The 134,063-nt window shown below is 43.4% G+C and overlaps 11 protein-coding genes across 11 annotated transcripts; 4 read left to right on the top strand and 7 right to left on the bottom strand.

The window, feature by feature from the left end:
• Positions 1 to 4,575: 4,575 nt before the first annotated feature.
• LOC115080329 (extracellular calcium-sensing receptor-like) lies at positions 4,576 to 16,950 on the bottom strand. The gene is made up of 6 exons (XM_029584479.1): positions 16,742 to 16,950; positions 15,387 to 15,678; positions 12,387 to 13,211; positions 10,239 to 10,466; positions 8,509 to 8,632; positions 4,576 to 5,498 (listed from the first exon to the last, which is right to left on the bottom strand). The coding sequence occupies exons 1-6, from the start codon at positions 16,948 to 16,950 to the stop codon at positions 4,576 to 4,578; spliced, it is 2,601 nt and encodes an 866-aa protein (XP_029440339.1).
• Positions 16,951 to 19,600: 2,650 nt separating this feature from the next.
• LOC115080328 (vomeronasal type-2 receptor 26-like) lies at positions 19,601 to 20,566 on the bottom strand. The gene has a single exon (XM_029584478.1). It carries the CDS (start codon positions 20,564 to 20,566, stop codon positions 19,601 to 19,603), a length of 966 nt encoding a protein of 321 aa, XP_029440338.1.
• Positions 20,567 to 37,388: 16,822 nt separating this feature from the next.
• On the bottom strand, positions 37,389 to 47,913 carry LOC115080327 (extracellular calcium-sensing receptor-like). The gene is made up of 5 exons (XM_029584477.1): positions 47,593 to 47,913; positions 43,750 to 44,574; positions 41,851 to 42,081; positions 40,700 to 40,823; positions 37,389 to 38,299 (listed from the first exon to the last, which is right to left on the bottom strand). The coding sequence occupies exons 1-5, from the start codon at positions 47,911 to 47,913 to the stop codon at positions 37,389 to 37,391; spliced, it is 2,412 nt and encodes an 803-aa protein (XP_029440337.1).
• A 7,719-nt stretch (positions 47,914 to 55,632) lies between these two features.
• On the bottom strand, positions 55,633 to 56,571 carry LOC115080326 (olfactory receptor 6N2-like). The gene has a single exon (XM_029584476.1). The coding sequence runs from the start codon at positions 56,569 to 56,571 to the stop codon at positions 55,633 to 55,635; it is 939 nt and encodes a 312-aa protein (XP_029440336.1).
• A 10,947-nt stretch (positions 56,572 to 67,518) lies between these two features.
• LOC115080325 (olfactory receptor 6N2-like) lies at positions 67,519 to 68,457 on the bottom strand. The gene has a single exon (XM_029584475.1). It carries the CDS (start codon positions 68,455 to 68,457, stop codon positions 67,519 to 67,521), a length of 939 nt encoding a protein of 312 aa, XP_029440335.1.
• Positions 68,458 to 76,630: 8,173 nt separating this feature from the next.
• On the bottom strand, positions 76,631 to 79,621 carry LOC115080465 (olfactory receptor 6N1-like). Its single transcript, XM_029584657.1, has one exon. It carries the CDS (start codon positions 79,446 to 79,448, stop codon positions 78,435 to 78,437), a length of 1,014 nt encoding a protein of 337 aa, XP_029440517.1. The 5' UTR covers positions 79,449 to 79,621; the 3' UTR covers positions 76,631 to 78,434.
• A 4,171-nt stretch (positions 79,622 to 83,792) lies between these two features.
• On the bottom strand, positions 83,793 to 98,349 carry LOC115080324 (extracellular calcium-sensing receptor-like). The gene is made up of 6 exons (XM_029584474.1): positions 98,123 to 98,349; positions 94,179 to 94,470; positions 90,865 to 91,701; positions 89,409 to 89,636; positions 87,618 to 87,741; positions 83,793 to 86,653 (listed from the first exon to the last, which is right to left on the bottom strand). Exons 1-6 carry the CDS (start codon positions 98,347 to 98,349, stop codon positions 85,749 to 85,751), a joined length of 2,613 nt encoding a protein of 870 aa, XP_029440334.1. The 3' UTR covers positions 83,793 to 85,748.
• An 11,149-nt stretch (positions 98,350 to 109,498) lies between these two features.
• Positions 109,499 to 110,458, top strand: LOC115080323 (olfactory receptor 5V1-like). Its single transcript, XM_029584473.1, has one exon. The coding sequence runs from the start codon at positions 109,499 to 109,501 to the stop codon at positions 110,456 to 110,458; it is 960 nt and encodes a 319-aa protein (XP_029440333.1).
• A 5,596-nt stretch (positions 110,459 to 116,054) lies between these two features.
• LOC115080322 (olfactory receptor 1020-like) lies at positions 116,055 to 117,020 on the top strand. The gene has a single exon (XM_029584472.1). The coding sequence runs from the start codon at positions 116,055 to 116,057 to the stop codon at positions 117,018 to 117,020; it is 966 nt and encodes a 321-aa protein (XP_029440332.1).
• A 234-nt stretch (positions 117,021 to 117,254) lies between these two features.
• On the top strand, positions 117,255 to 124,063 carry LOC115080321 (olfactory receptor 1020-like). The gene is made up of 2 exons (XM_029584471.1): positions 117,255 to 117,302; positions 123,071 to 124,063. Exons 1-2 carry the CDS (start codon positions 117,255 to 117,257, stop codon positions 124,061 to 124,063), a joined length of 1,041 nt encoding a protein of 346 aa, XP_029440331.1.
• An 8,641-nt stretch (positions 124,064 to 132,704) lies between these two features.
• On the top strand, positions 132,705 to 133,708 carry LOC115080320 (olfactory receptor 1G1-like). Its single transcript, XM_029584470.1, has one exon. The coding sequence runs from the start codon at positions 132,764 to 132,766 to the stop codon at positions 133,706 to 133,708; it is 945 nt and encodes a 314-aa protein (XP_029440330.1). The 5' UTR covers positions 132,705 to 132,763.
• The last annotated feature ends 355 nt before the right edge of the window (positions 133,709 to 134,063 follow it).

The raw sequence follows: 134,063 nt of genomic DNA, 5'->3' as shown, positions 1-134,063 counted from the left end.
GCATAAGCGATCAACACATTTTAATAAAATACAACAAACACAAGGGGAAGAGAGGGACTGCAGTAAGCAGTCACTTAAGTTGTTTGTTTTCCTTAATGACTGATGACTGTAAAGATTCCTTGGGTATTACTAGGCTTGAATCAAATCCCTTGGAAAGAGGAGGCACACTGGGCATTCTGGTGTTCCCAATCAGCGGCCGGGAAGGGAGAACCTATTATAGAAGTGACACTGCCTTTCCATCTCTGCTAAGGGAATAAGCAGGTTCTGTTCTTCGGAATCCCTGGGGGTGTCGTTATCGCTGCTGCCGGAATAAGGAATGCAAATTTGGTAGCATTAGAGCACAGTAGCCACCTGCAATAAATCTTCTCCCAGTTGACCTGGAGATTGGAGTCTTTGTGTGTCTCCGTGATTTTTATGAGCACGATAGTTAAATTTTCAAATTAGTCCAACAAGTTCCTTAGACCGTCGGCTAGAACTTAGCCGGTAGTCTTAAGTGCATCTAGAGCTGACAAGAATATGTGGCTGAAAAGTTACCTATATCAAGCTGGCGAAAATGTGGGCACTGTTTGTGCAACCTAGTGTGATCACCTAAACTTAGTTGGCTAAGTTGTGAGCCTGCCCTGAGAACATCTCTGGAATAGCTAAATTTAGCCTCTGAGTAGGGAAAAATTGTCACCTCATCAATTAGGTGCCTAGATTCCTTTGAAAATCCCACCCTATACATCTAGTGTATACATATTTGGGGGGGGGGGGGTGTTCACTCTGTGTCAGATCTATGATGTGTATAAATCCAATTTGTTTATATTTATCTGTATGTCTGTGGATGTCAGAGGATTCATGTTAGCAGGATCAGGCATGGATATCTCTGGGAGTACACCATGCTTGTAGATGTGACAGATGGGCTGTGTATTAATTGTGCATTTGTTCCGGCCTTATGCACATTCCTCATGGACTTAAAGTACACACATAAGAGGTATGTGCATAATGCCAAAATGAATGAACGAATGCCCAACAAACGTACAACGAATGCCCAACTCTAGTGTCAATGTGTGCTTGTTTCTGTGTTTGCATGGTCAATATACTTATATGGGGCAAATGAGTGTTATGTAAAACATTGCTGATATATCAGGCCTATATATGCATCAAGCTGCCAAACAGAAATTTTAGGACATTCCTCACTTTTGGGCTTCTCTATTCTGATGCATTTTGGTGCCTGGAGTGCTAATTTCAGATGAAAGGCTTGGGGGACTACAGATCCTACCATGCACTGGGAATTTACGATCATGGAAAACAAGAATGGTCATAATGTCTTCCCACTGCTTGAGATATGAAATCTATTTTTTAAATCTTTTTACTGGTAGCTCAAGGAAAGTTACATTCACCTATAGTATGTATTTCCTGTCTCCTGAGGGCTTACAATATATCATGCCAAGGAAGTTCAATACCCATAGCCCTTTCCTTGGTGAGAAGATGACCATGAGATAGATCTCTAATTCAAAAGCATCAGATGAAACAGTGTTTTCATATTTTACTGTTACATTTAATCGGTTTTATGTTATTTTAACTACTGGCTTAAGTTGTCATGTATTTGTTTTATATTTACTTTAAATTACATAATTTTAAATATTTGAATTTGGTTTGTTTTATCATTTTAGCTTTGTACATCACTTTGATCACTTACAAAGAAAGGCAATTTATCAAATGCATATTATACATAAATATTAAACATGTGGAGGTTGATATTCAAAAGCCATTTCGATGGATATCTACTATGTTATCTATCTAAATGGCTTATGCGGCTTTATTTAGCCCTTATGTGGCTAAATTTTAGCCGGGTAACTAATTTCCTGGCTAGAATTTAGCCGGATAAGAAGGGGGAGTTCCAGGAGTGGGCAGGAGGCTGAAAATGGACCTTTAAATATTTCAAGTGGCACATCAGAATACACTAACGTAAATTAATAGTTTGAACATAGGCAGAGGCAGTTAAAGGTTGTAACAACTTTAGCTAAGCCTAAGAATCAGAAGTGATTAAGTGCTGCTGCAGGCAGTCCTGGGAGATTAATTAAATACAAGCCCAATCAGGGTTGTAACTTTTATAACAAGAATAAGTTTCTTTGAGCTTGCCAGCTGATCTGCCGGGAGTTCATTAAGATGCTTCTTGAGTCACTAGGCATTTTGGTTGCTTAGCTGTTAATTAGAAGCAGAGTTCTGAAGCTAATCTAATTAAAAACTTCTTGTTACTTCAAGGAACCAGTGGCAGCGTTAATGTTTATGGAACGTGGCCTTTTCTTCAGGCTGTTTTCTTTTGCATGGAATGCAAAAGTCCTGTTTTATGATAATGCAGCACAGACACAGAATGTGATGGCAGATAAAGACCCTCCAGGCCTATCTGCCAATGCAGCACACCCTACGTGGTCTCTGGATTTACTCTTCGCTTCCCTACAATAAAGCTCCTCTATGCTTGTCCCAGGCTTTCTTCAATTCTGATCCCATTTTCCCCGTCACCTCCTTTGAGTGGCTGTTTCCTGCATCTTCCACCTTTTCGGTGAAGAAATATTTCCTTAAATAACTCCTGAACCTATCCATCCCCTGCCGAGTCATACTATGACCCCCTTGTTCTTCTCTGCTGAACAATGATTACCTCTTGTGCATGTTTTTGAGGTATTTGAATATTTCTCTCATATTCCCTCTCTGTGGGATACTTATTCAGATCCTGACATCTTATCTCATACATTTTACAGTACAGATTCAGGAACCATTTTGGTAGGGCATGGTAAGAACCATAACGGAATAATGGCTACATTAGGGGTAACCTGCGTGGAGCAACCATAGTTTTAAACTCTTTAGTTTAGTTTAATTAAATTTGGTTTAGTTTAATCAAATATGATATATTGCTTTTCCATTAAGTCAAAGCAGTTAGCCCTAGCAGCAAAGGTCCAGCTGCATAGTAGCTGGATTATTACAAAGCTTGGTGACTAGACATGGGAGAGGGGCCTTTATGTTGGATTAAATATGGGAGGATAAAAACCAGTGTAAGATAATACCTGAAATGGCCTATTAGCAGAGGTCAGCACTGTAATGGAATTTAAACATGCTTGGGGCATAGTGTAGAGGGCACGAGGAGGTACATGGTTGAGAGGTTGGGTAATAGACCTGGTAGAGCTGGTGTTGGTATAAATATGGAAATGTATGTGCTAATCTATCCAAATTGATAAAGAAATAGAGAAGGAGAGAATGGGCCTCCATATACTCTCAAAGAGTTTAGCTGCTTTGCTTTGGGAGACAGGCACCCTTGAAAATTGATGAGGCCGGAATATTTAAAATTACAGGCTTATTTTCACTAGATAATTTGGTCATTTTCTTTACAAAAAAAACACAGTACTCAGTCGGGGCCAGCATCAGCCTCCACTTCCATTCCAACTGTTTGGGGAAAGGAAGTCATTTCAAAAAGGTTGCAAGTCAGTGATTTGGTGTGACCTGGCAGAAAATATCCACTGACTAGGTACCAAAAGTTTGCATCCTAAAAAGTGGGTGGGGCCAGGGGCGGAGTCAGTTTGGTGGATGTAAATTAATGCTACATTGGAGCCCCAGCACTGCAGTGATAAGTCTGCTCAGTAATAATGTCTCATTAAAGGTTTATTTTACTTATGGGCCTGACTTATGCATTGCAGGCATCTACAAGTATAACTTTACAAACACTTACTGTGTGGGACAAGGCTTAACCTATTCCATAATCCGGTCCAGGTTCAATTACACAGTTAATCTTCCTATTTTCTCCTATTTGTCATAAATGTATTACCTAGTAACTTCATTGTGTGTCCCCTGGTCTTTGTACTTTTTGAAAGAGTAAACAAATGATTCGCGTTTACCCATTCCACTCCATTCAATATTTTAGAAGACCTCTATCATATCTCCTCTCAGCTGTCTCAGCTCTCTTGAGCCTTTCTTCATAGGGTAATTGTTCCATCCTCTTTATCATCTTGGTTGCCCTTCTCTGTACTTTTTCTAACTCTGCTATATTTTTCTTGAGATCTGGTGACCAGAACTGCACACAATACTCAAGGAGCGGTCAGACCATGGAGTGATACAGAGGCATTATATATTCTCTGTTTAATATTCCATTCCTTTCCTAAGAAGCCCAAGCATTCTATTTGCTTTCTTGGCTGCTGCTGCTGCACACTGAGCAGAAGATTTCAATGTATTATCAATGATGATGCCTAGATCCTTTACCTAGGTAATGACTCCTAATTTGGAACCTTGCATTCTGTAGCTTTAATTTGGGTTGCTCTTCCATACATGCATCACTTTGCACATAGGGAACTGTTAACATGTGTTTACTGCTTGCAATAGCAATTAACGCATGCAAACTAGCTTGCAATAATTTTAACACAAAATCGATGCTTATTAGTTACCCTTACTTATATGCATGCAAAATGCTTTGCCGATACATTAACACAGAAACTACATCTCTAGATAATGTAGTTGTGTTTTTACAATACCGTCCACATTAACTCATGCTCTTTAGCGTCTTATGGTAATGCATGCCTCCAATAGGCCATAAAGTTTCTGGGCATGTTACTTCGACTTCATTTTCGTTTTGTATTTTTTTCCTACTAAGTGCTCCTTGGTGTTCATCTCTGGCCTGAGGAGAATAATGTAACACTTAGGGAGAAAGATTAGAAAGAGTAACCCTGCACCAGAGGACAGAATGGCAAAGATCTCCACTGCCACCATGTACTTCCCTTGTGTACTGAGGTAGGCAGGAATGAAAGACAGCCAGACACTCACAAAGACCAGCATGCTGAAGGTGATAAACTTGGCTTCATTGAAGCTGTCAGGTAACGTCCTAGCCAGGAAGGCCACAATGAAGCTAATGATGGCCAGGAAGCCCATATATCCCAGCATACAGTAGAAGAGTATGGTCAAACCATCATTGCACTCAACGATTATCTTCCCACTTTCTGATCTGGTGTTGTACTCAGGAAAGGAAGGGTGACTAGAAATCCAATATGTGCAGATAATCAGCTGGATGAGGGAGCAAAAAGCAACAATAAAGTTGGGTATCTTGGACCCAACCCATTTTCGGATGTGATTACTGGGATTGACAGCCTTAAAGGCAATGACCACTGTAATGGTTTTTGCCAATATACAAGAGACACTGACAGTGAAGATGAGGCCAAAAGCAGGCTGGCGGACCATGCAGGTAAGATTCACAGGAAGGCCAACAAACAGCAAGGAGCAGAGGAAGCAGAGCACAAGGCTGAAGAGAAGTAGATAGCTGAGTCCCCTGTTATTGGCCTTCACAATGGGAGTGTCCTGGAACCGGCAGAAGATAGAGAGGATGAGGATAGTGACCAAGGAAAAGACAATGGCAACAGCAGCCAAGGCTGCTCCCAGAGGTTGCTTGTAGGACAGGAATTCAGTGACTTTCGGAAGACATTTGTCTCGACTTTCATTGGGCCACTGATCTTCTAGGCACTTCCAGCACTCAGTTATATCTAAAACAGAGAAGAAACATCAGTCACAAACCCAAGCTAAGTAGACAATAGTGCCATCTGTGCTATAACCTTTTAAAGCTCCAAAAGTCCTATATGAACTATATGATTCATCCCTGGAAGATCTACAAATAAAAAGGAGAAACCCTTAAGGCCAAGACTTCAGTGCCATAAGACTGGAAATATTTCCTCATGATTCTGGGATTCTTTCACTATTCAAATCCAAGCAAGGCCAGCGTATCCCAATAGGCGAACTAGCTGAGAGGAGTAGAGACTCAGTGGGCCACAAGCAACAGAGTCTCAGTGGGCCATGAGCGGTGCCTCTGTTTGTGTGTGTGTGTGTGTAAGCGAGAGGGATTGTGTGTATGTACAAGAGAGCAATGGTGTTAGAGAGAGGGAAGGAGGAAGTCTGTATAAGGGTGTGTGTGTGAATGAGACAAGGGGAACAAGTGTGTGTAAGAGGGGGCTTGTCTGAGTGAATGAGGTCTGGACCAGGGGTGGGGAGGAGGGTGCAAGACAGAAAACCTAGGGTGTCTAATACTCTTGCACCGACCCTGAATCCAAGTTAATAGGCCTTTTATTGGAGCAACATAATATTTTATGTAAAAGAGCATTTCTGGATAATTCTTAAGATCACTTCTGTCTGCTTTTGATATCTGTGGTCTTGAAAGCTCATGGACAACAATATTTGTAGATAATTCTTATGTATGTAGGCAGTTAAATAAAGACTTAGCTAGATCAAAGCCTTCGAAAATTTACCAGGCTGAGTGGCTAAATTAAGCTACCTAAGTTTAATTGAGAAGACCGGGGGATTGGGGATAAAATATTAGATGGCTTGCAGTGATTTTCAGGCTAGCTGCCTAACCCGGTTAGACAAATCTGGGCACTGCAATAGGAAATCTAAATCTGGCCAGCTATAGCACATCAAGTCTCTATCCTATCCCGCTAAGCCCTCCCCCTGCATCCAATTTAAATGTTTATCATGGGATAGGGATGTGTAAACATAATGAATGATACAAACCAAAAATAGGCTTTGGACAAAACACATGAACATTTCCGTGTATTTTTGTATCTGTTCACAAAAAAAATAATGGGCCTCCAGTAGTGTCAGGTCTTAGCCTAGTCCCATGTCCAGGGCCTAGCCCAAGGCTGGGTCCCATTGCCAGTGCTTAGTTATGACACTGGGGCCTGGCTGAGGCTGAATCCCATTGCCAAGGCCTGGACCTAGGCATAGGCCCAATGTTGGGGCCCAGGCAAAGGCTGAACCCTGGTCACCAAAGCCCAGGCCTAGACCTGAGGTCTGGCATCAGGCCTGAGGTCTAGGCCTGAGTGGAGGCCGGGTCTCAATTGTCAAGGTCTAGGCTCAAGGCCAGATCACTGAGGCACAGGCCTAGGCATGGGACCCATTATCAAACCAAGGCCTAGGTAACAGGACTTTGCCTCGGCCAGATCCCAGGCTTGTTTTTCTTTTACAATGAAGTCAATGGGGCCGTCCCCCATTGACTTCATTGTAAAATGAAAAACAAATGAAACGAACTACATTTTTTTTTTGTTTTTAAACTAATGGGACTAGGCTGAGGCGGGATAGAGACTTGATGTGCTATAGCTGGCCAGATTTAGATTTCCTATTGCAGTGCCCAGATTTGTCTAACCGGGTTAGGCAGCTAGCCTGAAAATCACTGCAAGCCATCTAATATTTTATCCCCAATCCCCTGGCCTTCTCAATTAAACTTAGGTGGCTTAATTTAGCCACTCAGTCTGCTACCTTTTCAAAGGCTTTGATCCAGCTAGATCTTTATTTAACTTCCTATATACATAAGAATTATGCTCCCTAAAAACAAATTAACAAAGCGAAGCAAATTTTTTCCCTCTGCACATCCCTAAAGGGGATGCAGGGAGACGCCAGTCCCCCAATAATCCCCTTTCCTCTGCCTTCAAACAGTTTGGTGTGTGTATGGGAGAACACAAGGGCCTAATTTCTTACAAAATTGCACCTCATTTCCCGCCTACCCTCTAGAACATTTCTGTATCTGGCTGTCTTCATTGTGGACACGACTCACAGATGGGTTCCTTTCAAGAGCCCAGAATGATGGGGACTGTGATGGGCAGATATGGTTGTCCAAAGACTTTATTCCCTTTGTATAATTGGGAGACATTTTGTCCAGCAGGCTGAAATAAACATGTTCCCCATGAAGCAGGCGTCGTAGATACCAAATGCTAGCATTGATTATTATCTTTTCATCTGCATGACAAGACAGATTTAGACAGTTGGTTCTTCTCATGGCATCCTGTCGTCTGAGGAGAAGGATACCTCCTCTGTTTGCTATGTGATCCATGGACTATATACAGTACGATAGTAGATTCATGGAATGAAGGAGCCATAGACTTTATTGAACTTGCCTTGATACGTTTTTTGGAGAAAACATATTTGCAACAAAAAATAATAATTTCACACAATAATTACAAACTGGTGCTACTAATGGTTGATGATTAAAAAATTGAGTTTATAATGTCAGAACTGTGCTTTTGAATATTCAGTAACAGTTTATTGTCTATGTATGATACTATTAGTATTTAGAGTTTATTGGTGCCATAAATTTAGCTACCACGCAAAATAAATACAAAATAAAAAATAAATTTGACAGCCTCATTTTTTAGTTTAGATTTCATCAACTTTTGAGTCCCCTTTGGCTTTCATTGTTTTATGCCATCAGAGATAGACTAAATCAGTTCTTCGCCTGTCCCAATTGTATCTATTGACTTGCATTTTTTTTGCCTTTGTGAAAAAAATTAGAACTACAAGTCCCAGCATGCAATAGGTATAAAATGAACACAGGCTTAGCTTGCACCTAATGACAAAGGATGTAGTGTGTAACCTTGGCAATTCTGAAATCCAAACGGTTTGGACCAACTCATCCATGCAAGTCCATCTCTTGCCACATTGTAGCCTTGACGGTCAAAGCCGTGGCCCGGTAGTATCCCAACGCGGTCAGACGGGCCAGAGGTGGCTCACCCGTTTCATTGGCTATTTGTCCAGCGGAGCAAGCAACACAGTCAAAGCAGCAGCTGGGCTGGCCCATCCTTCCAGATTTCCTGTAACCAACAGGGCAGCTCTCACTGCAGACAGAGCGAGGGGCCTGTAGGTTATAAGAGTATCAGACTATGGATACATACGTTTGTGGTTGTTATCTGCTCTCATACATTGTTGTGTCTGCCCGTCTTGCAGTTCCCATAGACTTTGTTGATCTCCAGCTTTTCCCTTCCACCACTTCTAAGGTTCCTTAACGCTCGCCCCAAGTTTTATTGAATTCCATAATCATTTTTTCTACTAGTACCTCCCTGGGAGACTGTTCCATTCACCCGGCCCCTCCAGTTTCATTCCAACCATGATCTGGTTTACCCTTTTTTTCTTAACTGAACCAGGTTTGACATTTCAGCATCATTCATGCCTATCAGGACCATTCTTCCCCTTAAGGTCTAAATTAAAGGATTGGAAAATGAATCTCAAAAATCAGCTGATCTATTGCATTAAGTCTGCCAGAACTACAATCTCAAATCATCCTTAAAGTAAACAAAGTTGAGGGATTTTAAAGGAAAAACAAAACTTCTAGAACTAAGATGGTCATTGACAACCAAGCTCTTGAACCAGCTTTTACATTTTAATGACCTTGGTTGTGACATCACTTTCAGCTGCGACAGTGGCATAATAAATTGCATTGGGTGCCACTCACAGAACATTTAAAAGGAAAACCAGAAAAGAAATGCAACTTAAATTTTATAAAGTCATGGCAGCAGCCACAGTTTTCTGTCAGTTACGCAAAAGAAAGATGTCAGCAGAATTCAGAAATGAATGCATTAAAGGCTGTAATAGTACAAGATAGGATGAGAAATGAAGAAAAAAAAAGGTTAAATATTCATTGAACGAGAAAGGTAATATTATAAACAATAATAGAAAGTATGGGGTTGATATTGAAATAATTGCTGAGACCCTGAGTTTAGGGTCCTAAATTTAGGGCGATAATGAAACTAGGAGCTTCAATGTAGGCATTCAGGCCTAATACATTTTCAAAAGGGCCAATTTAGAAGCCTAACTTCAAAAGTTAGGCGCCTAAATCCTTTGAAAATTGGCCTCAATATCTAGAAAGATTCCCAAAATTGACCTACAGGAATAAGAGATCAAGGCAGACTTAGGAAAAGATGAACCAATGGTGATCCATTACAGATACTGTTGCCTAATCTATGACCGATGCAGGAATGGATTTGGTCGGCTGCCATCCCTAGGCACCGATTCAGTACCAGTGCCACGCTGCTTCCTCCCCCTCCCCCCAACCTCCAAGATTTGTACGGAACCCCTGGATCTCGGCTCTAGTGGCGATCCTCAAAGCATAGTGAGCGTGGGGGCTGAGCCTGAGCTCACAATCCCTGCCCACTCCCACTGAAGACCAGAGGGGGCGGGACCTGTGAGCTCCAGCTTAGTCTCCACACTTACTGTGCTTTGAAGATTGATGCTGGAGCCAAGGTTTTGGGGAGGGTGAGAGGTGGCAGTGGCGGCAACTGCAGGAGGGATGCCATCCAACGTCTGAGGCAGGATTGCAGGGCTAAGGGCAGCAGGAAACTTGCTACCCTCCCAAATTTTGACAACCTAGGCCCAGGCCTTGTAAGTCTGTGCATAAATTCAGGATTGCATAGATGCTAATGAAAGAATTGAGCAAAAGTATACCCTCAGCATTTTCTGCACCTTACCTGATTATACCGTTGGTTCCATAAGATGGCAGTGAGGTTCAGATTGATTTCTTGCCCTGGGAGCTTCCTGGCATCATATCTACCCACTCTCATCAACTCACTGGTGTCATCCGGGAGTATCTGAATATTCATGATGTCAAAGATGGTTGGGACGTCTCCATTGGCATCGAAATAGATGTCATCGCCGGCCTCTGTCGTGAAATGCACGGCCCACAGATAATGGAGGATCTGTCGGATTCAGTGATGAAGGAAGAGCATTAGGCAGAATGGGGACAGCTTTCAAAGCCATTAACCTAATCGCTTTGAAGTGCTGTAAAGCGGAATATTAATCAAAGAAATAAATGGCCTGTCTAGACATTGTCTTCACTCAGTCCCTCTAGAAGCATGCCTGGGCCTGTGATGCTTCCATGTAGGAAAACAGCGTGCATGAATGACGTCTTCCGAACCATACACTTTAATTGTTCTCTCTCTCGGCATGGGAGAAGTTTGTGGCCACACTTAATGTGCAAACTCTGACACTAATTTGCCAAACCTCCCCTGTGTTGTTTCTTTCTGGAAATTAAAAGCTCCCCCCCCGTACTTGTGAACTATACAGGCTTTCTGAGAATCGACCCTCCCAAATGTGTAGATCTGTGCGGGGACCGTGACTTTTTACATTTTCCTAGGGGTGTTCACTTCTGCTTCCAGAGGAGCAGCAGCTTGGCCCCCCTTCATCATAAGTCAATGGGATTTTGCATGCATGATAACTGAATTAATTAGCGACTCGGTCCTTTAATTAGATTGGACCAGAGATACTAAAGGGATTTTCTCATTGTGCTCCTATGAGGGGGGGGGGGGGGGATGCTTAGTACATCTTCACCTATGCATCATATTGCCAAGAACATGTTTTTCCATCTATAACATTAATAGTAAATATTATTATTAGAGTCTAGAGGCTAAAGATTTGAATTGTGGGTCAGGAAAGCTATAACACTGCCTCAGATGCTCTGTGTGACCTTAGAGAAGTCACTTAGCCTTCCTGTGCTAAACTTCTAATTCTGCCTCGGCCATTGACTCCATGTGCGATTTTGTCCAACTATCAATGACCAGTTTAATCAATTTGTAATAAAAGAATTGCCACTGCAACATTAGCTCTTCTCTCCAGTTCTTTAGGAGTTTACATGCAGCATACAAACTACTAATGGGCTGCTAGCTAGAGGATTAGGAGTTATTTTAGATTGGGTCCAAAATTCTTTTCATAAGTTAAGGTTGATGCAACATTTATGCTATTTTTGATTGAAAATGATTTACGGACTTTTGTGCTGGAAATCTCGGTCATTGGTTACTATAATGTTTTATATCTGGGTCTACCGCAATCTACCACTAAAGCCCGTCACATAATGCAGCTGCGCGACTTGCATCCTGGATCTAGTATTCAAGACCTTATTACCCCTGTGCTCGCCCGCCTTCACCTGGTGAGTGAAACCCAAAACTATTTTGTTAGTGCACTCATGTTTTAGCTCCTTCTCGTTTTAGCCTTCCAAAAGGGTATTGCCCTACCCGCATGGTGAGATCCTCATGTCAAAATTGGTTGTCAGTTGCTTTCGTGCGACAAATCCGCCTCAAGAAATCTAGAGAGAGGACATTTTCTGTTGCGGGTCCGTGGCTATGGAATTTGTTACCCGGACCACTGAAAAAATGAATCATCCATGGTCTCATTTCGAAAAATGCGGAAAGTATACTTGTTTGAATTAGCTTTTTAAGAACATTTCTGTCCTGCAGATATTATAGTCTGGGAAGGGCTGCCAGGTTTTGTTTCATCAGTTGAGTGCCAGCACTTTAACCTAACTAGCCCTGGATGTTATTTATAATCATCTGTGAGCATCTTCTCATGGCAGTACATGTGTGTCACTGTCACTTTATGTCTTACTAAAAGTGGATTTTAGTAATTGTATCTACTGGTTTATGTATTTATTGGTAATGATTTTATTGTTTTTATTGTAAATATTTTTCATTTTCATTAATTATATGCATTACTTGTAACCTGCCTAATACTGCAGATATGCGGACTATACATTTACAAATAAATAAATGTTTCCAAATTCCTAAAGTGTAAAGCCCCTGTTTACATGTTAGTCTTACAAAAATCTCACTTATTATTACAAATACCTGCCATGGTTCAATATTATGAATGTCGATGAGTGTTCCAAAAGTTGCTTCCTTGGCTCCATCCAAAATCATGTTCTGCAGGGCATGTGCATAAGCGTAAACGGCCAGGTAAGCGTGATAGGAAATGCTTAAATCATTCAGCTGAAAGATCTCTGGGTCCAGTGCTTTGAGGTCCTCTTCTCCTGTGCACAGGATGACATTTTCTCCAGCTTCTGCATGGGTCGTGTTCTGATCCTTCCATTGACAACCAAATGCCCTTTCCCAGAAGAGTCTGAGGAAGGTGTCCCATGGATACACAGAAGGCTGCAGGCGATAGAGGAAATCAGTGAAGTGAGGGATGACGCTGGTGGAGCCTGTGAAGACAAAGCTGCCATTGAGAAGCCTCCAAGATTCCCTCGTGAACAAGTGGGGGTTGGCAGTTAACCCTGCAGAGAAGACCCAAAACTTGTAGGTGACATTCAGAGGGGACAGGAGCTCTAGGATGGGTTTCAGGTGCATTTCGTAGCAGTCGCACACAATCACACTTGCCGAGGAATGATGGATCACCTCTGCCACCCTGGCCAGATTCTTCTTGGGGTAGCGATCATCAATCTTCTCCAGGAAGGCCACACAGCCACCATTATCAGCTACCTCCTGTCGTATTTTCTGGCTGCTCAAGTCCGTGACATCCGAGTTGGAAAACAGGATTCCCACCCATGTCCAGTTGAAGTGCCGGAGCAACTTGGCAATGGCCTGGGGCTGCAGGGTATCTGCGGGGAAGGTGCGTAGGAAGGATGGGAACTGGAGTTTATCACTCAGCATTGGGTGCTGCGCTGAGAAGCTTATCTATAAAGAGAAAAATTTCCATCATCCCATTTGTATATGTAACCCTGAAATGTATTTAGTCTAGTCCTGAAACCGGTTAGTAGCATAATCTATTCCCTAAATTTAGACTGGTATTAGCATAGGTGTGTGTACCCCTCTGGCTGTGAATTAAGCGGTGCTCCCTCTAAGGGGTATGGGGAGACTGCCGACATCTTTCTCCCCATTGAACATGCTCCAGACCATGGTTAAATTCAAACTGTGAAGTGGCTGGAATGTGCCTAGTGGGGCAAAAACATTGGTAGGAAGTGTTTTCTGCCAGCCCAGCAGAAAGCATGCAGAGGTTTTCTTTTCAATGAAAGTGGTTAGCTCTTCCCCAGACCAGAAAAGGGAGAGGATCAAAAGAGAGTTCTTCTCTGCCAAGAGAAGAAAGGAGCTAAAGGTCGGTTACTTTTCTGAATGCTGAAGGCAAAAGAGGTTGGAGAGGTGGAGGGAGCTGGAGGTCCTAAGACAAATCTGTGGACAGAGTTCATCACTCCACATCAGGTCTAGTGAGTAAACTATCCATAGGGAAGAATACGTCCAGGGCGCAGTGACAATAGTGTTATGGGATAAGGAAGCCCAGATATTTTCACTGCTGCCAAGAGGGCGCTACGCTGCTAAAAGTAGCTAGAATGTCAAAGCGCCATTAGGGGTTGATTGAGGGCGAAGCGTTCACCGTCTTATTCAAGGATCCCACTGTCGGTTAATAATTTGAAGTGGACCAGTCCCCCTTTTAAATTAGAGGAGCAGGGCAAGAGGAGAGAAAAATATAATTGAATGCACCGGCTTTAAACAACTGTAGGTAGACTGCTATCTTTCATAGCTATCTGCTGCATCTTCTACCTTTAAGGACGTTGCAGCCTTTGGAAACAACGCCACCCCCACTCCCCACCCCTGTATAGGTTCTTGGAAAGTACAGAAAGAATAAAAGGCAAAATATTACTTCACCAGAGGGGATAACCTTGGAAAGCTTTTTAACTTTTGTGCTGAGGAGCTTAATATTTATATGACACCTGGAAGGGCATTCAAACCCCACCATCAGAAACCAGGCAACGTGTCTTGTATCTTTGGCACTATTTAGAAGCCTCACAAAGAGCAGGAGCTTGAGTGGGCAGTGGTGAAGGGATCAAGGAATGCAGGGGAAAGACAATTTTCAAAGTGATTAACACCGATAAAGAAAGAAATTGCCTCTCCCTCAACGCAACTGAAAGTCCTCACGTTGGGACTTTTAGCTGGCATTGTTGGGAGACATTTCCAGGGATCTGCTTCAAATGGGGGAGGGAAAATACATGCGTAGATGACATTTTTTCCATTCTTTCTGTGTACGTTTCCAGCAAAACATAAAAATCTACAGATAGCAAAAAGCAGGATGAAGGGAATGCAAGCTCTTTGTACCAGCTGCAAGTTCCAGAACTAAAGTACGGGCATTCTTTCACTTTGGAAACTGGCGCAGAGCTCCATGAGTGAGAAGTATGCATGGTTGTTGTCCCAGTGTGGCCAGTTTTATCATCCTAAAGGGATAAAAGAGGGGACTCGTACACCTAATGGAATTTACCTTATGGAGTTTACAAGCAAGAGTTATGATCTAGTTGAGTTTATGTTTAAACACCACTCTACCATTCCCCCACCTCACCCCGCCATTTTAGATTATTTACTCTACATGCCTCAGTCCTAATGGGGGTTCTGTCATGCAAGTCACTTTATCTATCTGTGCTTCACTTCTCAGCCCAGCTTTGCCCTTGACTTTCTCTGTACAATCCCGGGTGAATCCCTTTATCTAATGTCCATCTGTACCTCTGACTCTCTGTGTGACCAATTGCAGTTGGGTAAAGAGAATCACAATGGCATTGTTCCTTTTCCCCTTTGGAAGCTTTCATTTGGTCCAAGCATTAAGAATGGGGCAATGAAGGGATCTTCTTTGTTACTTTGCATAATGAATGCTGCCTTAAGCGTTTTCATTTCATCTGGAGAGTCTTAGTCTGTCCTGTGTTTTTTGGCACATTGGATCTAAGAACTTGTAGCTCCAGTTTCCCTTTGAAAATAAGGATGTGGAAGTCCATAAATGCAGTGAGGGAAAAAACTAAAACTGTGCAGATGAAATGGGGTCAAGTATTAACCCACTGGGTCGTTAATAGAGAGCGAAGAGGAATTTCATACCTGTGGGATCCTGTAAACTCCTAGTATCCTGGCCATGACCATCGACACTGCAGAGATGACCTCCCCGAGGATTCCTACCAGGGCAGGGTGAGCCTCGCACTTATAATTCGGGAGCATTAGGTTCCCCCCAGACAATTGCAGCAGAGTGTCCTGGAGTGCGTTTACCTCCGAAAAACAAGAGTCCAAGATATGGAAACCCAATGTGTGGTTTGGCAGCAGATGATCGCTCTGGTTAATTTCTTCGATGGCAAACATGATGGCCAATATGTCACGGTAATACCGGGTCTGAAATCTGTTAGGAATAAACCAGTCTTCCTTCACCATGCTTTACTATTTGGAAGATACCATTTCATTAAACATGAAATCTTTTTATGGAACCCAATATAGGCCAAATATTTCTGGTCCTCATAGGCCTGTTGTCTTATAGAGATTTCATATAAGCAAAGGTTCATGCAACATTTAAATCTCTGACTAATAACTACTTTGATTGATCTTTGATTGACTTATGGTTAATATTCAGAGTTTGAATACTTGAATTAAATATTTTAATAAAATATAATGATGTTATTGTGCATGCATTGATTAATGACTGATTATGACTGTTGAATGATTGATGGTTAATATTTACTAACTGAGTTGTTCAGTTAGAGATGGATTATATTCAATGATTTAGAGGCAATTTTTTAGAATCCGTGTGGATAACTGGATACTCATTGTTGGCTTTGGAAGTTCTCCAACCCTCTTACAAGTGCTTCAACTGACAGTGAAGGGCCTGCCTCACTCAGTTTTTAATTCCTTTAGGGAAAATGCTTCCACGGGCTCCAAGTATAGACTGTTGCAGTGCCTTATCACCTGCACAGTAAAAAAAAAGTTACTCTTTGATTTTAAAAGTAACTTGATCCTTAATCAGTTTCATATTTTGGCCTTACCTTCTACTAGTTCCATTTTTCTTAAAGAGCCTTTTGCATAAATCTCTGTATTTTGCCTTCTTGTATATTTATACCGTATGCTATCATAGCCCTGTTTATCTCCCTTTCTCCACTGAAGAGCTGGTGATTTTTTAGATATGTTACACAAGCAAAGTAATGGATAGGCAACAGGATTGCAATGTGTTAAGCTGAGGAATTTCACTGGGGAAAGAAATCTGAAATCATGTTGAAAGAATTACCCGGTTGTGCCAGATGTTGGCCATACTTGGTGGGATAAACATCACCCAAACTAAAAGTCACCGGGTTGATAATCATTCCAACGCATGTCCAGCTTTAGCTGGCACGGCTTGGCCTTGTGCCCTTGGTTCAAAGTTTATGAACCTCGATCACTATCTTGGAACAGAATTCCCAGTCAGAATGCCTTACTCTTCACAGCGTGCTGGCCGAGGGGTCTCTCTGAAGTCGAGCGCAGGGTAAACCACGCCAGCGTGAGCTGCAGATATCACCCCTAGGACAAAGTCTCCATCGCTGGAGAAGGGCACCACTTCCCGGAGCTCCAGCTTACATCCTGGGGCTGTGGGTTCCCCCATAGGAGCAGCAAGCAACAGGAGAGTCAGCAAATCAAAAAGCCTCATTTCTTTGGCCTTTGTCACAAACTCTCTGTTTTTTAATCAGGAAGCACGTAACACGCAGAAATAAAAGGGAGGGAAAACAAAAAAAAATAAAGTGGAGCACACGTAGAGAGGAAGCAAGCACACAGAGTGAGATCTAGAGACCAGGAAAATGACCACTGAAAGATCAAGCAGAGCAAAATATAGAGATAAGAGACAAGGAAAGAAAATATGAAAAACCTCAAAATTATAAAGTAAACTTTAGTGAGAAAAGACCAGGAAATAACCAGAGAAAAATCAAACACAGAGAGTAAGAGTTAGATAGAAAAGACAAAAAAACAAAAAGCAAGCAAAAGTCAAGCAAGCACAGTTTGAAATTTGGAGAGAAGAGGCAATGAGCAAAGTTGTCACCAATAAACAACTTTGCCACAGCTCTGCCTTCAGATCCAGTGGGTTTATATCTTCTCTCCCTGGAGGTTGTTTTACTGACCCCTGCAATCCTACAGCTGCAATTACACAAGGTGGTAAGCAGGTGCCTTCTTACACTCATTGCGTGAGGAGGAGGTGCAGGACCTATAATAACAGGGCGCTGTTGGTAATCACAGCCTGACGTATCCTCAGGGACCTATGGGAGGACCCACCCAAATTTGTGCTCATTTCAGATTCCTTATTTTTGCTTTCCATTTCAGAAAATGGGAAGATTAACGCTTTGGTGCTCAGCAAGGAATACATCCACCATGGACATACAGAGAGAGAATGTTAAAACTGTCAGAGTTACTTAGGTTCCAAAGATGTATGGAGAAGCAAGAAAGAATGGCTCTGGGAGGATGGGCGCAAGGACAGAGAGCCTTTCCCATGGGACTCACACAAGTATACAGAATCTTTCCTCTGTATAGAGTCAGTCTGATACTCGATACGTATGAACCACTGTAGAGGGGAGCTTGGAATCGGGGTGGATTTGGGAAGGTGGGGGGGGGGGGGGGGTTACAGAAACATTCTGAGGTATTCATAGTAAAATTGACATCACTAAAGATTTGTAGTCATTATAATGGATGAAAAGTATAACTAGAACAATCCAGTTATACTTTTCATCCTAACCCCAAAAACCCACCCCAATTCAAAGTGCCCCTCTTCAGTGGTACCTATATAGTGTCAGATTGACCATATACAGATGTGCGCTCTCTCTCTCATTATTCTTCCAAAGCTGTTTTTACTTTATTCCTCTTTTTTCTTATTGCTTTATCTTGCTGTCTATTATGCATTGCTTGTTTACAAGTAAGTCCCGATACATCCAATTGTTAACTGGAAATAACTTATTCTCCTGGTTGCCCCTGTATGGAAGAAGGGGTGTACTTAAATCTTGATACGTAATTAAATCTCTACAAACTTTGATTTCTGAGGCGCTGTGACTGTGAAGATGTTTGAGATCCCCCCCATGGATGTAGGCATCCTGCTAATCATTCATCTTGTAATCAAAGTCAAATGGCTTGGTGTTTTCCAGAACCACAAGACAATCAACACAGTAATGAAATAAAAGCAGTAGAGAGAAAATTAGTTAAGAATCATAGCTTACCCTTTATTTTTTCAAAAAAAAAAAAGCACAGACTGGTGTGAATATAAAGGATCAGAGACAGATGTGCATAAGAACATGCAACTATAATCTTTGGGCAGCGTGCAAGCAAATGTAAAATATCTGACTCCAGAATGCCCCTCTAGCCATGGCTCAGTGCCGCCACCCTGTGGCCAGACCTCTGGCCAGACCTCTGACCCTCAACCCTCCTCCCCTCCCATAAATCCCCCCCCCCTAAATATTTTCCTGTTCTTCATGTACAATGTAGGTAGTGATACCTTTCAAAGGACCAACAGAAAAGATAATTTAGCTCTCTGGATCTCACAGATTTCTTCTTCAGGTTTCCTACAGTGTATCACACAGGGAGAGAGGGGTTGTAACAAGGTGAAAAACTGGGGAACGCTATTTCTCTGGGTAGTGAGGGAATCACCTAAAAAGAGGAGACGTGGAATCCCAGTTGGGATGGGTGACTTTCTCCTCTACTTTTCCACTCAGCTTTGTGTGTCATAGCAGAATAAAACTTGAGAGGATAAAGGGCATGCCAGGAGGGGACCCCCTGCAGTGTGGGTTATGAGTGTGTTCCATGATGCATGTTCCTGGAGGGCAAAGGAAAGAGAGAAATCTGTTTGGCACTTTGACACACCCCCTTCCTACTTTCTGTTGCCACATGCTTCACATAAAGGCCAACTTGTGCGGCTTGACTTTTCTGCTGGATGACCAAGTGGTACTTGGTGTGTGTGCAGTGGAGAAGTGGGGATAAAGTATACAATAGCGTTCCCCACTGAGATATGTTTCTCTTTATATATATATATATATATATATAGGAGGAAATCACACTGAGTGTTGTGGCTGTGTGTATGATGCTTAACACATTGGTAGGACTCTATCTGCAATATATGAAGGTCACAATGGGTAAGAGTGTGCATGAATAACCAAACACACTGGCATAACTATTTTTCTATTGATAACTGTAGACGGATGTATGCCTGTGCATAATCAACCGAGCCATCAACAAGGATGTAGTAGATGACAACATATAAAGATCATTTGGCATATCCAGTCTGCGTCATATCCCTCGTGCCAATCCAAGCGGCCATTCAATTTCTAAACTTTCTTTTCATGTTGCATTTTTTTTCCTTGAAAGTGTTCTTTGGTGTTCATTTCTGGTCGTAGGAGAATAATGTAACACTTAGGGAGAAAGATTAGGAAGAGTAACCCCGCACCAGAAGACAGAATGGCAAAGATCTCCACTGCAACCATGTTCTTCCCCTGTGTGCTGAGGTAGGCGGGAATGAAAGACAGCCAGACACTCACAAAGACCAGCATGCTGAAGGTGATAAACTTGGCCTCATTGAAGCTGTCAGGTAATGTCCTAGCCAGGAAGGCCACAATGAAGCTAATGATGGCCAGGAAGCCCATATATCCCAGCATGCAGTAGAAGAGTATGGTCATCCCATCATTGCACTCAATGATTATCTTCCCACTTTCAGATCTGGAGTTTTTCTCAGGAAAGGAAGGATGGCTAGAAATCCAATAAGTGCAGATAGCTAGTTGAATGAAGGAGCAGAAAATAACAATTAGGTTGGGTATTTTGGGCCCAACCCATTTTCTCAGGTGATTTCGGGGGTTGACAGCTTTGAAGGCAATGACCACCATGATGGTTTTTGCCAGTATGCAAGAGACACTGACAGTGAAGATGAAGCCAAAGGCAGGCTGGCGGGCTATGCAGGTGAATTTCATGGGAAGGCCTACAAATGTTAAGGAACTGAGGAAGCAAAGCATGAGAGTGCAGAGGAGGAGATAGCTGAGGCCTCGATTGTTGGCCTTCACAATAGGAGTGTCCCGGAACCGGCAGAAGATTAAAAGGATGAAGATGGTGACAAAACACAAGACAACGGCAACAATGGCCAAAGTTGCTCCCAGGGGCTGTTGGTAGGACAGGAACTCGATGACTTTTGGCAGACATTTGTCTCGAATCTCATTAGGCCAGTGGTCATCTGGGCATGTCCAACATTCAGTTGTATCTGAAGTAGAGGAGATACACCAGTTACAAACCCAAGCTGTAGACATCATTTGCTCTATAGCTTTTTTTTTTTGCAAGGATCCAGAATCTCCATATAAATACAACTTAACACCCAGAACGTCCCAGAAATTGGGGATTCTCCTACTGATAAACAAGGGCTGAAATTTGTGGTTCTTGGACCTGTTTCTTTCTTTGTATAAAGCTCGCAAAGGATCATACCACCAGTGCCTCTTTTGTGAACCAGAGGGGAGCCCCAGAGGACTGTGATCTTCAAACATCAGAGACAGTGATAAAAACATGAAAATAAGGATACAATGACTTACCTCTCCTCGTTATTATGAAGTCATGGTATTAAGAAAGGGAGTATCTACCCGTATGTATAAATGTAACATTTAGAAATACTTGCACTGTGTTAGCAGTATAGTAAATCTAGGTACAAGGTTTTGAAAACTACTGTAAAAACTTTTTGATTTTTGCAAACTGCATCCACTGGATGGCACTATAGACTAGATAATTTTGAGATGATTAGACCAATTTCTAGTCAATATTAGATCAATGTAGAGATGTGCAGGATGGAGAGTGTAGCTAACATTCTAGCTTGTTGCTATGAATGGAAAATTAGAATAATGAGCAGACAGGGGCAGATTTTAAAATGTACGTGCATGCTACCTGGAGTGCACAAATGTACACCCAATTTTATAACTTTCCTTCCCCTACCTGTCCTGCCCTCCAGCCCAAAAAAAACCCCCATACCTTTATTTCACAAGTTTCGCCTGCCGGCCAACTGCTGGCACGCGATTCCCCGGCCACGCCACGCCCCCAGACCACCCATTTTTTCAAGCCCTGGGACTTACATGCGCGCCACTGGGCCTTTTGAAAATAGGCCTGGCACGCGTAACCCCCCCGTACGTGCGTAAGGCTTTTAAAATCTGCCCCATAATATGTAAATTAGTGATTTATCTCCTTCATAATGTGAAACCCAGAAAAGATGACTATTTTCACTTTCTCTCTCCTTCTTGCTGTGCTGTTCTGATTCTAAGATTGTGATATCTGACAATGTTAATAAAGGTATACCCTAATTATTAAATAAATTTGATAAGGTGATGCCCATTGTATATTTTATTTATTTATTTAAAATATTTATTACCTGCGCTCTCCAAGGTTTGGGGGCAGGGAACGAGACAGCATACATAATGAAAAGAACAATACAAATAGCACAACATAAGAAGAGACGGGGTCCTGGCAGATAGAACCAGATATTCAGTGGATGTACTGTTTCCAGTAGTTAATTTTATTCCTGGAAGCTCTACAGATAAATGAAATGTAATCTTGCATGCAAGACTGTAATGCCAAGATACATAATCGAATGACTGAGGCTTCTTCTTCTAGTCACATCAATGTTATTAGGATATCTTTCGTTGAAACAACATTACATTTATTAGCAAACACTCTAGTACATGAAACACCAATACCACAAGAGTTTTATAATCATATCTGTAATCTCAAAAGCTCAAATACAGCAACATTTTGGATAATTCCTGTGTTGGTTCAATAAAACGTATCATGGCCGGCCCATTACATGATAACAGATAAAAAGGAATTCAGTAATGAGTTAATCATAAATGATTAACTAACTCAGGATAAGATTTTTTGTAAATCATACCTCTAGTTTTTTTCAAAATTGATATCTTTTTTTGTAAGGGCAATAGGAAGTGGGTTGGGAAGATTAGATCAAAAAAACAAATCACAGTATGTTAGTATTTGTATAAAGCTACAGATGCAAGTGGCCATTTGTTCACCTCAACCCAGTTCAGAAGTGTGCTGCTAAAATGGTTTCGGGCCTTACAGGGAAAGGAGGGCAACATTCAAATATTTAGCAGGCTTCCATAAGATAGAAGAAGAAACTCAAAGGAGTCCACTATTAAATGGCAAAAAAACCCCAGACTGAAACTCAGTATTATTAACTCAGTCGGAGTCAGATGCAAGATGGTAAAAAAAAAAAAATCCCTTTCTTTGGCTGATGGTCACCTTTAAGAAAGGATAGTCGAGCTGGCCCAATGGAATAGCAACAACCGTGAAGGAGATCTGTGTTCCATTTCCAGGTCTAGTTTCCAAACTCTGTGGGTTAAGCAGGGCTTAGATCAGAGAAGGTAACACCAACTGGTGAGCTTCTCGGCTGATGCATGCCAGGTTCCAAGGGGAGATGTGGCCTGTGGCAGCCCGGCCCGTTTGAGGACCAGCATTGCAGTGGATGGATCGGGAGGGAGGAAGATGAAGACTTAATCATGGAAACACTGCTGGTAGTCATGAATGAATGACTGTTGAGCACCCCCCCATTATAAATCACACTGAGAAGGGGACATTGAAGTGAAGTGAAGGAAGGCATGCCAAACTAATTAATGAGTAAATGAGAACATTTCTGTATCTGGTTGTCCTGACTGTGGGAGCTACTGATAGATAACTCCCATTCAGAACCCCAGGCAGACAATTAAGGTCACCAACAAGCTTCATGCCTTGGGAGATAGGCTGAATCAGTTCTGCTTTTGCCTTTCAACTACAGACCTTGTATTTTTCTGCCTTTTTTTTTTTTTAAAGAAATTGGAATTACAAGTCCCAGCATGCAATGGGATAAAAATTAGATTGATTTATGGGCAACCTGGGTTCAGCACAAATTCATTCATGTCAAGCCTGAGACGTGCTATCTTGCATCCTTGGGAAGCCAAAGTCATGACATGCTGGATTCCCATGATGGCTAACAGAAGGATGGCAGGTGGCTCACCCGTTCCATTGGCTATTTCTCCAGCAGAACAGGGGAGGCAATCGAAACAGCAGGCGGGCTGCCCCATTCTGGCAGATTTCCTGTATCCAACAAGGCAGCTCTCACTGCAGACAGAACGAGGCATCTATATGGATTAGAAAAAGATTAGAACATACAGGCACTCATTTAAAATCTAAGCGCCAACAAGAAAGAAACCACACCATCCTTACTGAAAACCCAAGTTTACCATAAACTGCAGCCTGGATTCTTAAAAAATCTAACAAATTTACAACTGCAGTATGAAATATGTGCAAAAGGCTATCTAACATGAAAGGCCTTAACCTTCTTACAGAATCTCAGCAGGTCCTGATCTTGACGAATTTCCAGCAGCAGTGTGTTCCCGAGTATCGGCCCCCATGGAAGAAAACGCTCTGTTACATGCCCCCACCAAATGCATCTGCCTAAGTGATGGTGACCATAACCTAGAACATGCCCGAGGTGAGCATAACCTAGAACATGCCCGAGACCCTCAAGGTCCAGGGCAGCTCATGCAGTAACAGTAATCCCTTTAGAAGCTCACTACCTGCCCACTCAAGGGCTTAAATTCAAAGTGGTTATACTGGTAGTTATAGGGAGTCAGGAAAGCTCCTTCAGTATTGGCAAAATCTGGTCCCTATGACCACATCCTGCTATGGCACGAACTGTAGCAGTTCGGAGCAGCTGCAGAATTCATATAGAAAGCTTGTGATGATTATCTGCTTTTGTATTCTATATTGTCTGGCCTTTCTCCCTTTCCATTCCAATGATGCACGCCTTTCAGGCTTTCCCCTCACTTCTAATACTAAGGACCATCATACTAATTCCAAGTTTGTTTTTTTAATTTTGCTAACATTTTTCTTCTATCGCGTCTAATGGGAGGGTGCTCCATGCATTAATAAGATATTCTTAAAGGGAAGTATTTTTTTTCCCCTTACTAGGTTGCTCCATGCACCCACAGCCCTCTCTGTGGAGGAATAATTCCTGATATTAGTCCTGAGTATCATAACCTGATCTCCTGTTTCACAAATCCTTCTCCGCCGAAACAAGCTTGGGATCCCTGCATCATAGTATCTGAAATCGCTATCATTCTGCCATGTCCCATAATTAAGTTCAAAATTAAATGATCAGGCACAAATTCTAGCCTCCTTGCTGTCGTCATTTTGTCTGTTTTATTTCTCCCATCCTCCACCCCCCCCCCCCCCCACACACACACACACACATTCCTGAAGTTGCAGGAAATTAAAGCTTTGGAAAAATGGATGTGCCATTCCAAATGTTTGCAAACTCCCCTATGATGAGAGGCTATTCAGATTAGGGCTCTTCAGCCTGGAAAAGAGGTGGCTGAGAGGGGACATGAAAGAAGTTATAAAATCATGAGTTGGGGTGGTATGGGCAAATAAAGGATGGCTATTTACCCTTTCAAATAATACCACAACAAGGGGACTCTCCATGAAGCTAGCAACCAACGGATTTAAAATCATCATAGAAAGTATTTTTTCACTCAAAGCACAATCAAGCTGTGGAATCTGTAGCCAGACCTGGTTAAGACGAATAGCATCGTGGGCTTTAAAAGAGGGGTGGACAATTTCCTTGTGGAGGAATCCATAGATTAGCTAGGTAAACTAGAGAAAGCCATTGCTATCCCTGGGAGGAAGTAACAAGTAACATCTATTTTTGGGATCTGCCTGGTATTTGTGACCCAGATTGGCCACTGTCAGAGACAGGATGCTGGGCTCAATGGATCTCAGTCGGGTCTAGCAGGGCATGCTGGACTTTTGCACTTTTTCACCCCATAGGTTATCCAGTTCTTAAAGATGTCCCAAAGCCTTCACTCATCACCTGATTAAACTCTTGGTTCCATAGGATAGCAGTGATGTTCACAGTGATTTCTTCCCACGGGAATTTCCTGAAATCGTATTTCCCCACTTTTACCACTTTGCTGGTGTCACCCTCGTATATCTGGATATTCATGATGTCAAAGACAGTAGGCACATCTCCATTCACGTCAAAGTAGACTTCTTCTTCAGATTTTGTTGTGAACCGAGTGTGCCACAGATAATGGAGGACCTATTTAAAGAAGGAAAAGTGTCATGCTGAATTCATAGAACATTTTTACAAAAAATTGAATGTTATGCACATAAACTAACAAAATGAATGAAAACAAACGCACATCCCTGAGGGAATTGTTTGCATGTTAACCCTATAAAATCCCAATTATTATTATCAATACCTGCCATGGTTTGATGGTCTGAATGTTGGCGCGCATATCAAATGTGTCTTCCTTGGTTCCATCCAAAATCATGTTGTGCAGGGCATGTGCATAAGCGTAAACAGCGAGGTAAGCATGATAGGAAATGCTTAAATCATTCAACTGAAAGAGTGCTGGGTCCAGTGCTTTGAGGTCCTCTTCCCCTGTGCATGGGATGTCAACTTCCCCAGTTACCATACTGGAATTGCTCTGTCTCTCCCATCGACACTTGAATGCCTTTTCCCAGAAAAGTTTGGTGAAGGTATCCTGTGGATAAGTAGAAGGCCCCATGTGGTAGAGGAAGTCTGTGAAGTGAGGGATGCTTCTTGTGGAGCCAGAGAAGGCCATGCTGCCATTGAGCAGCCTCCATGTTTCCTTTGTGAACAGATGCAGATTGAGGGTGAACAGTGACGAGAAGATCCAGACCGTACTGGTAACATTGCGGAGGGAGAGGAGCTCTAGGATAGGCTTGAGGTGCATTTCGTAGCAGTTGCACACAATCACACTCACCGAGGACTGATGGATCACTTCTGCCACCCTCACCAGCCTGTCGTTGGGGTAGCGATCATTGATCTTCTCCAGGAAGGCCACACAGCCACCATTCACCACTACTTCCTGTCGTATCTTCTGACTGCTCAGGCTAGTGATGTCTGAGTTGGAGGACAGGATCCCCACCCATGTCCAGTTGAAGTGCCGGAGTAGCTGGGCAATGGCTCGGGGCTGCAGGGTGTCTGCAGGATAGGTGCGTAGGAAAGAGGGGAACTGGATCTTATCACTCAGCATTGGGTGCTGTGCTGAGAAGCTGATCTGAAAAGAAAGATTTCCATCATCTCTCTCAAATACATCCATGAGGTATGACACATAATGATCACTAGGGCTTTGTACCTGATGGTAGTATCAGCCCCTTTTTTCTTCCCTGGGAAATGACAGGAAGGGAAGGGCTCAATCAGGGTAGAGTTAGTTCTTCTCGTCTCTGTTCTTTCTCATCCAGTCTCACCCTTCCCCTCCAGATCTCTGCAGGCTGTTGCTGGGAGAGGTAAGGGTGGGTGGATCAGGAAGCAGAGGGCCAATAGAGCTGCAGCACCAGCCCTGTATGCCATGATCAGGAATAATACAGAACAGCACCAGAACCTGACAATTGTCCATACTATTAACCATTTTGTACCCTGTAATTTTAATTACTGTTATTAACTTTACTGTGTAATTTGTCTTCATTTTTTTCCTTATGACCACTTTGTCTATTATGTTGGCAGCATGTACAAATGTTGTCATGACAATAAAGTTTCCTGAATCTAAATCCAAGAAAAGCACCAGTGGTGGAGGAAGAGAGAAAAGCATCAGTGAGGAGACAAAGAAAAGCACCTTTGATGCCTCTCTCTCTTTCAATCTCCTTCCCCCACCGGTGCTTTTCCCATGTCATAAGGGTGGCAGAAGAGGTACAGCAGGTAAAAGCATTGCCTCCTGCCGGTGGGATGGAAGGGGAGGGGAGGATCATGCTGCGACTGAACCCTTCAACCAGTTGCAGGGAGTGGGACTACCTTGGAGACAAGGAGCACTGGGCTGCTGCCCTGATCCACCCCCCTCCTCCATGGATGGCCCTGCATATGAGTACTGGCACCTTTCTTTCTAAAAGAAAAGCACTACTGGTGACTTGTTTTAGCAGTGGTGAAGGTATTGAGGTATAGCTCTGATGCAGCATCACCATGTACTGCTAAATAATCTGGAAATCCTGTTTGGTCAAAAGATCTCTGTGCATTTATGCCCCTATTCAAAGTTTTTGTGGGAAATTTCTGAGCTTGTGGTCAGATCCCTATAGAGGTCTCTTTCTCTAACTTCCTGCAGAAGTCTCTAGGAGGGAGCCAAATAGTTGACATCTCTCTCCTTAGGAGCTCTGGTAACACCATGGAAGATTCCAGTTGCCCATCTAGACTGATCCTTGCTGTGGGTCTGTAAGAGGAAGTTGCAGAACAGCCTTCAAGAATGTCCCTTTCCTCTTTGTCTTCCTGCATCTGGAGACTGTGAGTTTTCAAACCCAGGGTTCTGAAAAGGTCAGACTTAGCCCTTGGCCATTCCTGGGACTTGTATCACATGTTAGTGCTACCAGTCATCTCAGTTAAGAAGGACTCAGCAGCCAGTTGTAGTGGCCTAGGAAGTACTTATGAGTCTGAAAAGTATATACTGGTTCAGCCATCCCAGAAAGAAGAGCCTTAGGGGCAGATTTTCAAAGGCTACACGCGTAACCTGAGAAAATCTGCCCCTGCGCGCGCCGAGCCTATTTTGCATAGGCTCGGCGGCGCGCACAAGCTCCGGGACGTGCGGTCCGGGGGCGGGGCATGGTGGCAGTTTGGGGGTGGTGCAGGGACGGTCCCAAATCCTCCAGCACAGCGGCCTGTGCCAGGGGATGGTGAGCCAGCGCGCGCAAGTTACGCCTTCCTCGGGCAGGCGTAACTTCGGAAACAAAAGGTAGGGGGGGGATTTAGTTAGGGCTGGGGGGTGGTATCCTAAAGCTTTAAAGTCATAAGAAGAAAGTCATCAGGTTGATATAGGAGTCTCATTAACCCTACCAGCACATTACTTCCACCTTGCAGGTTCACTACTACACCATTTTCTTGACCATGACTGTTAAGAACCCTAAAAGCCCATGTATATAGACTTCCCCCTAAGTGGGGTTACCAAAGGGATGTGATAAATGGATAATAGTAGGGGTTCTTGGATCAACTGGAATGGGTGGAGTTTAAAGAGGAGAAAGTGTGGTCTGGTAGGAAGAGTATTGAACAATAATTTGGGGGGAACATCTAAGACTCGTGTATAAATATCACAGAGACTCCTTGCAATTTCATAGTAACATAATAAATGACAGCAAATTGGCCAATCCATCTGAGCGAACCTATGGCTTTCTAGTTCCTGTTTTCCTTAGAAAAATAAGGAAGTGAAAATCTATGGATGCAATAAGGGAAAAAACAAGAACTGTGCAGATGAAATAGTAACCCGAGTCAGTGACAAAGGCAGAGAAATCTCCTACCTGTGGGATCCTGTAAACCCCTAGTATCCTGGCCATGACCTCAGTCGCTGCAGAGTAGACCTCCCCGAGGATTCCTGCCAGAGTCAGGTGAACCTCACACTTATAATTCGGGACTGTTCTCTTCCCCCCCGACAATAGTAGCAGAGTGTTCTGGAGAGCAACTACTTCTGAAAGACAAGAGTCCAAGATCCGGAAGCCTAGGGTATGGTTTGGCAGCAGATGCTTGTTCTGATTAATTTCTTCTATGGCAAACAAGATGGCCAGTATGTCACGGTAATACCGGATCTGAAATCTGTTAGGGATAAACCAGTTGTCCTTCATGTTTTGTCACTTGGAAGATACTGTGTCAGCAGAATCCTCCCTCCATTCTGGTAAACATAAAACCTTTCTATAGAACTCAACATGGTCAAATATTTCTAGTCTTCATAGCAACACTTCCAGATTATGTCCGTCTCATCCCAAACTCAAAAGAATTTAAGAAAGTTCTCAAAACATATTTATGCACCCTCGCCTTCAGTAAGCCTAAAGTACTGTTGCAGTTCCTTATCACATGCATAGTAAAAAAACAAAACTGTTCCCCTTTGAGTGTAACATTTCATTCTTTGCCATGAGCTTCTACAAGTTCCATCTATCTTAAACAGTCTTTCATATAAATCTGTGTCTTTAGTATTCTCTTGAATAATTAGACATGGCAGAGTATTTTTCTTTAGGGCATAAGAATGCAAAGCTACAAGCAAACTTTTAAGCTTGCATAAAGCAAGCCTGTTTTCGAAGAAAAGCTACCCTACATAAATTGTGTGCATGCAACTTTCCCCGTTTCAGAAAATTGGTGCAGCTCATGCCTTGAAGCTGCACGTCGATTATGCAATGCACATTTTGAAAGTTGAAGTTTGACATGTAAATTCCTCATGCCCTCTGAAATGCTCCCAGGATGACCTCTTTCTTTACATGGCCAAGTTTATGCATGCTGTAAAATCCACTTAGGTGCACACAGCCAGCCAACATGCATAGCTCCTTATTTTATGCATGAAAATCTCAACTAACTTTTTAAGAATGTGCCCCTTTCCTATCATAGCTTCCTTTATACTGTCTCCTTTTTCCACTGAGGGATTTGGTGAGTTATAGATAGATATAGATATAGATTTTACACAATCAAAAGCAATTTGCAGTGTGCTAATTTAGAGAATTTTACTGGAAACAATGAGTATATCATGCTGAAAGAATTAACCGGTTGTGCCAGATGTTGGCCATATCTAGCGACACAAACCCAACCAATGTAAAAGTCATCTGAAGATAATCATGCCAACACGTGTCCAGCTTTGTCCTCTGCCGCTTGGCTTTCTGTCCTTATTCTTAGGTCATTACCAAATGATACACCCAGGTCTTTTCACAGGTCAGCAATCAAACCAAAAATCACCAATTTCCCCGCCAAGGGTATCTTACCCCACACAGTGTGCTGGCTGAGGGGACTCTTTGAAGTCAAGGATAGGATGAACCATGCCAGCATGAGCCAGAGAAATCACCCCCAGGACAATGTCGCCATCCATGGAGAAGGGGATCATCTCTCGGTGCTCCAGTTGGCAAACTAAGGCAGGGACTTCCCTCTTGGGAACAGCAAACAGTAGGAGAATAATAAACTGAAAAAGACTCATTTCTTTGTTCTTTTTCACAAAGCCTCTGGTTTCATCAGCACTGAGTGAGAATCACAGAAGTTCAAAAAGAAAACATAAGTGAAAAAAAAAGTAAAGCAAAGTAGAACATATGGAAAGAGAAATTAAAAATAGAGCGTGAGATCTAGAGAGAAGACACTTGGGGGAAAAATCAAAGAGATATGATTGAGAAATAGCAATAGAAAGATCCACCACAGAGATCAAGGTCTGGAGAGGAAAGAAGGCCCAGAAAAAAAGCCAAAAAAAACCCCAAAAGTGTCAAACAAACATGATTTGGAATTTTGACAGAAAAAACTGTGCTGCAGGACTGTCAGTGGGTTTATATCTTCTCTGCCTGGAGATTGTGTCACTGATCCCTGCAATTTTACACTTGCAATTAAAAAAGGTGCCTTCGTACACACATTACATGATGAGGAGGTGCGTGGCTGATAATGAAAGGACTTGTTTGATAATCACAGCCTGACATGTCCTCTGGGATGTATGGGGAGAAGCATTAGCATTTTCTTTTTAGAACTGGGAAAAGTAACCTTTTGGTTTTTAAGAAGGAATACATCTGTCTCTGACATATGGATAAGAGGGTTCAATATAAAATCTTTGTAGGTACAGTACCTAGGACCAGATGGTTCAGGGGATGGGTGCGATGATACAGATCCTGTCGCTCCTAGGACTTGTTAGCTTACATATGGACACGTGGTTAAAACTTGAACGTCAATGAATGTTTATTTATTTATTTATGTGAGGCTTTTCTTTACCAACGTTCGTTTGCACATCACATCGGTTTACATTGAAACAAGTGGATAAGAAGTTACATTTCAGGCAAGTCACTAGATGTTTAGGATAATGATTTCTCTAATTTTGGTAACTGTGCGGATTATTAGAAAACTTGGTAACAAGAAATCATAGAGGAAGATGTCCAGTTCGGTGAAGGCCAGTACTTTAACAAATTCTGGGCTTGTTTGGGACTGATATGGATGGCAGTGGTAGTAAAAGGGTTGAATGTCCGGATGGGAGCTGATGTTGGCCTGACTCAGACTGTAGGAATTCTCTGTATCCTTTGCCAAGTTCCGCTGCCCCCCCTATATTATCTGTTATCTTGTTGCAATGTAAACTGCCCACTGAGGCGTCAGTTTGAGTTCCTTGTAAACCGGTGTGATATGTATATTATACAGGAACATCGGTATATAAAAACTAAAAATAAATAAATAAATAAATAAATAAATTCATATAGTCATCTACTCAAAGTGGGAGAATCTCGTTTGGGTGGACTGGATGGACCAATATGATCTTTTTCTACCGTCATGAGCTGGCAGCCTAGTCAACATCCTCTAACTTCAAGAGACTATCAGAGAGCTATACGGCATAGGAAGATCCAGTTATATTTTTTCTGTGGAGTAAATTTTTGTTGTATTGTATAAATTGAGAGCGCTGTAGGGACTAACTGGTACCTATAGCAACCAACCATTGCTTGTCTGAAGTAGCAAGTGGACAGGAGCTGAGACAGAAGAAGTAGGCAAGTAGACAGGATCGAAGACCAATCAAGGTGAAGTATTATTTTTAACTAGCCTATAGCTGCCATCTGGATCAAGTGACATTGGCGTCCTCCAACTGAAAGGTCTGAGCATGTGCAAAGAAACTCCATTTCCTCAATCTGACTTCACAGAGCAAGCTTTTGTTTTCAGAAACTCTCTTTGACAGTAACTTTTAAACTGGTGTGCGGGCACACATTTGTGCACATTCGTCGGCCTGCACCCAGGGATGCTGCCATTTTATAACATCCGTGCATACATTATAAAATAGCCTGAGCGTGCGCACATGTACATGCAATTTTAAGTGGATGCGCCTATGCGTGCAAATATAGGGCGATTTTAGTAGATACGCACTCTGACACCATGTCCAGTTTTCTCAGTTCATTCCCAGTTCACCCAGGTAAGGGTTATGACTTCCAAAACCCCCCTAGTGTAATAGCCTCCCTTCTCCCATATTGGACCTGCTTCAGAGCAGGTCTAAAGTTATGCCGGCTTGCGTGGCCAGATAACGCGCTACTTAACCGGGCTATCTTGAAAAAATATCTGGCTAAGTGGAGCTGTCATCTACAAGAGTAAAAGACCAAATAAACTGGGCCATCCCCTCCCTCCCTCCCTCTCCCCAAAGCATAATAAAAGTGCTACAAAATATTCTAAAACCCTGCCCCCACCACCTTTTTTAAAAAGGGCCCGTCTCGATTAAACCTTTAAAAGGAGCTCAGCCTGCCTCCCCCCCACCCACAAGAAACAAGGGTAGCTCCTGCAATCCCATCCCCACCAATTCCTTGGGCATCACCTGTCGGAGCAGATGTACACCAAAATGGCCATACAAAAAAACGGCGCCGGCCATTTTGAAATGCCGAGGCATCGGGCTAGGGTCAAATAGGGGTCGTTCCTGCCCCATTTGGAATCTAAAGTTCAACAATGGGGAAAGAGGCATTGGGGAGGGGAGGAGAAGGGTAGACCCAGGTGGCCTTGAGTTTGTTTTTATTTTTTGCACTGGGGGCAAGAAATTGTCGATGGCCAGGGCTGGTGGCTGCTCGCGAGAAAGCTGTAATGAAATGAAATAAAAAAAATAGTGAATGAAGTTTGGTTTGGTTTAGTTTGGAAAATGAAATGCAAAAAAAGACAAACAAAACAGGAAATTTTGGTTAAAAAATGTCCTGGTTTTGTTTCCCACGAAAGCATCATTCCTATTATTAGCCCGGTCGACTTGGGAGTGAGCGGCATGGGGCTACACTCTGGGATCTGCCGAGCACCTGCGATCCGGAATTGCCACTCTCGGAGGCAGGATGCTGGGTCCGAGGGATCTTTGGTTTGTCTCAGCACTGCACATCGTACGCTCATTCTCACTTTTCCAGTGACTACCCAAGGGGAAATTAGAGGGGGAAAATGGGGGCACTGTTGCGTTCGTGTCTTTGCTCCACCCTCTCTACCTTAGTGGCGACTCCCTTCGGGTCTGACGGACAGAAGCAGCCGCGGCTTCTCCTCGCCACTTCTCCCCAGAATCCCCGGGCTGGCTTGACTCTGCGGATCCACCATGTTCCTAATGACGTAAGAGCACGCGCGCTCCAGAGTTTGTACCGGCAAGGGCGCGAACCTCGGGGCGTCCCCCCATAGTGACGTCATCCGCTTCCACCTCAAAAGGTCTTTGTTTGCAACTACGAATCGAATTAGCAAGGGGAATTCTTTCTCTGCTGCTCCGCCTCCACAAACTTACCAAGGGGTACCCGCTCCTCGGGGGCCCTGCTCTCTCTTCTTGATTTCAGATTGCTAAGACGGGATCCGGTACTCGCTCCTCGAGGGCCTACGTTCCTGAATGCTCAGCAGACTCCTTACTGCCTGGAAGCGATCGCAGACGTGAACACTGTGAGTGCTATTACAGATAGGAACCGGTACTCGCTCCACGAGGGCCTATGTTCCTAATCTCCGAAGACTCCCTTCTGTCTAATACGTTATCGCAGGTACGGAGATCGTGAGTCATTATTGTAAATTGGAGATAGGAACCGGTACTCGCTCCACGAGGGCCTATGTTCCTAATCTCTGAAGACTCCCTTCTGTCTAAGACGTTATCGCAGGTACGGAGATCGTGAGTTATTATTGCAGATAGGAACCGGTACTCACTCCACAAGGACCTATGTTCCTAAAACCCTTCACAGACTCTCTTCTATCTCAGAAGCTATCGCATGCCTATATCCTGTGCATTACTATTATAGATTGCAGATAGGAACCGGTACTCGCTCCACAAGGACCTATGTTCCTAAAACCCTTCACAGACTCTCTTCTATTCCAGAAGCCATCTCATACACAGATATTGTGAGTTCTCATTCCAGACTCATATAGGAACCAGTACTCGCCTACGGCTCCTGTTCCTGAATATACTGAAGACTCTCTGTTGCATAGAAGCCATTACAGATATCTACAATTGTGAGTGTATCATCTACTACTGGTTATGTATCCAGCATACCCTGTCTACTCACTATCTATACTCTCTCTACAGCTCAGCAACTCAGAGATCGCAATTCCAGTATCGGAGGGACTTCAGCCCTGCCGGGCACATCAGCTCACTACTGCCACCTCTGGTTGTTCTACGTCCTGTCTAATAAAGAACTATCTGTGTTTGTCTCCATACTCCAGCCTAGCCGGTGGTCCCTCTCAGGATATCCTCCTGGGGCGCTGTCAGCTGCCATCAGCCCAGGGATTCACCAATTTCCATTAAGTGTTTATTACTTACGCTACTAGAGCGGTATCATAACAGACTGCCACTCTGTGGGAAGCCAACCCACCACAGATCATTAACTCCGCCTACGGAATATTACAAATTACTAGCTCCTCCCCTTGGGGAATCAGCACTGAACAGATTGCTAACTCCTCCCATCTCGAGGAGAGATCCATAACAGATTGCTAACTCCTCTTCCCTCTGGGGGAGCAAACACCAACAGATTGCTAACTCCACCTCCCTGGCGGCCAGATCTATAACAGATTGCTAACTCCGTCCCCTTAGCGGGGAGATCCATAACAGGCACTGGCTAGGATGAATAAAAGGGCAGCAGAAGTGGAAGAAAGGGCTCTGACAGATGTGTATAAATACATGTAACTACAGATGGCAATTTTCCAAGGGACTTCCTTGCTTAAAACACTGCCCTACCCCCAGAAATGGCCCTTTGAACATTTCCTGTCCGATATGCCTGTAAAACCATATGCATGCAATTTTCTGTGTGTGGTGGAAAGGCATTTCCGAGGGGGGGAGGGGGAGGTGGGGCAGACTTTGGATTTATGATTTTGAAAACTATGCATGTAAATTTCTCGGAAAATCTTCCCACGTGGATTAGCAGGGGTAACTTGCACTTGGAGTTTTGCCGGGCTCATTTGCAAAACAAACGTGCGCACCTTAAGTGCAATTCGTGCAAGCGACAGACCGCGAGTTTTCTGCGGGCTGTCGCAATATCCCCTAAAATCTTTGGGAGATGCATATGTGAGCCAATAAAGATCATCTAAAAAATCTCAAGTCAGCATTTAATGTCAGAATTCAACTCCCTGTCCGTGGACCAGTGCGGCCACACTGTGGCAAGACCTTTGAACCATGCCTGAGAAACCATTTTCCTTCTGATACCTTTAGAAGGACCAATGAAAAAAAAAAAGGTTGTAGAACATGATCTCTCTGGATACCGTATATGTGTGTGTGCAATGGGATTATTTCTGACTACCTGGCTGAGGATGCTTATAGAGGGTAGGCCGAAGGGATTCAAAGTTCTCACCCAGACACAGACTAGTTTGAAGGCCACAGGCCAACCTCTGAGTGAACTCCTATTTACTGTTTTGCACTGTGAAATGCTTACGAACAGGCAAGAGTCTGTTTATTTTAGATATTCCAGTAGGTCTTTGATGAGAAAGCAAGCAATTAACTGATACTAAAACCTGAGAGAGAGTGAAGGCCACAAACTGAAACTGATAAGAACTCAGAGGGAGGGAACATCGCTGCTTTTCCCAAGCATTTAGGGGTAAATTTTAAAAAGACTGTGCGGGCGTCCATGTGCGCAGGATTCCCGGCGCGCGCGCGCATGGATGTGCCGATTTTATAACATGCGCACGTCCTTTTATTGCTCGAATAAACTTACTTCCCTAAACACCTGGACCCATGATATGCTAAACCAGAGTGTGTGGCTATTTGTGTGCGGAATTAGCTCCAGGGTTCAAGCCCCCAGGTACAATCCCAGTAATTGTGTGGGTTTATATTGGGTAAGTCCTGTGTGCAAGCAGGCGATAAGCCCCTCAGGTAGCCCCCAGTGTAGTCCTCGATAAAATTAACCCCCCGATCAGAGCCCCTGGGCAGAATACCAGTGTGCATGGTCTGAGCAGTATAACAAGGTGAAACACTATGAAAATGCTTCCCCCTGGTTGGCAAGAGATCTTGTGAGAGGAGACAGCATGACATCCCAGTTTGCATGGGTGATTCAAGTGTTTCTCACCCACCTCTCCAGCTCATTTAGATAGAAACAATGCAAGTTCAAAGGGCATGCTTGAAGCCCTGCTCGATATGGATTATGAGTGTGCCGTAATGCACATCCCTGGAGGAAAATGGAAAAAGACAAGTCTGTTTGGCAACTCCTCCTTACTTTGTGCCTCCCATGCAGGGCATTCACTGGACAACATGATGCCCCAAGCAAGTGTTGCTTTTGGTGATCCCCTTCTGGTTTCATCAAGTCACAGCCTGAATCAAAAGGGTGATGTGGCACCCCACCCCCCCCCTTACCTCTCCTCCCCACACCTGGCTTTGTGCCCAGAGCTGTTGCCCATCTCTTGCAATGGCTCTGCACCCATTTAACAGAGTAAATGATGGCTGCAAAAGGCCCTAATTGTCCCATCCAGTCTATCCAGTTTAGATTCTCCCTCTTTGGGTTCATAAGCATACAACATCCGTGTCCCTTTTTCCAACCAAGTCTGCTAGAGATCTGGTCTCTTCTGCCTTCACTGGTAAGCCATTTCAGGCTTTGTTATCTTGCTCTTTACTTCTTATGAGAACAATACTTCATCCGGCAGCCAGATCTCCCACTGGTCCTCCTCCCACCCATCCAACGTGTTTGCACCAAGCTTTCTAACAATCCACATGGCAGTCAAAATCAGCAAGGCCAAATGCCATTCTCTAAACCATCTGGCTTCCCCATGCTCATTGAAGTATGGGTTTGAACCATGATCACCTGAGCCTTCTTGCCTCTTCTGCTGGATGCCCGACTAATATATGATTGTCTTTTATTGCTGCTTGCAAATTAAAGTGTAGCATTGGAGGCAGGTTTAATGTAGGAAGCAGGTTGTTACACTAAGAGGTACGTTTGTGTGTGCATCATGCTTAACACTCTGGGAGGACTCTTTGAAGGTATAATGTCACGATTAGAAGGATGTGTTTATGTGCAATCAAATATAACACACTGGCATCATTCTTTTTGCACTGTGTCCCTATGCATAATCAACTGAACCATCTAGTCCTAAAGGTGACAGACCCAGCATCCCTGTGCCCATCCTCTGAGCCATATAGTCCTAAAGGTGAAAGGTTCTGTATACCTTGTACCAATCCAAGAGGCCATTCATTTTCAGTAAATGTTACTTAGATTTTATTTCTGTGTTATATTTTTTCCTACTAAGTGTTCCTTGGTGTTCATCTCTGGCCGTAAAAGAATAATGTAGCACTTGGGGAGAAAAATTAGAAAAAGTAACCCTGCACCAGAGGACAGGATAGCAAAGATCTCTACTGCAACCATGTACTTTCCCTGCGTGCTGAGGTATGCGGGAATGAAAGACAGCCAGACACTCACAAAGACCAGCATGCTGAAGGTGATAAACTTGGCCTCATTGAAGCTGTCAGGTAATGTCCTAGCAAGGAAGGCCACAATGAAGCTAATGATGGCCAGGAAGCCCATATATCCCAGCATACAGTAGAAGAGTATGGTCAACCCTTCATTGCATTCAACGATTATCTTCCCACTTTCAGATCTGGTGTTGTTTTCGGGAAAGGAAGGGTGGCTAGAAATCCAGTAACTGCAGATAAACAACTGGATAAAGGAGCAGAAAATAACAATAAGGTTGGGTATCTTGGGCCCAACCCATTTTCTGAGATGATTGTTAGGGTTGACAGCCTTGAAGGCAATGACCACAGTGACAGTTTTTGCCAATACACAAGAGACACTGATGGTGAAACTGAGGCCAAAGGCGGGTTGGCGGACCATGCAGGTAAGCTTCATGGGAAGGTCAACAAATATCAAGGTGCAGAGGAAGCAGAGTGCAAGGGTGCACAGGAGGAGGTAGCTGAGGCTCTGGTTGTTGGCCCTCACAATGGGTGTATCCTGGAACCAGCAGAAAATGGAAAGGATGAGGATGGTGACCAAGGACAGGGTGACAGCAACAGCAGCTAAGGCTGCTCCCAGGGGCTCCTGGTAAGACAGAAACTCGATGACTTTTGGAAGACACTTGTCTCGACTCTCATTAGGCCAGTGGTCTTCTGGACACTTCCAGCACTCGGCCATATCTGAAATGGAGGAGAAAAACTAGTCAGAAACCCAAGCTACCGACATGATCTGTCCACCTGTGCTATAATTTTACAATGCTCTGAAGGTCCAATATGGATAATAAAAGCCATCCCTGGATGCCCTATAACCAAAAGATATGCATTCTTGAGGCCAAGACTTCAGTGCCTTAAGACTGGACACATTGCCCAGTGCTATGAGATTTCTCTTACTATTCTAATCAAAGTTATTGAGATGCTTTTTATTGAAACAAGATTTATCCAGAGAGGTTCTTCTACATGAAATACAGTGATCAAAATTTACCTCATCCCATCAGTGGCCTGGAAAGCTCGTGCACTATATTTTGAGTAAGTCATCAAAAAAATCATTACCTCTGATTTCTTGCCCATAAAATCTTCAGCAGTTAACGCAAGAGAAGATTATTTTTTAAGGCAATTTTCTCCCATTTTTCATTGCCTAGTATTTCAAAGTTGGGATTTTATCTATTAGTGTTTATATAAAGGTACAGCTGCAAGTGGAAAATTCTTCACCTCAACCTCCTTCAGACCTGGACTGCCAAAATGGTGCAGGGCCTGCAACCTAGACCCTACATGAAAAAGATTACGGATGTTTTCTTTAGAAGAAAGGAGGGCAAGGGGAGATATGATTTAAAAAAAAATTTAAAGATCTCAATAAGGATCAAGAAGATAACATTTTCGATAGAAGACCACTACAAAAAAACCCCACAAACTTGAATAATATTCAATCCAGGAAACTTGCCTTAAAATCAACTGCAAGTCAATAAAACAAATCCATCTTCGATCGATGACCACCAATGGTCAAATGGAAGCTGCACAGGAGACCTGGGTTTGATTCTCAGGCCTACCTACCTGCTGCATGGGCTGGCAGGACCTGGGGGCGGGTTACTGAGTGGGCGTTATGCATGAATATCCCATGTTCCAAAGGGAGATGCATTGTGTGCTGCAAGGCATGGGTTATCGAGAGGAGGATACATCCCCGGGGATGCAGCAGTTTCCATCCTCACTGTAAGCTGAGGTGGAAGAAGGTAAGCCAGGACAAGAAAAGATAAAATATTGAGACTAAAAAGCCCAGTGACGTCTTTTCCAGCTACTCATGGATGCAGAGCTAGAGCAAGGGCAGTAGGTGCCCTAGGTGAACCTTCGGTCTTGCACACTCCCTCCATCGCACCCTCTCTCCCAACTTACCTACTGGTGGCAGTTCCAGCACAGAGCTCCCTTTTTGGGTAGCATTGGCTTTGGTACAGCAGCCCCCTTGATCTTTTCCTTCGCCCTCTGCCTATTGCCCAGTATCCCTTCTCTTTCTCCCTGCCCAGCATCTCTTCTTCTCCCCTCCAATCCATGCCTAACATAGCATCACCCCAATCTTTTTGCCTTCTTTCCACCATGCCAGCACAATCTCTCCACCCTGTGAGCTGCTCAGCACCTTCTCTCTCTCCACTGTTGCCCAGTCAGCACCTTCTCACTTATCTACCCTGCCACCTACTCTACACAATCTCTCCACCCCAACCCGCTCAGCATAAACCCCTTCTTTTGCCAACCCACCCCCCAGAACTCAATCTCTCTCTGCTCCCACCTGATCAGTACCCAATCTCTCTCTCTTTCTGCCCCCACCTACTCAGTACACCACCCTCTCTGTCTCTTCACACTTACCCAACATTCATTGCCCTCTCTTTCTCTCCCTTCCTAATGCCAGGTCTCCTCCTGCTTTCTTTACCAGCGGTCCCAGCTCCGGACCTCTCTGCGACTGCTTGCAGGATGGGCTCAGCTGCTGGCCCTAACCTTGGGCCTCTCTTGCCTCTTCAGTTAATTGGGGGTGGGCTTTACTGGTGGCACTGAGTCCTCATCCTCCTCGGGCCATCAGAATGATGGGCTGCACCAGCAACCCAGGGCCGCCTTCCTCCTCTTTGGCCGCTGGCAGAATGGACTCCACCATTGGTCAGGGTCTCATTCTGATGGGATTTTGCTACCCCCTCCCCCAGGTTCAGTGCTTTAAATGGCCACATAGTTCACTTGACAGAAACATTGGCTCTCCATGAATTTATCCGGTTCAGCAATCCAGAGTCAAATGAATTATGGTGTGCATCTAGAGTAACTAATAACCCTTCAGAGACAGGATGAACCAGAACTGTTCTTGTCCAACTGCAGCTACAAATCTTTCACTTCCCTGACTTTCTTATAAAATTTGGAACTAGAAGTCATAACATACAATTAGGGCAAAGCAAGACAGGCTTATGGGCAAACTCAGTAACTATGGAACCCAAATGGTCTGGGCAAAGCCACCCATCACAAGCCTGGGATGTGCTACATCATAGCCCTGAGAAATCAAAGCCTTGGCATGTTAGAATCCTTCATTATCTCACAGTTGGCCCGGAGTCGACTCACCCGTTTCGTTGGCTATTTCTCCAGCCGAGCAGGGGACGCAATCAAAACAGCAGCTGGGCTGTCCCATTCTAGCAGATTTCCTGTATCCAACGGGGCAGCTCTCACTGCAGACGGAGCGAGGGGGCTGTGGATTATAGAAAGATTAGAACAGTAGGGATCATGATCTTTTATTGTAGCCTCCCTTGCCTGCCCTTTCTACCCTTCATCTGCAGTACCACAGACCTTATCAATCTCTGGCTTCCTCCTCTTTTCCACCTCCTCTAAGGATTGTCTGTGCCTGTCCCAAGCATTATTGAATTCCATTGACATTGCTCTTCTACTGAGAGTTTGTTCCATGAATACAATCATCCACCTCCCTTAGTGAGAAAAATAATATTTCCTTCTGTTTCATCCTGAGTCTTCCCCCTTCCAGTTTCATATCATGATCTCTTGTTTTACAACTTCCTTTCCTCTGAAACAGGTTTATATTACATTTCTGGATTTTTAAAATCTTGGACGTATTTCAACATCACTATAATTCCTTTCCGAAATTAAGGGGGTCAATTTTCAAAACCTGCTCAGTCCAACGTTCAGCCCAAACTTAGGGCCCGAATGTTTTGGGATAAAACTTCACCTACATTTGGGTCCTAAACTTAGATTTGCAAAACACTGGCACAATTTTCCAAGGGATTTCCATGGGCAAACAGGCATTTAACCATGGGCAAATGCGCCATTGAAAATTGTCCCAGGCCCTTAGCAGGAAAAAGGGGTGTTGCTCGAGGGGGGGCTGGCAGAGGTTATGTCCTGCTCCCACAGTGGGTTTTCCAGGGGCTGCACAGAGTGGGGGTCAGTGCTCCGCAGCCTCTGAAGTGGAAGCCCCCTCCCCCTCACCTTGGTGGGGAGAAGGTCTTACATTTAGGAAGCCAAGCCCTTTGAAAATTGACCCTTAAATGATCAGACAAAAAAACTTTTTGCCCAAGCTAGGATTATTTTGTCTGTTGATTCCCGCCTCCCACCCTGTCCTGAAGTTGCAGGAAATCAAAGACATTTTGGGGCAGGCAGATGAATCATTCTAATTTTACACAAGCAAACTGATATTCTGAGCTTTTAAACTTGTATTGACCCCCTAAGTTTACCCAGTTCATAAGCTTCCCAATGCCTTCGCTCCATACCTGATTATTATACCTTTGGTTCCATAAGATGGCAGTGATGTTAAGGATTATTTCCTCTCCCGGGGATGCCCTGGAATCATATCTACCCACTTTTATCAGTTCACTGGAGTCATCCGGGTACATCTGGATGTTCAGGATGTCAAAGACGGTTGGCACATCTCCATTCCCATCAAAGTAGACTTCCTGTTTGGACTCTGTTGTGAAATGCACGTCCCACAGAAAATGGAGGACCTGTTGAATTTAGTAATGAAGAAAAGACATTGCGTCAAATGCATATCTCTACAAGGACATTAAGAATTTCCCTGCTTCACCCACTGCATCTAGCCCTCTATGTTCTCAGGATTTCCATCTCTCCAAGATAAATGACAAACTCTCATCTTCTAGAACAGCAGCAGTACAGGCAGGCTATGGGGGATGGTGAGTGAGCGCCATACTCTTCGTCTCTAGGTTTGCTCCCCTAACACCCTGCATCATCCTTCCCTTTTACCACATGGAGTGTACTTCCACCTTAAACAGGAAATGTGGGGCCAGCGGAGGTATGGCAGACGTGGACAGGGAGTCCTAGCTGCTAGGGGCAAAGGTCCATCTAGGCTGGACAGCACCATTTTGGAAATGGAGCCTTAGGGGGCACTCAGACCCATCAGGGAGTTTAAAGTACTGGTTGGGGGGGAGTGGGGAAGGTTGGGTAGTAGGGGGAGGAAGAGGTCCAGAGGGTTGGGAGATAACATTTTGAACTCAAACAGGGTGAGGTTTGTCAGCGAGGAGGTGTGATCTCACTAGACCTCACGGGTTTGAGCACTACCGATGGAATGGGAGTCTGGAGGCCACTCAGCTCCTTCAAAAGATGGCAGCTGCAAGATGTGGGGCCACCCTAATGTGATGCCCCCTTTGCCCCCAGGACTTCCCCAGTGGCATTTTACCACAGCAGAAAAATCCCAGGTTGGTGAAGCCCGCAGAATGTTTCCTTCTGGAGAAAATACCATGGCCTAGTAAAGCTTGCTCTTAGGAGTCTAAATCTAGGCAAATAAATAGGCCTACATTTTGAACTCTTGAGAGACCGATATTAAAAAAAAAAAAAAAGTTGAGCTCCTAAATTTAAGACCCTAAGTTTTCAATATAAATTCATCCAAATTTACAATTCTAAAAATTAGGGTCCTAAATTTAGGAGCCTACGGTGTCTATTTTCTAAACTGCAGCATTTTTCCTGGAGGTGAAAATACCACAGGATAGACTAAGCTGCAGTACTTGCCGGGAAAAATACCATGATTTAGTGGTCCCTGTTCACCACCACATGACGGGGGGCTCAAAGCCTGGGGCAGCCATTTTTAAAGGGCTTGAGCTGCCCATTGTCACCCTTCCTCAGTCTCAGTAAAAGCCTTGGGGGTCCCACCCGCCATCATCAAGGCAGCTGATGAGACACCATTGAAACAAAAATTAAAGGAACACATTCAGTGTCTGCCCAGTGCCCTCCTCCTTCCTCCCAAACCTGTGCCTTTGTGTGAAAATACATCCCCCCACTCCATGAATCTGTTCCTCGGCTCTGCCACTGAACCTCTGAATGAGCTTGATCATGTACCTTTCACCAGTTTAATCAATTTATAATTTGATAAAAGCAGCAATAACATTCTGCCTTCTCTCCTAGCTTTTTGAAAGATTACATATATTGTGGAAACCAGTAACACTGTGTATGCTGTCTTAGCATCCAAACTAGAGGTTCATCTTAAGTTTTGCTTCATTGAATCTATGGATATGTAGTTCCAGTTCCCCTTTGATTGTATCCATGGAATTCCACTTCCTTATTTTCTGAGGAAAAATGAGGACTGTGTCCTAAAGTGTAAAGAATCAATGGGATTCTTGCATGTGAGCACAATAAAAATTCAAATGTAATATTATCAATACCTGCCATGGTTTCATATTATGAATGGTTGTGCGTCTGCCAAAAGCATCTTCCTTGGCGCTATCCAAAATCATATTGTGCAGGGCATGTGCATAAGCGTAAACAGCCAGATAAGCATGATAGGAAATGCTTAAATCATTCAACTGAAAGATCGCTGGGTCCAGTGCTTTGAGGTCCTCTTCACCTGTGCATGGGATGATGTCTTTTCCAGTCACCGTATCAGTCAAGTTCTGTCCCTTCCATTGACACCCAAATGCCTTTTCCCAGAACAGTTTGGTGAAGGTGTCCTGTTGATATATATAAGGCTCCATGTGGTAGAGGAAATCCGTGAAACGGGGGATGTCACTGGTGGAGCCAATGAATGCCATGCTGCCATTGAGCAGACTCCATGACTCCCTGTTGAACAGGTGAGGGTTAAGGGTCATCCCTGAAGAGAAGACCCAGATCATGTTGGTGACACTTTGGAGAGAGAGGAGCTCCAGGATAGGCTTGAGATGTGTTTCATAGCAGTCACACACAATCACTCTCGCTGAGGACTTTTGGATCATTTCTGCCACCCTCAACAGCCTCTCACTGGGGTAGTGATCATCAATCTTCTCCAAAAAGGCCACACAGCCACCATTCTCCACCACCTCCTGCCATATCTTTTGGCTGCTCAGGCTGGTTATGTCCGTGTTGGAGGACAGGATCCCCACCCATGTCCAGTTGAAGTGTTGGAGCAGTTTTGCAATGGCTCGGGGCTGCAGAGTATCTGTAGGATAGGTGCGTAGGAAAGATGGGAACTGATGCTTATCACTAAGCATTGGATGCTGTGCTGAGAAACTGATCTGAAAAGAAAGATTTGCATCACCTCCTTCATATATATCCATGGAATAATATCAGGAGTAACACATCTGTGAGTTGGGTGGACAGTTGTGAAAGTATTAGGGAATATGTTACATGAATAATAAAGGAGGGTCTTGGACCAAATGACACCTATCATATGGAGTTTACTAAGAGGAGGAAAAGTGGTCTAGTACAGAAATCAGTAAATGATGATTTATGAGAACACCTGAGAGTCATGTTCAGATATCACTGTAGAGATCCCCTGGCATTTCATCTTGTTATCTTCTCCCTTCGGTTATCTATTCTTTCAGGAAAGTCACTTTTGGGTTAATCTTCAACAGACTGCATAACTGATAAAGTGCTCGCACATTATTCAGCTCGCACAAAGCAATTTGAATTTCGAACACAAACTACGCAACCTTGTTTGTGTTTTAAAGGCTCCTAAATTGGCCCTTTTGAAAATTTGCTGAAGCTGAGTGCCTAAACGGAGGCTCCTACTTTTACTAGATTCCTAAACTTAGGGAGCCAAACTGTAGGTGACTTCGGAGAAGGAGTTAGGGCAGGGATACAAAGTTAGGTGGAAACACTAGGCCCCTAACTGATAGAGAGTCCTCAGATCTTCCGCTGGCCCTGCAGAAAGCTGGGGCCAGCGGCAGATCTGCCACCTCCCAACTCTGTTGAATCTCTGATTCAGATTTTCTTTATTGGTTTGCCAAAGAAATACACGGCAAAGAGCAGCCTTCTGCTTCCTGCTCCAGCCTCTCCTCCCTCAGGGCAGAAAAACAGGACAGGGGGAGGAGAGGCTGGAGGGACAGAGCAAATGAAATGTGCTCTACTCCCTATTCCTGGGTTAAGCCCCCAGGTATCATTCAGAGACATGAGGGGAGACCGGAGGGGCGAGAGCAGAGCAAGAGATAGTGCCCTAGACAGTCTGCTCCTCGTTCCTTGCTGGAGGATGGGAGGAGGTGACAACACCAACAGTGTCTAGGGGTGGTAAAATCCTAAATCTGTCACTGAGGATGTGATGTCATACTGTGGATTGGTAACTAGTGGGACTAATTTGTCAGTTTTCCCCATGGAGAAAGGTAAATAATGAAGTGCCCCAGGGATCGGTACTGGGACCTGTGTTTTGCTTAACTTATTCATTCACATTCTGGAAAAGGGAGCAAAGGGTGAAGTGATCAAATTGACAGATAACACAAAAGTATTCAAAGTAGTTACAATGCAAGCAGACTGTGAGGAACTGCGGCAGGACCGTGAAAGACCGGAGAACCTGGGCATCTGGAAGGCAGATGAAATTTAATGTGGACAAGTGCAAAGTGGTGCCCACAGGGAAAAAGAATCCAAACTACAGATATACAATTCTGGTTGGTTATAGTAAGAGTAACCACCCAGGAAAAGGGCAATTTACTGAAATCCTCAGCTCTGTATATAGAGGTAGTCAAGCTTAGCAAATAGAAGGTTAGGAATGCTTCAGAAAGAAATGGAGAAGGAAACCGTGAATGTTATAACGCCTCGCCCTTTATAGAGATCTAGGATGTAAATGCACTGCTGATCACCCATCTCAAAATAGATATAGTGGAACTAGGAAAGGTATAGAGAAGGGCAACCAAAGTGATAAAGAGGATGAACTAGCTCCCTTATGAAGGGCCTGAATAAGAGGCGACAGAGAGAGAATATGCTAAAGGTTTACAAAATCCTGAGTGAGATGGACCAGGTAAATGGGGAATGGTTATTTATCCTTTCAAATAGCACCAGGGCTAGGGGAAACTCCCTGAAACTAGCAGGTAGCATATTTAAAACAAACTGAAGAATGTATTTTTTTACTCAGCACACAATCAAACTGTGGAATTCGTTGCTGGAGGATGTGGTCAAGGCACCTAAGATGGTTTAAAAAGGGGTTGGACAAGTTCCTGGAAGAAAAGTCCATAAAACAATTATTAATCAAGTCGAATTGGGGAAACCTACCGTTCATCCCTGGGAGTGAGGAACAAAGAGAGCTGGATCTACTCTTTGGGATCTGACCTGGATTGGCTACTGTTGGACTCAGTGGTCCTTTGATCCGACCCAATAGTGCACATCTTATGGGCCTAAATCAAGGCAAATGAATAGTAGGCCTAAATTTAATCCCAAAGTTTTAGGTGCATTTTCAGCAGGAAGCCTTGAGGCTGATTTCAGGTGCCTACATTTGGTAGGTAGCTTCTTGAATTAGTACTTGTGAAAATGTTCTGGTCCTGAGATTCTAGTTCTGGAGCCTGCTAACTTGCTTGTCTGGTTGTAAGCCAACAGGAGCTTCCAGATCAGTCCGGGCATCATTTCTGAGTGTATCTTCTGTGAATGATTTTAAGATGGTAAACATCCCCCCGCTTGTGCTCCAGGGTTACGGAACTCCACTCATAAAGAGCCGTGGCTTCAGCCTATAGAAATCTTATAAAGTCAGATAAAAGTGCATGTTCTTTTAGAAATCTATTTCAATTGTAGCTTTCTATAGCTTTATCTTTTGCATAAGACCCTTGTTGTAATGTAACTTTTGATCTCTTTGCACTTGTTTATGTTCCGTTTCTTGTTCTCACCCCTTGTTGCATGTAAACCGGCATAATGTGGTTTCTAATCACGAATGCCGGTATAGAAAAACGCTAAATAAATAAATAAATATGGTTTTATTATTTTTATTTGCTAGATTTTATTTGATTCCTATATTATTATTTATGTCCATTCAGTTATTAGACATATCACTTTTATTATTGTTGTTGTATTTTTATCTTCCTTATTGTATGAGCTATGTTTGGAAGGGTATTTTAAATCTAAATCTCTTAAATAAAATAAAATTGGAAGTATCTGAGCCCATTCTGGATTTTACCTCATTGAATCTATGGACTTGCTTTTTCAATAACTCTTAGAAAAGAAAGAAATGGAATTCATTAGATGCAATGAGACACATACTAGGACTCTGCAGCTGGAATAGAGTTCTTTTAACCATATCAAGTCACTGATAGAGCAAAAGAAGAGAATTTTCATACCTGTGGGATCCTGTAAACCCCTAGTATCCTGGCCATGACCTCAGACACTGAAGAGTAGATCTCCCCAAGGATTCCTGCCAGGGTCAGGTGAGCCTCACAATTATAATTCGGGAGCGTTTGGTTTCCCCCAGACAGCAGCAGCAGCGTGTCCTGGAGAGCGACAACGTCTGAAAGACAGGAGTCCGTTATCCGGAAGCCCAGGGTGTAGTTTGGCAGCAGATTTTGGTTCTGGTTAATTTCTTCTACGGTAAACAAGATGGCTAGTAAGTCACGGTAATACCGGGTCTGAAATCTGTTAGGAATAAATTTGACTTTGGTCATTATGTTTTTTGCCACTTAGAAGATTCTTTGTCGGCAGAATCCTCTCTCCCTTCTGAAAAACATAAATCCTTTCTCTGTAACCCAACTTGAATCAAATATTTCTGGCTTTCAAATATTTCTAGACTTTTATATAGATATTTCAGGTGTGAATAGGTAATGTACATGAAACATTTACTTCTGTGACTAGTAAACAGTTTAATGATTGATTGATGGTTTATATGAAAAAAATTGGGTGATAATTTTTACAATCTGTAAAAATAACCTGCCTATTGGTATTCAGGTCTTCTGGGGGACTGCTAGAATAATTGCACACCCTTTAGAAACTCCTCAGTAGGCTCCACATAGGGTTAGATGGTAAATGAAATTCATGGGTGCCTCAGCTTTCTTCTGTCTTCCATCATGAATGTCAGTGAGATGCGATGGAACAGGTCATTAAATAAGTGCACAAAAACCTTTGAGATATTTTAATATCTCTATCATATCTCCCTTATCTCTCCTTTCCTCCAGGGTGTACATGTTTAGATCTTTGTCTATCCCCATGTGCTTTAGAATGAAGACCACTAACCATTCTGATAGCCACCCTCCAGACCAATTCAGACCAGTTTATATCCTTTCGAAGGTACTGTCTCCAGAATTGTATACAATATTCCAAATGAGGTCTTACCAGGGACCTAATCAGATGACTAAATTGCCAAGTTACGTGGCAAACTGGAGTATCTACCATTGCCATATGAAGAAGGGACCTTTGTGGTCTTAAAAACTCATATATGCAAGTTAAAAACAGAGAAATGCGATGGCAGATAAGACCTGCAAGTAACATAGAAATATCGAATATGAGGACAGATGAAAACCAAGAGGCCCATCATATCTGGTTGCAGTAACACAGACCATCTCTGATCTTTTGATTTCACTTAGGAATTCTCTCTGCTTATTTCATGCTTTCTTGAATTGTAATACTGTTTGTACCTCTACATGCATCCTTTCCACCATGATGTCACTCCTAAGTCTGCCCTTTTTGAGTCTCTTATTATGACTTCTTGTTCTAGATCTTTCTTTATACTGAAAAATGCTTTTTGTATGTTATTTATACTTGTGAGACATTCCAATGTCTGTATCATCTCTTCTCTTGCCTAGACTATACATATTTGGATATCAATTTTGGTTAATTCTGATGCTGATTTACTGAAAGGATTTATACCCTGCCAACAATCACATTTGCATAATTACAATTTCTAGAGTAGATAAAGAATATTTCACATCATTTGCAGCAACTTTCTGGGTGCCCAGATACTCATTGCTGACTTGGGTCCTTTTCCATCTCTGTCAACTAATGCTGTTGGTAGCTATAAGGCTGTCTCAGTAATTTTTAAATACCCCTGGGGAATATGCCTCTGTTGGCTCCAAGGATAGACCATTATTACCTGCATAGCAAAAGAAACTGTTTTGCTTTGATTTAAAAAAAAAAAAGCTGAACTTTTATCATTTTCATCCCTTGTCCTCAGCATCTACCAGTTCCATCCGTGTTAAACTGGCTTTTAAATAAGCCTATCTTTTACCCTCTGGGTACTTACACACAATGCCATCATATACCTCTTTATCTCCCTTTTTCCACTGAGGTACTGGTGGTTTTTTTAGATTTCTTAACCAAACAAAATAATGGATAGGCAACAGATTTGCAATTGCCAATTCTGGAAATTTTACTGAAAAGTAATCCTAAATCATGATCCTCTTGTGATACATGTTGCTCATATCTACTGCTAGAAGCACAATCACATGAAAGGCCATCTAAAGATACTAACACCAACACGTGTCCAGCTCTGGCTTCCACTCAAGATCCCACCTTATTACACCAACAAATAAACCCAAATCTTTACAATCAAAGTAAAAACATAGTTTTCCCAGTCAATATGCCTTACTCTGAACAGCGTGCTAGTTGAGGAGTCTGTTTGAAGTCAAGGACAGGGTAAACCACACCAGTATAAGCTGCAGATATCACCCCCAGGACAAAGTCTCCATCTAAGGAGAAGGGTGTCACCTCCTGGAGCTCCAGCTTGCATCCCGGGGCCGTGGATTCCCCAACCGGAACAGTGAGCAGCAAAAAAATCAGCCAGTCAAAAGGTTTCATTTCCTCACCCTCCTTCACAAAGCCTCTGGGTTCATCGCTACTCCATGGGAAGCACAGAAGGCACAAAGAAAAGAGAAGACAAAAATATAAAGCAAAGATGGATAAGCGACCCGTAAAATGACCAAATAAAGATCAGAGAGCAAAATCTAATGATAAGAGAGAAGGGGGAAAAAAAATCAGATAATTTATGCACATAAACCCATGTTTTATGAGTGTAAACGGCTTTGAACGTTTGCCCCAAGTGGAATCTAGAGAGAAGAGACTAGGAAATAATGAAAGAAAAATCAAATACCCAGAGTGAGATGATCTAGAGGAGAGAGACGAAGGAAACAAGCCAGAGAAAGGTCATAAAATGCAGTTTGAAATCTGATAAGAAGAGACCATAAAAAATGTGGTCGCAAACGAATAACTGTGTCACAAGACTGTCTTTAGAGGCAATGGGTTTATATCTTCTCTGTCTAGAGATTCTTTCACTGACCCCTGCAAGTCTCCAGTTGCTCTAAAAACAAGGAGATACTCAGGTGCCTTCCCATGATCATTACATGATGACTAGGTACGTGGCTTATAATAACAGGACCCAGTGATAATTACAGCCTGACGTATCCTCTGGGGATGTATGTGAGGAAGAACCAGAATTTGTTCTAATTTCTGATTCTGTATTTTCTTTTTTCATTTTCAAAATTGGAAGATTAACCCTTAGGTGCTCAACAAGGAATGAATCCACCACTGATATATAGAAATACTTAAAGGCGAACTTTAAAAGCCTGGCACATGCCAAAACCAGGAGATACATGCCCAAGTCGGGCCAACCGCGTGCCGAGGGGATTTTAAAAGCTGCCCGTCTACACGTGTATCTCCCACTACGCACGCAAATGAAAAGCTCCAAAAAAAGGGGTGTGGTGTGGCCATGGTCTGGGTGTTCCTGAATTTCAACATGAAATTAGCGCATAAATACTTGCGTGCATCGGCGCGCGCCTGAGTAACTTTATTTTACTACTTACACATCCTCTATGGCAGAAGTAAAGATTAATAGATTGGCGGGGATTTGAGGGTTGGGGAGAAAGGAGGCTATTAAACTAGGGGATTTGGAAGTCCTATCCCTTCCCTGGGCGAACTGGGAAAACCGGGAATGGCGTCGGCACGCGTGTCTTTTAAAATGCCCCCACGTATGCGGTAAAAGCGGTCTTTCGCGTCCACTTAAAATTGCTGCCGCATGTGCGTGCGGTCAGGCTATTTTATAACATACGTGCATATACACGCGCGCATGTTATAAAATGGCCACGGGCCGCTGAACGTGCACACGTGCCTGATTAATAGTTACCATGCCAGGTTCCAAAGATTGAAGGGAAATGTTAAGAAGACTGGATGGCTTGAGATATGCCCAGAGGTGCAGGGGTCCTTTCGCCTCTAGGATTTAATTGTTTACGGCCCTTGCGGAAGGATACAGAGACTTTCATCTCTACGGTTGGCCGACTCAGGGGAAGCACCCTGCCACTTCTCGGACTGGCTGGTTCAGGGTGTTGACATGAGCCTTTCACTTCTATAATGGGATGGCTTAAAGGAAGGGCACAAGTTGCAGAGCCTTTTACTACTGGGACGGGATTCTTGTGGGATGGCACAAGGATTCATTCATTTCACCAGGAGGGTTGGGTAGCGCAAGGGATTGGCCCTCAGAAACAGCAGGGATGTGCATTTGTTTAAAAACGATTGGTAATCCAAACCGTCAAATGGTTATTTGACTTTCATTTCTTCAAATCAAATATGGCCACAACGCCCCCCCCCCCCCCCCCCCACCCAAAATATAGTTTTTATTTTTTTTGGAAGTGCACACTGGGGCCAGGATTCAAAGCTTAACATCCGTGTAAGTTAGCCGGATAAGACTTTTCTATTATCCGGCTAAGTTGAGACCTGCTATGAACCAGATAAGTATGAATATTGCTACTTAGCCAGCTAACAGGCCGATTCAGTAAAAACGCGGGAGAGCGGACGAACTCCCGCTCTCCCGGCGCGCGCACCGGCCACTCGCCGGTGTGCGCGATACAGTATGCAAATGAGGTGGTGCGGTAGAAACAGGCAAAAGGAGGCGCTAGGGACACTAGCGCATTCCTAGCGCCTCCTTTTAGCCTGGAGCGGCGGCTGTCAGCGGGTTTGACAGCCGCCGCTCAATTTTGCCGGCGTCGGTTCTCAAACCCGCTGACAGCCACGGGCTCGGAAACCGGATGCCGGCAAAATTGAGTGTCCGGTTTTCGGCCCGACAGCCACCGACCCATTTTAATTTTTTTTAACTTTTTTTTTCCCCTTCAGGACCTCTGACTTAATATCGCTATGATATTAAGTCGGAGGGTGCCAGCAGAAACTAGCGCCTACCTTAGAAATTTCTTAGAGTAAAATGTGCGGCTTGGCTGCACATTTTACTTACTGTATCCCACGCGCATATCTAATAGTGCCCTCAACATGCAAATGCGGGTTGGACGCGCGTTTTCCTCCCCTTACTGAATAAGGGGTAAGGGAAAACGCGCGTCCAAGAGCAGGCTAACAGTGCGCTCCGTCGGCCTGTGAGTTATTATATCTTGCCCCAAACTTCATTTGGAAGGGTGAGTAATAAATACTTTTAAATAACTAAATAACTTGTTCCTCCCCAATCCACTCCCTGCCCGCCCACAACCTATCAGATAAGTGACTCATCCGCCTAAGTGGCGGTGGCTGATCATAGCCAGACATCCAAATTGCATTTGAATACAGAGAATTTTACCTACAGGTTCGAAAGGCTTAAGCTATTGGAGTTCAGTTATAGAGTCTTTTACTTCCAAGACTGGTTACCTCAAATCAGAGGTCTGCAGGTTTGGTCCTTCAGGGACACAAGCATGTCTGGTTTCCATCCAGATCCAGCATAAATCTCAAAACAAATACAGTGAGTGCCCCATTATTCAGTTCTATTAACAAGCATCTGGCAAAGGAAGCACTTTCAGTGGCAGGGGTAGAGGGAGGCTGATGGGAAGGTTGGTGGGTGGAGCGGGGAGGGAATGATAGAAGCAGAAGAGTTGAATTGGAAGTAGACTCGTTTTTCCACTCATCTTCTTTGTACTCTGTCCATTCTAGCTTCACCCCTTCTCTCCCTTTCCGTGCACACTGCTGCCTGGGAAGGGAGTGAATGATGGAGCAAGAGGCAAAGGACTCTCAGGTTGTTAGGGATGAGGACCCTTGAGCTGTGGTGTGGCTGGCGTTGTCGGACAAGCAAGTCCATATGCCCACACAGACAGCTGGCGGTCTTACTCCATATAGGACTGACAGGAGCTTCACCTATACCAACCGTCATCAACGCAGGTTAGGTCCTTGGTTCCTGGCTGCAGGTCTTAGGAGGGTCCCTGGGGTACTGGCAGGAGGAGAGTCCAAATCCAGAGCAAAGATCGAGGCAGGCAGCAGATAAGTGAAGATCCAGTTCCAAGTAGTGGATCGAGTCCGGAATGCAAACAGGAGAGCCAGAGAGCAAGCCAAGGTCAATACCAGGAAGTCGAGACAGGGCAAGATAAGGCAAGGAGCAGGGACAGATCAGAACATTGAGTACCAGGACACAAAGGTACAGCGGGAGAATGGGACACAAGGAACCAGGAACAAGGGTAGGCAATGCAAGGACAAGCCACACGCACTGAGGAGCAGATCCATCAGGAGACCTGTTGCCGAGGCAAAGCGTCCTGGGATGAGTGGGTTTAAATGTCCAAAGGCGGATGATGTCATCCACTCGTGATTCCTGCACTATTCCTGCCAAAGTGCGCATAATGACAGTAACTTTTAAACAGCTGCATGGACACACGTGGGTGCGTTTGCCAGCTCCCACCCAGAGACGTGGCCATTTTATAACATATGTGCATATATGTACGCCTGGTATAAAATAGGCTGTAGGCATGCACATGTGCCCACAATTTTAAGTAGATGCACGCCTGTGCACGCAAATGCCGCTTCTACCAGTTACACCATTCTTTCCTGGATGGGCTTTCTTTCATTGCTTTGTTCTGTAGTGTGCCAACATAGCGATAGCTGCTGCTAACAGGACTGTGGGGGCTTCACATCTATTTTCCATTGAACCAGCAAGTAACTTGTGGAAAGGTGCGAGCCACATGGGCTGACAACTTGATTGTGCAAATCTAGTCTAGGTGGCTCAATAAGATGAATTTCTCTGTGATTCCTTTTTCCTGCTCTTCTTGGGCTGTATCATTGATATAACAACTAGAGAGAGAGAGAGAAAGTGCTTCCAAACATACGCCCCCCCCCCCCCGACGTCACTGAAGACTGAGACGGACGTTAACGGCGCCAGAACACCGGGCGGCCGCGAACATGGAAGCCACCCAGCCTCACCACCAGGCTCCCTAAAATAAAAACAGTGATGTGAAAAAAAGATAAAAGAAGCAAAACTGAGGTAAAGGGAAACCATCGCGGTCTGAGAGGGGAGGGGCAATGTGCTGGATTTGATCGGGTGACACGCCCCCCCCCCCCCCCCCCCACGTCACTGAAAACTGAGACGGACATTAACGGCGCCAGAACACCGGGCGTCGCGCGACAAAGGGGCACCCCCCTTCGTGCATGCCGTAGTGTTAACCGATCCCCTTGTTATTTATTTATTTATTTATTTATTTATTGTTTTTGTTATACCGAGTTTCTATCCCTTGTTAACCATCTCCATTATTACAAATGTTTAATGTATTTGACAAAGGAAATGTATGTTTTCCTGCATATTTTGTTTAAATGTAAATCGATGTGATGTGATATGTATCGAACACCGCTATATAAAAACTACTAAATAAATAAATAAATAAATAAATAAATAAGCATGATAACACAGACTGATCCTTTGGAAACATGTAAGCTTTATTTATATGTAACAGTTGTTATCTGCAACTAGTTCTTCTGTATGACCTGATTTTATATGTTCTAGCCTCTTATTGCTCAAATAAACTTACTTTCCTAAATAACTGGAACCTCGATGTACTAAGTCAAAGATTGCGTGTGGCTATTTCTGCGGGGAATAAGCTCCTGGGTTTAAGCCCCCAGTTGTATGTGTTTATACTGGGTTAGCCCCCAAGGAGTCTGGTATGCAGGCAGGTGACAAGCCCAGCAGGTAGACCCCAGTGAGATTAACCCCCCAGGTCAGAGCCCCTGGACAGAATGCCAGTGTGCATAGTCTGAACCCAGAACACGTGCAAATAGTCATATTTTATAAAATGTGAGCACACTTGCTCGGACAATATAAAATACAAGCGCATATGCTCGTGCATCTACATAGCCGAGTATATGAGCAAACACACTTGTTTTAAAGTTATCATCCTTGTGAGGAGTCTTTTGCTTATCCTCACTCTATGCTACTCTCAACAATGATTGGCTGACTAGAAAAATCTACACCCTTCCTCAACTGCGTAGAAGGCTATTCTCTTTTACAAATGGCACATGACTACAGAATAAATAAGAGGCAATTCACTTTTACAGAGTGCACAAAATTACTTCCTAAGCTGAAGGTAATTTTTAATCTTAGATATAATGTTTAGTCGGTCCACTTAGCTGAATCAAAACAGTAAGATGGAAAATGTACAAGCCACGCCCTGTCAGGAGAATAAATGTTTTCCTGTCACCATCTTCCATATAGAGTCTCTTATCTCCTTGTTTCTCAGACTGTAGATTACTGGATTCAGAAGGGGTGTTATGACAGAGTAGATGACTGAGAGCATTCTATCATAGGCCAAAGAGTATGTTTTGGTCAGCCGGATGTACATGAAACCTGGAGTGCCCAAGAACATCGCCACGACAATAAGGTGAGTGGCACAAGTAGAGAAGGCCTTCTTCCGGCCTTCTGAAGACTGGATCCTTAACACAGCACGGATAATCTTGATATAAGAGAGCACTATGAGTAGAAGGGGTCCTGACACTACACAGATGTTCAATATAAAGTCAATGAGGAGATTCAATGAAGTATCTGTACAGGCTAAGCTCAGCAGGGGCGGTAAGTCACAGAAAATGTGATCAATGACATTGGAACCACAGAAAGTTAAACGGGAAATCAAAAGGATCTCAGGCAATGGGTAGAGAAACCCACAAAGCCAAGAGCCAGCAACTAACTGGATACCAAATTTGGATGTCATGATGGTCGGATAATTCAAGGGAGTGCAGATGGCCAAGTAGCGGTCATATGACATTGATGTGAGCAAGAAGACTTCAGTGATTCCCAGAGCATGGAAGAAATAGGTCTGCAAGAGGCAACCCATGAAAGAAATGCTTCTTCTTGCATCCAGTAAATTGGAAAGCATTTTGGGGATGGTGACTGCCGTGTACCAGAGTTCCAGGAAGGACAGCATGCTGATGAAAAAGTACATGGGGGCATGGAGTCGTGGCTGGAGCTGGATTACCAGAAAAATAAGCACATTCCCAGTGATGATGAGGAGGTATGTTAGAAGCAGGAGAACAAAGAGCAGTGGCCGGATGTGCTGAATGCCTGGAAAGCCCGTGATAATGAATTCTGTCACACTAGTCTTGTTGCTGGCTCCCATACCACCAGTAGATGTATCTAGAATGACAAAGGTGAACAGTTAGGGTCTGGCACATGCAACGGGGACAGTCTTTGGAGTCCTTCTGCTGGCTACAGTTAAACGATATATAATTATAGTACTGCGGCAGACTGCAGCACTATAGAGTTACTGGCCGTAAGGAACCGGATCCCCACAATGGAGCATTTCAGTGACTGGATGTGGACAAAGGACTCAATTCACATGCTCCTCATACTGGCATTTTGGGCCTTCAGTTGGTCAATGGCTCTAAGTGTTCTAATATTTTGCCCAATATTAACTGTCATGAAATCTTTAATTTGAGGGAAATTCAGGGCAAAAAAATGCATTCAGTCTGGACAGAAAAGACAAACTCAAGGTGCACAGGTCTAAGAGATGTTCCAGTAAAATTCTCTGGCCTAGACCCTCCGGGGTTAAGCAGCATTTAGTTTCCTCCTAGAGTCCACGCTCTAGATCTTTACTCCTGCTCAGTGCCAGAGTAACCTTTGGGAGCTTCTCCTACTGCCCCATAACTCCCATTATAAATAAATGGGCATAAAACCATGGGAGCTGGGCCATGCCACCTTGGCTCCTTCTACTTTATTCCGTTATAGTGGCATGGGAAGAAACTTTCAAAAAATGGGATTGGAAAAGGGCTTGTTTCAGAGCCCTTTATCCTCACGTTTAAAGAGGCAAATGCCAGACTCTGGTACACACACTGCACGTTCCAAGCACACTCACTGGCCACATGTGCCCCTACCTCTCATGAACGCCAGCTGCTCACCCACTTACACCTGCATTCATATACAGCAGCCTCGCTCACGCGCCACCACAACATACATTTAAAAAAATGGCCAGGCATTGACGTTACAAAACATATGGAAAGGCTTTTAAAAATCAAATCTTAAAAAACTTCACAGGTGAATTTCAAAACCCCCAGCACGCGTCGAAACCAGGAGACGCGCACAAACGGGGCCGGCGCGCGCCAAGCGGATTTCAAAAGCACACGTTTCTCGCTGCACGCGGAAATGAAAAGCTCCGGGGTTTGGACATTCCCGGATTTCAACTTCAAGATACTTACGCGCACAGGCCACATGCCGGGGTCCCCTGCCGCGTAACGTTAACGTCTGCTCTGGATGACGTGTAAGTTGTAAAACACAATATTCTAGGTAGATCAGTGGGATTTTAAAGGTTGGGGCTAACAGGAGAGAAGGAAGGCTATTAAACTGGGAGGGGGGGGTGGGGGGGGGAGGTTGGAAGTCCTATCCCTTACCTGGGTGAACTGGGAAAATTGGTAATGGCATCGGCAGAAGAAGCGGCATTTGGGCGCATCCACATGTGAGCGCAGGCCGACGAATGCGTGCGCATGTGCGCCCACGCTCCTGTTTAAAAGTTCACCATCTAACGTTTTCTCTTTTCATTGCTTACAGTCCGAGGGATGGAATTAGATCGTTTGGGGGGGGTGGGGGTGGATTGATGTTGTCTCCTCATTACTGCCAGGGGTGGAGGAGCAGCAGGTGATGGTTGGGGTGAAAGAATCATGACGTAAATGAAGGCAGGAAGCAGCAGGCGTGGACGTCGTCATTCCTAGCCCAAGAAGTGAGGCAAGGGAGAGACTCAGCAGCCAGTCAGAAAGAAATGGCAAATTCCCGCAATACAACTAAAAGATGATGTGTGTCGTCCCATCCCCCCCCTGGTTTTGCCCACCTATGCCAATGATTTCTTTAGTCAAGCAGCCAAAGCTATCATAAGTCCTTCGTCAACGTGTCATTTTCAACTCTTCTCCGTCTACTACAGCTGTCAAATAACGTTTCCTCTAACTCCATTAGTTGGTTGCCGCACTGATTCTAGGTTACAGATGCCTTAAAAGGGTTCCCCTTAGCTATCATGTTTGCTGAATTGTATTTCTGCAGGACAGAGAGGGGGTGCAGCAGACAAACGTAAGATAACTGGCTCGGTTGAGCTTGGATTTATCACCGAGTCATGGAGAAGTTGCTAAGCGTTTCTAGACATTGAAAGGAAACGGCATGCTCAGGGATTAAATATATAATACTCTCTTGGCAGTAGAAAGACTGAAGGTGAAGCTGGACGGTGGGGATGGGGGCAGAGGGAAGGAAACGTTTTCACTGTCCTAGGGGACATGGTAACTGTTCTTGACTTGTGATCATTTTTTCGTACTCTTTTCTTTTAATCATTCTTTTATATTACTTTGGCAGCACATGCAAAACTGTCATGTTTCCTGAACATGTTCCCTGAATCTGAAGTCTGTTGAAAGAGGGCTCCAACAGGCAAGCAATGTGGTTTCTGAAATGCCGAAGGAAAAGGAGAAAAACTCTTTAGGTGAAAATTAGCAGCTAACGCTTCCATTTAAAAAAAAAACCAAGCTATTTCAATAGACTCTATGAGGAAAGATGGACCTGAGCTGGGCATTCTACGTGGCACTGCTCTGTGGTATAATCTCACTCCAATGCCCAGGAGGAAGGACTACATCCAGAAGGTTCTCTGTGTGTGGGTCCCTCAAAGCTTGCTGCTTCTATTTCTCCTTCACTGAGGGTTTGGGAGCTGTTACTGATCTGAAACCGGCCTCGGCAGTATATCAAGTTCTATTCCACGGCTGTTAATGTTAACTCAGGTCAAAACTGGGAGGACAATATCTAGGATAATTTACGACAGATCAGTGAGAGGAATGAAAAAAAAACCAATGAGTGTGTCTTAAGAATGAGGTCTGCCGACTGGCCCCGTGCTGGTTTCATTCCCAATTACAAACCCATGTTAGTCAATAGGGTAAACCAGGACTGAGTCGGCCTGACATGAAAGACTGGAGCCAGCTGGAAACCCTCTTAAGAGTTTTTCTTTCATCGAGGTACAACACCGGGGCAGGAGTATAGTACATTTTATGATAAGTTGATCAGACTATTCCTGATTTACTTACATAATGTGTAGTAACATTGTAATATGGAGTAGCCTAGTAGTTAGCACAGCGGGCTACAAACCAGGGAGACCTTGGGCAAGTCACTTACCCTCCGTTGCCTCGGGTACAAACTTAGGGCCTGATTTTCAAAAGCATTTCCACGCTTAAAATTGGGTTTTACCCATGGAAATGCCCTTTTGAAAATTGCTACACTATCTGCCATTGAATTGTCCATAGGATATTCTCGTGGAAGTGCACTTATGATAGTATGTTACATTTATGCACGTAACTCCTTTTAAAATTACCTCCTTCGATTGTACGCCCTCTGGGGATAGGGACGTACCTGCATGTAAGTAGAATATAAATACAATATTGATGTATGGGATTTTTTTGGTAATTCTTTTGCTTTTATAGTGTAGCTTGTCCTGGGTGCTGGTGGAAAAATGTGAGTAATAAGTAGTCAAATAAAGATCTGTCTCTCTCAGCAGCACACAGCCAATGCTCAGAGGAGGTGTAGTGCTAGTGCATGGTGTTGCCAATCCCATCATGCCCTCCCAATTCCCAGCAATCATGGTTTAGGGACACATTGAGTCAGGGGTGACCTCCCTCGTTGCCACATCAAATAAACTGTGATCAATCTCTCTCCCATAATTTAATGTGATCCTTTTTCCAAACATATCATGCTATTTGCCTTCGCCATGTCCAGGGACAATGAGAGCCATAGGTTCATGCTACACTATGCAAAGAAATGCTTTCCTTAAGTATCTTTCTTTCCTCTATAGACTGACACGCACTGCAATACCAAGATAAAAAAAAAAATGGAGTCCTTGTAAATTAAAACCAACAGATCCACTGCTAACACACACACAAGCAACCCCAATCCCACCCAGAGCAAAGGATTTTACTGAGCAATATCACTTTAGATGGAAAAAGATGAACACTGGAGTGAAAGAAAGGAAGCTTAGGGGAACAGCACACACTCCATTTGAAGAGAGAATGGAGGTGGGAGATTTTATGTGTGACCTTGGACAAATCAGTCAGTCAGAAGCAGAGCTGCAATAGGCAGAAAATGCTATCAGATGAGATGATTCACCCACGGACATCCACAGAGTCAGCGGCAGAATGCTGCACAGGCAGCCAGCATAGTTCCAGCGCTGCACTAAACATCTGTGGCAGAGTGAGAACCAGAAACCTGGAGAAAAAGTCGCTGATCTCAAGGTCACAAAGAAAGCGAAGCTGTTGGTCTGTGTCCAGAGAGTTCCATAAGTTAGTCACCAGACAGCTGAGCCTTGGCAACTTTAACTGTGAGAATGTTTGCAGAGGCAAACGGAGAAGGTGAGGAAGGAGGCTGTGGGGCTGGCCAGACTCAAGTGAACTGGAAGGATCGTGAGGAGGTCCTATGAACCAGAGGAACTAGGCAGAGCCTTAATGCTGTGACGGGAGGGAAAACATGCAAAAGTAGGCTTAATAATCCTGATTTATAAGTGAAAGGAAAACCCTCCAGTTTAACTCAGAGTGAGCAGAAATTCTTGATTTTAAACTTTATCAATGAGAATTAATGAATAATAAATACAGGTGTAAGACAGGGAAAATAAAGTATTAACCTCTCAGACCAGTCATGATATCCTTGACCTTAGCAATGCAATGATAGTGGACCCCATGTTTTCCATAACTACTCTGACTGGATAACAAAGTAATCACATACCTCACCGAATAGAGAACAAGAAGCTTCCACGATTACTCGACAGTTGGTGGTGACTAATTCCTGTATGAATGATGTCACTTACATAGCCCAGGAGCACACAAGCACCTCTCTTGCTGGGTCTGGATACAGCTGATGTTGCAGAGAATGATATAAATGTTTGTCGGGAGCCATTGGGAGATTTAGACCCCAAAGAATTATGTTCAGAGAGTAAAACTCAACTCTACAGTGTTACCTTCTGGCCTCTCATCTCCTTAATTTAAACTTTGTGTACCTAGACTAAGTATACATTACTCAAAACACAGGACTATAATAACCCGAAGTCCTACGAGAGGTAATTCACAGTCTTTAAGAGCTCCATCTTATTGCATGGAAAAGTAAATATACAAGTTGGTATTATGATGAAGACTTTTATTAGGGTGAAGGACGGATGTGGTCCCCTCTTCTTAAAGTGGTAGCAGAGCAGGGGCTGGAAACCTTTCTGGGTGGTAAGAAAATTAACGAAAGCTCCACTGAAGGTCAGGATAATGAACTATCGCCAGACTAGTGGGTGGTAGGATCTGAAGCCCCATGGTCTTTACCAGAGACCGATCACGTCAAACAAATCTGACAGAATTCGATCAGGGTGTGTGCTAGATGTGGCACCTCCACTTCCGCCCGCTCTTTTGGGCCTCCAGCTTAATTGGAACCTGGACTAGGATCCTGGCACCACTACCCAGGAATATTTCCCCCTCTTTTATCTGTAGCTCGTCGGATCCAGGGCTGGTGCAAGAGTATTTGGCGCCCTAGGCTAACCTTTGCTCACACACCTCCCACCCGGAATTTTCCTGTTGACAGCAATTCCAACGTAGCGCTCCCTTCTTTGGTACTGGATCTGGCCCAGCACCCGTCCGGGCCTTGTGCTGCTTAGATGTTATCCCCTCCTAAAATGTTGGCGGTCTAGGCAACTGCCATGTTTTCCCAGCTCTGTTCGTGTCATTAGGTATCACCGCTTGAGTGATTCGCAAGGCCCCAGCTGCTCATGAGCCACCAGGCCTGTCCATGGCAAAGCTATCGTTAACTGTTCCACATAGGAACAGTTAACGATAGCTTCCTATGTGGACCAACTGTCCACATAGGAAGTTCATGAAATATGCAGCCGGGAGTAGATCCCAAGGTGGAGAATTGGATCGACTAGTTGAGCAACAGAGGAGTGAAAAGTGATTTCTGGAGCACCTCAGGGTTTGATCCTGATACGGAGGGCAGTGGTCAGAAAGGGATTGAAATTACAGGTGAAAGACATGGGGGGAGGGAGCTGGTGTTGGGTTGAGTATGGGAATTTTAGTTTACTGCCAAATTTGATACCCCACTTCCCAGTATCTAAGGAGTTTACCATGAATAATATAAAAACAATAATACAAAACTATGCACGTACATAAAGAGTAATTGTACAAAACTAATAGAAGAAACAATTCAGCACTAAAAGATGACCCACGACAGCAGCATATCTTAAGCAAAACAAAAACATTGTTACCCTGGGAAAGTTTGCTTAAACAACCAGGCCCGTAGTCTTTCTTTCTATAAGCCAAACATTGGGGACGGAATGGACGTCTAATGGAACCGTGTGCCACAAACATGGAGCAAAATAGACATAGGCAGAGCAGCAAGTATACATTAACTTAATCCCAAATGACAGAGGGACTTGTAATTAACCCTGCTGAGGCAACCCTACTGACCAAAGTGCAAGAATCACAACTGAACAGACCGGGCTTTTCAGTCGCCATTTGCTATGTTGTTGTGTTTGTCTTTAACTCTTGTCCTCTTCAGTATCATTGTCCATTTCCCTTCCCCCCAGCTATTGTCCTCTGTCCTTGCATCCCTGAACCTAAGCACGCACCACGTCCTCAAAGGACTAACGTCCAATTGTCTCTGACAAATGGAAGGATTTGAACTCAGAGCCCCGCACCACAGCACACAGCATGATGGCCTTCCTATTGGCTTGAACTTTTGAAAGAAATTTTCGAGAAGCCCGGATCGTGGTTAAAGTCTGCATGGGCTTTGCAAATGCACACGTTACCGAATATTTTCAAAGCAACCGTACGTGTGTGTAAAGTCCCACAAGGCTGCAGCTGCTTTTCAGAAGGTGCTGCCCGTGTGATGTAATTTTCATACATACTTTTGAAAATAGAAAAGTACGTGGGTAAATCCCGACTCTGCGCCACTCCACCCTCCCCGGAGCACCTCCTTGTTCTTTGGGTAAAAGTCATTTTACGAGGACTGAGCCTGGGGGTTCTTTTGGTACAGCCCTTTGGGCTATGGGTGACTGAAATTTTCAGTTCAGTTCTTTTGTTTTCAGGCTGTTTTAGGCCCAAATTTTATTTTGGGGTAGGGAGGGTTTTTTTCTTTGTTTAATTTTGTTTTAGTTGGTTTGGAAAAAGTGTGCGTGAAATTTGCAAATTGACGGTAAATGTTTAAACCTCTGCACGTAAATCCCGGGCCTTATGCGCTCCGGGCGAAAACCCTGGTACGTGAATAAGGGCCGGGCTCAGAAAAAGGGGTGGGGCTGTCCAGGGGGGCAGGGAGGGGCGGACTGGGAGGGAACTGGGAGAGGCCCGATCTCGTCGCCACATGTACCTTTATAAAATTAGGGCCCCCCCGAGCGCGCCGATTATAAAATCCGGCGTGCATGTGCGCTCAGGCCCTGGATTTTATAACATGTGCGCGCATGTTATAAAATCAGCATGTCCATGTGTGCGCACCGGGAAGCGCCCGCACCTTTTAAAATCTATCCCAGAGTGCACTATTTTCTGAAATGAATACACATGTATTTATGTATTGAATTCATATTCCACTTTTCAGGTGCTATAGGCAGGTGCAAATGACATTCGGGGCCATCTTGGATTCATTTTGGATGTAACAAAGGGAAAACGAAAATGTCACTCTTTAGTTTACATTGCCATTTGTTTGTAAACTAATGCATAGAATATATTTTATCTGGGCTTCCAAGATGGTATTTTTTAACAATCTCCATCACACATGCAAATTTTTAGCCTTTGCAACTTCCCCTTTTTAGTCTCTTTGGGATTACTTTTATCATATGCTCCTTTTTTAAAGTTTAATAATATTAAGTAAAACTGCAGTAATATTTTCTTTTTGGTGATTATATCAAATTTGACTGCATTATGATCACTATTGCCAAGTGGCCTCACCACTATTGCCTCTTGCATCAGGTCCTGCAATCCACTGAGAATTGTCTATATCCCCTCTGGTTGTTTTCAGAACATGAAGCTCCATGAAGCAAGCATTTATGGCATCTAAAAATGTTTCCTCATCTGCATGTCCTGATGAGATGTTCATCCAGTCAATACCAGAGTAAATAAAATCCCCTTTGTTATTGTGCTGACAAATACATTATCCTGTCTAATCTCTAATAGCATTTCGCAGTCTGTTTCACCATCCTAGTTAGACAGATGATAGTATACTCCTACTGTTATACTCTTCCCCATTTTGTATGGAATTTCTATCCATAGAGATTCCAGAGTGCAGTTTGCTTCCAGTTGAATTTTTATCCAACTTCACTGTGTCATTCTTAACATATAGTGCCACCCCACCCTCAATTCAATCTATCCAGTCATTTTTATATATTTTGTACCTTGGTATCACAATGTCCAATTGGTTATCCTTTTTCCCCTTCTGGAGTACTGTGCATGGAACTGGAAGTATTTCTGAGAATGATACCTTGAAGGTTCTGGATTTCAATCACCTATCTAAAAACCTTCATTTGGATACCAGAATCTCCCTCCTGCACTTTCCTATGTCATTAGTATCCACATGCACCATGACAGTCGGATCCTCCCCAGAACTCTCTAAAATTCTGTTATGTGATGCATGAGGTCTGCTGCATTTGTACCAGGCAGGAAAGCTACCAAACAATCCTAATGCCCAAAAGCCACCCAGCTATCTACATGTTTAATGATCAATCATCAATAATAATGGCAGTTCTATCCCTTTCCACCTGGGCACATTCCACCTGGAGCCACATGCTTGGTAAGAGAGAATACTACATCACCCGGAAGGCATGTTCAAACTACAGAATCACTTTTTGCCACTCCAAGGTGATGGTTTCCTTTCTGGAGACCTTGCTTCTCCCAAGCAACAATGGAGCTGCCAGAATGGAGGTAAACTGCTCTGCTATGTCCCTGAAGGTCTTCTCAATCCAACTAAAAGAGCATATAAACTCTAATAATACATATACTTTAGCAAGATTGAAAAGAGGATTGATGGCAGCCATGCTCGACATCCTCTAGACACAGATCCTTTATTGCATACTATGTAAATATTCACTGTAAATGCGTTTTACTATGTAAATATTCCTGTCCCTTTTCTCTTTTTTCCTCCTATCCCAGTTGGTAATTTCCTTGTTCATTGTAACTATTATTTTCTGCACCAGTTCAATTACCCCAGTTCTATGTTTATTACACGACTTGTTAAATGTAAACCGACTTGATGCAACCTCTGGTCGTGAAAGCCGGTATAGAAATTAATAAATAAATAAATAAATAAATAAATAATGCTGCTGAAAACAAATTTCTCCTGGGAATGTCTAGGTACCTCTCTCTCTGGTTGACTGCCTATATCCCTTTGAAAACTAACCACAAGATAACTTGCTCAAGATCACTTCAGAGTGGTTGTGGGAGAGGTAGGATTTAAAGCCATTGCTGTAACCCCTAGGTCAATCCTTCACCTAATGGTTTGGCCCAGTAGGGATTAAATGAACTCCAGCAAACATCTTCTTTTCCATATTTTTTGCAACATAACTATTTTTGCCATGAAATATAGCTGTCCCTAGTTCCTCCTTGGTAAGGGGCACAGTTGATCAGCTCAGACTCTAGATGGTTCAGGAAGTGACTGGGATGAGAGGATCTGGGGAGACAGGAAGTAACAAAGTAGAGAGGGGAAACCGATCCAGTTCCCTGGTCCAGTTACACCATCCTTTCCAGAGTTGGCTTTCTTCCATTAACCATGAATTGATTTACACGGTAGGGTGCCAACATAATGACAGCTGCTGCTAACAAGGCTCTGTGGGCTTCATGTCCACTGTCAGAGTATGAGCCCATGGCTGTGGCGTAGTTGATGCAGCCTGACAGGCAAACCTGCTAGGCCCTTGCCAACAGCAGGTGAACATGCTCGAACTGGGACAAGATCTGGATTTCATCTATACCAGCCCCATTCCCCGCAGGTTGATCCCTTGGGATCCTGGGGCTGGAAGGATATAGCGAAGGTCCCGTAGAAAACAGACTGAAGCCAAGGAGAAGGCTGTAGGTAGGACAGGAGGAAGACAAGCACAGCCAACATTCAGGCAGAGGGCAGGGCAAAAAGCACACAAGTACGGTCAAGGTCCATGCTAGAGTCAAAGCATGAGAGGTCAGTCCAAGGAGAAGCTAGGGTCAAGGCAAGGAGAAGAGGCAGGAAAGAGCAAGGCAAGGGCAGGAGCAGGAGACACAGACAGAAGCAGGAACACAGGAGGCACCCAGGATCAGGAGTGAAGCACAAATGGGATCAGGAACAATGGAGTAGCAACATGCACTGCAGAGCAGGAAGACCTGTTGCTGAGGCATTGACTGGTTGCAAGGGACTTCCTTATATACTCATGCAGGATATGATATCATAAGCCAGTGCCACAGGAAGTCTTGGCTGGCGGACTTATAAAGGAAATCCAGGGCTACAGCAAGTCTGCCATGTTTTTTGGATGCAGCATGATGCCGGAGATGCTTCAGATTAGAGGTGAAAGCTGTTACAACTACCTTCCATGGAACCAGCAAATGGTCTTGATGCAATATAGTAACCACACTGGATCTATACAATCAAGTTGGGAGCCTATCTGGTTAAGATTCATTTTTCTGTGATTCCTTTTTCTGGCCCAGCCTGGGCTGTAACATTGCATGCTGCAGTGTCAGCTGACTTTGCTAGACCTCAGTACCAAGTTACCAGAAGGATCTACATGGTCTATGTTTAGGAAAAGTGATGATAAATCATCTAGCAATATCACCTTTACTGCAGTCATTACACATTTCTGGCTTGATTTATTAACTTTTTTTTCCCATAGACATAGAATGGGGGGGGGAGGGGGGTGGAAAAAGTCTGTAAATCAGACCCTTAGTGAGGAGACGTGTGTTTATCTTCCTTCTTTGCTACACCCAGTAATGAACGGCTAACTAGGAAGAGCTACACCTTCCCTCCGATGGGTAGAAGGCACATGATAACAGTATACGTAACAGTTTTCAACATTGCATCTACTTTTTACTTGGTTCACTTAACTGAATGAAAACAGTAAGATGGAAAATTTACAAGCCACGCCCTGTCAGGAGAATAAATGTTTTCCTGTCACCATCTTCCATATAGAGTCTCTTATCTCCTTGTTTCTCAGACTGTAGATTACTGGATTCAGAAGGGGTGTTATGACAGAATAGATGACTGAGAACATCCTATCATAGGCCAAAGAGTATGTTTTGGTCAGCCGGATGTACATGAAACCTGGAGTGCCGAAGAACATCGCCACGACGATAAGGTGAGTGGCACAGGTGGAGAAGGCCTTCTTCCGTCCTTCTGAAGACTGGATCCTCAACACAGCCCGGATAATCTTGATATATGAGAGCACTATGAATAGAAGGGGTGTTGTCAGTACACAGATGTTCAATATAAAGTCAACAAGGATGTTCAAGGAGGTATCTGTACAGGCTAAGCTCAGCAGGGGCGGCAAATCACAGAAAATGTGATTGATCACATTGGAGCCACAGAAAGGCAAACGAGAAATCAGAATGATCTCAGGCAAGGGGTAGAGAAATCCGCAGAGCCAAGAGCCAGCAACCAACTTGTTGCCAAATGTTGATGTCATGATGGTCGGATAATTCAAGGGAGTGCAGATGGCCAAGTAGCGGTCATACGCCATTGATGTAAGCAAGAAGACTTCAGTGATCCCCATGGCATGGAAGAAATAGGTCTGCAAGAGGCAACCCATGAAAGAAATGCTTCTCCTTACATCCAGTAAATTGGAAAGCATTTTGGGGATGGTGACTGCCGTGTACCAGAGTTCCAGGAAGGACAGCATGCTGATGAAAAAGTACATGGGGGCATGGAGCCGTGGCTGGAGCTGGATTACCAGAAAAATAAGCACATTCCCAGTGATGATGAGGAGGTATGTTAGAAGCAAGAGAACAAAGAGCACAGGCTGCATCTGCTGAATGCCTGGGAATCCAGCAATAATGAATTCTGTCACACTACTCTGATTGCCGACTCCCATATCATTGCTGGATGGATCTGTAATTACAAAGATGAGAAGTTAGGGTTTGGCGCATGAAACAGAGACCGTCTTTGGAGTGCTAGTGCTAGATGTAGTTGAACTGTATGCAGCACTAGAGTAACTGGCTGAAAGGAACATGATCCCCATAATGCAGCATAACAGTGACTGGATTTGATCAAAGGACTCACTCTACACTTGCAAAATATTTTATATGCGAGAAATTTGGGGTAGAGGAAAATGCATTCAGAATAACCAGAAAAGGCAAACTCAAGGTGCCCAGGAAGCAGATATTCCACTAATGTCCTCTGGCCTGGACTTCCAGGAGTTAATCAGCCATACACTTAAGAAGCCTTTAATCCCCTCCTGGAGTCCATTCTCAATATATTTATTCCTGCTCAGTGCAGGAGTAACTTTTGGGTCCTCCTCTGTCTGCCACATAACTCCCGGTATATTCAAATGTGAACATTTTCAATGCAGATGCATGCATATATGTTAATTTTACACATGTAAGTAGCTAATATTCGCATCCATGCTATTTTATAAAGATCAAAAGTACCCCTGTATTTTGGGGTTCACGCAGATTTACCTGCACAAAAACGGGTGATCTGGGTGGGACCAAGAGGTATGTGCGGAAGTTGCTAGTTTATAAGAGATTTAGGTAAATACATTGGGCAAATTATACATGCAATTTTACAGCTGCTAATTAACTAATGCAACTGAGATCAGACTCGTCTGTTGACTGCTATTTTTGGGTGGGAGATCTGGATGAACTCTGGGGCACTCCGGGGGAGGTCTTGATGAACTGGAGATGGGGTGGGTGAAGTGGCGGAGGTATTGGCAAACTGGTGATTTCAAGCATGGGCATGTATTTTAGAATAGATCTACTTCTGTGCAGAAATCAGGGTTTTATGCCTGTGAGTTATATTTTTTAGCATTTAAAATATACACGCGCATGTTTCTAAAATAAATAGAGAACGTATGCATTTCATTGCATTGGGAAATATTTGCGCATTTGCTGGAGGCAGATTTATGTGTGTTTTCTAATCTGCATGGACAGATCCATGCAGATTATAACATATTATAGTAGATCTCCACATGCCAATCTACCTGCATATATAGGACTGCGCAGACTTGTTGGAAAGTTATCCCTTAAAGGAGGAAAAATGCTAATAAAGTCATGGGAACTGGCTCATGCCACCATGGCTCCTTTTCCATTATAATGGAGCAGAAAGAAAAATGTATTTTTTCTTATTATTGCCTACACTCCAAGGGATGGTGTTGGATCATGGGATTCTCTGTTGGGGGGGAGGTCGATGGGCCTCAGCTTCCTCCCAGAAGTTGCCTTTTTCTCTCTCCTACTGTCAGAGGTGGAACGGCTGCAGGCTGTTTGCACTGAAAGAAACAAAGAATAAGTAGATGAGCACCAGAGCAAAGACCCTGGAAAGAAGCAAGAGCTAAAGAAGTTAGGAGGCAGCGATCTCAGCTTCCCTACAACCCCAATACTCCTTAATACTCCTCCAATGAAAATATGTAGTAAACAAAATGTCTTCTTTAGTGTATGTTAAAGATCAGTAGGAAGTCTGTATAAATTATTTTAATCTTTGTTGTATAGGTTTTTGTTTTTATAGGGTAGGGGTGGGGTTTATGTGATTTTTTTTTTTTTTTTTTTGCTTTTTTCATGTGTTCCTTTTGGGAGGTGGGATGTTTTGCAGTTTTTTAATGTGATGGATTTGTATGTTTTTTTAATATATTGCATAAAAAGTATGTATGTCATTGTTTAGATATGTGAAATATGTAATATGCACATAGTGATGCATTTGATTTTCTTTATATAATTATGTTTGTATAAGAAGTACTCTTTTGCTTGTAAAATTCTCAATAGAGATTAGGAAATGATTTTGAATAAAATGTTTATTATTGTAGATTTATTTTGGAATACGTTTTATTTTCCCTATTTTTTGGGTGCTTTGTAATATATTTGTGGGTTCATGTTACTTTAGCTGGTATAACATTTACCACATTCATCCCAGGGGCGCAAACGCGACAGCCCGCACCCAGAGGCATGGCTATAGTATAACTTCCACGCGTATATGAAGAAGGGACCCACGTAAGGAACACAGCTCCTGCCACACCAGCAAGCAGGACGGACTGCAAGTGGGATTTGAAGTGCTGCCTTTAACACAAGCAGGCATGAAGGACACCTGTAGACATGAAAAGGAAAATGCCCACAGAACGACTGTCCTAGTGCTGCAGAATCCGTACTATAAACCATTAACTGTGTGTTGGAGTTTTTAAATTTCATTTGGACTGTACTCAAGGTCTGTCAAGTTGTACGCTTTGCCCAGGTATGCCAGTAAACGTTTATTTTGGAATAACTCTTAACATCTAGTTTATGTCGGGAGGTACAGAAGGCAGCCGGAGTCCAAAGATCCCTGAAAACTTGCTTTTCCCCCACCCTGTTGGAAGGATGTAGGAGTCACTGGCCCCAAAGCTCAATGACAGGCCCCTGCCTCTCTTATTGCATGGCGGTTGATTGCAAAAATAAGGTCCATGAATGAATTATAGATTTGCACCAAACACAATACAAATTTCACCCCCTCACACAGACCCAGCCATCTGGCTCACAGGGATGGTAACTGTGAAACAGGCGCCCAGGGGAGGCGGTCGTTTCACAACATACGCATGTTATAAAATAGCTTGAAAGCGCGTACATGTGCGCTCAATTTTAAATGGCCGCGTGCATGTGCACGCAAATCCCGTATCTGACGAGGAAGTGGGGAAATTTTACAAAGGGGCGTGCGCTGATGCCATGCGCCATTTTCCCAGTTCACTCAGTTAAGGGATAGGACTTCCCTGCTGTTAGCCCTGGCCCTTAAAACTCTGGTGACATTGCCTAAATATTTTTCTTTTATAAGTTACCTATCATCCACAGCAGACGTAAAGTGACGCGGCAGGGAACCCCCGGCACGTGCCAGTGCGCGTACGTGTTGACGCGCTCGTCTCTGGGCCAGGCCCACGACCAGATCACGCCTCCTCCCTGCCCATTTTTGTAAACTTTTCGTTGGCGCATGCAGCGGGAGGTACGCACGTACACGGGTGGCTTATAAAATCCGCTCGGCGCACACCGGACCCAGCGTGTGTGCGTATCTCCCCGTTTTGGCGCAGGCTGGGCTTTTCAATTCACCTAGAAGTGACAGCTCTCATTTTTTCAGGCTCTGACATTTAAGTGCTAGTAAAAATGTAAATGCTCCTCCTTGTTTTAATTAGTTGGGAGCAGGAACGCAGACTGTCGTGCCCCGCTGCCTTTTCAAATGAGAAAGGTTTGGAAGCTTTGCCTGGCCTGTTTAGAAACCAGTTCATCTGCACGTGGAGGTCATACAACTCACAACAGCCAGTCACAAATCTATTAAGCAAGTCCAATAAAAAGATCTTCTCCTACAACTTGAGCTCCAACATGGCAACCAACCTACTTTATTCATGAATTTACCAAGATAACAGGTGCAATAGGACCCCCCTGAGGTGGCGAAAGGCGTCAGTGGTACTGAGGACTGGCAAACGTTACGACAAACCCAAGGGCAAAACACAGGATGGAGGAAAACAGAAATAATTAAATGCATTTCTCTGGGACCGCATGCAGCACCATTACTTAAACAATTCCAACCAAAAACCAGAATTTAGGTCTGCCCTCTAAATAATGGTCGTTTCTCAGCTATAGTGAAAAATCAAGCTGTAAAGGGACACGGCAGACTGCTACGTCTGTTCTATAAAATGCTTTAGGATAGGGGGAAATAAAAGTTGTCAAACAAAAAACGATAAGGTGATACTTTTTTACTGGGCTAACGATATATTCCTTTCAGCGGGTCAACAAGCCAGTCAAGAAATGTTAACTCCTCTCAAGGAATGTATTACATTAGTCCAATAACAAGGTATCACCTTGATTTGAAAATCTTTATTTTTTTTCACATTCAAGTGGACTCGCACAGCGACCACGCTACTTTATCCAACATGACAGGAAAAACATGCGCTACGGTCAGAAACAGCACTACACAGTGTAATTATCTGCTCCCCACCCCCTAGATAGGATTGTCTGGTTTTATGGATCAATAGGATCTGGAGCAGGCAGCTTTGACAATTGTTGCCCTTGGGATTGGCAGCTCGTTTTCTGCCCTTCCTTGGCTTTCAAGGGGCATAGAGAAGTACCATTTTTTGGATTATTATGAGAAAGCATATTTTGGAATTTGTTTGAACATATTTATAGCTGTTGAATACATATATATTATTTTTTAAGAATCTGTTTATTGATTTTCCAATTAAACATCATTAGAAACAATATAGTAACATTAAAGACAAAGAATATAAATTATGAAGTCAAGAGAGTAGCTATCGACATCCCAAACTTGCTATCAGTCTCCATTTTCTCATCCCCTATTATTCCTCCTTCCCTTCTTCCCGAAATGTTCTGCATAGCTCTGTTTAGAAACCAGACATGAATGAAAACAAAAGTTGAGATAGTAAAGGATCACATTCATCCGACTTTGTCCACTTTGCCCCTTAATTCTAAAGGTAAAGTGTTCACAAAAGGTGTCCAGATCTGTTGATGCAACTGATCGCTCAGACACTGTCTTTTGCTCCACTAAAAGTAGATCAGACATGGACAGCTTCCAACGATGGACCAGAGCTTTCCAGCCACTTCACCAGTATCAGACAAGACAACATTTTACCAGCAATCATTTCTCATGCACAGTCACCTGAATTGAATTGTTGGGATCTATGTGACCCAAAACGCAAAAGGCGACTGACCATGGTCTTATGGGAACTTTTACATCTGTGAAATATTGTAATATCTTGCCCCAAAACCCTTGTACCTGCACACATTCCCAAAGACAGTGCATCGATGAAGCTCCTACCTGAGCACACTTAAGACAGGAGTCTGAAGCAGTCAATTTAGCTCTGAAAGCTTTAGATGGCCAGAAAAGAGACCTGTGCAGTAATCTGAAATTCCAAATTAACATGCCACAATCACACAAGTCCTCATCAGATAACCAACAGGATAAGTCTTGTGACCAAACATCAGCTACAATTTTATAAACTGTATAAGTGGAAGTGGTATGCAAAACGTTATAAAACATCTTAATAGAAAGAAACCAGTTTCCTAGAATTTAGATGCTGTAATCGTTGAAAGGCACCATTTGATAAAAAAAATTCTCTCTGCCAGCTTCCAGTACTGACCTTATGTAACTACGCAATTGCAGGTAAAAAGATAATCTACTGCCATGAATCCCAAATGTTGGCAGCAATAATCAGATGAATACATTTCACCTGACTGCAAATTAATAAACGGCTGTAACGTCACGAAACCCCTGCAAGTGTAAATTTGTAGAAATATTTTTGAGATGGACCAGGAAAAAAAAGAGGATTCCCTAGCTGTTGAATATTTTTAATTATTTTAAAAAAGTCATATGAAAAAAATGCCATGGTAGTTGGTTTAAAGAATGGTAGATAATTGAATATCGACCGGCCTGATTGTGAACATGTCTAGAGGAGATTCAGCTTATGGCATGCACATTTTCTGATTTTTTAGAAACATACTGTGTTGAGTTTCATTATCTATTTGTTTATTGATATTATTTATTCATTATTTACTTATTTTATCGATGAATATTCCACCTTTCAGCCACTTCGAAGCAATTGCCTTCAGGAATTGGCCTCCACCCATGTCCTGAGACAATGAGATCTCTAGGTTAATTCTGTGCTATGTGAAGAAATGCTTTCCTTAGTCCCAGTCGAGTAAAGAATTGTATGGTATATTGTATATAATGACATGGTACACTGTATGTCCTAAAATAAGATAAGATAAAATACCCACTGCCAAAACAAGATAAGAACATCTAGCCTTTGTAATGTGAAGCCAACAAGCCCACTGTTTACACAAGCCATCCCTATCAGAGCAAAGGATTTTACTGGGGAAGATCACTAAAGGGGGAAAGAAGAGTATTTCCATCGGAAAGCAGTGGAGGGAACAAAAACGGCCAATGGAATGAAAGGTAGCTTAGAGTGAATAAACACACACGTCATTTTAAGAGACAACAGAGATGAGAGGTGAGAGGCAAACTCTGGCCAATGACGCGATTTGTCCAGGGTCGCACTCAAAGTCAGACGCAGAGCTGGGACTAGGAGTGAAATTCAGGGAGATGAGATGATTCACTCTAGGACATGCATTGGGTGAGCAGCAGAGTCCCAGCACTACACAAAAAAAAAATCAGTGGCAGAGTCGGAACCAGAAAGCAGAGAGAAAAAGGCACCTATCCCAAGGTGACAAAGAGAAGATGTTAGTTTGTGTTCAGAGAGGTCTCTTGGCTAAGAATTTAGTACTTTACTCCCAAGACACCTGAGCCTTGGCAATCTTAGCTCTGAGACAATTTGCACAGGCAGTCAGAGGAAATGGGGAAGGGGATTGTGGAGCTGGCTAGACTCAAGCCACTGGATGGATAGAGATTCTGTGCACCAGAGGAACTGGAATGAACCCGAATGCTGTCAAGTGCAACTCTCTCCTCTGTGCTTAACAAACCTGATTTATAAGTGAAAGGAAAACCTGCAAATTTGTCAGCAATTACAGATATTCTTAATTTTAAACTTTGAGTGAGAACTAATGAATAATAAATACAGATGTAAGATGGAGAACATAACTTACTAACCTCAAAGAACCCATCCCAGACCGTTCCCAATGTCCCTTGGCCCTAGCAATACACTGATGGTAGAACTCATATTTTACATAAATGCAGTGATTGTTTAAGAAAGTAACCACATACCTCCACATATAGAAAGTAGGAAGCTTCTATGCTCAGTCTAGAGTTTGTGGTGATGAAGTCCTGTATGGATTACGTCATGTAACCCAGGAACACACAAGCACCTCTTTTGCTGGGTCTGGATACTGCTGGTGCTGCAGCCAGTTATATAAATGTTTGTCTGGATCCACTGGGAGATTTAGATCACAAAGAATCATGTTCAGAGAATTAAAAAAACTCAGCTGCAAAGTGTCACCTTCTGGCCTTCCATCCCTTTAATTTAAATGTCATATCTTTTGGACTGTATAGACAACACTCAACAAACAGCAGTCATTATAGGAATCTAAAAACCCAGAGGTAGAAATCATAGGAGAAGGAATTTGTTGCCGTCAAGTGCTTGGCAGTGGAAAGGTGAACATACAAGAGATGTGTGAGCAGCTGTGGTTCGGGTCAGCTATGACAGAAAGCTGGCATGTACACGTTTATTTTTTTGGAGAAGGGCGGATGTGGTCCCTCTTCTTAAAGTGGAGGCACAGAGGGGGCTGGAAATCACAGGCCCAGTTAGTCTTTCCTTGCTGGTAGGAAAATTTACGAAAGCTTCCCTGAAGAAAGGGATAATGAACTATCTACACTCTAGTGGGTGGTAGAATGTGAAGCAGCATGGCTTTCACGTCACACAAATCTGAGAGCATTTGATCCAGGGTGTGTGCTGGATGTGGCTTGTTTGGATTTTGGCAAAGCTTTCTAACACCTTGGCCTCCTTCCATTTCTTTGGTCCTCCCACTCTTTTGGAACTGGGCCTTCATTCACAAGAAGCCAAAGATAACTTCCCCTTCTTGTTACAGTCCTCCCAGCCCTCCAGCCTAACTTGTCTGGTCATTAGGTGTCACCCCTTGAGGGACTCGCAAGCCCCAGCCAACCCAGGAAGTGGAAGGGCGGAGCCAGCAGGCCTGCCCTCAGCAAAGCTCTTGATACTGTTCCACATAGGAAGATCAAGAGTAAATTGAGCAGCCCAAGGGGAGAGCGGATCCCCAGATGGAGAGCTGGATTCGAAACTGAGGGTAGTGGTAAATGAAATGTACTCTTAGGAGAGGAACATGATTTGTGGAGAGCTTCCAAGATTGATCCTAAGAGGGAGGGAAGGGAGCTGATGGTGGGTTGAGTATGGGAATTTTACTTTCATATTTGATAATCCATTTCCCAGAGGCATCCCTAAATAGATTAAAATAAAAGAAGTAATACAGAAAAATGTGTACATAGAGAAATGTTTACAAAATAATAGAACCAATAATCCAGCACTAAAAGATAATCCAAGACAACATTGCCAAGGTAATAAAGTTTTATTTTACTTAGATTCATAGTTTGCTTAAACAACTAGGCCTTTAGACTTTTTCTATAAGCAGTACTGGGCTTGGAACAGATATGTAATGGAACAATATTCACGTACTTGGAGCAAAATAGACAAAAGACAGAGCAGCAAATATATTTTAACTGAATTGCAAAAGACAGAGGGACTTGTAACAGATTTATTTCTGAAGTGCTAAAGTGTGTGTTGGTGTCTCTCTCTCTGTCATTTTCTCCTTCTCCTCTGTCTCTCTCCTGTCCCGTACTCCACATCTCCCATAATTCCTCTTATTGCAACAGCCACGTTCTGAAGCCCCCAAAGCATCCTAGCCGTGCCACATCTACCCCATTGATGCCAGGAGAGAAGTCTCCCAGCTCTTGATCCCAGAAGGCACTGGTATCCGCCATCCGTCCTCAACAATCAGACTGTAGTTTGGGGGCCTGGGACTGGCGATAGCACTGGTGGTGGTGTATGCAATCTGAAGATGGGGGAGAGAGGTGGCCAAAGCAGCCCCAGCTGAGACCATTAGTGGGGGAGGGGGGGGGAGTCTCTGTAGTCCTGGCTGGGGATGCAACTGCAGCTAGGGGAGAGTCCAGGAGAACCTCACATTGGGCAGGGTTGTTCCAGGTTCAGCCGCAGAAGGCCTGCAGTGGTCTTTGGGACTAACTGACCACATCCATAATAGCAAAGATCATTATAATCATCCCATTCTGTATGATCTTGTGGAACGGCCATTTATTAACGACAGTAAAACCTACTGTGTCTTCTACTTTGTGGAGTTACGTGTACAACGCCTGCATATCAGTTATCATATGTTAGCCATTTGTTTGTAAAGAGTTTTTTTAGTCTAAATAATTGAGTTTTCATGTCTGAAGACATGAATAAAAGAAAAGTGTGTGTATTTTTTTTTCTTTTCCAAGAACTCATGGGAAACCGTTTACAGTGTCCTCCATTCTACATGAACTTCATCATTTAATCACAATATTTGCTTGGTAGCTGAGCCCTTTCAATAGTATAGCATGGGTGCTAAAACGTTTACAATTATATGTTGCTAAATTAGTATTTTCTTGCCACTTGACCACTCCTTTTGCTATGCAGAATGTTTTTCTTTCAAGGCCCTTCACGGAACGGCATTGGGATCTGGTGGTTCTCTGTCAGGGACAGAGATGAGTAGATGGGGAGAGGGAGGAGTAGACCAAAAAGCACAGAGAGGCGACAGATCCACCACACTGTCCAGGGTGGATTTCTTCCATTACCCATGGATTGATTTACGCTGGAAGAAGAAGATGCTGAAGTAGCAACAGATACTGCTTACAGGGCCTTGCTAGTGCCTATGAGCGTCATTGTCAAAATGCAGTAACTATACAGACTCCCAACTTGATTGTGTTGATCCAGGCTGGTGAAGTTTATTTTTATTTTGACTCTTTTTACTGGTCCAGCCTAGGATGCATCAGATACCATAGTGCCCGTTGAGTTCCCTAGATCCCAGCACCAGATTACCAGAAGGATCTGTAAATTCTCTTTTGGGTAAGGATATACTAAATCTAGCTCTACCAGCTTATTTGAGCTTTGTCTTTACTGTGGGCACTGCACACTGTGAGTGGATTCTTGTTCTACTCCATTCACTAATGATACTTTAACTAGAAAGTCATAAACCCTCCCTCAGCTGAGAAAAAGATTCTTCTCCTTTGCACAAAGCACATGATTATACTACAAGTAGAGGCCATTTCATCTTTACAGAGTGCAGCAAACTACAGCCTGAGTAGAAGGCAGTTTTCAACCCTAGCTCTGACGTTTATTTAGCCGACTCGAAACAGGGAGATGAAAAATGTATAGGCCAAGCCTTGTCAGAAAAACAGCTGTCTTCCTTTCAACATCTTCCACACAGCATCTCTTATCTCCTTATTTCTCAGACTGTAAATTACTGGGTTCAGCAGAGGAGTGAGTACAGAATAGACCACTGAGAGCAACCTATCATAAGCCAAAGAGTATGTTTTGGTCAGCCGGATGTACATAAAGCTCGTAGTACTGAAGAACATCACCACCACAATGAGGTGACTGGCACAGGTGGAGAAGGCCTTCTTGCGTCCTTCTGAAGACTGGATCCTCAACACAGCCCGGATGATCATGATATAAGTCAGCAGTATGAACATAAGAGGTCCCAACAGCACAAATGCATTCAACATAAAGTCAACAAAGACACTCAAGGATGTGTCTGTACAGGCTAAGCTCAGCAGGGGTGGCAAGTCACAGAAAATGTGATCAATAATATTGGGGCCACAGAAAGGCAAGCGAGAAATCAGAATGATCTCAGGCAAGGGGTATAGGAATCCACCGAGCCAGCAGCTTGTAGCCAACTGGACACCAAATGTCGATGTCATTATGGTAGGGTAATGCAAGGGAATGCAGATGGCCAAATAGCGGTCATAAGCCATTGAAGTCAGTAATAAGATTTCGGTGATCCCAAGGGCATGGAAGAAATAGGTCTGCATGAGGCAACCCTTGAAAGAAATGCTTCTTCTTGCATCCAGTAAATTGGAAAGCATTTTGGGAATGGTGACCGCCGTGTACCAGAGTTCCAGAAAGGACAGGATGCTGATGAAAAAGTACATGGGGGCATGGAGGCGCGGCTGGAGCCGAATGGCCAGGAAAATAACCACATTCCCTGTGATGATGAGGAGGTACGTAAAAAGAAGGAGCATGAAGAGGATAGATTCGATGTGCTGAATGCCCGGGAAGCCAGCGATAATAAATTCTGTCACAGTACTCTGGTTTCTAGCTCCCATTTCCCCTCTGTGGACCTGGAATGAGAAGAGTGAGCAGTTAGTTTGATCCCTGACTCTGCTGCAGGAACATGGCATGCTAGTGCCGGATACAGTGAAACTCGGGGGCAGATTTTTAAAAAGTACGCGAGCGTGTACTTCTGTTCGCGCACCGGCGCAAACAAGAGTACGCCGGATTTTAATAGATACGCGCGTATCTTTTAAAATCCGGGGTCAGCGCGTGCAAGGCTGCGCAAAATCGGCAGCCTGCGTGCGCCGAGCCACACAGCCTGCCTCTGTTCCCTTTTGGAGCGGCCTTTCCTTACCCTAACTAACCCGACCGCCGGCCCTAACTAATTCCCCCCCCCCCCCCCCCTACCTTTATTGCAAATGTTACGCCTGCGCCGGGCCGGCTGGCCATGTTCCGGTCCGGGGCTGGTCCGGAGGCCACGGCCCCGCCCCCGGAACGAAACCACAGCCGCGGCCCCGCCCCTGGAACGTCCCCGATGACACGCTGGCCACGACACGCCCGTCCCGGGGCTTTGCGCACGCCGGCAGCCTATGCAACATAGGCTCGGCGCGCACTTGGGGCAGGTTTTCGGGGGGTACGGGCGTATCTTATGCGCATACCCTTTTGAAAATCTGCCCCTATATGTAATAATATGCATATTAGAAATACCATGCTGGCTCAGACTAATGATTCTTCAATGGTCCAGTTAACCCCTGCGTCACCACTTTGTGGTTATGCCTGCCTTACATTAAGGATTAAGTTGCACGGTCAAGCTACCTTATGTTATCCTCATTTTATCCTTATGTTAAGGATCTAGTTGCGTTGTTAATCTATTTTTCCTAGCTGCTCTTTGTTACCCCTCTTCCCAGTTCATCCTTCCCTGTTGACATGTATTTTCCATATCTAATTGTTCAGATGTAAACCGGTATGATGTCCACTACTAATACTGGTATATAAAAGCGTCTAAATAAATAAATAAATAAATAAATAAAATGGTCAGCACAGTGTATGTGGATTTTCAGAAGGCATTTGACAAAATCCTTCTTGAGAGACTGTTCAGGAAATTAAAAGGTCATGGGATAGGAAGCAATGTCCTATGTGGGTTGATAACTGGTTAAAATATAGAAAACAGAGAGCAGGACTAAATGGTCAATCTTTCCAATAGAGAGACAACTAGTGGAGTGCATCAGGGATCTGATCTGGAACCAGTGCTGTTTAACATTTACATAAGTAATCTGGAAAAGGGAGTTCTGTGCGATGTGTTCTAGTTTGTAGATGACACAAAATTATTCAAAGTTGTTAAAACACAGGAGGACTGTAAGGAATTGCAGAAGGACCTTTCCAGTCTAGACAGCTGGGCATCTACATGACAGATGAAATGTAATGAGGACAGGTGCAAAGTGATGCACATAGGGAAAAATAATCTTAATAATAGGTCTACAATGCTGGGTTTCATATTAGAGTCACCAGCCAGGAAAAGTCATTGTAGATAATACATTGACATCCTCAGCCCAATGCATAGCAGTAGTCAAAAAAGCAAATAGAAGGAATTATTTGGAAAGGAATGGAAATAAAACAGAGAGTATCATAATGCCTCTCTATCGATCCATGGTGAGACCACACCTTGAGTATTGTGAGCAGCTCTGGTCACCCATCTAAAAAATGATATAGCAGAACTAGAAAAGGTACAGAGAAGGGCAACAAAAATGATGCATAGGATGGAATGGCTCCTGTATGTAGAAAGACTAAACTGGTTAGGGCTCTTCAGTTTGGAGAAGAGATGACTGAGAGCAGATATGATAAAGGTGCATAAAATTCTAAGTGAGGTAGAACAGGTAAATAGGGAATGGATATTTACCTTTTCAAATACGTTCATGGAGTGACTCTTTGTCTTAGTACTAACAAGTAGCAGATGTAAAACAAAGTGGAGAAAGTATTTTTCCATTCAATGTACAATCAAGCTGCGGAATGTTTTGTCAATGCATTTCGTGTAGCTGGGTTTCAAAGGGTTTGGACAAGTCCCTAGAAGAAAAGTCCAGAAATGATTGTGAGCCAGCTAGAACTGGAAAAGTCATGGATTATCCTTGGGAATGAGCAACAAGGAATGAATCCTCTCTTTGAGATCTTCCAGGTACTTCATAGTGATCTAGATTGGCCATTGTTGGAGATAGGATGCTGGGCTCAATGGACATTTCATCTGACCCAACATGGCAGAATCCAGTCTCCAAAAGTGGTTAGTATGGAGTCACTTGGAAGCATCCGGCAGATGCAGATAGTAAAGTCCTTTCCATTTTGCTCACTCGCCAGAAGCAAGAAGTGGAGACCCTCAGTTGTATCTGGCTAATAGTTACTTTAAGGACCTGTCCAAATCTAGTTTTTTAATTCAGCTATAATACTAGATGACCACATTTTCTGGCAACAAATGCCATAGCTTAATTGTGCTTTGAGTGAAAATGTTTTTTCTTAAATTTTTTTTTTTTTTTTTAATCTGCCACCAGTTAGTTACATTGAGTGCCCCCTAGGTTTAGTACTATGTGATAGAAAAAATATTGTGTTTCCTATTAGCTTGTTCCAAGCCACACATCATTTTGTAAATCTCTATCTTATCCCTCTCAGTCATCTCTTCTCCAAGCTGAAGATCCCTAACTTGCTTAGCCTTTCTTTATTAGGGAGCCATTCCATCCCCTTTATCATTTTTGTGTCTTCTGTAGATAGCTAGGTAGCTGCCTGATGGGCACGAGGATTGCTTGGTTACTTGCCTGCTAAGTGCAAAGGAAGCAGACCGCATTCATCACCTAAATAGGATTTAAGAGACTAATGAGGACAAAATGGCTGCCATCCTACCTGTGTGTACCAGGGACTTAGAAAGGTGCAGGAGGGAAGTTCCAGAAGACAAATTTAGGAGACAGACATCCAGAACCTCCAGGGTAGCATTCTCTGAAATGCTTCCAGTTCCATGTGCAGGATCCCATAAGCAGACTGAGATCTGGAGTCTCAATATGTGCTTGAGACAATGGTGCAGGAAAGGGACTTTAGGAACCGGGGAATAGAGAGCCTGTACTAGCATGGGGGGGTTTCTTTGATTTGGATTTAGATTTAGTTGTTTGCCTTTCCAAAAGGCGAGTTACAGCATGGTGAACCAACTGTGCCTTATCCTGCAATCTACCAACTTCGAAACGGTTATGCAAGAAGTAGTACTTTCTTGTCTAGAGTACTGCAATAGGGTTACATCAGAGGACAATCTCCAAACTACAGATCATCTAAAATACCGCCACTAAAGCAATCACTAGCTGTAGAAAATATGGGCAAGCCTCCCTCTCCTAATCCTGCTACACTAACTCCCAGTCTTACCGTGCGTTAAATCCAATATCCCATCCCTCACATTCAAGGTGATGAAGAGCAAAGGCCCATACTACCTGACAGAGAAAATGAAGGAGTAGCATCCAGGAATAAAATGCAATTTCATAGGGTGAATAACAAGCACATCATTCTGAGAGGCAACAGAGATTAGAGGTTGGAGAATGAGCCTGGACAATGAAGTGTTTCATCCAAGGTCGCACACAGATTCAAGAGCAGAGGAAGGATTAGGAGCGGACTATAGGTAGTTGAGGTTACTCACTCAGAGCTGGCATTAGAACTAATCAACAGTGGGGAACTTGAACGGCCTGACCACTACACAGTGAGCCAGAGTCAGAGCTGGAGAAAGGGGGGAAAACTCACTTATCCCTACAGTCAGGGGCAGAGCTAGGATAAGAAATGATATACTATAGAGAGAGGGAATTTCCCTGACATTTCACAAAGAATTATTGGCAGAGTAAGAACTTGGAAGAGGAGGGAAAAAAGTCACTCAGCTGAAAATCACAAAATAAAAGAGGATTATGAATTTGTTTCTTGAGAGCTCCTGGCTCAGAGTTCAATACTTTACCACCAAGTAGGGATGTCCATTTGTTTAAAATGAATGGGGAATCCAAACTGAAACAGCCCATTTTTGTTTCAGTTCATTTTCCCCAAAACGAATGCACGGCGCCTCTGAAAATCTCCAAAATATTGTGGTTATGCATTTCAGAAAATAGCACGCACTATTTGCAAATGGTGCATGCTAGTTGCTGAAATAGATAACCTGATAAAAATGAATTTTAAAAAAGCTGCCTGAAATGAAATTTGGGCCAAAGATGAGAAAAACAAACCCATAATGAACCCAAATTAATTGCCTGCATATCCCTACTAGTAAGACCCTTAAACCTTGGTAATCTTAGCTGTGAGATTCTTTGAAGAAGCAGAAGCAGGAGATGGGGAAGGAGGTTATGTGACCGGCTATATTCAAGCCACTGGAAAGAATGGCAAAATTGGAGAACTCTCTCCTCTGCGTTTAATAACTCTGATTAATAATAATAATAATAATTAATGATTAATAGCTCAAAGTGAGGTGATAATTGCAGACATTGCTGATTTTACATTTTTATTTATAGGGATTGAATAAGACATAGAATGTAATTTACTAATCGTGGAGGAACCAGTCTGAAATGGTTCATGATGCCCTTGATCAGCAATACGGTGATGATAGAATCCATATTTTATGAAAATATGCTGGTTGATTAAGAAAGTAATGACACCTACCTCTACATGCACAAAGCAGGAAGCTTCGGCGCTTAGCCTACGGTTTGTGGTGCCGAGTCCGGGATCATTTATGGCACGTAACCCAGAAACACACAAGCAGCTCGTTTACCAGGTTTGGATACCGTACTGAGGTTGCAGAAAATTATATTAATGTTTGCCAGGCTCAACCAAGGGATTAAGACCCACAAAGGATTGCATAACAGGGAATAAAATGCAACTGCAGAGTTCAACTTCTGGCCTATCATCCCTTTAATTTAACTTTTTGTGTACCCTGGATTCTGAGCACAGCACTCAACAAACAAAAGTCATTACCGGAATGCAATAACCCAATGACATGGATCATAGGGGAGGGAGATCTTCATTGCCAAGAACTAAACTTCTTATTGAATGGCAAGGCGCAAGTCCAAGATATGTGCAGGTGGGGGTGGATCTGGTGAGTTGTGACAGAAAGGGGGGTATTATGATGTGGACTTTATTTTTTCTTTGTCCCTATTTCTTCTCGATGATCTCTGTCATGCCGCCCCACCCCAGATGTCATGTCTGGGGGATTCAAGAGACCCTTGTCAGCTGAAGGGGAAGGATAGGCCAGGCCACCTCATCCAAGACCCACGATCAGCAAGAGCTGCCATAACAGAAGCTATTGTTCTCTCACTCTATGTCCCTGGGTCTATGCTATCTTCTCGGCCTGTGGAGGCCCATCTGGCTCTGGCAGATGGAAGGATCTGAAGCCCTGGGGCTTCCACTGCAGCACACAATGCTATAGCCTCAAATATGTGGGCCTGCCCATCACGGACTTTCCAAGTGCACTTCTGCCACATTGACAGCAATTCTGATGTGGCACCCCCACGGGTTGGCCGCTAGATTTCACTAGCTAACCGTACAGAATTTCAATTTCATGAGCCTTCCATCACCCATCAGTCCTTCCCACCTGGAGGGCTGTGGTTGGATGACTCAACCCTATTTAGTCCAGCCATTTTAGAACCCTTGGGGATCAGTTTCAGGAAGCTTTGTAGCAGTAAAGATGTTTAGGTTTTACACTCTGGTGAGGCCTCCCAGCTTCACCCTGGAGTTTCAATTAGAAGTGGCACCTCATGGTGCACTCCTTGCCAGAGGGTCCTTCTCCTATTAATTTACAAAGAGAGAGATTTCTACACTTGATTCCCTTTTGGGGTGAAAGGGCTCTCACCCAGAGGACCGAAGACCTGTGAGTCCACTCTAAACCCTAGATGGGCAGGCACCAGTGACGGATCCTACTGTGAGAGAGAGTGAGGACAGAAGATGTATCTAACTTTAACTTTAGAGGTATTTTTTGGACATTTGCAGTGTGGAGAGGTTTTTCTGATCCACCCATCCCCACTTGGATGCAGAGCTGAGGTAGCCTGATCCCTCTGCCCTCTCCCCAAGAGAAGTGGCCACGTCCGCATGCACTTCATCACTCATCTACCTTGAGGGTAATTTTCAAAGGGAGACCACCCTGCACGTTCCACCTACCTTTTCTCCCTGCTCTTTCTGCAAGACGCCTACTTGGGGATGATGAAGAGCATGTGGTTGAGAAAATCAAGTTTATGCACGTTGTTTTCCTCCCCCCTACTGAATTGTTTTTTTAATTTGACTGAAAGCATTTATGTTGAGAGCGCCTGATGTACTACTGCTGCTGCCGCTGTGAGGGGGAACAGTTTTCAAGCAGGGCAAACTGCCAGGATCATAGCATATTCAGCAATGAAGATATGGTCTGTCGTCCATGAACTGTAAACTCATGAGACTGCCGAATACTAGGAGCTGGTTTTTCTCATTAGATACTTCTTGGAGTTCCTCTCCGGTCTTAGTAGAATGATGTAACATTTGGGGAAAAATATACACCCGAGCAAGCCAGAGCTTGAAGACAAGATGGCAAATGTCTCTTCTGCCACCATGTACTTCCCTTTGGAGCTGAGGTAGGTTGGGATGAAGAGCAACCAGACACTGAGGAACATCAGCATGCTGAAAGTAATGAATTTGGCTTCATTGAAACTATCGGGTAACTTCCTGGCTAGGAATGCGACCAGAAAACTAATGCTGGACAAGACTCCCAGGTACCCCAACAAACAGCAGAACATGGTGAAGGACCCTTCATTACACTCAATGGTTATTATCCCAGCTTCACTTTCCATGTTGAAGTCCACAAAAGGAGGGGACGTAGACAACCACGTAATGCAAATAATAGTTTGAATGAAAGAACAGAAAAGGATGATGCAGTAGGGTGTCCTGGGTCCAACCCACATTCTAAGTTTGCTGCCGGGCTTTGTGGCATTGAAGACAACAATCACTGTGATGGTCTTTGCCAGAACAGTGGCAACACACACGGTGAAGACGATGCCAAACACAACTTGCCTCAGCAGGCAGGTCACCCTTCTGGGTTTGCCAATGAATATTAAGGAGCAGAGGAAACAAAGGGTGAGGGACATCAGAAGAAGGTAGCTTAGGCCCCGGTTGTTGGCTTTGACCAATGGTGTGTCCCGATACTTAGTGAAGATATAAAAGATCACCAGCGTGACCACAGAAAAGGAGGCGGAGATGGAAGCCAGGGCTGCCCCCATGGGCTCTTCATAAGAGAGAAATTCTACATGTTTTGGGATGCATTTATCTTGATTGCCGTTGGGCCACAAGTAGTCTGGGCACTTCACACATTCAGCAGCGTCTGAAACAAAAGCCCCAATCGAAAAAGTTACTGAAGAATCATTTTTATCTTGGACACATTAAGCCCCATCCACCCGCAACCATTTTTTGTTTCATTTCCATTTTTTACATTTTGCAACATAACATGAGTTTTTAAAAACGGTGGGCACATGGGATTCTGACATATGAATAGTTACTTCCTGTGTGCGAGTTTTTGTGCACCTCCTCATTTTGCAGTACGAAGGCCTATCTGTGCATGTTTGTGTTTTTCCTGCATTCTAGCTCTAAAAAAAATACAGAACAAGGAATGTGGATATATATATATGAAAAATGTAATCTGGATACAATGAGTTGAATGACGTGTTGAGATCCATAGTCAAAAGCATTTAGCCGGCTAACTCAGGTTTCAGTCACTTAATTGTATCTCTTTAAAACTTGATATGCAGAATAGATAATGACTTATGACCTTTAGCTACATCCAGTAATGCTTGAAATCATTGGCTCACGAGTTCCGTTTCGTCTGGGATGTCTGATTCAGTTTTTACCCAGTGCATGCACGGATTTGTACTTCTGTCCTCTTTCAGCAAACTACAGCAGCAAGTCATGCGATGGGGTAAAACCCACACTGGAGGGGCAGAAACCTTCTGTTATTCTTGGATTTTAAAATTTATCATGGATGGAAGGAGAGTAGATGAGAAGTTTATCGTTAATATCGGTCTCTGTGTCATAAGGAACAGGTTGACCTAGTCCTGGATTTAGACCCCCAGTGCATCGGGCCAGCATCTCTACAAAAAGCTGCCTTACAAGTCTAGAGATGCAACAAGGTAGAATCGGAACAGGTTCAGTCTCTCCCTGCTGCCCTGAAACCATCTGGAGCCATAGCCCATAGGTTCTGCAGACCTTCGGGGTTTTCTTGGGGCATGCATAATTTAGACAGAAACAAAAGCTATCATTATGTAACCCAACTCAATGGAATGGCGCAGTACCTCCCAAGCTGGAAATCTCCCCCATGGGACAAGGGATACAGTCAAAGCAGCAGGGGGGCTGGCCTTGGAGATGGGCTTTCCTGTGACCCGGAGGGCAAAGGTCACTGCACACTGAGGCAGGAGTCTGTAATGCAATAATAATAAACAATAGCAATATAATTATAAGCATTAACATTTAATTGGAGCCCAACTAGAATAGATGTAGTCAACTAGCGAGGATCTATGCTAGCACTGCCCAAAAATAAATAGATATCTAAACCCTTTGCAAATTGGCCTCTACTCTAAGTTTGTGAGTTAGGTTCCTAAATTGGCCCTTTAAAAATTTACTAGGACTGCATGCCTAAATATAGGCTTCTAGTTTCACTAGGCGTCCAAGCTTAGGTGGTTGGCTACAGGGTTAGAGTTAGGGCGGGGGATTAAAGTTAGATGCTTGGCACTGATTATTAACACTAGGCATCTAATCTTGGAGTAGCAGCCTGCAATGAAGGAGTAGCCAGCCATGTGGTTAGAGCCGTGGGCTAGAAGCCAGGGTCAAATCCATCTGCTTCACCCTCTATTGCCTTTGGTACAAATTTGTGAGCCCTCTAAGGACATGGAAACACCTACAGCAGCAAAAAGCAATCTGCTTTGAAATAGCTGAAAGACAGAATATTAAAAAAAAAATTAAATAAAGCAATTAACTTAGGAGCCTAAAGCCAGGCAAAGAAATATTTTGTGCCCCTGTATCGAGGTGAATTTTCTGCTTTGGGGGCAATTTTCAGATGACCGCATGACTGTGAAGTTTGGGCGTATTTTTTACCTATGGACTTTGCACAAATTTTCAACGTGAAAGTGACTCGCCTGCTTTCTCATTGACAACTGTCTAATGGAAATTTCCCAGCACGCCTGCTTATTCTGTGTGGGTCATGATCTCTGGCTAAAACGTACGTGCATATGTTTGGATTTTTCAAAAGTAGGCATGGAGTTCAAACCTCTGGCCCCCGAGAACGCTTCCTCCTTCTGCAGAATGAGGAACCCGCATAGGGTGGGTATAACTCACAAAGATCTTCCCATTAGTCCCACCCAAAAGGCACTACAGTAATCCAATCACAGTGCAAAATAAGGCTGTAAAACTTTACAAGAAACCACTCTGTTCAGTAATGACGACAAAGGTCGCAACTGTCGTAATTTTAAGAATGACTCCGTTCCCTCCGATTTCGGAGCGGCCTCGGAGGGAACGGAGGCAGGCTGCGCGGCTTGGCGTGCACAAGTTGCACAATTATGCACCCCCTTGCGCACGCGCCGACCCTGGATTTTATAACATGCGCGCGCATGTTATAAAATTGGGCGAAGATTTGTTCGTGCCGGGTTGCGCGAACAAATCTGTGCCCACGCGCAGGTTTTAAAATCTGCCCCAGTGTGTGTCCTCTCTTATGGGTTACAAAATCCACCAACTGTTTTAGCCAAAAAGCAAAAGACTAGCTAAAAAGTGTTGCTCTAAAATACATCCTAAATCATCTATATGGACATTAAAATCCCCAACCACCATTAACTTACTAAAACATCCTAGCATCCTCCTTAGCTCATGATGAGATGATCCATAGGCATTATAGATCTCTGCATAATAAAATGTTATCATCAGGCCTTCAGCCCAGAAGAGAAAACCCGCTAGTAGCCCTTTGCCTTGGAATAGGAAGCTAACAATAATTACATAAATTGCTATAGCTCCATCCTTCACAAAGAAGCTAAACCAAGGCTGTTTTACTCTACTGCATGCATAATTTGCTCATCTTTGTTCAAAATTGCTCTCACCTGGGTATATCCTCCGCCCCAAACAATAGCAGAGTCATTGATGGAGATGGACTGCTCATCAGGCAAGGTGGAGTCAAACATGCCAACCTTCATGTACCTGCTGGTGCCATCCGGCAACAGCTGCCAGTTTAAGATATCATACACAGCAGGTAGATCCCCATTCTCATCAAAGAACATAGTCTCTCCAGCAGAGTTTGTGAAGAGGACACTCCTGATGTGATGGAGCAGCTGCATAAAAAGAACATTAATAGAAAATGTGTCACCTTAGGCGACCATATATTTCCAGGTCATCAGGGACAGAATAGTCCTGTCCTGGTTTGTCCCATTGCATCTATAGACACACTGTTCTGATTCTCTTAGGAAAACTGGAAATGTAAGTCTATAGATACAGCGGTACAAAACCAGGACTGGCTCAGTCAATCAAGACTAGGTTAAGACAGGTGGCAAACCAACTCCAATATTTTGGTTTTTCTTATGGTGCGTTTTCTTTCAATCTGGATGGAAGTCTTTTGCAATTTTCTTTAGAGCATGCAAAGAAGGTTGGACAATACTGGTACTGTTAATTAGATTTGGAACCACCAAGTGGATCCCAGAAGACTTTCAAGTGAGTAGTTGTGAGCTAACCCATCAACTATAATAGGTCAAGTTGGTCCTAAATTTTGTGGGTGAAATTTTCAGAAAGCCTGCACAGTTGCAAAGTCTGCAGCTACTTTGTACCCACTAACCTTGTAGATGATTTTCAAGGTGAAAAACTATGTGGGTAATTTCCCTTTGAAAATTAACAATGGATACTTTGCATGTGCTTTTTCTGCAGGCAAAATTTGCCAGATGCCAATGTGCGGAGATTTGACTAAAAACTATGCCCATTCTTTCCCTACCCTACCCTGCCCTCTCTATCTACCCTGCCCTCTCCCCCTTTACCTTCAATCAGCTAAAAGCACATGCGCTGTGGAAGCCCATAAGTAGCCAAACTTGATGAAGGCAATTTTCGTACAGGCTAAGTTACATGGGTAAGTAAGTAGCTTTAACAATTGCCATCTTTAACTAGAAAATTGCAATTCCAATTTCTCTGAGAAAAGCAGGTAAGATGCAATGAGGTAAAACCAGAATTGCTTCAGTAAAGAATGCTTCTGTTCTTTTATCTACTTAGGTAAATCTTCCTTGTGACTTTGATCAAGTTGGAGTTACCTTCCTGTGCTTGACAACTAATCTCAGCTCTGTGTGAACTTGGCAACTTACTTTTATTTCCATGTTGCCTCAGTTTACTCCACTGCATTAAGCAATATTAACAAACATGTCTCCATTTTCCATGTCCACGATCTATCATGTAATCTAAGTTATCCACCCCAGGGTAGCTGCATGTGTGTTTCTGAACTGCTAAGTAGTAAAGTAGTTCGGGTACCTGTGCGCATGAAAGAAGTTATATTAATTATCAAATCCTTATTACTTATCTTACTTTCCATGGACGAAGCATATGGATTCCCACACATTTTCCATGGGTAAATGGACCTTCTGTTTGGCAGGAAAAGAGATGATGCAGTCCATGGGCCACCGCATATACTGCATTATAAACATTATACACCACCCTGAAGTTCTGAATGTCGTACATGTTGAAGTCAAGGCCATCCAGCACTTCTTTCCCAGTGCAGATTAGTGCTTTCATCCCGTAGTTACTTTCAGATGTCGTATCTGTAACATTGCTAGGCCACTTACAGCCAAAAACATTCTCCCAGAAGGACTGAATGAAGATATCTTGGGGATACTTGGATGGATGAATACTGGAAAGAAAGGCGCTGAGCCCTGGAATCTCTCCTCTGTGGACAGAAAACCCTATGGTCCCATGTAGGGTTTCCCAGAGCTCTTTCTTAGCAAAAACTGGAGACACTATCCAGCTTACAACAGCCACCCAGACCCTCCCTGTAAGATTCACCCTGTACAGAGCCTCCATGAGCGGGACCACTTGTGACTTGATGAGATAAAAGACGATGGCCTTGGCTGAGGACTTTTTTATCCTGGCAATGATCTGGGGGATTCTGTTGCCCAGGTTCTGCATGGGAAGCATTTCAAAGAAATCCACACAGACCCCACGTTTTGCCAGCTGGTCGATGAGTTTCAGGCTCCCTGAGAGACCAAAGTCATGGTTCGAAGCTATGATTCCAATCCAATTCCAGCCAAAATGTGCAATCATTTGTGCCAGACCAATGGACTGGTAGTCACTGTTGGGAGCAGTGCGAAGGAATGAAGGGAACTGAAGCTTATCGCTCAGGATGGGAAGACTGGAGCCATAGCTAATCTGGAAGAAGAATTCAATAACACAAAATGTCAATTATCTTTCATTAGGTGCTGCTAGAAGACTTACCATTAGTCTCGTCAACAAGCTATACCAGCTTTTACTATGAGTAGCGTAAAGGAGCAAATGGTCCCTTCACTAGGTCTATGCTTCTCCCATCATACTGTGCTTGGAATTGTAGCAAGCGAACTATACCATTTCAAGTAAATTTTCAAAGGGCTACGCACGTGGCCAGGCCTTGCATGTGTCACACGCATTTTACAACGGGCCCGGCCACAAAGAAGCCTGAGAGAGTTTTCTAGTGAGAAGGGTTAAGAGAGACTGAGGGAAAGGAAAGTTTTTACCTCTTGTGAGAGTGTGGCGTCTGCCTATGTTGCTCCATAGTCTTTAGGAAATAAAGAGCACCACACAGATAGTTCCCTGTGGTGATGCTTCTGATAGTTTACTAAATGTAACTGCTCCTGTTGCTCTCCACCCCATTGCTGGAACTATCTCCACTCTGAGGGAGTAAACCTTTCACCCCAAGTCTGTATTTCTGTGAGCGCAAGAAGACCCTGATCAGGGTTCAAGACACACAAAGACCTTCACAGGACCAATGAGAAATAAGTATGAGATGCCTGTCTAAAGGTGGCCAGATGTGTTGAATAAGCGGAGGAGAGAAGGAGAGAACTGTCCACTGTTAGAAGACTGCAAAGTAGGCCCGGAGGGGAGAAAGAGAGGTCACGCATTTGGAAGTTCAGGTACCAACAAGGGTCCGTGGGAGGCAGGAAACCTAACATTCATTCAAGGGAGCCTTAAACACCAAAGGAGAAGGAATGAGAGAATACCAGGAGCTTGGTATTCACTGCACAGCACCCCCACTCCCAGCTAATCGCTTTCACCAAGAAGATGACTATGGTAGCAATAGTGAAACTATAGCATCACCCCATGAAAAGCATTTGTTCAGAATGCCTAGTCTGCTGAGTTTATGGATCTTCTGCTATACAAACCACAATAGCATAGTAAATGACAACAGGAAAAGATTGCCCGGCCCATTCAGTTTGGTGCACACGGCCAAGGATACACTGAAGCAGCGAGCCACAGAGTGTGAATACCTGCAAGGTTTATACTTATCCAGGACACTTCTGGTCATCTTTCTCTTGTAGATGTCCCTAATTTTTGGTTGAAGAGTATACAAGATTTCACTCAGCTCCTTCCAGCACCCACCTTTCCCCTTGCCTAGCCACAAAGCTCTGATATAATTCAAATGGCCACCAATATCATTGCAGCCATTGCCCCTATGGAACCTGCCAGACAGACCCAGCTATGTGTGAGTGTTTACATTTCCACTAGGATTTCTAGTTATTACAGAAAAGACCAATCTGCTAGTCAATTAACCATTGCATTTTGCCAGACAAACCTGACCCCATGCCTATTTGCCACTAGGACTTCTAACATTTCATATTAACCATTTATGCCAATATGGGCATTCATTTCTACAGCAAAATCCATTTCTTTCTCAAAAATCTCTATTGAAGATGATGATTTATTCACAGTTGAAGAAGGACAATATCTTCTCCAAAAGACTATACTTGCCTTCTTTTTAATTGTGAATTTATCCTCTGTGAACTTAAAGTTGGTCAATCCTAGTGGGTGTATGTTGAGCTATCATTGAGATTAATATTTGCACGAGCCCTTCACCAACCTTCACTGTCATTGCAACTCCCTCCCCAACCCAAATGGAAGATTTGAGTTTTTAGAAAAATAAGCAGGACATTTTGTTGTCTTTATTGAGTTCCATTGGCCATTGTAGCTAATGTTCACATAAGCACAATTATCTTCAATCAATAGAAGATGTTTTCTACCTGCATGTGTTTCCTGCTACAGGCCATAAAGAATAGAATACATTCATCCTCACCCCATGATTGCTTGAAGATATCCAATATCTGCTGCAGACACTAGGACACAGGATAGTTTTCTCTGGGTATTGAAAGCATGGGATAAAGCTTGATAGGAAGGGAGTAGTTGATGCTTATTAATATGGGTATATTGTGCCGGCATGATGTGCTTCACGAATGTCGGTAAATAAAAGTTAATAAATAAATAAATAAATATAGGAAACTGGATAATGAAAAATAAGAAGGGCAGGTTAATGTTTGTTATCATGAGTGTGTGGCTGTAGGGTAGGGAATGGTAGGGAGAGTCAAGTTGGCAAGTTACCACCAGGCATAGATGATCTGAGATGACATAGTAAATGGGGTCAGGCTGATAGTAGAGGTCATGGGGTGAAGAATAATAGGAAGGTCAGGTTGATGGTTCTTGTTTGTGGGTGTAGAAGTCATTAGGTGAGTAAGGATATGAAAAGCAAGATATGTGTTTTATATTGGATACACTCACATTCCTTTGGAGTTTTTCCAAAAGCATTCTATCATAGTGGCAGTACAGGGCTGAACCATGTTGAAAACAGGTCCCATAACTCAGCCACCGAAGTCCAGGCTTACCTGGGGAAATCGATACAGTCCCAGGATTCTGGCAACCTGCATCGTAGCCGATGAGAGGATATCTCCAATAATGACTGCTGTCTGGGGCCCTGAATGGCAGTTATAGTTGGGTGCCATGTCCTTCGACCCAGATAATAGCCTCAGCACGCACTCCACAGCCTTCATATCCTCATAGCAAGAGTCAAAGATCTCAAACCCCAGAGTGGTGTTTGGCAAGAGCCTTATATTGTGGTTAATTTCCTCAATAGCAAACACCATGGTGAGGACATACTGGTACGCCTCCACAAAGAATCTAGAATAGATAATAATAAAAATTGATTCATGAATTTAAATTTTCTTTGGTGATACAGGCTGTTGTGCAGAATTATTGTGGCCAAGTCAATATAGGGAGGATAATAAAGGAGGAACATAAATCGTAGATACACCAGGTAAGTTATATAAAGATTAGAGAACATAACTAGAGTTGCCAACTCCTCCATATTTTCAGGACATGTTGATCTAGGCTTGGTTTCAAACTCACTGTATGCCTGAACCTGTAGTCCTCTTTTTCATAGGGAAATCAACGGGAACAGCAGAAATTCAAGTCCAAACTAGGACTGGATCCAGAACCAGTTAACAGCCTATGGTTAACAGAGGAACGAACTCACTAACGGGTCAATTTTCAGTAGACCACTGAGCGGCAAAGATAACCTGGTAATTTTACCCATTTACCTTTAGTCGCGTTTTCAGCCACAACTGACAGGCTAGATTTGTGATTTACCATTAAGAGAAGCGAACCATCAATAACTGTGTTTGAGATCTGGGCCTCTGGGAATAACCAGCCCAGGGGTTACAATATTAAGAATAATGCATTTGTGCTTTACACACTGGATAATTCATTCAGACTGGTATAGCAAACCCCTCCCTCTCTGCCCCATTTCATCAGACCAATCTTCCCCCAGCCGTCAACTCAACTCTTGCTTTATCAGCTTTAAGACCACTAATGAAGCACCATCCGTTTTCTCTCAGTATATCAGTCATGCCCCAGCATTTTGAATTTGATCATTTTTCTCAGGTTAGTGTCTACAAGTGTTTTCTTTCCATTTCTATTGTATTAAGAGGTCAAATGCAAACACAGGACATCAGATATTCATAAAGAAACCAAATAACAGCTTAACACATCCAATTTCTACACAACACATGTCCTGATATACCCAAGCCATGTAGAGTCTCATTTTCCATAATTACATCCCTCCCCCCGCCATTAAGACCATTATTTCATATAGGGTCTCCAAATAGCTATAAAAGCCTTCACTCTATTCTTCCTAATAGTGGTGCGTTGTTCCATTATCACTTCCAGACACTTACATACTTGTGGCATTGATGAGGCCTCCACTCTCTTCCTATACCTATGATTTTAGGCATGTATGCAAGCACATACTTGCGTAAATTACATTTTATGCACGTAAGCAATGAAACAAAAAATAAAAAACAAGAAAAATGAAATGAATCAGAAAGAATAAAATACTTCCCATGCACATCCCTACCCCCAGTATAATGTCGTACGCTCCGGTCGTTCCTGGCTCTTTTCACCTTCTTGCCAGTAAAGATCCTCTGTGCTTATCCCATGCTTTTCTGAATTCCAAGTCTGCTTTGTCTCCAACACTCCCTCTGGGAAGACATTCTGGGCATTAATCACCCCCTTCCCTAAAGAAATATATTTTCTAGTGGTGATCATATTCACAGATGTCACAAAATTATTCAAAGCTGTTAGATCATGAGCCGATTATGAGGAATTGCAAGAGGACCTGTGAGGCTGAGGCAGATGAAATACAATGTGGATGAGCGCAAAGTGATGCACATAGGAAGGAATAAAGCAAACTTATAAGTACAGGATGCTGGGGTCCATATTAGGCATCACCAGGAAAAGGATCTTGGAATTATTGTGGGCACTACTTTGAAATTCTTGGCCCAGTACATGGTGGCAGTCAAAAATGCAAACAGAATGCTAGGGACTATTAGGAAAGGTATGAAAAATAAAACAGAGGACATCATAATGCCTCTGTATCGCTCCATGGTGTGACCACACCTTGAGTATTGTGTGCAGTTCTGATCACCCCAACTCAATAAAGATATAGCAGAGCTAGAAAAGGTAGAGAGAAGGGCAACCAAAATGATAAAGGGGGTGGAATGATTCCCCTATGAGGAAAGCCTAAACAAGTCTTGGCTCTTCAGTCAGTAGAAGAGATGGCTGAGAGGGCAGATGATAGAGATCTATAAAATCTTGAGTGGGTGGGACGGGTAGACAGGGAACAGCCCTTTCAAATGTAGGTAGCACATTTAAAACAAACTGGAGAAAGTGATTTTTCATTCAGTGCACAATTAAGCTGTGGAATTTGTTGCAGGAGGATATGGTGGAAGCAGTTTTTATTTATTTATTTATTCTTAAGCATTTGATATTCCACTTTTCCTAATGGCAGGCCCAAGGCAGACTACATAAAGTAACAAGGCATCGAGTACAGAAGGAAGGAATACATACAGATATGAGGTAGATTGCAGGAATACATTGCATATTTTATTTATTTATAAGTAAGTTAAACACTAGTTGAATAGATATAGCCCAGAAATGGGTAAACTAAACTTTGTGGGATTCATGGTCCAGGAGACATCAGTGGGTAGGAACTAGAGGATGAGTCTCTTCTGTGGTCTAAGCTGAAGGCCTGGCTTTGATTTTTTTCCCAGAAGGTGAGGGAACAAGTTTCCTGGCATAACAAGCCCCTGGAGAAAAAGTCTATAAATGCATTCATAATGAGGAATAAGCAGTGGCTAATAATGGAAGGCGCAGATCTATTCTTTAGGATCTTGCTAGGGTCTGTGACCTGAATTTGCCACTGTCGGAGACAGGATGCTAGACTGGATGGACTTTTTCTCTGACCTAATATGGCATTTCTTATGCTCTTATGCTTCGGAGTTTACTTCCTAGAGCTGCATCCATTGTCATACTGTTTCACCACCTCGAGATCATCGGACACGATTAACCGCAAGGTCTCTCTCCTGGTCAGTGCACGTAAGTTTCTTACTCCAGCTCCCCTTCACCACCACCACCACCACCATCGTGTACCACTCCCTTTGATTTCTGTACCCCACATGCATAACTTTAAAAAAAAAATGGTTTTAGTGCTTGCAAGTTAAGGTTCAATGCAAAACAGTTCAGTTTTCCTGGATCTCTACTCCCTCGCATAAGAGAAGAGTGCCCTGTATTGGAAGACTGGGTCACCACGGACTCAGAGGAAAAAGTGTCCTCTAACACCATGCTGGGAATCTGGGTCAGTACCAAGGGAAGAATGTCCCCTAGTACCACACTGGGAGACTGGTGAGTATTGGGTCTGAGGGAAGAGCGGCCTCAACACTGTGTTGTGGCATTGAATCAGTACTGGTTCCGAAGGCACTGGGTCAGTAGTGGTTCAGAGGGAAGACTGACCTCTAGCATCGTACCACAACTTGGGGCCTGTGCTAGCTCAAAGGGAAGAGTGGCCTCTACAGTGTCCTCAGCACCTCGTCGTGCAGATATCAGTGATCCTTGTAGAATGGAGATCTTCTATTTTGCTCCTAAGCGATGAATCAAAGGATCAGGAGATAGTTTGCAGTACTTTTTGTTAAAGATTTTGCTTCCACAATTTTTTTTTTCTGTGAAATATTTTCCCTTCCAGAAGTTGCAGGCAATAAAAGTTCAATTGTGCAAACTGATTGGATAGGCTCCTTGCATTTATTATTTTTGCATTAGATTTATCTGACCTAAAATGTCTACTTTAACACCCTTCCTCATCAATCGCTACGCCCTTGACCAAGGATGAAGCTCAAAGACTGCCAGGATTCACTGACAGTAACCCATCCCTTTTTACAAATATCTCAGGTAAGACCTGCAAGTGCAGTAAATTGCCCCGCCTGGTCAGAGAACTACTTACGTCTCACAGCGTACCAATCTTGGCTTTGTTCTGTAGGCCAGCTCTGAGTACACGGCTGTAAGATGAACCGGGACAATGCCCCCGATAACAATGTCTGCTTCTCCACGGTAAGCCAGGGCCCGCCTGCCCCCGAGCCTGCATCTGGCTGCTGAGAGTTCAGAGAGAGCCAGGCATGGAAAGAACAGCAGGAGGAGCAGCAGCAAGGGAACCAAGACACGGCAGCGCATTGCCGTCTTCCAACCACCCGTCTGCCGGCAGAAGGCGAACAAATCATGAGAAACGGGGGCTAAGGGAAAGCAAATCCTCTAGGGTGGCAACAATACAGCCCATTTCAGCTGTCTTGATAAGCATGGTGCTGTTTTCTTATTTAAAAGGAAATCTGTTTCTTGGACATGCTTGGAAGGAAGAAATGATGATGATGATTTTGGGGAAAGCAGTCGACATAGCAGCGGCTGATATAGCTTTTGAGTGTGACCAACCAAACACAAAGAACTAGAAATGGCAAGAACTTATAAGATGTTGCCTGTTTACACATTTGTAATTATTGAGAGGGAGGAGAAGTGCTCGCACTGTAATTATATAGTAGCACAGATATATACCCCTCAGCCTTGGTTTGGATTACTATCATTAAACTAATCAATAGCTTCTTTAATAACAGAACCAAATCCCATCCCTCCTCATCCCACTGCTACTTGGTGATGGCTTCTCTCAGAGTATAGCAGCCTGATCATTTTCCTTCACAGTGAATCTCAGTGCCTGAGGCAGAGCTGTGAAGGCTGCATAGGCCCCAGAAGGTAGATTAAAAGCCAGCAATTCCAGCGCTCTTCAATAATGAACGTAACAAGGAATTTTGATAAAGCTGGTTTATCATCAAAGTTGAGTGGAATGCCCTTTCAGGAAGGAGTGAACAAAAGAGCATAAAACTTGCCATACTGGGTCAGAGCAAGGGTTCATCAAGCCCAGTATCCTGTCTCCAACAGTGGCCAATCCAAGTCACAAGTACCTGGCAAGTACCCAGACATGAAATAGATCCCAAGCTGCTAATGCCACCAACAAGCAGTGGCGATTCCCTATTGATTACTAGCAGTTTATGGACTTCTCCAGGAACTTATCCAAACCTTTTTTAAACCCAGCTATACTAGTTTCCTTAACCACATCCTCTGGCAATGAATTCCAGAGCTTAACTATGTGTTGAGTGAAAAAGACTTTTTAGTTTTCTTAAAAGCCTCTCATGAGGGACTTTGTCAAACGCCTTCTGAAAATCCAAATACACTACATCTAACGGTTCACCTTGATCCACATGTTTATTCACCCCTTCAAAAAATGTAGCAGATTTGTGAGGCAAGACTTCTCTTGGGTAAATCCTTGCTGTATTCCATTAAATCATGTCTATCTCTGTTATGTGATTTTATTCTTTATAATATTTTCCATGATTTTTGCTGGCATTGAAGTCATACTCACTGGTCTATAGATTCCTAGATCACCTCTGGAACCCTTTTTAAACATCGAGGTTACATTGGCCACCCTCCAGTCTTCGGGTGCAACGGATGATTTTAATGATAGGTTACTAATTACTTGTAATAGGTCTGAAATTTCATTTTTTTAGTTCTGTCAGAACACTATGATATATACCATCCGGTCCAGGTAATTTTCCACTCTTCAGTTTGTCAATCTGGCCTACTACATCGTCCAGGTTCACTGTGATTTGGGTAAGTTCATCTGAATCTCCCCAACATCCTCCTTAGTGAACACCAAAGCAAAGAATTTGTTTAGTCTTTCCGCGATGGCCTTATCTTTCCTAAGTGCCCCTTTAATCCCTCAGTCATCTGGGTACCAAGGTCACTAGGTTCATCAATGAATTTCTCTTGGGAGTGAAGCCAGCAGGTCGAGCCAGGCCTAGTATTTCATGCCACAGATTTTCCATCGCTGCTTTAGAGGTTACTAAGATTCTAAACTGAATCAAGAGCCAACACATTTGGAAATTTCAACGAACATCAGTAGAGTATTTTTATTTTTCATTGTGGTCTTGCATTTTGACTCTTGCCAAATGTCCCTGAAAACCAACGAAAACCATATTCTAACACCAGGGAGCTTAACTTTCAAACCTATTGGCAATACTGCATGTGTATGCAGAAGTGGACGTGCAGAGATTTATCCTAGTATTTTAAAAACTGTGCAGTGGGCTGTGTAAAATCCCTCATTTATACAGGGAGGCAAATATTTATAAAGTATGCACATGGGGACGGGAACTTTTAAGCAACCGTGCGGGAGTACATGTACACGCGTAAGCCGGCTCGCGCTAACAGATGCGGCCATTTTATAACATAAACACATATATGTGCACTTGGAATAAAATAGGTTGTACACACATACACGTGAAAGCATTTTTATATGGACGTGTGCGTGCAAATGCCACCTTTACCGTGTAAGTGGTGGGATTTTGGTACTTACGCACGCCAATGCAATTAGCAGTTTCCCCGATTAAAGGACAGGACTTTCTAACCCCTCTTTTAGTCCCGGCCTGTAAAACGTTGCTAACCAGCCTCATTTCTTTTGTTCTATTAGTTACCCGCCATCCATAGCAGACGTAAAGATACGCCGTATTTCTGCGCGTAAATACTTGCGCGCAGATTCCATTGAGAGATCTAGGAATGCCCACGCCCCGCCCATTTTTGTGCGCTACCGGGAGATACACGTGTACTCGCGCGCTTTTTTTAAAATCCGTGCAGCACGCGCCAGCCCAGCTGCTGCACATACCTCCCAGCTCTGGCACGCCTAGGGCTTTTTAAATTCGCCTTATACCGTTTTGAAGATGCTTACTTGTGGGTGGACTTGAATTTGCCAGTTCACCAATACCTCTGTCAGTTCACTCAGGCCATCTCCAACTCACCCAGACCCTCTAACCCTTCACCCTGACCCCCCCAGCAGTTCACCCAGGCCTCCCACACACAACATTTCAGACAACAGACAAGCACGATTTCACTTGTGGTTTGGCGTGTGCGCGTCAGTGCGCCCCCAGATCTGTGGCCATTTTATAACTTGCATGCCCATAGGTGCGCACATTATAAAAGAGCCTGGCTGCGTACACATGTGCTCCCATTTTTAAGTGGGTGCACGCCTTGACACGCAAATCCTGATTCTGTCGCGAAAGTCAGCGCGTTTCATAATGCCATTGCCGGTTTCAGCAGCTCACCCACCAGTTCGCCCCGTTGACAGCTAGGTCCTCCTGGTTTGATAGCCTGCACGCCCCCCACTTACCCCAGACCCTTAAACCCGGCAGAAATGGCTGGTTTTAATGTTTTGAAAACGTACGCCTCCTCCCCAACGGAAGTAAATTTGCACTGCAGAGAGCCTGGGGCCCGTGCAAGGGCGCGTCAGCATTGACGCAAATATCTCTTGGCCACGCCCCCAAATGCCCACCCCGACCATGCCCACCCCTCGCTCTATTCTGAAACCAAAGGAAATATGTGCGCAGCGGGAAATACACCCGCAAGCCTGATTTATGTGTGCGCACCCCCTAATTTATGCATCCGCTGGACTTTTAAAATTCACCTCTAAGAAACTTCAGTTGCCTAAAAATGCATGCAATGTTATTACCTGCATAAATGTACCCACTTAAAGAAGTGGGGGGTATTCCAGGGACATAGTAAAGGTTGAACATGTAACCCACTTTTGGAAAAAGTCATGATTAAAAGCAGCATGCTGTTAGAGCACATGACTTTCCACCCCATTTCGCAATGGATAAGGTTTTGTGCGTGCACGGGCAGCCAGGATCGTCCAGGCTAGCTTGTGTGGGTGCATCTTGTGTTTGAACATTGGGTTCATTTTGCTGGGGCTTGAAATTACGCCTGGAGGTTCGCAGATAGGACCAAGACTGAAAATGGGTCCCCAAGAAGGAGACTGCAGGCAGCTGCAGCTTCCTATCCTCTCCCCTGCTCTCATTTTAAAGGAAGTCTCGCTCATCCCCAGATTTCAACGTCTCCATAGCCTTCAGTGTCATCTTCCTGCATTTGTGGTGTCCTTGTAGGCTTTTGCTGTTGTTGGTTTTTGTTTTGTTCCTGAAGAAAGCTCGGTTCTTTTTTCCATGAAACAAACGAAATGTTCATGCATTGTATTCAAGAAGCTGAAATCTCCTTAATTAAAGAAGCAGCAAGTGAGGAGAAGCATTTTCCCTACTGTGAAGGTGCTGTGGCTGATGCCCTCTGGGACCGTAATCTCTTACAGGTCCCTGAGTAATGTACCGGTAGCATTTAAAGCAGGGCAGAACTCTGAGGGCAGACATACAAGGACGGCTTCCTCAGCTGTGGGATTACAGCATGGATCCGAAGGAAGGGACAAACAGTTCATCGGTGCAGTGCTGCGTCCCACCCGCTACCCTGCTATAATGGAAATAAAACATACTTCATTGGGAAGCTCCTATACTCCCAAACCACAAGGACCCCATCATTCACAAGAAAGGTGACAACACTGAAAGTCTGATTTATGCCTGGCCAAGGTTGGTAATCTCATACGAGCAAACTTTGCATCTGACAGCTAGGAAAATAAACAGTATTTGTTTTCCCAAATTAGAATATGGCTTGAATTATACAAATAAGAATGAAATTATTATTATTATTATTATTATTTTATTTTTAGAGTGGAGGATGGAGGGATTTGCTTTGCCCATCAATTGCCCATGACAAAAGCAAGTGCATGCTTTTCCAGTGGGAGAGCTTCCTCAGCTCCACTTATACCAGTCCACAATCAGGAACCGATTGAAAGAGCCCACTGCAAGCTTGGGGTGAGAGAATGGGTTACAATGGGAGTAAGGATAGGATGATGGCTATGACTGTCAGTACTGAAGACATGGGGTGAGGAATGATGAGAAGCAGCAGCTTGATGGTTATTATTGTACCTATAGAGGAGACGGGGCGATCAGTATTCCGGTGAGGACAAGAGGTCAGGACTGATAGGAGGGGGAATGTTGACTGATATAGAGGACATGGGGTGAGGGATGATAGCTTTTACTGTGGCTATAGTTGACATCGGGAGAGGAATGATAGGTGGGGCAGGTTGTTGACTATTTTAGTCAGTCAGTCTTCTCTTGGTATGGAGCAATTTCTTTGTTTTTCTGTATTAAAACAGTTTTCAGACATGTACTTGCATACTAGAAACTGGAAGTGTGTGACAGTTTAGCATGGCTTAATATTTGATTAACACCGAGTCATTGAAATGTTAATGCAGTTTCCATAAAACCCAATACATAGAATAAGATAAAAAGGAACAATCGTAGAAGAAAGTAAGCCATGAACCATGCTCACATCTCCTGTTTCCAACATAGTTCCTCAAAGCACCCAGAAAATGTCCTGGTCAGATACAGAGTGGTGAATAGCCACTTGATTTTAAGCAGCATGCCAGTTTTTATGTTAAACTAAACATCCCATGTACTCCTACATTGATTCAGCTGTGGCATCTTCTCGAGCCATCTCTGTCAACAGATTTTATTTTGGGAAAAAGCTGATTCCAGAATGAGCCCCATATCTCCCTGTGTCTTTCTAGATTTGTTTTACCATAATTCATAACAGATGTCAGCTCCTGGCACTACCAGGAGACCCAGGGAGGCAGCAAACACTTTTCTGGATGGTCAGAAGATGGGAAATAAACCTGCTTTGTTATCTGTTGTGATGCAAATTAGCAATAGGCATGGCATGTCTACATTCCTTGATTAGGAAAGATGTTTTGTTTGAATGTTTGTATGGAGGGAAAGGAGCTTCATTCAGTCTGGATGATATTTTAAAATAATCCTTCAGAGCTGTGCTGTACAAGTCTTGACCAAGTTAGTGCTCTTCCAAACACCATGATGCAGGCTAGCTCTATTAAAGGCATGCCATTGTCATCATCTTTTCAAGCTGTAATGTGTCACCTAGGAAGAAGACCGCAGGCATGCTTAATGCTCGACCCTCGACCTCTCATATAAACCACCATCCATGGGGTAAATTGTCAAAGGTTAAGACCATAAGAAATTGCCATACTGGGTCAGACCAAGGGTCCATCAAGCCCAGTATCCTGTTTCCAACAGAGGCCAATCCAGGCTACAAGAACCTGGCAAGTACCCTAACGCTAAGTAGATTCTATGCTACTGATGCAATTAATAGCAGTGGCTATTCCCTAAGTAAACTTGATTAATAGCCGTTAATGGACTTCTCCTCCAAGAACTTATCCAAACCTTTTTTAAACCCAGCTACACTAACTGCACTAACCACATCCTCTGGCAACAAATTCCAGAGTTTAATTGTGTGTTGAGTGAAAAATAAATTTCTCTGTTTAATTTTAAATGTGCTACTTGCTAACTTCATGGAGTGCCCTCTAGTCCTTCTATTATCCGAAAGAGTAAATAACAGGTTTATATCTACCCCTTCTACACCTCTCATGATTTTGTAGACCTCTATCATATTCCCCCTCAGCCGTCTCTTCTGCAAGCTGAACAGTCCTAACCTCTTCAGCCTTTCCTCATAGGGGAGCTGTTCCATCCCCTTTATCATTTTGGTTGCCCTTCTCTGTACCTTCTCCAGTTCAACTATATCTTTTTGAGGTGCGGCGACCAGAATTGTACACAGTATTCAAGTTGTGGTCTCACCATGGAGTGATACTAAGGCATTATGACATTTTCTGTTTTATTAACCATTCCCTTCCTAATAATTCCTAACATCTGTTTGCTTTTTTGACTGTATTATCCACTATGATGCCCAGATCTTTTTCCTAGATGGTAGCTTCTAATATGGAACCTAACATCGTGTAACTACAGCAAGAGTTATTTTTCCCTATATGCAACACCTTGCACTTGTCCACATTAAATTTCATCTGCCATTTGGATGCCCAATCTTCCAGTCTCGCAAGGTCCTCCTGCAATTTATCATAATCCGCTTGTGATTTAACTACTCTGAATAATTTTGGATCATCTGCAAATGATTACCTCACTCGTCCTATTCCTTTCCAGATCATTTATAAATATACAGTATTGAAAAGCACCGGTCCAAGTACAGATCCCTGAGGCACTCCACTGTTTACCCGTTTCCCCTGAGAAAATTGACCATTTAATCCTACTCTCTGTTTCCTGTCTTTTAACCAGTTTGTAATCCATGAAAGGACATCGCCTCCTATCCCATGGCATTTTAGTATTCTTAGAAGCCTCTCATGTGGGCCTTCATCAAATTCCTTCTGAAAATCCAAATACACAACAACTATCTGTTCACCTTTATCCACGTTTATTAACCCCTTCAAAAAAATGAAGCAGATTTGTGAGGCAAGACTTCCCTTGGGTAAATCCATGTTGACTGTGTTCCATTAAAACATGTCTTTCTATATGCTCTGTGATTTTGATCTTTAGAATAGTTTCCACTATTTTTCCTGGCACTGAAATCAGGCTCACTGGTCTATAATTTCCCGGATCGCCCCTGGAGCCCTTTTTAAATATTGGGGTTATATTGGCCACCCTCCAGTCTTCAGGTACAATGGATGATTTTAATGATAGGATGCAAATTTTAACTAATAGATCTGAAATTTCATTTTTTAATTCCTTCAGAACCCTGGGATGCATACCATCTGGTCCAGGTGATTTGCTACTCTTTAGTTTGTCAATCTAGCCTACTACATTTCCAGGTTCACAGTGATTTGGTTCAGTTCATCTGATTCATCACCCTTTAAAACCATCTCCGAAACCAATATCTCCCCAACATCTTCATTAGTAAACACAGAACAAAGAATTCATTTAGTCTTTCTGCAATGGCCTTATCTTCCCTAAGAGCCCCTTTAACCTCTCGGTCATCTAATGGTCTAACCAACTCCCTCACAGATTTCTTGCTTCAGATATATTTTTAAAATTTTTTATTAAAAGTTTTTGCCTTTATGGCCAACTTCATTTCAAATTCTCTCTTAGCCTGTCTTATTAATGTTTTACACTTAACTTGACAATGCTTATGCAGTTTGAGATCTAGGAACATCTGTATAGATATGTGATGGTGCCAGTGGACGAAAGCAACATTTTCATAGACACAAATCGTTGCGTATCTAAGCAAAGCTAGACAACGTCCAAAAGTATGTATAGGATAGGAGGGGTATCTTGTGAATAAGTGCATTGAGCTGATATTTCAGATACCAAAAGTGTCCATTAGGAAAGGGTTATTTTTAAATGCTAATCACCCAATAAACAGGAGTCAATATTTGAATACACTCAGCACTACTATGCACACAACGAGAACTCAAAAAGGCCGAGACCTTGAAAATACTATGTAGGTGATCAGCGTTCTATAATGAAATTGGAAAGCATGACGTCCAGCATAAGGCTTCGATGCAGAGCTGTCTTGAAACATAGTGCTATGTCGGCTTGCATTATTTGGAGGGTCTAGCGTTCAGGAATCAAAGCTGAATTACATCTTAAGGAAAGTAACCTTCATGTTTGCCATTAAAACTTTTTAAGTGCTTAAGAAATTTGCAAAAAAAAGTGCTCAAAATTTGGGACCAATGATTATATATGACTTGCTTGGATGCATGATAGCAAAGGTTTGGCTTCATACACAGAGGTGTTATTTGTCATTTTTAAATGACAGGGAAATCACAACATTCATTGTTTCTTTTTGTGTCATTTCCCATCCAACTCAACACAAACAAAATCCCCAAATTTAATTGCATATTGAAAACAAAAATACTAAACAAAATGAAATAACAGTCCCATGCATATCCTTACTGCCCATACATTACTGCACCAGGTATTTGGGCATTCAACTACGGACTAATTTAGACATCCAATCTACTATTTGGATGGTTTTTTATACCTAAGGATAATTCAAAATCTGGTGGGCTTTCTGTGGCCATAAGCTTATGTGCCTATGAGCCGCATCTACCAATTTGTTACATAGAAAAAAAAAGATTAGCACACAAGCTGCAGGTGATATCATTTTATTGGACTAACGTAATACATTTGTGATTCAGTTTCAAGAGCTATGCACCCTTCGTTAGGTCAGTGAAGAATGAGCTACACATGATGCTACCCTATTTAACAAGTACATTACAAGCTGCATTACGATGGCGGTACGATGGTGTTTGTTTATAAAACAGAACAAACAAGATGTGGGGGGAGGTAGGCTGAAAACTGAGGAAGAGAAACTGCTTACAGCTACAATAGGACTATGTCTGGTAATGAGTGAGGAAACCAATGTGTCTATAAAGTCCCAAAGAGGTCCATTTTCAGAGGCTCCTAAATTGAAAATTTACTAGGGTTGAGTCCCTAATTTCGGCTCCTAGTTTTACTGGATGCCTAAGTTTAGGGTCCTAAAAAGCGGGTGACTATGGGGGCGATGTTAGGGCAGAGAAACAAAGTGAGGAGCTTGGCATTGATTTTCAGCCCTAGGCACTAACTTAGGGGCTCAAATCGAGGCAACATTTAGCTGCCTAAGTTTTAGGATTTTTAATTTTAGGTGAATTTTCCACCGAAAAGGAAAAGGGAATTTTGAAAGGCATGCCTAGGCGCACGCCCACTTAAAACTGGGTGCACATGTGCTGGCTATTTTATAAATGTGCGTGCAAGTTACAAAATGGCCGTGCCGACACCCATGAGCCAAAGAGTGCCCGCACCCTAGCTGGAAAGTTACTATCCTAGGATCTGAAGTTCATCTGAAGACCAGGCTCTTGTGTCTTTTCCTTTGTTTTCTTTTTGATATTCATTTGAAACTATAATCACATCAAGAAGATCTCGAAAACAGAAAAAGACGATACATTATTAATAAAGAATACTAAACTGGAAATAAGAAACAAATCAAGCAACATAATATTTTTTTGAATGAACAAGACCCATTGCATTATTTAAGTGCGCGTCTACCCGAAGCATAATTTCAACTGTTTATATCCCTCCTACTCTGTGTTATTTTATGATTTTAACTTTGTGATCCTCACTGGGCGGAATTGTTCTTGGAAGCTTGCGGAATATAAAGATGTGAAATAAATAAATAAATGGATAAAGGTTATAACACACTGTATATTTGTGTCATGCAAAACCTTTAAACAGGAGCGCCCAATTTTAAGTGGGTGTGTGCTTGTGGCCAGACACAGGTTTAAATGAGTGCTTACAGATTTTAGCTACAGGCAGAGCCCATTCTATGTAATGTCTTGTCATCTAATATTTACGTCTTTTCATTTATTAACTCGTCTTAATTTTTAGCTCTGAATAATACCTCGAGGAATAGCTTTATTTTAACAATTTTAATTTCTATCTTTTAACAGCTAAAAACTCTATTATTGTGCTTTTAAAAATTTTCGCTGTTATCTTTTATTGGATGCATTTATTGTATTTCACTGTTATTTTAACTGTAAGCCGCTGGGAAGGCTAACGCCAACGTGGCGGTATAGAAAAATCAATAAACTATAAATGCCACTTCTACCGCGTAAGTGGGAGGATTTTAATAGACATGCGCGCCGAAGCCGTTCCCAGTTTGCCCAGGTAAGGGATAGAACTTCCAATCCCCCCTATTTTAATAGCCTCCCTTTACAGCCCTCCGCTCTGCCTATATAATGTAAATAGTTAATCCTAACTGCTCGGTTATCTTACTCTAATTCTTACTCTAATTCTCTCCCCAGTTATATTAACCTTGTTGTAATGTAACTTTATGAACTCTTTGCACTTGTTAATGTTCCGTTTCTGTGTTCACACCCCCTTGTTATATGTAAACCGGCATGATGTGATTTTTAATCACGAATGCCGGTATAGAACAACTCTAAATAAATAAATATATCTTTTTGTTTTACTACTTACATGCCATCCAGAGCAGAAGTAAAGTTTCGTGGCGGGGGACCCTGACGCGCGCAAGTATTTATGCGCAAATTTCAAGGTGAAATCCAGGAACACCCATACCTCGCCCAGACACGCCTGTGCCCTGCCCCGTTTTTGGAACTTTTCATTTGCGTGCATAGCGGTAAGTATGCGTGTACATGGGCAGCTTTGAAAATCCGCTCAGCTTGTGCACATATATCTCCCAGTTTAGGCGCGCCGGGCTTTTAAAAATTCACCTTTAAGTGTATTAAAGGTAGCGGCTAGGAGAAAGCAGTGATGTCTTTTGAGGATGAACGTTCACTGGGGTGAGGTGCAGATTAAGGACCCCTTCTTCTTACTAGATAGAATGTTACGTGGATCAGGATAAGAGATAGTATGGGCCAATGCAATCACCCCATTTGCAAAAAGTCTGAATAGTATCCATTGCTTGGGCCTAGAAGCTGTGTCAGTCCACGTGAGCCCATCCTACTATTTGTGGGAGCTAAAGATGAAAAGTGAAATATTAATACAAAATAACATAGTTGATACTATTATCATTAATTGCTTTATCATTTCAGATCAAAGATGCTCAATAAATGGAACCAGACAACTATACAGCTGCTGTGAAAGATTTCACTCTGCTTGGATTTCCCGACAGACAGATTGCACTGTCCTTTCTCTTTCTTCTTCTTTATGTGTTGATTCTGGCTGGAAATCTTGCCATATTTACTGTCATAAGAAGCAATCCTCATCTCCACAAGCCCATGTATTTCTTCCTCAGCAACTTATCCCTTCTAGACATCTGCTACTCTTCCACCACTCTCCCCAGCATGCTGGCCAATAGTGTGTCGAGAAACACTGTGATTTCCTTCCATCAATGCCTCGTGCAACTGTATTTCTTTGTGTCCTTAGGTGGAGCCGAATGCCTCCTCTTGGCCATCATGGCCTATGACCGTTACATCGCCATATGCAACCCGCTGAGATACCCAACAGTTATGAATCAGCGGGCATGTTGGCAACTCGCCGCTGGCTCTTGGCTCGGCGGGTTCCTGAACTCAGTGCTGCACACCCTTATGACTTCCAACTTGCCTTTCTGCATGGACCGCAAGATCAATCATTATTTCTGTGATGTGCCCCCGCTCTTGAGGTTGGCTTGTACCAACACCTACACCAGTAAAACTCTGTTGTATGTCGTCAGTGTGTTCCTGGGCATGAGCCCCTTTGTCTTTGTGGTGATCTCCTATATCCGCATCATCTCTACTATCTTGAAAATCCGCTCTGCCGAGGGGAGGCGCAAAGCCTTCTCCACCTGCTCCTCCCACCTCATTGTCGTCACCGTGTTCTATGTGACTGCAAACTTCAACTACATTGGGCCCGGCCCTGGTGATTCCTTTGATCTGGTGAGACTCTCCTCCATGCTGTACAGTGGTTTGACACCCCTGCTCAATCCGGTCATCTACTGCCTGAGAAACAAGGAGGTGAAAGCAGCTCTGACAAAAGCACTCCAGAAAAGAAATGTCACGCCAAAACAATGGCCGATGGTTTTCAATCTCTAAGGTCAACAACAGCAGCAAATTGCTTCTGTTGATTTTCTTGTTGACATTTTACAAATAAAGAATTTAAGGAAAAAATCAAACATACACAGAACCTGAGGATGCCTTCATCTTCTTCCTCTGAATGCATTTTAATTATTACAATTCTGTATTAAAACATTCACTAGGAACAGGAGTGTTCATAGTCCCAAATTTATAACCTATTGGAAGTTTTGGGAGTGCAGGTCCTTGCAGAAGAAATAAAATACTTTAAGGTGTCCCTGGTTTTCTCTTTTCTACCATTGGGAAATGTTCAACCAATGAATGAGCTCTCTCAATTGCCTGTATTAATTAACTTTACTTATTTATAGAAAAGATTTTTAGCCTGCTCTATCACCAATTCTAGGTGGATAACAAAATAAACACATATAAACAAAACAAACAAATAATAATATAAAACACATAAAAGCACCAACATTCACCAATAATCATCATAAAGAAACATTCAGTAAAACATGACAAATGCCTATCTTGACAGGTATTCAGGCTATGATAAAATATTACAGATAAGATGCAGAGCTCATATGCATCATTAGAAACCTGTGCCAATAAAAAAAAAAAAGCCTTCCGCAGCTTCCTGAATCTTAAAATAGATGTCTCAGCCTTTAGAACACTGGGCAATGCATTGCAAAATTGGGGCCCAGCCATGAAAACCAACCGTTCTCTCGATTCAGCTAATTTGATCTGTTTAACTGAGGGAGATATCTCAAACTCCCTGAAAAGAGTACGGGAAGGGCAATAAACTTTTAAAACAGTGTTAAAACATCTGGGAGCTCAGCCATGCAAAGCCTTTTCTAGATCTTTTATGAATATGTAAAAGATATTTTCATTTCCCTGAAGTTCAGGGTTCTCACCTTTGAATAAACCACCACCGAACCACAGAATCCAATGTAATCTCTGGATCCCAGGTGATCCCTCACTATGACATCAGAAATACACTCTGTAAGTGCCAGGCCCAGTAGAAGAGGTGAATTGGTGCTTTAGGGCCTGCTAGATTATTCTCAATGGGGCCTTTCATACAGAGTTGTTGCTGTTTGGCGTCTGGGAAGTTAGTGCTGTTTTGGTATGACATTTATTCTATATGGGTCCTGAGTGACAAGTTTTGCAGGGTTTTCTGTTTCTCTCCAAAACATCAGGTAATTGGAAGGAGCTTGTGTCACTAAGTAAAGGATAACAGAATGTAAGTATTTTGTTTATGATGAATAGTAAGGGAAAAACATCCTAGTTTAGCCCAGCCAGGCAGAACCAACCAGAAGCCATTTCTGGATTTTCTTTTTTTGCAGTCTACCCTCAAAAGTCGCAGATGACACATTCATCAGGCTTTCTGAAACGTATCTGTATTTTGTACATACATATTCAAAGCAACGTCTAATATTTAAAAATATACGGGCACACTTTTAAAGCCCGGCACGCGCAAATACCGGGAGCTATGCGCGTGGTTGGGCCATGCGTGCGCCGAGCGCATTTTAGAAACGGCCCAGCCATGCGCTTTTTTCTACCGGTACATGCAGAAGCGCTGGGCCTTTAAAAAAAAGGGCAGGCCAGGGGTGGGGGGTTGGCTGGGACAGCGCCAGTAGGCCCTGTTCTGGGGAAGCGCGCGCCGGCAACCAGCCGGCGTGCCGAACTTACTGCTGCTCCTGGGAGCAAGTAAGTTCCAAAATTTAAAAAAAAAAAAAATGAGGGTAGATAGGATAGGTTAGGGGTCACAGAAGAGAGGGGAAAAGGGAGGAAGAGTAGGTAGGGGGATAGGGAAGTTCCCTCCCAATCCGCTCCTTAATTGGAGCAGCCTGGGAGGGAAGTAGGAATGGGCCAATCACGTTCCGTGCGTATTTTTTTCAAATCACCCCCCTTGCACACGTGAGTCGTGACCCGCACGCACCAGGGGGGGTGCCGTGGGCCTGAAAGATTAAATGGGGGTAGGGCTGAAAGGCTGAAGGTTCACCTAGTGCAGTGGTCCCCGGCCAGCCGGGTTTTCATCATATTTGTAATGAATATGCATGAGATAAATTTGCAAGCAATTGAGGCAATGCACATCATTTGACCTCATGCACTTTTGCTGTGCGTATCTTGAAAGCCTGCCTCACTGGAGGTTCTCCAGTACAGGTTTGGGAACCACCGAGCTAGGGTCTCCAATGGCCTTGCGCCGGCTCTGCTCATAGTACAAGACCCTTAACACCATGCTTCCACCTGTCTGTACAAGCCAAAAGAAAGAAGATGCCTCATGCCCATATGAGCAGAAGCTGGCATAGGTGTGCTTGCAGCATGGCTAGGCCAGAAAAAGGGAGAGAGGTATGTTTGGGTTGATTTTCATAGACTGGAAGTTCTAGGAGCATGTGGACTGCCCTTCCGTCAGCTGCTGTGGAAGAAGTGGTCTGGCTGCCTCGGATTCACAGAGGTGGGAGGGAAGGACAAGAGTACTAGGGCTGGGGAGACATGGAAGGGTGGCAGGCAATATAAAAAAAAAAATGGGGTCCATCCACAGAGGTTTGCCCAGGGCTTTTTAAGTAGTTAACTGGCCCGTTTGAACCAGATAAACTCAACAGCAAGAGAAAATGTTGAAATACAGTAGACTCTTCTGTTGACGCCTACTACTAATGTGCTATTTATCATTTCAAAACCCTACTACTCATACACAGTGCTGTACAGATATGCATAAGAGCTGTCCTTGCTCCATGGAACATTACAATCTCAAGACAAACCCAAGTCTATAGGAAGTGTATTTTTAGTATTGGAGTGGTGAGCATTTGATAGCAGCCTGAAAAAGCTGAGTTTTTTCCACTCCATCCCTTCCATTGCCAACGCCAAAAGACACAAATCAAAGCATTCTGTGCAGTCACTGTCTGCCCGATTCTTCAGAGCCTGTGTCCCCAAGGCCCTCGAAACAGGATTTAGCCATTCCTCCCAGCCCCGTGGTGATTCCTCAAGCTGCCTGCAGAGCTAAAAGAACTGAGCTCACGCCAACAAAGCTTCAGAAAATGGTTTTTGGGTGGCAAGAAAGGGCTGGAGTTTTCTTTGTCATCTTCCCTCCCTCCTGGGGCAGCGAGACCTTGCGCCGTGTTCTCTGCTTATCTAGCGACGGCAGGGGGTAAGTGAAGGGCTTTTTCCGGAGAGACCTGAACTGCATTCGGGGGCAGGTCAGCCATGCAGAAGTAGTCATTTCTATTAGGAGAAATGGATGCAAATTTTCCTGGTGGAAAAATGGGAATTTTCTGTTGGTTTTTTTTTGGTGTGATTTTTCATTTTCTCCCGGTGACAAATTTTGTGCACCTAGGAATCTATTGGGGGCATTCCTTTTTGCACGTGTTAAGCCAAACCAGAGCAATTTTCTCCAAGTGATTTACCCATGTTGATGGCTGCTTACAAGGGTAAAAGGGCAATTTAAAAGAGAACACCCACTCCCCGTGCGCAGGTAAAACTTATGTTTGTTGTAATCTGCAGTGCATGTACTTTCTACCTGCCTTTTCTTCAAGGCATTCCCAGGGCAAGGTCAGACAGGAGGAGGCAACAATGGGCGTAGTTTGGCATTTTCAACACTGCATGCACTGTTTTTGCTGGAAGAATGTATCCACAGGCAAAAAAAAAAGAGGAAGTGAAAACATCCTCGGGTATTTCTTTCCTTGGGAAAAGGAAAAATGCATGCATGCTACCCCTTTGAGTCCCTGGTGCAAAATCCATGGACTTTGCAGCTGCCCACAGGGTTTCAAAACTTGGCCCCGAAAAACGGCGGCTCTCTCGCTGCATCCATGAAAACCCCCTGCCTCCCCTTCTTTAGTGCTCTCCAAGCTGGGCGCTGATTCAGTCAGTCTGTCTGTCCGTTGGGAAGGGGGGGGGGGGCACGGTCACTCCCATGTTTGTGATCCGATCATCCGCATGGTTTGCTTCATGTCCTTTCTTATTCGCCTAGGGACGCATTTTCCAAAGTGACTAGCTGGCTAGCTCTCGGGTCACCTTATGTGGTAAACAGAAGGTGACCCACATGTCCTCTGAAAACTCAGTAAATCAGAGGGCCCACGGCAATTATTCATGCCAATCTTATCTTTTATTTTCAACAATGTAGTACCTCCAAGTTTTACAAATGTGTTTGCTACGTACAGGGACCCTGCCCTAAATTTCCGATATTCATTATATCCAATCCATTAAAATTACCCAGACATGCTTTACCCCTCAATTACTGCGCTCATACCATACATGTATCACACTCATTCCTCAATCATCCTTCACATGAAATGGGCAAAGTTTCAAATTTGCCTTACAACACTCCAAATACAATTGTTTAAACATTTATGACACATCAAGTGCTATCTTCATACAACATTCACATGAAGAAAAAACATTGTGCGGATTTTTTTGTGCAAGGTTGCTGGTGGGGCTGCCAGACAACGTGCTGAGATCACTGCAGTTATTGCAGAGCACAGATTGGTTGGGTTTGCCTAAACTTGAGCACGTAGCATCCGCGCTCCAGCATCTGCACTGGTTACCAGTAACGTTTCGGGCAAGGTTTCGTCTGATGGTTATGGTACATAAGGTGCTGTGTACGGGGGTTGACAGTGACTTTGAAGAACATGCTGTCGTGTTATACCCCAAGTAGGAAGTTGCGTTCAGGCTCCATCGGTGGAAGAGGGTAGGTTATCTCGAACTCGATCCAGAGCTTTTTCATTTGTCGCTCCAGCACAGTGGAATAACGTGCCAGTTGAGGTGAGAGGAATGCAGGATGCGAAAGACTTCAAGAAGGAGGTAAAAACACAGCCTTTTAACATAGTAATGATGGCAGAAAAAGACCAACTCGTCCATCTAGTCTGCCCAGCAATTTGCTTATGGTACTAACGCATATGTGCTACTTTTATGTAATGTTTATGTAATATATGGTTGATACTTATGTTTTATACATGTACTTATGTGATCCACCCTGGACAAATTTTAAATTTGGAAGCTGCAGAATACAAGTATTTTTTAATAAATAAAGAGAGGGAACACCAGCAGGTCTTTCTAAAGTCCCATAGTTATTTTGCCGCATAATTTCTACTTCCTTTATATTTTTTTAAATAAGAATGCACAATGCTTGGAGAACAGTTCTAACATTGACAACACTGATGCCTGGGAACCATAATCAGGTCTGCTTTTTTTTCCTCCTCAGGATATCCACAATGAATATTCATTAAATACACTTGGTTTAAGAACAGGGTTGTCACCCACCTCAGGACAACCCTTACAAGCCGATCTAGTTCTGCTTTTGACCATTACAACTCTGAACCTGGAGTTCCACGTTTTCTAGGAAAAGCAGATGGAACAATTACAAAAGCAAAAATGGATCGGGGTCTGGTGGCAGCCCTAAGAACCCAGGCAAATTGCATACTTTCATTATCCTGATAACTAAACCAGTTTTTTTGTTTGGTTTTTTTTTTCGAGGACGGTCATTGATTCCCTTCTTCTCGTTTTCATAGTCTTCCCATCACAAAAAATGTCATTCTTTGTTTCCTCTACAGAAACAACCTGTATATCAACAAAAATAATGTTTTTTATAAATCGATTTTCTACAGAAAACAATCAACCCCTTACAGAGATGGAAAATCAGACCTTTGTGAAGGATTTTCTTCTGCTGGGATTCTCAAACCTTCCAGAGATGCAGCTGGCTCTCTTCTGTATGTTTCTTGTCCTTTATATCTCAACATTGACCGGGAATGTCCTGATTATCACCCTAACCAGGGTCGATTCTCAGCTGGACATGCCTATGTACTTCTTCCTCAGCTGCCTCTCCTTCCTAGAGATCTGTTACACATCCGTCACTGTCCCCAAGATGCTGATAAACTTCCTGGCAAAGACTAATGCCATCTCCTTCCCGGCATGTGCCACCCAACTCTACTTCTTTATTTCTCTGGGTAGCATTGAATGCACTCTCCTTGCGGTGATGGCTTATGATCGCTATGTGGCTGTGTGCAATCCCTTGTGCTACCCAATTGTCATGAACAAGGCCGTTTGTCTACGTCTGGTAGCTGGTTCCTGGTTAAGCGGGTTCCTTAACTCAGCCGTCCACACTAGCATGACATTCCACCTTCCATTTTGCTCCTCCAACCAGATCCAGCAGTTCTTCTGCGACATCCCTCCACTGCTGAAACTGGCATGCACAGATACTCGCACCAACAATGTGGTGCTCTTTATTGTTGGCGGTGCATATGGATTGGGCTCTTTCCTACTGACCCTAATTTCATACATTAAAATTATATTAACCGTCTTGAAGATTCACACTTCAGCAAGTAGGCGTAAGACATTCTCCACTTGCACCTCCCACCTTATTGTTGTGTCCTTGTTCTTTGGGACCTCATTCTTTATGTACCTACAATCCACCTCAAAGCACTCACTAGCCTGGGAGAGCCTGGTCCCTGTTTTCTATGCCATTGTAACACCAATTCTAAATCCGATCATCTACAGCTTGAGGAACAAAGAGGTGAAGGCAGCCCTGCAAAAACTCATACACAGGAAAATGACTTTTTATAAAATCATTCAGTTTCACAATGCGAGATTTGGATGACCAACCTCATGAACACTACCAGGAAAACGATGTATTTCTTAATGCCATTTGAAAACTGTATAGCTATGTGAGTTCATTAAACATTCTTTTGCATGGCTGGTGAAAGCATTAGGCAGGCTAGGAGACCTTTTAGAGTGCCTGAGGTTTGAGACCAGCCACCAAATGCTTCTACTTTCCCTATTTAGATATAGTTTTTAGGCAGCAACATTCCAGACTCTTCCTGGTGCCAGGACCATGGTGATTGGACCTTCTTCTTCCCATCTGCAGGGGCCAAAAGAGGAAGTGAGTCACTTGGGTCCATATGGACAGGAAGAAGAAGAAGGCCCAATCACTCTGGCCAGAAGAAGCAGGAGGCATCAGCATGGGTTCCAGGAAGCTAGAAGAAAGAACAGGTCTCGGATGTGCATAGCATTGGCCAAGCCCATGAGGCCAATAGTAGAAGCAGTGTCCATCCCACACATGGAAAAGAGAAGATGCATCCCAATGATGTGCAAGCCCATATGTTCTGGGGAGAGAGCAAGAGAGAGTGAGAGAGCAAGCATGTGTGTGTATGTGTGAAGTAGAGCATGTGAGAGAGAATATAGAGAGAGCGAGCATGTGTTTGTGAGGCAGAGCATGTGAGAGTTTGTTTATGTGAGAGAGAGCATATGTTTTAGAATAAGTGCATGTGTGTGTGAGAGAGATAGTATATGACAGAGCATATGTGTATGTATATGTGAGACAGAATATGGGTATGAGAGAGAGCTCAGTGTGTGTGTGTGTGAAAGAGTACATGTGAAAATGAGCATGTGTGTACAAGAAAGAGCATGTATGTGTGTAAGAGAGAGTATATGTATCAGAAAGCATGTGTGTGTGACAGAAAGTGTGTGTGTGTGAGAGAGAGCATATGTGTATATGGGAGAGAGAGCATGTGGGTGTGTATGAGAGCATGTGTGAGTAAATGAGTATGTGTATATTATCCATTCATAGAAAAGCACCAGGTGCTGAAGGCATGCTGCCTTGCCATGAGATTTAGCTTGTCATCTTAAAGTTGCTCCATGGCTAGTGGAAGTACTAGTCAAGCTAGGCAGCTGCCTAGAAGGCCACAAGTTTTGGGTTGGTCACTTAGTGCTCTTCCAGGGCTGATGTCGAAGGACTGGAGGCAAAGCAACTGAGGCCAGGCTGGAGAGGCTCAAAGGAGTATCAACTGGGGGCTGTGGAGCCAGAAGGAGGACTCAGAAGGCAAAGCAGTCTTAGTCAGGCTTGGGTATCATAACTAAACAGCAGCATCGGTGTTAGCTGGGCCATACAGGCTGGAAGAAAAGAGGACTCAAAAGGGGGAACAGCATTGGCTGGGCCTGCGCACCCTGATAAAGCAGCATGAGCATCAGCTGGGTCTGCGGAGCCGGAAGTAGTAGAAGGGCTCCACCTGTTCCAACCCCTCGCAGGTTTAGCCTTTGGGTTCTGAGGCCTGCAGGACTTAGGAGAATGTCCACTGTGATGGAATGCAGCCAAGAGTCAGGGCAGGCAATGGTCTGACAAGGTCGGTATCGAGGCAGAGGGTCAAGGCAAGTGGCAGTCAAGCAAGGTCAGTGTCCAGGCAGGCGGTCCAAGTGACCAACAGGAAATGAGTCAGAGAAGGCAAGGAGTGAGTAGGAAAGGGGTGGACAGGACCAGGCTGGGCAAGGCAATGAGCTGGGAGGCAAGGCAGGATAAGTATATAAGACTTGCCATGCTGGGTCAGACCAAAGGTCCATCAAACCCAGTATCCTGTTTCCCATAGTGGCCAAGCCAGATCACAAGCTCCTGGCAGGATCCCAAGGGGTAGAGAGATTCCAAATTGCTTATCCCAAGAATAAGCAGTGGATTTCTGCAACTCTCCCTTAATAATGGTTAATGGACTTTTCCTCCAGGAACTTGTCCAAACCTCTTTTAAATGTAGTTATTCTAATAGCTTTCACCACATCCTCTAGCAATGAATTCAAAAACCTGAATTGTGTTGTGTCCCCTAATCTTTGTACTTTTTGAAAGAGTAAACAAGTGATTAACATTTACTTTTTGTTTAATTGTTTTGCTAGTGCTGATGTCAATCTTCATAAAATGGTTGGCCTGCTTTAGCAATATTTAGCTATCTGGACACATGCAGCTACCAATCACACTTCAGCTATAGTCTATCAAGCAGTAAGATATCGTGCAAGTACCAAGCCACAGACACAAGAATACCAGTTAATTCCATCATTCATTTTATTCTACATAAAATCTTAGACATCCAGAGATATTACATATCAAAGCTACTAATATGATGGGTCTTCCCTACAATATCTACTTATCACTGTCTTCCAAGGTAGATCTGCTCAAGCAAGTTCCATTGAAGCACTCACATGGGTCAGTGGCTAGCTCAGCGAAGTTGGTTTGTTTACAATATACTATGCTACAATAATAATAACACCCACACCTATGAATTATACCATTGCAAAGCATGGACATGGTCCTATCTTAAAGATGAGGCCTGTCAAACTTCAATCCTCGAGGATCATAAACTAGTTTTCAGAATATCCCTAAAGAATATGCATGAGACATATTGAAATGAACTACGTCAACTGTAAACAAATATTCTCTCATGTACAGTGGACCCTTGACTTGACTTATGAACTCAATTCGTTCCAGAGGGCTGGTTGTAACTCAAGTTGGTTGTAACTCAAGACTTTTTTCCATCAGAAATAATGGAAATACCCATAATGCGTTCCAAACCTCCCAAAAGCACCCCTTACCTAATATTTTCATAATAACAAAGGGTTGTATAATGTGTGCAATTACCAGAAACACCTATCATTTTCCTAGTGTACTCACCAAAAAGTTATAAAATGTGCCTAGCCTACCAGAAACAACAATTTCATACTGTACTCACCATTCAAGTTGGCATCTTTGGCTTGCAGGAAGGGAGGAGGGGGAGGATTCCCCCCTCCCCACCCCGTCAGAGCACATCTCTGGCCCCCCAAACACTCATTTCTCCCTCCCAGCATACTCATTCCTCCCCTCCTGATACCTTGCTGTAGCCAGCTGAGTGCTGCACTCCCTTTCTGCTGCTGCACAGAAGCTTCCTTGGTCACCAGTGATGCTGTTGCTTGCTGCAATGCCTTGCTGGGTCTGCCTATGTGCTCCTGTGAACATTTGCAGCTCTGGGTGTGCCTGAGATGGACAGGCCTCATCAGCAGCAGCCAATCACTGCAACAGCAGAGCAGAAGTCCCACCCACTAAGCCCAAAAAAAACGCGATTGACAGGAAAAAACGCCCAATTAGAAGAAACCACACGCACGAGTGGATACACATGGCCTTGGCCAGCGTTCAGGTTGTAACTCAAAACTAAAATTTTGGGTGTAACCCAAGTTGTTCGTATGTCAAGCCGGTTGTAACTCGAGGGTCCACTGTATATTCATTAGGGATAGCCTGAACATTAGACCAATTTGCCATCCTTGAGAATTTCAATTTGACAACCCCTACTAAAGAACTTGACAGTCTGCATTTCAGCCCAAAGTGGTTGATCGTGTTACTTATATTATGTTTTATGATTGGTTTGGATTTGTGTTAATCTATTTTTTTAATATTATGATAGATTCTATGACATATCTATCCAATATACCACCATGACAACTTTACTGGCCTTCTATACTTTTAAAATTGAATTGACACTTCTTCCTAAAAATCTACTTGCTGAGATGTCTTCCGTCCATTATGGATGCAATACTTCTGACATTCCTTGAGAGCCAGATAGACTCAATAGCTTAAGAAAATGATTAAATACATTAAGCTCCTTTGTTGGTGCATCATAATAAACAATAGGATAGAGTCAGATTCAAGTATTCTGTGCTACTTTCTATTGCTGTTTTCAAAACCCTTGGGAGTCTAAATCCCAAATAGCCGAACACAGTTTGCTGTTCCTCCCAGCCCCTTGACACCATCCCCAAGCTACCTGCAGAGTTAAAAGAGCTATTTCACTCCACCATACTTCAGAAAAAGTTCCAATATTTGGAGAGGTGAGGAGGGCTGTCTTTGTCATCTTCCTTCCCACTGGTGGCTACGAATCCAGCAGCGAGGCATCGCACCCTGCTCCACGTACATCTAGCAGCAGCCTGGGTAAGTGCAGGGATTCACGCAGAAGCAGGGCTTTCACTATGCAGAAACAAGTTTGTGTTTTCCTCTTGGAAAAATCGGGAATTTATTTTGGGGGGGTTTATTTCGGAAGATTTCAAGATTCTTCCAGCAGGAACTAATGCACAATGTAATTTATTGGGTGTGCTTTCCTCGAACGGGTCATGGGAAAAGTGTACGCCATCAGCTTTTGTATTCCCTATTTCACATTGCCTCTGTAAAACTTCCCTCTTTCTTTTTGTTAGAGCTTTACAACCCAGGCTGAAAGGGCTAAGGCAGTGACACCATCTGGTTGTCTGATCATTGTCACGTTTAGTGGGCGGGAGGGAGGGGATTCATGGTCCTGTCACCTTCCCTATAGAAAATGAGCTCAAGCCATGAAGGGTGAAGATCTGTTCAATGAGGTCAAGGTTGAAAAGCACGCCAGATCCATGCACGTGCAGGCTTTGTCCTCACGTGATTCTTTTTTTCTTATTTGAAAATGGCTAAAAAAGAAACCTCTGTGGGAAATGGCAGATTTTGCTGTGGTCCATGTCTGCATGTCCAGCTGAAGGCAGTGGTGAATGCTTTCAAAATGATTTAAAAAATTGGTTGGGTTAAAAGACATCCGAAAGGTCCATTAAGTCCAATCTACCTAACATCTCTCTCTCTCTATATGATCGTCCAGGGTAAGGAGAGAAAACAAACACATTGTGCATCTGTCTCCAGTCCTGCAGTAACATCTGGATTATCCATTTTAAGGACGGGTTCACAAAACCGTACATCGTACCCCTGACAGAGTGAAAAATCTGTTTCAATGATTGTCCCCAACCACCACCAACATAGGTAACATTGGCTGTTAACCGGAACGAAGAGCACGGAGACTGAATTTTCAAAATCTCTGCTTGTACTTTCCAACGCCTACCTTTCGACTGCGTACGTGGGGGACGTTCATAGCTGCATTTGCGCAAGATACCGCATTTTCAAAGATAATCTCCACAAGGGAAGTACCGAGAATGCAGCATGGTTTGGTTTGGTTTGGTTTTTTTGCCAGCGGGAGACTGCGTTAAACAAGTCTGGTTGCCTCTTTCAATGGGTGACTCGACAATGGATTTCAGCAAAGCGTTCAGGATGAACCCGCATAGGCTAATGAATAAACTGAACAGCCTGGGGAGTCGACCCCAAAGTGGAGAATTGGCTTAGAAACTTGGGGTGGGCAGTTATAAAAAAAACAAAAGTCATTTCATTTTGCTCTTTAATCCCATTTTTTCATGCCTAGACTCTATTTATAGACTGCCTATGAAGACTGAAAATAAAGGGGTGCATAAATACATTTTGGTTTCCTTCATTCTTCTTTTGTGTTGTGGTCTTTTGTTTTAGTGTGCGCTAAAACAAAATAGCACGCACTAGAGCAAAACTGTGCATGCCGTGTCATTTAGTGCCACTGGGAACATAGAAGCCGCATTTACAGAAAACGGCCTCACAAGTTCTGGCAGTTGTTTAGATTATTGCAAAGCTTAATGGAAAAATGGGTAGGGGGAGCAAGTGTCTGTTAATTAAATGATATTGTATGCTTATCTATAAAGAAAATGGACTTGGATAAGGAATGATATCCTTTCTATAGCTGGCAACTGGGATATATACTTGCATTGTGGACATTTTAGGAATAACGGGACCCAATGGTCTTTTTTATACTGTCATCTAGTGTTACTATGTTTTTTTTGGGGTTTTTTTTGGGGGGGGGGGGTGTCAGGTTCAGAATATCCACAATGCATATTCATCAGAAACATTCAGGTTAAGGATAGGGTTACTACCTGACAACTAGATGTGTTTGAGACGTTGGGATTGGAGTGAGTGATTGTGCTGAAGGTAACTCCAGTCTTCAAAATCCACATTTTCAAAGAGTCTTTCCTTCACAAAAATTAGCTTTGTTTCCTCTACAGATACAACATACAAATCCCATTACAGAGATGGAAAACCAGACCCTTGTGAAGGACTTTCTTCTGCTGGGATTCTCAAACCTTCCAGAGATGAAGCTGGCTCTCTTCTGTATGTTTCTTGTCCTTTATATCTCAACATTGACCGGGAATGTCCTGATTATCACCCTAACCAGGGTCGATTCTCAGCTGGATATGCCCATGTACTTCTTCCTCAGCAGCCTCTCCTTCCTAGAGATCTGTTACACATCCGTCACTGTCCCCAAGATGCTAATAAACTTCCTGGCAAAGACTAATGCCATCTCCTTCCCAGCATGTGCCACCCAACTCTACTTCTTTATTTCTCTGGGTAGCATTGAATGCACTCTCCTTGCGGTGATGGCTTATGATCGCTATGTGGCTGTGTGCAATCCCTTGTGCTACCCGATTGTCATGAACAAGGCCGTTTGTCTACGTCTGGTAGCTGGTTCCTGGTTAAGCGGGTTCCTTAACTCAGCTGTCCACACTGGCATGACATTCCACCTTCCCTTTTGTTCCTCCAACCAGATCCAGCAGTTCTTCTGCGACATCCCTCCACTGCTGAAACTGGCATGCACAGATACTCATGCCAATGAGGTGGTGCTCTTTATTTTTAGTGGTTTCTATGGACTGGGCTCCTTTCTACTGACCCTCATTTCATACATTCATATCATTTCAGCTGTCCTAAAGATTAGTTCTTCAGCAAGTAGGCATAAGACCTTCTCCACTTGCACCTCCCACCTCATTGTTGTGTCCTTGTTCTTTGGGACTTCATTTTTTATGTACCTTCGCCCCATCTCAAAGCACTCACTAGGCTGGGAGAGCCTGGTCCCGGTCTTCTATGCCATTGTGACACCAACATTGAACCCTATCATCTACAGCTTGAGGAACAAAGAGGTGAAGGGAGCCCTGCAAAAACTCATACACAGGAAAATGATGTTGTACAAAAAGACTCAGTTCCTCAAGGCAAGGTTTGGATGATCAATGCAAGAGCACAGCCACAAAATCAATATCTCGTCTCTAGTTTTTGTAAAAGAAATGGAAGCGGCACAAACCACCATGTAATATCAAAAAGAAAGAGTGATGGCGAAAAAGCCAAGCAATAGAGAGCCTATGAGTGAAAAACACAGTCAAATGAAGTGGAGAACATACATCAGATGTTAAACATAGAACAAACACAAGCTACTGCTGTACGAAAAGCATTTATTAGTATAAAAAGCTAAAAATGCACAAAAAGTCTACATAATCTATTTTAATATTTTCCTTGGTATACCCAGTTCACAAACAAAGTCCTGACATGGCCAACAAATGCCTACTTCATGGGATTTTTTTATGTAAAAAAAAAACACTCTGGTCTTCATTTACTAAGCATTTTTCCATAGACAAAAAGAGAAAAGCCTTAGTAAAGCAAGCCCAGTGTTTGTAGACTGACAGTGCTGCCAACTGAGCCTCTCTTGGCAAATTCTCCGCCTGGAACTGCGCCCCAGTCTCATTCCCTTGGGCTGCCCGTCAGACACTTCTCAATGACTGAACGCAGGCTGCTACAACTGGAAGTGCCTGACAGACAATGAGGCTTAATGCAGCCGACGTGATGTGGGGACCAGACCTTTTAGGAAAGTCATAAAGTGACCTCTGAGATTTAGTTTTGGAAGCAATGGGATTGTACGGCTCCACTTGTGGACACCTTGTCTGCTTCAAAGTCACCTTTATTTGAAGAACTGACAATACTGGAGAATCTTAGCCTAATGGGTTTTTTTATTGGGGGAGGGGGGGGCAATTTTTGCAGCTTAAAATTTTCCCAGAAGCAGGCATTTGATGTGGAAACCTGGCCAGGTCAGGTCTTCTACGTGAAAATATTGCCTTGATGAACCGGTTCACAGATGGATTTGCGATTATTTCTTCGTCCATTTTGTAATAATAAAAGCTGTTTTCCACATTACCAGGATCGTTTGTATCAGCGGGCGTAAGTCAGCGGGTCCGTGCATAAGGAGAGTGTGTGTGTGTGCGCAACGCTATTGCTGCAGTTTAGAAACTGCGTGGCAGAAGCCACACAATTTCTAAAGCACCACATATCGCTGCCTGGAAAGGGATGCGCACAAGTTTCAGAATGCGTAAAAAAAAAAAAAAAAAAAATGGAAACGCAAGGAGCCACATCAACATATTTGACAAGAGCGCGCACACATATTTTCAGTGCAAAATAATTGCACCATGCGTGCCTCATCGCCACAGGTTATGCACAGAGAAACGCCTTTCGCAAAGCCTGCGCCTAACTCTGCCGATAAACACACTTCCTTGGGCACGCACTTGGAAACGCTAGCTGGCCAGTGTCCCCACCATTTCAGCTAGACCTCTCCCCATTCATGTCCTAGATCCTCCACCCAGAAACACCCCACACACACACACACACCCCGTAACACTGCAGACAAAAGACAAGGGCGAGTTTGATTTCACAATGTGTAAAAGGAGGCGTGCAGGTTGGCCAATGAACTTCCAAAGTTGATTAATATTCACTTCTTGCATACTTCTGGGTTTTGCAAAATGCTATATATTTATGCATGTGCATCTTCCAGGTTTACGCCCTGACCCCTTTTGGAAATGAATCACTAAGGGGGATAATTGTATAACTGGGCATCCTTTTTGTATGCAGACTTTGCTTGGAAACTTTGGGGGTAGACTCACGCACATAAGTTTGCTTTGAAAATATCTGGGAGATTGGCCTGGAATGTGCACAAACTAACTTGCAAAAAGAGATTTCCTCATATTGCCCACAATGACAGTGAGCTCCTTAGGCACATATAATTTTATTTTTAAACGAAAAGGCACGAATGTTACCTGCGAATTCCGCTCCCTGCCCCGAACGCCTATCCCCAGTTTGCATAAAAATGCACATAAAATTGCTTATGGCCATACAATGACGCACACTGACAGCCCGATTTTAAATGGCCGGCACGCGTAAAAAGCAATGGTTATGCGCTTGGCCAGGCCTTGTGGGCGCCACGCGCGTTTTAAAAGGGGGCCCGGCCATGCGGGTAACCCTGGTTACGTGCACAAGAGCCGGGCCAAGGAAAAGGGGTGGTCCAGGGGGCGGGGCAAGGCCTCTGCATTTCTTTTTTTTTTTTTTCAATTATATCTTTATTGGGGGGGGGGGGAGTTTACAGTAATAACAGGAGAATAGAAATTATCCTACATAATTCCAAAAATTAAACAAATGGTAAGCAAGAGAAAAACCCTAAGAAAACACAATACGTCATATACCGAGCCCTCATCATGATGGGCTTTATATGAAATACATTCTAAGACAATGTTATATCATGATGAGAACAAGAGGTTCAGTACATATTTATACCAACCCAATCGGTAAGCAACAAAATGAAGCTATAGCCCCCCTCCTGTTGATCTCTGCCTTTCTTTGTTAGCATTTAGACTTTCAAAATTAGAAGAACATATCAACATTTTTTGGAAGCCAAGTGGATTCAGAATTTAATTTAACTGAGTGTCCCTCTCCTCTTTACAAGTGCGCGAATCAAATGTTTTAGATCATACTTCCTGGATGGTATTGTTTACTTTGCAACCAGGTTTTACGGCACAAATAGAACAAGGGGAAGAGACAATGCTCACATCCTATTTGCATTTTGTCACACAAGGCTTCCCACTCAGGGGAAGATGCAATAAAGTGCGTAGGTTAACACGTATTTTGGATGTGCTAGACTAGCACCCAATGCAATAAGGGGATTAGCACGTCCAAAACACATGCCCAAACAACTGCATAGCCAATAGCACTCATTACATGTAAATTCTATGTAGATGAGGCTATTAGCTATTATCCCGATGCAGTAAATCACAGAGTGAACCCAACACATACTTAATGTAGCAAATTAAACTCCAGCCCCAGAGCTGGCGTTAAGTCATCCTGCGAGTCAAAGGCTCATGAAAAATACCATCCTGTGTGGTTCCTCCTTCTAAGTATTGTTGCAATACTTAGATCTACTGCTTGCAGTGTTTAAGATTGAAGGAATAAAGTAACGACCTGATTTAAAAAAAAAAAAAAAAATTCTGGGGACACTATACATTTTCCAGGTGTGTATATTGTGCATGTATATTGGGCGAATTAACTGAGACAGGAAAAAAAAACGGACGCTCGTATTGAGCACCTATTGTGATCACACAGCCATGTCTCCTGGACACCTGATGCATTTGAGTGCTAGAGACGCAAATTCTTCCCTATCGGGTGTCATGACTCAAATGAGCTCAAAGTAGATGGTTCCCATGAGCATCATGACCAACATAGGTCAAGTTGAAGCTATGAGTATGAACCAAGGCCGACCTACAGAGCAACAGAGTATCACTATCGATGTAAACCCAGATGAGACTGCGGAAGTCCAGGTGCCGCTGAGGGGTGGAGCCTCAAGAGGACCCTGAACTGCAAAGGGCTAGCCAAACAACCCAGGGCATACTCCCTTGCAGAATTTCATAAGCTGTGCAAGTCCAAGAAAGACCAGAGCCTTCAGCCTGGGAGGATATCAAAAGGCAACTCAGACTTGAGACTGGGGAATGGAGAAGAGCACTAAGAGAAAACAAACATTGAACAGGTGTGGGCTTTCCTGAAGAGACTACCACAGCAACATCTCATAGAAGAGAAGGGGTGTTGGATAACCAATAGCAGAAGGTGGCCATCCTCTGAACCAGGCAGAAAGTGGTTAACTTCTCCTGGCTATACTGCTTGACTCTCTCTGGGAAGAAGAGAGACTGGTAGCTTGTGTCCTGTAGTACTAGTCAGTCTACACTTCCTTTCTGCTAAGCAAGATCCCTGGTTCCACCTAGATACAACATTTTCTATACAATACAAGGTAACTCTAAATAGAACATTTTTTATTGTTTTCTAGTTCAGTTCCCCCCAAGTAAAGTATCCTCAGTGCAACTATTGAAGGTTCATGAGTCTGTCCCTCTCCAGGTCTGGGCCACACACACATGTATGTAAATAGTGTGCTGGCAGAGAGGGGTGCTGGGCACAGCCTATGACTGGCAGTAGAGGGGTATGAGATGACATAATGAATGTATTATGCTAGTCTGAGTGGGCCGGGACCAGTCTAATACATAAAAGGAGGATCTGAGGCTTTACCGACATGCCTAGAGCCTCCAAGGTTGTGATTGCTTTTACTTGCCGACGCTGCCAGATATCTCTAGGCTGGGGAAGAAACTGTAAGCTTCAGAAATCGGGGTGAGTGAAGCCCAGAAGTTCCAGCCGAGCTGCCATGAGGACATCAAGTCACAATTACTTAACACTGGGATAGCAAAGACGAGCTAATTCCCATTGTTGCCACCCATGCCTGGATTTCTTCTAATGACTTCTTCTATGCATAGTGTTACCCCCTAAGGCATTAATTTATTGCAACTTCAATTTCCTTTGGGTTATGATACAGGTGCCAGCATACGGCTGATGGGATGAAATATAAGTTCATTGGTGATCAAAGACGCATTTCTTTTCCAAGCAATCTCAGCCTAGAAGGGGATTTTTTATTTTATTTTATGACAGAGAAGATAGTGTGTAGCAATTTGTTTTCTTTTTACTAGCAAAAATTGCACTTCACACCTTTTCTTTTTGCCTTAAAGTCTTTGCCTAGCCATTGACTATGAAAAGGAGCACAGCCATCTCGAAAACGTGCATCTTTACACATTTATTATTCTCTTTTGTGTGCCTTTAACTTGTTTCTCTTTTAGCAAGCAGCCTTCGTTGCTTCCCTTACACATCTTTACCTGTCGTTCTCAGTTTATGTAGATGAGTGCACAGCTAAGCATTCAAAGGAGAAGGCGCGATTACCCGCAGGTAGTCAAGCTTGTGCAGCTGACAGCCGAGAGATGTCCTTAGCATGGCCAGAGCTAGAGCTGCGGAGGTGATCAAGCTTTTACAGCCTGAGAGATCCTGGTGAGCAGGAAGGTGGTATAGAAAGGAGTTCAATGAATACATTCAATCTACAATTTAAGTAAGTACATTTTATAATCCATCTTACCCCCCCTCCCAAAAAAAAAAAAAGAAATCTGCTCAAAATTGTGTCAAACAATCATATCCTTACCTGAATGGGAAGTGGGAAGAGAGCAAGACTGAAAGACGATCAAGAGTTAGAGCAGTGTGGGTGATCAAGCTTGTATAGCTGTCAGCTGGAAGATATCCCTAACTCGGGAGGGCAGGAAGGGGGAACTGAGAGGCCAAATAGACCTTGTCTGCCGATATCTAATCTATTACTAGGTTATGTCGGATAACGAGCACAGCACAGGGGGATATTTCTCGTGATCTGAAACTCAGTGAAGGCCTCCAGTTGGACATTTTTTTCTGTTTTTGAGTTTCCAAGCTCAGCTAGAACCAGACTACTGAGAGACACTGCCATGAGCCTCAATTCATAATTACCCTATGGTTTCTTGCCCCTTATTTTAATATCCCCCTTCCAACTGAGCTCAGTTATCATGGACACAGTCCTTGGGCAAGAATCAGAAACGGTGGTCTCTCTCTCTGGAATCCAATTTGTATCCAGTACTCAAATCAGCCTCTGAAGTTTAGAAATAAAAATAAGATTTGAGCTAAGATTGCAAGACGGAATAAGACTGATGAGCTAGAGTGTATGGTTCTCAAAGAAGATTACAGAGACAAAAGGCAACTCAATGATCTTTTGGAAAGAGGATAACCAATGTGACACTGTGAAATGGCAGGGCAGGTTGACTTGGTGATATGCTGGCACTATATATGTTAAGGATGGCTTGCACAAAAACATCCAAGGCAATGCGGAACACGTACCTGCTCAGCTTAGCATTTTAGCTAAGGTATGGCTTATAGGGACTGATGAAATTCCAAAGTTTCAGCAGCTTCATTATGTTTCTTTGCAACTATTTTAGTTGTGGAATTACATTGTTTGATACTTTCAATTGTGTGTGTGTTTATTGTTCAGTGCTCAGGGCCTTGGTATGGGGATAAACACAAATACAAACTGCAATATAGAATCTCTATGGCTAGAAAAGCCATGCATGACAGGAAAGAGAAGAGCAGTGGGTTTATTCTACCATTCACCTGACTAGGACGATGGAACAGACTGTGAAATGCTAAAAGAGATTAGACACAGTCATAATGGGAGATTTCAGTTACCCCAGTATTGATTGGGTAAATGTCTCATCAGGGCGTAACATTTCTGAATGCCATGAATGTCCTGGAACCAGCGAGAGGGGGGAACCACTTCAGATCTGGTTCTCAGTGGAATGCAGGATATGGTGCAAGGGGTAATGGTGATCATAATGCAATTTAAAATAAATAATATGTATGGGATAAAATGTAAGAAGTGATAGAAAAAAATGTTTTAGTACTTTCGAAACCTGCTTATCTACTGTTTTCACAAAAAATTTACAAAATTCCATTATAAATGTTTAGGCTACCTGTAATATATACCAGCATAATCCATATAAAGCACAATTTGACAAAAAAACACTGCAAAGCCAATCATATATACATTCATACCAGACCTACACACACCTCAAAAACACTTCAATATACCAACACGTCCATAGCCAATTGGTTATATTGATCGAACAGTTAATACTCTCAAGACAATTAATTGTTCTCCAATGGACTTTTCAATTTTAGCAACATTTCTAATATCAATTGAATACAAGTCCCACTGAATATCTCAACACCTCTCAGAGTTCACTCTACTTAAATAGCAGCTGTCCTCAAAGTTCTTTGTTGCATGCACTCTGGATTTCCAAAGAGTTAAAGACTTCTTTCTGAAGCAATAAGTTTTCTGAGTAATAGAAGAGTTTTTATTGGGTCAACAGTTGAACAACCAACACGTCCATCATGTAGAGAAATCTCAATCCATTGTTACTCCACCATCATACTTGATATGAAGATTTCTCAAACTTAGGGAGACATTGAGAAATTTCAACAGTCAGGTTCATGTCTTCTCATGGCCAATACATTGTGCAAGTGCCACTAGCTCAACATGTTTTGCTGACTGAGCTTCTTCAGGGGCTTGGTGATTTAGCCAAAGTCCCCTGCAGAGTTATGTTCTGAAGGGAGTCAGGTAGTCTACTTGCAGAGAGAACATTCACTTGCCATTTTGTGCATTGTTGGGTATATTGAAGTGGTTTTGAGATGTGTGTAGGTCTGGTATGAATGCATGATGTAATAATGGGTCCTTTGCAGTGTTTTTTGGAAGATGTATGATGATATGGCTGGAATATATAAAAGGTAGCCTAAAAAATGATGTTATAATTGAATTTTGTGAATTTTTAGTGAAAACAGTAGATAAGTAATAAGAAACATTTCTGACACTTCTTAAATTTTGCACCATACATATTATTTATTTTAAATTGCATTATAATGTGGGCATTTTGGAGCCTGGCCAAGAGATGTGTGCATAAATATTTACGCGCCCCGGCACACACAACCTTACTTCTGCTAAGGAGGATGTATGTGTCAGTTAAAAAATAAAAGGATCAAGCCATTTCTAAAGGGTTTAAAGAGTCTGGGGTATCTGGGGGGAAGTGTAGGCTAGGAGGACCTCGCTGTTAACTGAACAAACTGGTAAACCGGGCATGGTGTGGGCACGAGCCCCTTTTAAAATCCTCTGATTTATGTGGCAGAAGCGGGATGAATGCACCCATGCGCACATGTGCGTGTGGCCAGGCTACTTTATAACATGCACAAGGATCCCTGGGCGCGGGCCGATGCATGGTGGCCGGTTTGAAAGTTACCGTCCCTGTTCACAACGCTTGCTTCCATATTAGAAAAAGGATCCGTGGAGTCATTGTGGACCAAACATTGAAAAGATCTGTGAGACAGTCTGTACCAGTCTGGAGGCCAGTGAGCTGCAGAAAACTAGCACTTACATGGACCACGCACACCAGACTCGGGGTGCATACATACTGAGGTCCAGGTCAGTCTAAGGCCTCTGGTAAAGCGCTGTCACTGTATTTTATTTTTATTTGATTTGGATTTGTTACCTGCTTTTTTTGAGCACACGATTCACCCAAAGAGGTTTACAATATATTAGAATAGCGGCACATGACAATGTCATTTCCTGCAAAAGCTATCTGGCGGATTTTAAAAGCGCTACGCGTGCCAAAGCCGGGAGATACGCACGGAACATGGTCCAGCGCACGCAGGTCATATAATGGGGGGGGGGGGGGGGGGAGATGACCAGGAAGCTATGAATGAAGACTCATGGTCAGACAGGCCCAGAAGAGGTCACTTCCAAGTGCGCTGAAAGCCCAAACATGCAAAAGAAAACTGATGGCTCATATAAAAAGACAAATCTCAGTTCTTAACATGCTCTGTCGCTATGGGGTAGCAGCACATTATATAGGACACTCATTTTTTTTAAGTGCTTTATTGCCAAAGATCTGTGGTTTGCAATTTATTTTGTCTGTACAATATCGAAAACTCTATTCCCCAGTGTTACATTGAACTACTTCATAAGGACTTCCTCCTCCCTCTGTTTCCTTCCCTCCTGCCTCTTCCCACCCTCATCTTTTCCTCCTCCACCTTCCTTCTAGCCTTTTCCTCTCTCTTCAGCCAACGTAGCTGCCTGCAATTTAATTTTTGTCACTCTCTCAACCAGGTGCCGGAGATGTTTCCAATCCTGACTATACCATTATCTAATTTCCTGTCACGCCTTTCCAGAGCAGGTCGCATCCAACATGCATGGTGAAAATCAAACTGCGGTAACTGAGTTTATTCTACTGGGTCTTTCTGACCTCCCGGAGCTACAGAAGGTGCTCTTCCCCTTGTTTCTGCTCTGTTATGCTGCTACACTGTTGGGTAACCTCATCATAGCCATCGTGGTGAGCATTGAGGCCTACCTGCATACACCCATGTACTTCTTCCTGGGCAATCTATCTATCTTGGAGATCCTGTATGTGTCCGTCACCATTCCCAGCATGCTTTGTAACTTCCTGAGGGACAGGAGGTCTATCTCCTTCTGCGGATGCCTGACTCAGATGTATTTTTTCATATCATTTGTGGTCACGGACTGCTTCCTTCTCACATCAATGGCTTATGACCGCTATGTGGCCATCTGCCAGCCCTTGCGCTATACAATAATAATGAGCAGGGGGCTTTGCAACAGGTTGGCAGTAGCTTCCTGGATCCTTGGCTTCTTGAAGTCAGCTCTGCACACGAGCAGGGTATCCGTGCTGCATTTCTGCGGTCCCTACCAGATCAACCATTTCTTCTGTGACTTCCCAGCAGTGCTCGAGTTATCCTGCAGCGACATTCACCTCAACCAAATGTTAATATTCATACTGGGTGGGATTACAGGGCTGGGCTGTTTCCTGCTGATTCTTGTGTCCTACGTTCGCATTGTATCCACTGTGGCAAAACTCCACTCTATAGCAGGGAGGCGCAAGGCCTTTTCCACCTGTAGCTCTCACCTCACCGTGGTCATGCTGTATTTTGCCACGCTCACTTTCACGTACGTGACACCCACAGACAGCTATACAGCAGGCTATAACAGCCTGGTCGCCATGGTGTACAGCATCATGAATCCAATGTTAAATCCTCTGATCTACAGCCTGAGGAACAAGGAGGTGCAGACCGGTCTACGAAGAATTATTGGAGGACTTTTCGGTGGATTTTGGAAATGAAGGTGATGAAGCAATCATAAAGTCATCATTTTCAGAAGAATCAAGACTTGTACACTGGTCTCATCCTTCTACTGTTGCTGATTTTGGCCTTTGTACATTTGTAAAATTCACCGATATTATTTGTTAAGAATGTCTACTTTATACTACTAGAAAAAAAAGTCGCTTAAGAGAGACTTAAATTAAAAAAAACATGTATGTGTACTGGGGACAATCATAGACTTGGGATATGTAATTCATGTCATAAATAACTGAGAATAATCATTTTGTCCCCAAAACTTAATCAAAGCAAAAGTGTAAACATACTTTACATATAACATGGTCCAAAAGAAATATGTCTAAGCTTCCCAACGCAGCT

Source organism: Rhinatrema bivittatum, chromosome 19, assembly GCF_901001135.1.
Source record: "Rhinatrema bivittatum chromosome 19, aRhiBiv1.1, whole genome shotgun sequence".
Lineage (NCBI taxonomy): Eukaryota > Metazoa > Chordata > Amphibia > Gymnophiona > Rhinatrematidae > Rhinatrema > Rhinatrema bivittatum.
The sequence above is the reverse complement of the archived record's forward strand: the minus strand, read 5'-3'. Positions and strand labels throughout refer to the sequence as shown.

Bases quoted from the DNA above. Each gene is read 5' to 3' on its own strand.
- LOC115080329 (XM_029584479.1), bottom strand. From the start codon at position 16,950: ATGAGGCTTTTTGATTTGCTGACTCTCCTGTTGCTTGCTGCTCCTATG. The intron at 13,212-15,386 runs GTATGAAATTCC...TTCTCTTTATAG, and splicing joins GAGTTTACAGGATCCCACAG to ATAAGCTTCTCAGCGCAGCA. The intron at 5,499-8,508 runs GTGAGCCACCTC...TCTCTGTTTTAG, and splicing joins ACAAATAGCCAATGAAACGG to ATATAACTGAGTGCTGGAAG.
- LOC115080328 (XM_029584478.1), bottom strand. From the start codon at position 20,566: ATGTCTACAGCTTGGGTTTGTAACTGGTGTATCTCCTCTACTTCAGAT.
- LOC115080327 (XM_029584477.1), bottom strand. From the start codon at position 47,913: ATGACCAAAGTCAAATTTATTCCTAACAGATTTCAGACCCGGTATTAC. The intron at 44,575-47,592 runs GTATGAAAATTC...CTTTCTTTTCAG, and splicing joins GGGTTTACAGGATCCCACAG to ATCAGTTTCTCAGCACAGCA. The intron at 40,824-41,850 runs GTATGGAGCGAA...TATAATCCACAG, and splicing joins ACCAAAGGTATAATAATCAG to CCCCCTCGCTCCGTCTGCAG.
- LOC115080326 (XM_029584476.1), bottom strand. From the start codon at position 56,571: ATGGGAGCCAGCAACAAGACTAGTGTGACAGAATTCATTATCACGGGC.
- LOC115080325 (XM_029584475.1), bottom strand. From the start codon at position 68,457: ATGGGAGTCGGCAATCAGAGTAGTGTGACAGAATTCATTATTGCTGGA.
- LOC115080465 (XM_029584657.1), bottom strand. From the start codon at position 79,448: ATGCCATGTTCCTGCAGCAGAGTCAGGGATCAAACTAACTGCTCACTC.
- LOC115080324 (XM_029584474.1), bottom strand. From the start codon at position 98,349: ATGCGCTGCCGTGTCTTGGTTCCCTTGCTGCTGCTCCTCCTGCTGTTC. The intron at 94,471-98,122 runs GTAAGTAGTTCT...TATCTATTCTAG, and splicing joins AGATTGGTACGCTGTGAGAC to ATTCTTTGTGGAGGCGTACC. The intron at 89,637-90,864 runs GTAAGATAAGTA...CTTTTTATGCAG, and splicing joins ATATGCTTCGTCCATGGAAA to CTGCTCCATCACATCAGGAG.
- LOC115080323 (XM_029584473.1), top strand. From the start codon at position 109,499: ATGGAACCAGACAACTATACAGCTGCTGTGAAAGATTTCACTCTGCTT.
- LOC115080322 (XM_029584472.1), top strand. From the start codon at position 116,055: ATGGAAAATCAGACCTTTGTGAAGGATTTTCTTCTGCTGGGATTCTCA.
- LOC115080321 (XM_029584471.1), top strand. From the start codon at position 117,255: ATGGTGATTGGACCTTCTTCTTCCCATCTGCAGGGGCCAAAAGAGGAA. The intron at 117,303-123,070 runs GTGAGTCACTTG...TTTCCTCTACAG, and splicing joins TGCAGGGGCCAAAAGAGGAA to ATACAACATACAAATCCCAT.
- LOC115080320 (XM_029584470.1), top strand. From the start codon at position 132,764: ATGCATGGTGAAAATCAAACTGCGGTAACTGAGTTTATTCTACTGGGT.